We start from the raw sequence: 144,179 nt of genomic DNA, 5'->3' as shown, positions 1-144,179 counted from the left end.
AACAAACAGTGTATACCAGCCTCATTTTTGTAATCAAATATCGATTTCGCTTTTAAAGCATCTTCAGTTTGATATTGTCAAGAGCAAAATACTAATAAAAAATTCTTCAAAGGTTAAAAGTTTAGATATTATGACGTAACAATGCATGTTGCTCCACCATGGAAACAATGAAACAAATTATATGATCTATTACTCAATCAATCAATCAATCAATGTTTTATTTGTCAGTAACAGGAACATAGGTACATGTTTGAAATATGCAATTTACACAATACAAAAGTTACACAAGTTCCCATACCGACAGGGAGACAACGAGACGACCATAGGTCTACTTGTCAATTGCCACCCTACGGAAATTACGATTTTGCCATTTAAAGTAAGCTTACAAGAGAAAAAATAAAACGTTGAAACGTTCCCGCGCTTCAACAACAACATACGCAGAAAAAAAACAAAACATATTGATGATAACGTAGGCCTAAACACAAAATTCCATGAAGCAAGCAGAGAATAATCAAGTTTCCGAAGAAACTGACAAGTTGGTTTCCATAACATATCACTTACGATGCACTGTAGCTTTGTAAAATTAACGTTTTGATCTCTTTTTTGAAACAATGAAATGATAAGTTTTTTAGCCTACTTGGAACCTCTGACCAGAGCATTGGTCCCAATACCTGCATGGACTTTTTGCCATATTCTGTGTTAGATCTATTTATAAAATAGTTGTTGCTTGTTTGATATCTTGTGTTATGCTGATGAATAGATGAAGCATTTGTAAATAAATCACAATACGTAGACGGATACTACAATACGTAGACGGATACTGGATATTACTACGCAATCACTAATGAAGAAACGTAACATGTAAAATTAAATAGCATGAAAACCAAAAGAGTCTACAACTTTTATGAAATGAAGTAAAAGATAACTAATAAGTTTCTACACTGTACATTCAATATTCAAGAAATTGACAAAATTAATGGATGCTCTAAAACAATTACGCAGGCAAATAACAATAAAACAATGCAAAAAAATTTATTATTTCAACCATGAACCACCTGCATACTATCAACCAATTAATTGAAAAAACAAACGAATATAACATCCCACTCTGCCTTGGACTAACAGATTATAAAAAAGCGTTTGACTCTGTTGAAACATAAAGCTGTCATTTCAGAAAAAAATAGGTAAAATACCTTAACATATTAACGTCCACTTTGTAGAGTACAAGTCAATTTAAAGAAAAACAAGAATTTATTTGTTAAACTTCCATGTTAGATCAACTACAGCATAAATAGTTTTCAAAGTTTTTTCTGGTCCAGCTTGAAATTATCTTGTTGCAGATCGCGATTTCGGGTAGTAAACCCTCTTCAGTACAACTTCATAAACAGCATAGTACGGTACAGTAAAATTTGCAGCAGTTCACTTTAGAAAGTAACAAAATTGTTATATGGTTGCCAAGAAACGAATTAGTCTGCGAAATTAGTCTACGAGCAGTAATAATGACAAATTTTATGTAAATTATGAAGGTAATTGGATCATACAATGTTCAAAGAAAATACATTAAAAGCATTCCGGGAAGTATTTAAATTCTAACAATAAAAATGGGGGTCAGTCAAGCTGACATACACCCAAATCTGGGACCAGTCAAGCCGGCCTCCTGTCATTTCAGCACTGGAAAAACAGGGAATTGACCAATCATACACTCAACTTCTCAAAAACATTTACGCGGAAAATACATCTATAATTCGGCTGCACAAAGACTCTGAACCATTTCAGATTCAAAAAGGGGTACGTCATGGCCACCTGAAGATACGGCCTGATTTGTCACATTTTGCAAAAATTTCCAGGTTTTTCTAACTTTGGGCAAACGTTTAAACAAATTTTTCCAAAAAATTAGATTTTTACGCTTTCTTTATTCTTTTCCCCAGATGACACAATAGGTTTTAACATCCTCACATGTTGAAAAACAAAGAAAATTTGATTTTGTAGATTTTAGTCAGACTGTTAATTTTCAATAACAGTCTGATTTTGCGTTTTTCAACTTACTTTTTCTCATTTGCTACTGCTTCCCCAAGGCAACAAAAAAGTTTTTTGTCATTAGGAAACCGCAAAAAGTAAAAACATCTCAAAAAATGTCAGTCAAGCACTAGCAGTAGCTGTAATCAAAATCTGCAAAATGTGACAAATCAGGCCGCATCTCCAGGTGGCCATGGGTACGTCAAGGTGACACAATATCTCCAAAACTTTTTACAGCAACCTTAGAAGAAATTTTTAAGCAACTTAACTGGGAAGAAAAAGGAATCAAAATTGATGGTGAATACATAAACCATTTACGTTTTGCTGATGACATCATCCTTATATCTGAGCAACCTAAACAACTACAAACAATGCTAAGTGAACTCAATACAGAAAGCAAAAAGATTGGCCTTCATATGAACTTTAACAAAACGAAAGTTATGTTTAACAAACTGGCAGACATCGACAGCAATATTCTTTTGGACGGAGCGACTATCGAAAAAGTTGATCACTATATATATATCTTGGCCAAAAAATTACAACCAACTCCAATAAAAAAGATGAAATCAAAAGAAGAATATCACTTGGATGGCAAGCCTTCGGAAGAGCAAGTTTGATATTTAAGTCAAAACTGCCTCTTTCTCTCAAGAAACAAGTCTACGATCAATGCATCCTTCCAACCGCTACATATGGTGCAGAAACTTGGAACCTTACAAAGAAATTAACACTTAAACTAAGAACTATGCAGAGAGCACATGAACGAATCATGATGGTTTTAACATGGCGAGATAAAAAGACTGCCGAATGGATCAGAAATCAAACGAAATTACGAGATATATTAAGCACAATCAAGAAACTAAAATGGTCCTGGGCAGGTCATATAGCAAGATATCAGGACAATAAATGGACTAAAAAATTAACAACATGGACACCACGAGAAACCAAAAGAAAGAAAGGAAAACCAAAAGTAAGATGGAGGGACGACATTGACAAACAATGCAATACGCCATGTGCAATACAACCAATTGGTACCAACTAGCGCATAATCATGTAAATTGGCATGAAAAGGGGAAGGCTTACGCTCTGCAGTGGGCTCTCACAGGCTGAGAATGATGATGATGATGCATAGTGATATTATTGAGATTTACCTAAAAAATTAACCAGAGCAATTTCATGACGTGCACAGCAAACAAATGTGCTATAGTAGGCCTACAAGTGTTTTTCATTTAAATTTAGGCAAAAACATTTTTTTAATATTTATTTTGGCATCTAACAATTGATACCAGAATTCTTCTTTTTGGTCAAGTTTGGTTGGGTTTGGTTCTTCCACAAACGTGACTTCAAAACAGTCTGATAATTGAAGATTAGTGAAGTATAAGTATGTATTTTTTGGTAATGTTACAATAGGGCCGTTTTGTCGGTTTTGTCTGATGAGTTGCCGCAGTTAGGCTACCTGAATTCCAAATGGAGCGATGTTTGTTCCAACGTGCAGAAAATGAATTTTTTGTTTGTCCAACATACTGCTACAATTTTGGTAAAGAGGTCACTTTCTTCAACCACAGACATATACAACCAAGCAACCACACGGCATTTAACATAATCCATTAAAATTAAACATAAACTATAAGCTACAAACGTTTGCGGCCATAACTGCTTATCATATCTACAATGAAAATGAATACGGTAACTGATCTAAACACCGAATGGAAAACGAAATGCAACATACTGCTTTTTGCAAATTTTGCAAGTAGCTACGTAAATTCCAAAGTTCTTACATGTCAAATTCTGTTTAAGACGAAAAAGTTTTCCTGATTGCGATGTAAGACTGTGTGTGTCACTGACCATACAAGAAAAGTTTTTTCTACCGCCACACAATGCACAATTTCCACACCTTTTTGAAGATCCAATGTTTTTAATTTTCTTATTTGAAAAAGCCAATTCCTTGTAAGTCGTGACACTGACATAAGATGCAATAGTTGGTGGTTTTTTTAAGACAATACTGGCCGAAGATTTTAATTTCTTTTCTTTGTCTGTAAGCGTCAAAATGTTTGTAAAAGAGGAAGCCCAAATGATTCTTTTTTTGTCTGCGTTGGTTTTCTTCTCCGGTGCAAGTCTAGATTTCCAAGTTTTTGCCAAGTCAATAATGCTTTTGGTCATTTTTTTATTAAAGCCAGAGGCTATACGTTTATTGTACAAGCGAGTTAAACTCTTCAAGTAATATGGTTCAGTTTCATTTAATCGACGCATTCGAATGCATTCTCCATACACAATTGATTTGAACACACTCTGTGGATGATGTGAATTTCCATGAAGAAATTTTGCGTCCACAGCTGTTGGTTTCACAAAATCAGAAGTGAAAAATCCCATATTATTTTGGCTTGAAATAATGTGAAACACGTTAAGAAACTCAACTCCTTTTCCTTCATCTTCGGTGGAAATATTTCTAAATTAATTTTAGTTTTAGATCCCAAGATGCAAATGCTTCGATCAAGTGCAATTGTATGTTTTCTGTGTTTTGGGACCCAAATGATAGCCACATGACGTCATCGATGAATCTTTTGAATAGTTCCGTTTTCTGTAATACATGCGATATGCTTCGAACAACATAATGCATGGAAATGTTGGCAATCGATACGGAGTTGTTTTCACCGGTTACCAAATCTTGCTTTTGTTTATAAAATTTGTCCTGGTATTAAATAATTACATTGTCCAAGCAAAGCATGACTAAATTAATAAACAAAGATTGTGTTGTTTTGCTCCATGTTGTTTGTTGATTCAAAGCAAATGCCATTGCTGTTTGTACTAGTAGACGGTTCAGGTTAGGATAGAGTCCTTCTACATTAGGGTGGAGTGAATTTCACTTAATGTTTTGGATTTTGATTTAAGGTGTTGTAATGTTGTCTTCGGGCCTAAAAAATAATCCCGAACATAATTTTGGTTCTCCTACCCCTAAATTGACCCTCCTACCTGAGGTCAAAGGTCACGCGAGGTCAAAATTGCTCTATCTCCACTTCTACTGGTGCTAGAAATCTGTTTAATGGCTTAAAAGATTCAGAAGACCCATATTTCTATCTGTTCTAAGAGAACTTTTTCTTCTATTGCTAGTAGAATTTGACTAAACAGCAAAAATATAGTTTTGTGGTATTTTTGCTTATACAACATTACAGTTAACGAACTTCAACAGCCAAAATAGTAAATTTCAGCAATTGGTTGGATTGTTATTTGAGAATCACAAAGCTATCCACAAATCACTGGAAAATACCGACCTGCAGAACAATTTGCCAATTATAGGCTCAGATGGAACCGCAATTATGACACTATGACAGGTAAACACCATTGCAGCATTGCCACATTAGAAGAGTTGCTGCAAAGATCTTCGCAATAGGTCATCTATCTCCTGCATACCAACGAACTACCTCTCAGGCATGTCTTTGAGCACTTGGATGGAGTCTCTTTATACTACGGCTCGTTTTCAGGCCCAATTGGCAAAGAGCTAAATGGTTTAGTGTCTGATTGGCATGTGGTTAAGTTTAAGCCATTATCTTCTATTGAATTTCCTCAATTGCTAAAAGAAGTTATGAAAAGTTTGAGTTTCGATCAATTTTATGCATACCAAATTTGTTTGGCTGTCATTTCTGGAAAACTTGAGAATGACTTAGCACAGTTTGAAGTAGGTGGCTTGTCACATGGATGTCGCATTTTGAGATAGCCTACTACACTTCCCAAACAAATCCGAGCAAAAATTTGAGAATTCTGGTAGAATTTTGTTTAAAAGTCTACTTCCTAAGTTGGTTTGATATCAAGCTTAACTCTAAAATAAATAAAGTAGCTGTCAACTATTTTCGCATGCACAAACGAATCAACCAATTTCTCCAGAAGCAAGCAAGAGACATTGCATCAAAAACTTTGATACGTAATGGCTTCTCAGCTCACCCCAAAAACATTTTTCTTTCGATGATGGCTGACGATGATGATACAATTCGATCACAAGCTGTCAATATTGTGCTATCGCTACCCAGAAGCAAAGATGTTGAAATGACCCCAGATGATGAAAGTGCAAAGGCGAAATCTATTGCAGAGAGGAGAGTAACTTCAAAAATTTATCACACTGGAGATCAATATCAACGCCGAGTTCTCCCACCACAACATGGTCAATTTTGATGAAATTCATGTCACAGAACCTCCCGCAACCAAAGTCATAAATGATGATGCAATATAAAATTTCAAAACAAACAAGCTTGAACTTGATCACCCACACAAATGAACATGCCACAATCAAGCTGTAGAGCGTCATGTGAAGCTCGTAACAGAAACTTCCATGCATGTGGTTAGGTTCGAAAGATGCCTGGGATGGTGTGATCCGCAAAAAGATCAAATCCCGGAAGTTGATGACCTCTTTCAACACTAAAAAGCAATTTTACTGCTGACACCTGTCGGTGGTCCCTTCGCAGCTTTCCCGTTGTTGCTGGTTAGTTCATGCTCAATTTAAATTTTGATTGTTTGTGTAATAATTTTATTATTGTGCGTAATGTGACTTGTTGGCAAAAAACTGTATCATAGTGTACGGTATCTCTCTCTCAATAATTGCATGCCTTTCAACCATTGAAATGTCATCTTAAATGCATCAAAACATTAATTACATACTTAGTTCAAACTTCAGTTCCTCATCAATACTACAGATAAGAATATTTCGATGTTCAATACACTTATTCTCAAACAACAATCCAACCAATTGCTGAAATTTACTATTTTAGCTGTTGAAGTTCGTTAACTGTAATGTTGTATAAGCAAAAATACCACAAAACTATATTTCAAATTCTACTAACAATAGAAGAAAAAGTTCTCTTAGAACAGATAGAAATATGGGTCTTCTGAATCTTTTAAGCCATTAAACAGATTTCTAGCACCAGTAGAAGTGGAGATAGAGCAATTTTGACCTCGCGTGACCTTTGACCTCAGGTAGGAGGGTCAATTTAGGGGTAGGTGAACCAAAATTATGTTCGGGGTTATTTTTAGGCCCGAAGACAACATTACAGCACCTTAAATCAAAATCCAAAACATTAAGTGAAATTCACTCCACCCTATTCTACATCAGCTGCTACGAGGTGCAGTTTGTTATCATTGTTATTGAGAAATGTTTTTGGACTTGACTTCCAACTAATGAGTTTTGTAATTTAATCCTTGCTGTCCCTGCAGTATTCATCAATTTCTGTCTTACAGAAGTTAACACTGATTGGTTGGAGCATATGTTCGAAGAAAGCAGTAATTCTGGAAGTGGTGATGTTGCCGGCAGATTGTAATAGTCTGATCGCAACTTCAGAGATTGTTGTTGTTTTTAAGACTTCTTCGTTTAGTTTGTGAGTTTTAACAAAGAGTATGCATAAGCTGCGGAGTTATTGCAAAAGTATTTAGCTGTAGGTTCAGATTTTCTATGGTATCCTGATGGTGAATGTTGAATCCCCACGGTATGCAATAAAAGTTTGTCGTCCAAAATACCTGTTGCATGTAATTTCTTCATCAAATTTTCACCATCTTCTCTAACTTCATTCATATGTTTATTGATATTGCTTTTATTCAACGTTTTTATCTCGTGAAATTTCTGTAGTTCCTTTTTCATTATTAGATCATAATCCGAATAGTTCATGATGATTGTTTTTCCGTCTTTGTCTGCACGACAAATGACAATTTTTCTGTCTCTGACTAAAGTTTTAAGGTGGCATAGGGCATTTTTTTCTGAGTGCGTTAGATTATTTTTAGTGAAATAGTTTTTTCGAATTTTTTTTTCTGCATTGCGTAGTTTAGACGTGACCATTTCAGTGTAGGTGGTGGTTTCTTCGTCCAAAACTTCTCGGTTGGGTCTACTCTAGATGTTTTAGGAATTTTTAGTTTGTCTGGTAGTCCATTTTTAAAGCTTTCGTCATCATCGTTATCAGATTTAAAAACATTTTCCCACTCAATTCTACGGATGTGTTGTTGCATGTTGTACCATTCTGATTGTTTGGTTGTTTCATTTCATTTAGGTGTTGGCGCAAATTTCAAACCATAAGTTAATACTATCTTTTCATCCTCAGTAAGTGCATAGTTGGATTTATTTAGAATTATAGCGTCTGCGTCTCTAACCTTGTGCTGTTTCTTTTTTTGGATTTTTCTTTGGCGATATCGAGATGTGCTTTTTTTGTTTTTACGATAATGATAGTTGCTTTGACATTGCATATTTATCCGGGTTTGTTCTTGTTTATTCCTAAGCCAGTTAAATTTGTTAATAAAGTTATTTTTCTGTGCTGTTCTGTATTTCTGTAGACTTCTTTTCTCATTGACGTTGATTTTCGGCGAGGTGACTTTAAAGAAATTGTTAATCTTAGCTTGCAAATCTTTAATCTGAAGTTTGAGAGTTCTTTATAATACTACTTATAACGTCCAACTTTAGGGCGGCTAATAATGCAAAAATCCCTGTCTATGGCAAACAGCAGCTCACAATATGTTTAGGACTTCCCTTCAAACTGCAATGGGAGTTTTATCTTGCTACCAATCTACCATGCTCCATTATAGGTAACGATCTGCTGTCTCACTACAACTTACTCGTAGATGCTAAACAAAAACGCCTCATTAGTCAACACTCTTGTCAACCGGCGCCGGACTCCCACAAAGCGCAACCTCAATGCCCTACGGTTGCGACTCTCCTGAATGGGCAATCAGGAGGGAGTTACCCTTTCTCAACAATCGCACAGCGATTCTTTAAAGTGCCTCTGACAGGTAAATAAATTCGCTAAATTTACTTAAGATACCAAAAAGATGACACTAACAAACTTCCCTGACCAGCAAATCGTAAAAAATATCAACAGGCTACTAAGTTACACGCTTGCAAACTTTCGTTGACATCGGCGAATCTGGCACTCATTCAATTGCGAAAATAAAAACGGCAACACCGCTGTGACGTCACAGTAAGCGGGAAGGATACATTCTTTCTCTGTGATGACTTGGTAAAGTATGGTACGGCTACTGCAAAACGTGAATGTGTGGGGCTCTGTTGGTCTAAAACAGGTGCAAATTAAGAATTACCGAAGGGAAAAAGTGAACTTATTATTACTATCAGGTTTCGATCAAATAGGTTGAGTTTACTTTTATCAAACAGCATCTCAATTCAATTGAAATTGCAGTTTCATAGGGCTACAATTTTCATACTTTTTTATTTGTCCTAATCTGGTTATAGCCTTTTGCAGTATAACAATAGTATCTCACAAACAGTACCTTTAATTTATGGTTGAGGCAATGCCTACAAATTGCTGTTTATGTGACATTGTCAGTGACAAAGACCGTGTGCTTTCTTTTCCCACTTTCCTACAAAACAAGGTACTGAGAAGAAAATGGTCAAAGTTTTCTTCAAGTGTTCGAAAGTGGGATGGGCCATACAAAACTAGTCGTATTATGTTCTCTTCACTTCACTGAAGATGATTTTGTTAATACCACTCAAGTAAAAATGCCTACAGGCATGTGTTGGAGTGTATACTACAAGGTGATGCTCTCGGAAGCAACAATCGGATTGTGATGCCGTCATGCATTGTTTGGCGAATCCGAAACAATTTTCCAGATCCAGATGACCGTTACACAGGATTTCAATGGCCAACTGAAGGCATATTATGAGAGAGAGAGAGAACTTTTATTTATTTCTGAATAGTGATGATGAATTAAATATGAATGATGATTCGTACGATTTCTTCATTTTTCACTTCAAGTATATTTTAGGTTTTGTAGGAACGTATCCAGTACAGTTTGATTAAACTGCAGACACCAATAAATCTTCGAAAAAAGCAACCGCTTGTACCAACTCCGACCAAACTGTGATCCACCAATTACATCTAGGAAGCGTTTGTTTCATCCGTTGCTAACGACGTCCACTTAGGATGACGTAATACCACCAAAGTCGTCTCAGAGCAGTGAAATATGGAGTTTCGCTTGTGGTGGCGCTGAGGAGCAGTCGTTTGATTAAATTACGCCCTAACCAGTCGAGCTACGAGGTTAAGATTAAAAAGTTTGCAAAGTGTAATTCTGCGCTAGGAAATGCTTTAAAAAGTTACTATACTTGGATCCAACCTGTCAGGGGCACTTTAAGGTGTTTGACATATCAACTTACTCGACGCGCGTTATAGGTAACCTACCTAACGTATTTCATTATACCTTGACCACAGGTCAACCAAGACGAGGTAAGCTAATTAGATTATTATCTGAAAAGATGACAGCTCTATTACTAGAAATCAATAAACTTCTAGATTTAGGAGTGATAAGGCCTTCTAATAGTCCATATTCGTCAGCAGTTTTATTAATTGCCAAAAATGAGCAGATCAGTACAGACTGGTAGTAGATTACAGAGCCTTAAACAACCAAACTCAACCTGATCGTTACAGCTTACCATACTTGCATGATTTCGCAAACAACTTTCATGAAAAGCATGTCTTTTCTAAACTCAATAAAGGAATTCATCAACTTAAGGTATCACCACAGGATGGCAACGCTTATTTACAAACTGAGTTTTATGAAAATTACCACTCCGATAGAACATACACTTTCAAAATAAATGATAGATTTTATACTTATCACAATTATACATTAGCAGGTACAGACTCCAAAGTAACTCTTCTTTCTCCTTCTCTCAAATATGTAAACGGTGAAATTTATTCATTTGACTACTCAGAACTTACTTCAGCCTTACCTACCGTAACTTATCCCTTAGAAGATATGGGAGAAGTTTATAATGTGTTATGCAAAACCAGAGCCTTGCATGACCAAATTCAAAATCTATTCCCTCGCACTAATCAAAACACGATTTCCACCTCATCCTTGACCGGAAATGCAGATACAGCAATTAAACATTTGTCTCTACGTTTATTATCGTCCATCACGTCACCCGTCGTCAATGCTTTATTGTCAGTTTTATTAATTATAGCTTTAGTTTGGGGCGTGGTCTGGACAGTATGGCTGTTTAAAATCACCATGACTACATTGGTTTCAGCCATACGCTACCGCTCTTCATTACCGCAACGTCACTTTTCATCTACCGCCCGGTTGAGCCAGCCGAATCGATGCTAGCCGCGCATCAGACCCCTAATGATACATGAGATTGAGATCTTGTATTTCCCTTTGTTATTGTATTAACCAACTCGTAATCAAATAGGTACTGTATATCATGATTATTGTAACCTAAAATCGCCTAGGCCTAGAGATATGTATTACAGAAACAGCCTATCCACGGTTTTATCGCAGCCATCAAGGACCTCCTAATCGACTGTAACAACACTAATGTTACCGATTTACGGACTTCTACAATCACTGCATATCCTCTGCAGTCAGCTTTAGCTAAAGATATTTTGTTTTCAATCAACACTACAAGAGGGTGCAGTATGACAAAATGATCAGCGACGCTTCAATCAGTGCGGATCGCAATCCCTCATGCAGGTCCACAAACTTTGCAAATGTACGGAATCATCGACGACTTATCGAAGCACGAAACTTCTCAAAAGATACTAACTCAACTGTTACCTTATGGCATTAATGATGATGATTTAAGAATTGAATTACCGCCGGCACTATCGCGCCAGGGTCTTGCAACCTTCCCGCTCTAGCGTCGACGTAGATTCTAGGTGGGGTATTGTGTAACAACCCCATATCTTCAGATACTCAGTCTCAGCCTATTTCACAATTTGATGTAACTGGATTTGGTAAAGACTATAGGCTACAAGACTCACAGTATCTAAACAGCTTGGTATTTCATAAACAAATGGTTCCCTGAAAATATTATTGATGCTGTGGAAATACATGCGAAGCGTGGCCCAAAGACTGTAAAAACACGGAAAAACCTAGAACATCACACAACTAAGGCGAAAAAGAAAATTAAATTGAGTCCTGTCTTTGTCATGAGTTACCAAGGGGGGTGAGGGGGACTTATATACCAGTCCCAGGTATACAAGTCTCCCCCCACCCCCCCTTGGTAACTCATGACAAAGACAGGACTCAAGACAAAGACAGTCGGCTGCAGTGGCCGAGTGGTTAGCGCGTTGGGCTCGCAGTCGAGAGCCTGCATGTTCGACTCCAGCCACCCGCACTTGCTGTTGTTTCTCTGGGCAAGAAACTTTACGATAATTGCCTTTACCCAGTGATCGATTTCGAGTAATGGGTAGTACCAAATTTAAGTCATAAGTAGAGTAGACAACCGAAAACAGACATTGCAGTCGGCTGCAGCGTGGGTCAGGTGTACGTCGGAAGGCGTACACCGATGCATAGCGCTCAAGTCCGCTTTCCCGCAATGCAGGATAAAGATAATAAAACAAACAAACAATTCAATTTTCTCTTTCGCCTTAGTTATGTGATGTTCTAGGCGCTACCTAAAAACACAGTGTTGTTATTTCCCCCCCGATCTTTTATCGGAATTTTACAATGAATCGGCGATATCGTGTTTGAAATGTTGGGTCGTTTTATATATGTCGAAGCTTCCGTAAACACATCGGACCATACACGATTCACCACAGGATGTTATGACAGCGTCGGATAAAATTACTGAATTTCAGAATGATAACATATATATAAACTGTAGCAGCTGAATTATCTGATTGGTCGAAAAAGTGTCTATGTGGACAAAATCGAGTGTTTTCATGGCTGAACCAGACATATAAGCAGGTGTTTGCTTGCCAGAAGTTAGTTGGATTTAATTGGGTTAAGTTGGATTTAGTTGGGTTAAGTTGGATTTTCATCTAGACCAGCTCAGATGCGCGGCAGGCATCGACACATGCTTATATGGCTGGTCCTAACTACTTTGTGTCAGACTATTTCAATGTATTAAAATAATTATAACCAATGTATAATATAATATGTGTTGTAGCCTTGTCCAGAAAAGGTAAGCCAGGGCAATAATCAGGACTCACGAACAATTTGAATAAAGAACTCAAACCCCGAATAAGTCAACTTAAGTAAATTACGCTAATCGAACTATACAAGATTCAAATGTGCGCTCTAGGCGACATGTGGGCGTCACAGGCTATTAGTTATTATACAAAAGCCGGTCACATTTGATTTGTGAGAATATGTCATCGTATAGTCTCATAGTAATAACAGGTGTGGTTACATTTATTTTAGGTCTACTGTTATTTAAGGTCTAATGTTTGTTTATATTTTGAATTAAGATTAAGGCTGTCTGACTACCTGATAAATATTCTATCTAACTATCTAATTTAGCTATCTGACTCCATGAACTAATTTCCACACAATTGTTATTCGAACTATAATTTTAAGTTATCAGAAGGTGTTCATATAATATTGTAGGTCTATAACACAAATTTAATTTAAACATTACAGAATAGTGAAATTGCAGAACAGTAAAACATTATCACAAATTATTACATTTTAAGTAAACAATCAATTTAATGTTTTCTGAGAGCTGAACTGGTCTAACTGAGCTCTCGCCAAATGCGAACAAATCATTTTATTTTCTGTTCCCTTTTTTCTATTTAGGCTACTTCGGGAGCAGTTTACATGGAAAATTACAGAAACACTAGGAAATAAATTTAAGTTAAACTAGTTCACTATAGTAAAGGGACTCATGTTGTCAACCTCCTCGCGGTGAGTCCTGGTAACTGCACAAAACAGGCTAATGACAACAAACAGAGACACATCAGGACGTCTCTGGGGTGGTAAAAGGATAAACCCTCGGCCCCAGAGAACGAAGAAAGAAGCCAAAAGTCCCAACATCTTACAGCTTTACGCTGAAGGCCTTACGACTGCTAAAATCGATGTCGTACAAAGAGTAGCTCAACAACAAAAGGCCCTTATCATCATCCTCCAGGAGACCCACTGCCACAGCGCAGACAGGCTAGTGATCCCAAATTACTCACTAGCTGGGTCAATCCTAAGCAGGACACATGGCTTAGCCACATTTGTCCACGAGAAGCTGAACTGGAGACTGGTTGAACAATCCCCTTCAGACTCAGAGATTGAATGACTAATTGTGGACGTCAACGGCTACAAAATCGTAAACATCTACAAGCCACCTCCCTCGCCATTCACTCCGACGGCCATCCCAGTGTACCCCCACCCCTGCCTCTATGCTGGCGATTTTAATTGCCAGCACGTCGACTGGGGATAGCGCATCACCAGTCCTTCTGGTGCATGTCTGGCTAACTGGGCATCAAATAACAATTATGCCCCACTGTACAACCCCAAAGACGAAGCCAGCTTCACATCCGGGCGATGGGGCACTGGAACAAACCCAGACATGGCCTTTGCTAGCACTGGCAAAGACAATCAGCTTCCGGACATACGTGTGCTACAGAGGCTCCCTCGTTCCCAGCACCGACCTTCTCTCATTACCGCAATACCGCTCAAGACACCAATTCCGAGTGAACCAGTCAAGCGGTGGAACTTCCGTAAAGCCGACTGGAATCGCTTTAGCCTCCTTACCAACAAGTTCACAAATGAGTTACCTCCACCTAACTGTCACAAAGTGGACGAGGTTTACCAGGACTTTTGCAACACAATCTTAACATGTGCCAAACAAGCCATTCCTCACGGTCGTAGACGTAACTACACTCTGTGCTGGGATGCAGAGTGCGAGCGCTTCTACCAATCTTTTGTTAGCTCTTCAGATGGTCAAACAACACCCTCAGCCGCCAAGGCTCTTCTGGAAAGATTCGATGCAAAAAGAAAAGAACGCTGGACAGAGACCATCCAATCTATCGATATCTCGCACTCAAGCCGTACAGCGTGGAGCACACTCAATAATCTTACGGGACGATCAAGACAATCACCCCGACAATGTCCCATTCCTGCTAATAAGATCGCATTGCAGGTAATAAAAAATGGGACATATAAGCCGTGTGATCGTACCTCCGACCGGTTTGTTACCAAAGAAGTGACAAAGCTTTGGAAGATCAATGCACCCGACCAGGAGAGCATTTCTAGCTCCTTCTTACGGAGCGAACTCAATGCTGCCCTCAAGCACCTAAAACCTGGTAAGGCCCCTGGTCCAGATAAGATATGTCCAGAGCTTATCATGCACGCTGGTTATGCTCTGAAGTCCTGGTTATGCAATTTCCTGTCGTCCTGCCTGCGCCGCCTCAAGACTTCTAAAGTATGGAGAAGATCTCTGGTCGTCGCGATCCCTAAGCCAAACAAACCACTAGACGATGCAAAGAGCTATCGCCCCATTTCCTTGCCCTGCATCCCTTTCAAGATCCTTGAGAGACTGATCTACGCCCGTGACGAACCAATAATTGACCCACTGCTTCCCAAAGAACAAGCTGGTTTCCGACACGGGAGGTCAACTGTAGACCAAGTCACACTACTAACTCAGGATATTGAGGAGAGTTTCTCGGCAAAAAAGAAAGCGGGGGCTGTTTTTATCGACCTAACAGCAGCCTATGACACTGTTTGGCACCGTGGCCTAGTCTACAAGCTACTCCGCCTACTCCCTGACAGGCACATGGTCAAAATGATCATGGAACTCATCCACAACAGGAGTTTTACCCTTACCACCGGAAGCGGAAAACCAAGTAGACTGCGGTGACTCAAAAACGGTGTCCCACAGGGATCAGTCTTGGCTCTCCTCCTCTTCAACGTCTATACGCACGACCTACCATCAACAACATCTGACAAATATGCATATGCTGATGACTTGGCCATCTTGCACTCTGCAAAAGACTGGCAATCATTACAAACGACGTTGAGCCAAGACATGATGACCACATCTGGATACCTTCATCAATGGAAACTGAAGCTCAGCGAAAGTAAAACTGTGACGGCAGCCTTCCACCTCAACAACAGGGAGGCAAAACGTGACCTGAAAGTGACCGTTAACGGCAAAATTCTGCCGCCCTGCTCAGAACCAACATACCTTGGGGTTACACTTGACAGGTCACTCACATACCGTCACCATTTACAGTCACTACGCAAAAAGCTGACATCTCGCGTCGCCCTGCTGAGACGTTTGGCAGGCACAACTTGGGGTGCAGGTGCTGACACCTTGCGCACTGCAACCCTGGCTTTGGTTCACTCCACTGCTAAATACTGCGCCCTTGCCTGGTGCCGCAGTGCAGACACCCGCCTCATCGACAGTTCAATCAACGACAGTAGTTAATCATGGCTGGTATTTGCTTCATGTATTGACAAAAGTGGTATTGACAAGTATTGACATCTTGTGGGTATTGACATATTATATAGGTATATTCGGCGCGTGACATCACTCTATGAAAGTATTGGTTTAATTTTATTAAATACGATAAACAATGATTGTTTTTGAAATGCGTTTTCTGCAACAAGGACATGTACTAATTTTTTGTTCACAAGTTCGGCAACAATTGTTTTGTTAGCTACCTTTGCATGGTTTTGGTTTAGTGTTTGATGAATTTTCATTACTGTAACATCAATTATATTTGACACAAGTAGGTTACTACATGAGAGTAGAATATGTATTTGGTAACAAGGATCTTTAAACATAAATTTCATTTTGTCAATACTAATCAATTAAGCCGTTTGGTTCTACACAGCTGTTGGTGGCTAGGAATATAACTCTCTTGTGGATGTACGGTATGAAGATATGACATAACTCAGCCTGCTTCCTGTACTGAATAGTGGATATGTTCAGAATAGCCTAGCAAGCAGCTGGTGCAATGCACTCATAGCCAGTTAATATATCCAGAAGTTTAATATTGAGTTGGTTATGGAATAATTTGTACCGAAACATGTCAGTAAAGTTTAAGATTGAGTTGGTTATGGACTAATTAAAGCTGAAACATGTCCCCAAGTTGATTTCGATTAGACGTTAAATCTGATTGTAATGTTTTACAAAGCTTAATTACATTTTTTAAACGCTTTAGCAAGGAAACAACCTATGTTTGCGGTTATTTAACGTTACAGGATACCTTTGTGTCATCGCTTCTGTTGCATGATACTGCACATTGAATGTTTTAATCGCGTAATCGTTTTAATCTTGTAGGCGTTCATAATTGTCTACAATTCAAGTCCTATATATACCTAAAGCATACTTGAAGGTCATAAAGGTCGTTATTTATGTTTCTTGCTCAACCAACATAAAAATATCAATCTCATAAAATATTAACTAATGTAGTGTTGCTGATTTAAACTGCAGATCTTTTGGTTCTAGGTATATAGAGTAAAATTTATAGATCGGTTAATATGTAGGATTTAATTAAGTTAATTTTATAAAAGTTTTGTTAATTTTGTATCGGTTTGGTTGCAGCCATGTGTTTTTCGTGAAGCTGTTTGCTTGCAGGAATAGAGTTTTTACTATTGATTCTGGTGGATAGGTCTACTGGTTTGATTCCAGGTCTTTCTGAATACTCTGTTTCATTCTTATGGGGAGTGGATCTTTCGAGTTTCATAACTTGTCAATGGTTGGTGGGATCTTTTGGTGATTTTATTGGTATATGAGGTTTCACTGTTGTTTCGAATATTTAGGTTGATTGAACATTTCGTTGTACTTCGATGAGTTTTTTTGTTTTATCTGTGGATCGGTTTTAGTTCATTGTAAGGCAAATGATCAAAGGGTTTGTTATAATTATTATAATTTATGACTTGTCCAAAAAAACCTAATAAATACTGCATTTAATCATCTTGAACAGTAATAAATACTGCATTTTTTCATTTTTTCGGTTAATCTTCGTTTCGGTTTATGTTGGTTTCGGTAAACCTTTTATTTCACCAGGTCTCCGTTTCGTTTTAACAGTGGTTTCAGCTAAACTTTTACAGTAACGTTTGATAAATGTAACTAACCTGGAATGATAGCTTGGTTAAAACAACGTAATTTTAGACTTATCATGCAGGAATAACATTTACGATTTTGTTTTATGATGCTTATTATAACTAAACCACTCTATGATAATGACACGACGATACAACTCCATACACAACCACTAAATTAAGACAAAATAACCTCCTGCTTTGGTATTGTTCAGTTTAAACCCATGTATCTTATCATTGATAGTAATTTTGATAAATATAACTAACCTGGAAATTAAATTTGTTGGTGTGATGTCATCTAAAGCTTGTAAGAATAATAACTTTTTCAAAACAATGTAACTTTTGTTATTTGTGTTTGCATAAATAACTTTTACGTTTTTTATATGGTGCTAATAACAGCTAAACATCGTTGTCTTTTATGCAATGAGAACACCCAAATGAACAGCTATAGAACAAATTGTTGCAACATATACTTCTACAATCTGACAACCAGAAAAAATCGACAAACCTAGCGCAATCTACATCACAAATTGTTACCTTAAGACAAGCATGACAAGCATTGTTACCTTAAGACAAGCATGAAAAAAGCAAACTGTAGCAGAATGCAAGCATAAATTTTGCATCGCGTAATGACACCTGATGATAAAAACACACAACAAATCTCCGAACACAGATTTTAACGTTACAAATTATGCAACAGAAACTTGTGATATTTTGTTGTAGTTTCTTAAGCTTGTAAAAATAAAATTACAATTTGTTGAAAATATTTTTTAAGTTTGTAAAAGAAAACTTAAGTTTGTGACTTAAAATAATTTTTTGTGCGTATGTTTTCAGAGGTAAACTTTCAGATCACAATTTGTTAAAACTATTTTTTTTTTCAGTTTGTTAGTTATGGAACTTATAAGTTTGTAGTTTGTTAAAACTAATTTTCAGTTGTAAATTATGGAACTTAAAGTTTGCACCTCGTGAGTTCATTTATTTTTTATTTTTTTATTTGTCAATCATACAACTTTGAAGTTTGTAGCTTGTTAAAAATATTTTTAGTTGTTGGTTTGTGCAATGAAAAGTTTGTGATTTGTTAAAAATATTTTTCAGTTTGTAAACAAACAAAAATAAAACTTGAGGTTGTGATTAATTTTTCGTGTAGGCCTATATGTTTTTAAAGCAAAACTTTCAGTTTACAATTTGTTAAAACTATTTTGCTTTTCAGTTTTAAATTATAGAACTTACAAGTTTGTAGTTTTTTAAAACTATTTTTCAGTTGTAAAATATGGAACTTAAAAGTTTTCACCTAGTTATTTTTTTTTTTGATTTCTCAATCATACAACTTAAAAGTTTGTAGTTTGTTAAAAGCATTTTTTTAGTTTTTTGGTTTTTGTAATGAAAACTTTATGATTTATTAAAAATTATTTTTTCAGTTTTGTAAGTTACAGAACTAACATTTTCAATTTCTTATAATTTTTATCGTGTCAATGTTTTTAGAGCAAAAACTTTTAGTTTACAGTTTGTTGAAATAATTTTTTTATTTCTCTCAAGTATAATAAATCTGCTTATTTATTCATTTTTTTTTTAAAGATGAGGTATTTCCAGCAACCATAAGCTTACTCCCAGCAACCATAAGCTTACTCCGAGCAACCTTAAGCGTATTTCCAGCAACTTAAAGTACACTTATGATTTGCAAACACTTATATTGTTTTTATAATCTCAATCAAAAAATCATAAAACACTTTGGATGCGTCACATGAGACTTTTAAATGACAACACTGTTTACTTAGGATTTCACCTCTATTCGGTTCTGAAGGTTTTATTGTTGAGCTGTTGGATTCGTGATCGATCCCACGCTAACATTGTAAAAAGGATTAGTGTCTTGTTTATACTATGGTCACAAGTATTTTTTTTTTCACATTTTCAACCCCTGTTATTTTTGTTAAACACACGCATGGTTTTCTTTGTAGATGCTAAAAATTTTACACTGGTAGTTTTATGAAGCATATTACTTAAAGTGATTTATATTGTCTACCTGCTACAACTTAAATTTAATTTCACTATCATTCTTAGCGATTTAGAGATCACTTATGTATATTCTTCCTATTTCATAAGTACAATTCATCTGTAAAGATAATGATTACCTATAACTTACTGTTTTGAAGTAACAACACAATATTTTTTGAATCATGGTAAATTGTATTGCATAAATCAGTTTTAATGCTGTTTTATTAAAAACGTATTATTGGTAGGCTACATATGCGTTGCATTTTGCAAACTCCAGACCCACTATACAAGATTGTGAAACAGAGGAAGTCACGAAGTTGTATTGTTTTGATGAAATGCTTTGAAGAGTAAAACTTTTGTAGTATCGACGTAAATTTACTATTCAAGGGTTGGTAGCTTATAAGTTTATAACACAAGACTCACTTTAGTTATAATTTAAGATTCACTTTAGTTTCCTTGTTGACTTGCATAAGTAACTAATCAATGTTGTTTATGAACTTTCATAACATGTTGGTGTTTCGTTAGGGTTCCTCAGGTTTATAAAGCTCAGTGCTTAAACTGTTTGTAATTATATCTAACCTAATATGTAACCTCTAACAGATATACTAAGCTGTTTTATCACATTGAAAGATGTTTTCTAGTAATCCATTGTTTTACACGTTCTGTATGCCTCTAACTTTATGTAATGATTTTTTCACATCTACTTATAACCTAATTTCAGTGAGGTAAGGTATATTTAAACCAACAACTTTCTATGAGTATTAATCCACAACTAAATTTTTTCACTTCAATTCATTGTTGGGTGGAAGCACACAAGCAGGTCTTGGAAACGAAAATTAATTTATGTCTGTCCTAATACATTGTCTTGTATCCAAACTACAAAATTTATGTGTTACACTGATTGATTTATATAAAAACGAACCCATATTTCCTTAAGTCCTATCAAATGCGTATAACGAAGTGTATCACACAACTTAATCGCTTCCTTTAATTGAATGACACCCTATAATAAACTGCTAACACCTCCTGTTTGAATAGCTTAGGCACCTGCTATAGCACATAATTTCATGATCACAAGTTTTCACAGTCGAAGTATGACTTAAACCATAGATATCTTACATCGTCGTCGTCGGCTCCAGCTCGTGTCCGAGCATTGGTTTTGTCTTCAAATTGAATTTGGTTTTGGATGGTGATGTCGTATGTGGCTTTGGAGGCCCAGTCTATGCTGGAATAGACGTTGTCAAAAGTCACATTTTATGGAGTGTGGGGGACGTGGTAGTTTTAGCTTTTCTTTCCTAGTGTTTCGTTTTTCTTGGGCTTTTTGTATCCTGTTTTTTTCAAAAATTTCCGTGCCTTCTCTAATTCTTTTTCTCCAAAGTGATCTGTCACTAGCGAGTAGTTTCCATGAATCCAGATCAATGTTGGCATGGTTGAGGGAGACTTTCAGCTGATCTTTGTATCTCATTTTTGGTCTTCCGGGGGGTTTTTTTCCTGTCTCTAGTTCACCATAAAGCATTATTCGTGGAAGCCTCGTTGGGTCCATTCGTATGACATGCCCTGTCCAGCGAAGGCGGTGTTGCAATATGGTGGCTTCTAAACTGGGCAGCCTAGCGCGATCAAGGATTGCATCGTTGGTTAGATAATCTTCCCAACGAGTACCTATAGCATTTGCCTCAGTTTTCTCTGCTGGAAATTTTCAAGACGTTTGATGTCACGGCGGTATAATGTCCAAGTTTCACAAGCATAGAGAAGGGTAGATAGAACGACTGCCCGGAAGACCATAATTTTTGTGCGGATAGATATAACATGGTTGTGGAAAACACGATGGTTAAGTCTTCCATAGGCACAGTGAGCTGCTTTTATACGTTGTTCAATATCCTTTGCACATGTTGGTGCTGTTGAAAGTATGCTACCAAGGTAAGAGAAGTAGTCTACTTCACCTAAAGGTCTTTCGTTAATATTGATCTCTGGGGAGGTGTGGTCAGGTGGCGTTTGGTTGAGTATCCTATAGTTTTATCAGTGTTAACTTCCATTCCAAAGTGCTCATAAGAGTTGTTGTAGATGGTGGCTATCGTTTGGAGGTCATCAGGAGTACGAACAGGTGTGGCATTGTCATCGGCAAACTGTAACTCATGAATTGTATGAGCAGAGGTTTTCGACTTAGCACGGAAGCGAGCAAGATTGAAGAGCCCTCCGTCCATGCGACAGCGCATGTTGATACCAGGAGAGGTTTGTGGGACCTCGTTTAGCATTGCAGCCACATATAGTGAAAAACATGTAGGTGCAAGAACGCATCCTTGTTTGAGTCCACCTGTAACGGGGAATGGGTCGGAGAGGGTGTTTTGGTAACAGACTCTGCCAAGCATGCCATCATGAAGAGCACGGATCAGGGTAATAAAGTCGTCAGGGCATCCAAATCGAGCAAGAACAGACTACATAGCAGGTCGAGGAACTTTATCAAATGCCTTCTTCAGGTCCCAAAAGATAAATGAAAGAGGTTGTTGTTGTTCTTGACATTTTTCTTGGAGTTGTCGAGCACAAAAGATCATATCTACAGCGCCGCGAGAAGGTCTAAAGCCACATTGGGACTCTGAGAGTACGTCCTCAGCTAGAGTGATAAGACGATCAAGGAGAATGCGGGCAAAGATCTTGCTAGTGATGCTGAGGAGTGAGATACCACGGTAGTTGTTACAATCTTCTCTATCTCCTTTCTTAAACACTGTAACTATGTTCGCATCTCTAAAGTCGCTTGGGAGTGTTTTTGTTTCCCATATTATAACAATCAGCTGCATTAGGCGGTCCTTTACCTGGGGTCCTCCGTAAAGAACAAACTCTAGCGGAATGTTTTCTGGTCCCGGAGCTTTGTTTTTCTTCATGTGTTTGATAGCCTTATTGAGTTCATTCAGTGTAGGTGGTGTGAACATCCAATCGCGGGTGGGATATTGTGGAGTATTGCGGAGAAGGTCACTGTGAGGAGATGAGTGGTTATTTAACAGTGTTGCAAAATGCGACTTCCAACGATCACTGATTCTTTCGGTGTCAGTGATAATGTTTGAGCCAGCTGCGTCTTTTAGACCCCCCACTGATGACTTTAGTCGGTCCAAAGATTTCTTTCGTCGCAGCGTAAAAGCTGCGCATATCTCGTTGGTCGGCATATTTTTGCAGATCTTCAACTTTCTGTTGCCACCACTTGTTTTGGGCCTTACGAATTCCTTTTTGGCATGCTGTGGCAGCTTGTCGATGTTTTAGTTTGTTGCTTGGAGAAGGATTATTTTCAAAAGTGAGTCGTGCACATCGTTTACTTTCAATAAGGTTGGTGATTTCTTCGTCGTTTTCGTCAAACCAGTCCTGCTTTTTCTTGTGTTTGTTACCAATGTTGCTTTAGCTGCAGCGGACATTGCGTCTCGGAGTGTAGTCCATTTGTCTTCAACTGTGGCGTTATCTGGAAGGTTTAGATGGAAGGTCAAGAGTGTGCCATTTCTTGGAGCGAGGGTTTCTCCATGTAGTCTTACGACGGTGAGGTAATTGGAAAAGAGTGTTTGTTACGATTAGATTTTGTTCAGCACAAAGACCCAGCAGAAGTTCTCCGTTTGCATTGCATTTCCCAATACCATGATGGCCTATGACACCCTTCCACATGTGATGGTCCCTGCCGACTCTGGCATTGAAGTCACCTAGCACAACAAGTTTATCTAGATAAGGAACTTTTTGGATAGTATGTGTGAGCTGGTTATAAAAGGAGATCTTGTCTTCACCTTCAGATGTGAGTGTTGGAGCATAGACTGAGATCAGGGTGAGGTAGCGTTTTTTGGTGAGTGGAATTCTTATCGTCATCATTTGTTCATTTATTATACTTGGGACAAGATTGTGTTGGTTTACAAGCTGGGAACGGATAGCAAAACCTACACCATGAATGCGCGGCTCGTCGGTGCTCTTTCCTTTCCAAAAGATGGTATAGCCAGATCCATTTTCTCTTATACTACCCTCTCCAGCAAATCTGGTCTCGCTGAGAGCTGCCACATCGATGTTGAAGCGTGCAAGTTCTTTACATACCAAAGCTGTGCGACGTTCTGGTCGGTCATTGTTGCTTTTGTCTTGTAGTGTACAGACGTTCCAAGCACCCACTGTGAAAGGTAGCTTAGTATTCATAGGTATATGTGCAGAAGTGGGCACCCGCTACTTTTAAAGTAGCGCGCTACCCGCTACCGCTACTTGGACCAAAGTAGCGCGCGCTACCGTTACACGCTACCAATTTACAAAAGTAGCGCGCTACCCGCTACCGTTACTTGGGCCAAAGTAGCGCGCGCTACCGCTACTTCTTCCGCTACTTTTGTCTGAAATGACACTAGGAAACACTCAAGTCCCTAGTGACGCAAAAATGACCTTGAAAACGAATGTTATCATTCGTTCACGCTGTCATTTTGACATCGTTATAGAAAACACATTCTAAGGGAAATTTATTGTTACGCATCTTTCAAAAACAAGAGCATTTCAAAATGAGAGTCACTAAGTCCTGCCCGCTTCGCTCAAGCACATCTTTTCCAACAGAGAAAAGTCTCTCCACCGCAGCACTGGAAGAAATTGGGGTGTTGTATTTAATGAACAGATGTTTTAACTCGGTATTCGAAAGGCTCAAGGACTTGCTCTTGTCCGAAAAAAAAGCGTCCACAATTGTTGCTTCCTTCTGCACCGACGTTTTACGGGATGGCGCAAACACTCCAAAAAATACATCCTCGGAGTCATGACTGGTGTTGGTGTCACTCTTTTCGGTATCAACCTGGCTTGATGTCTCCGGCAACAGTCGAATTACATCTGTCTTGACTTTTTCTCGCAGTGCGTCAGCATCATCCGTGGAAAAGTAGTGCAGAAATTGTAGCCAGGACGTCTTGGCGGAGGGATAAAGACATGATGCCATAACGCCTTTCATGTTGTTGAAGCACTTGTTAAATCGTTGCTTCACCCCTTCAAGGACTTTCACTTTCAACTCCTCACAGGTCACAAGATCACTGATCTCGGTCAACTTCTTCTCGCAAATTGTGATGGTTGGAAGCAAGACTCCGTAATATGCCTTGGACTCGCCCTGGAGAATGTCTAAAGCCTGGCAGATAGGCTTCATCACACCGAGATATTCACCGAAGAAGTTGACGTCAGCTAGAAAAGACCGAAACTTTGCAACCAAGCCGATTATATGGCTGCTTGACCACATCAGTATTTTAAAAAAACAAGCATTTTTTTCAATTTAAATTAAAAAGTAGCGGGGCGCGGAGTGCAACTGAAAAAAGTAGCGCCTCTCCCGCTACCGCTACTTTGGAATAAAAATAGCGCCGCTACTGCAGCCGCTACTCCAACTAAAAAGTAGCGCCGCTACCGCTACTTTTACCAAAAAAGTAGCGCCGCTACAAAAGTAGCGCGCTACTGCCCACTTCTGTATATGTGTAGGTCGACCGCTATTTGGGTAATCCGCCAACCGCGGCAAGCTGGCTAGATGAGATTTGCGGTGTCCGATGCTTACCCCACCTTTTCTAGGGGCTTCCCCATGTGGGGTGGGCTGCAGGAAATCCTAGATAGGCCAGCCCAGACACGGGTCTTGCTACCGGAACCCAATGTCACCGCAGTTCATTGGGAGACGCTCATCATAGATCCGCCGCCAATGTGTGAGACCGGGCTGGAGGCTTCCAGCTCTACCAAGCCTGCCCCCGTTACCCGTAAATCATCGCCATTGGGCTTTGTTCGGTCCTGGTCCAAATTGAGACAAAGGCCATTCGCTTGTGTGGTTGTTTAAGGTGGTCGTGACTACGCGAGGGCTACGCACACACTCTTGGCCAGCTCCATGTCCACTGCGGTCTAATAAGATCGGAACGTGCAGATTCAGGGGAACCGGTTGCAACGGGCTGCCGGGTGATCCGTTCATTGAGGCCCGCCTTACAGGATGCCTGCCCGTCAGACATTGCCCTCTTTCGCCAAAAAGAGATTGCCGTTGGGGACTTTTACGTGTGTCTATTAGCCCCAGGAGTTGCTAGGAATGAGCCTAGTTTTCAGCTTGGGTTCACCTCTACACCACGTTGAGGCATATCCATAGGATGGGGGCTGAACAAAGTCAGCTCCCTAGACACTCCAATTTCGTAGAGGTAATATCAGATATCTTACACATACATAATAACAACAGATATCTTACATATAGATATGCAACTCAGCAATCGTGGAATTATCGTCAGGCTCGACTGACTTTATGGACACAATCAACGATCAAGGTTGCCAGCTTGGATAGCGTATCTATGGTAGGCTATTGTTGTACGGTTTGGGCTTGGTGAGGCGAGTGGCGGCTTTTGAGCTCCTTTGGAATATTTTGTTTGGCGTATATTTCAAGTTTTCACAGATTGGCCTACTATGAAAAATCAAGACAATAATCTTTCTTCACGTAGGCTATGCAACTTCTGTTTCATGATCGTTGGAACTGTCATTTAAGCTTATTTCCAGTGTCTCATTAAAGCTTGTTGTGGGCAGTTTACAAACCTGAGATAGAGGGGCGCCGGAACGATTTTAGGACGAGAGTTTTAGGATGAGATATAGCGATAATGCTGGGCAACTCGTTCGTTTTCCCGCTATTAGCCATGAAAGTCGAAATGTGAGACAGATGAATGATCGAAATAGCTTGAACAAGAAGAAACGAAAGATAAATTTCACATTCATAGCATCACAATCTGCTCCAAAGTATAAAATGTGTCCACGGGATAATTTGTGTGGGCCTACTGTAGGCTATAGGCCCTATAATTAGGCTAAAAGCGAATAGCAGAAGTCGTTGGCCTATATTGCAAAATGTGCAGTAGCTTAGCCTACATGACCTTAAAAGGGTACCATTCCCCCCCATCCAGAGAAAATTTGAGGGCAAGGGGCATCCGCCCCCCTGCTTCCGGCGCCCCTGTTGTGACAGCTTCATTAGAATCACGTATCCAACCGCCAAACCAAGACAATTTTAATGTTTGGTACGCACCGTAACTAGACTATCAAATGCTATAGCACAGCTTTCGATAACTTGCAGTAACTTTCATTTTGGTAACACTCAGTAGATTAATTGAATAAAACTTCAGCTTCTCCTGGAACTACAGCTCCAAAAAAGGGTTGACGGAAAGTTCTCGTTCTCGTTCTACCTACGTTGACGGAAAGTTCTCGTTCCGCGTTCTGTTTCCAGCAAAAAACACCTCCAACCGGGTAAAGACATTTGCTTGAAACAGCTACTGTGCAGCCAAAACATGTCTTCAACCAAAAATATTTCTGTAGATGAACACTTTTGAAGTTCACAATTTGTTAGCTTTCAATAAATCATTTGCAAGTTTCCTTTTGTTTATTAGAAAGTTGTAAGATTCGATTTGTAAGTTGTACGCCAATAGATTTCGCCAAACAATAGTGGTTAAAATGTGGCGAGAATGGGAAATGCTGTCATTACAAGAAGTGGAAACCTGTTTCGCTGAAGTTCAGCATCATACTATTCCATGGAAGTCATGTCACGCTACATTTGCTACAGTACAAGAACTGAGGCAACATCAAACTGCTAAGCATAAAGTAAGAAGTATACAAAAGGTGGCTACGGACGAAGACGCTAACAACCTTCTTCACAAAGTAATTGCACTGGCAGAAAACCGCCGAATAAATATCATACTACCGAACCTACCACTGGCATTCATAAAACAATTACTAGACGAATATTGGACAAACCACAACAACATGCTGTACTCAAAATACGCTCACGTAGTAGGTGATGCAGCAAGTATATTTGGACTACAACAAAGCGATGCTGCATTCATTCGGTTAAAAATTTTTGATGCCGTTGTAGATTTCGAAGAGGATTCCAAAGAAACAACTTGCGTGTCAGGAATAGATGTAAGAGAAACAGGTAAGCCGCCAAAATTAAATCTGGAATGGATATTCATATATCAGTTCCCGATATGCCACATTTTTTTGTGACACAACGTAATTGTTTCAGTTTTGGAGTTCAGTGCTGTTTTGAGTGTTCATCGCTTTTCTTCTTTTTAAAGGTTCATTGCAAACCTCAGTCCATGCGTTCTTCTTGCCGAAAGTGGTGTTTCCACCGTGAATTTGCTTTACCGATTTTCGATGAGATAAAGCAGTGATATTACTAGTTACTTGATTGATGTCGGGATTACTGCATCGTCGGTTTGATGCTCTCTGTGAATAAAACAAAATTCATGTGTCGTATCAATTTGGAAAGTGCCGAATGCTTCCAAAGAAAATTGGTTTGGTTGGTTTTTGAATCTTTATCCTCGGACTGACAAAGCCTTGATAGGTTATTCCTGGTAGTTTCGCTTACTTGTAGAGGCTATTGACGCAGGGCGGGTTACCGAGATTGGCAGAGTGAAATTTTCCGATTGTTGAAGTCTTGTTGCCGGGAAACTATTCCATTCACTAGATGCCGCTGAGTAGAGAGCAGTGTTGAAATGCGTTGTTCAAATGCACACCCGGTGAGTCGAACCAGCGAGGCGTAGTCTTGAGCCGGGCGCGTAACCACTGAAACCACTGCTGATGAGTTTGATCGATTTATATCCCTCTCCTCAAAGTGTTTTTCACATATTAATGCCCTGTTAGCACACAGCAAGTTAAAATACCTAGAGAAAGATTCTTGAACTACGACATTAAGACATTAAGATACAGCTCACAACTTTGTGGCTCACGTTTTCTTATGAAGAAGTTCTTTGATTCTATCACCCTTGCTTGCATCCAGTAAGGACAAAATAAACTTTGTAAAATCGGATCGATGCTTTATTTCTTCTGCAGTCCTGCCAAGATCTGAACGTCTTATAGAAAACAGTGAACGTTTGTGTGCACTTGAATAAGCACATCCAGGAATGCAGCAATTTCGCATGGCCTATTTACATTGAAATACAGCAACCAAGCTACTGCAAAAAGGTACACTTCTCAAGTGGTTGTAACTTAGACGAGCCTATTGGAAACCTTAAGCTGATGCCGTAACGATAACGAACTGTACGGTAGTTTACTAGTCCATGCTACGATTTGATGCTATCCCTTAATTTTGATGCAGCTGCCAGAAAGTTAGGCTAGTCTGTGACTGATTTGTTTTCAATCGCCAGAATCTCCATAAAGCAGTCCATGCGGAACGAGAATGTGACGTCATCACAAGCAATCCATACGTCAACTTGAAAACGAAAAAAGTTTTATTTAAACAAAAACCAAAAAATTATATTAAAAATAAAGCTGTTTTGCTGTGCCAAGTTTGAAGTACGTACATACAGCCATAGCTACGCTGTTAGCCTTCAAACATTGTTACGCACCACTGAGTTGCATATCTATATGCAAGATATCTATGCTTAAACGTCTTTGTTTTATCATAGTCAGAACATTTTTAAATAAAATTGCAATAAACTGTTTTATGTTGTTTAAAACAGACCTCAGGTGGGTCGTGTGTACTGAGCACTTGTTTAGGCTATGCCAAACTAGATTGACCGAGTGTTGTGTAAGAGTAAGGTGTTGGTCTTAAGTACCAATGGACTAGCATCCGCGTGGTATTTTGATTTTAGGTTATTTTTTAACGCATAACTCGATTTATTTTGTTTCTTAACATCACTTCAGTTGCTTGTAGGCTACACACGGTTGTATTTTTTTTCTCAGTCATAACAAGATTCCTTTTTCATATAAAAACAGAAATCTAAAAATTTCCAATAAGGCACCTTTTGTTTGCTCAGATTTCAACATAAATAGATGAAAAATATCTTTACCTTTGATCTATTTGACTACTTTCTGACAAACAATCAGGTTTTGGCAACACTTTTGCAACAACTTATTAGGTTTTTACGTGTGTTCTAGCTACAATATACTTATCATGAGTTTACATATAACAAAAATGGCAGATAAAAATAAAGAAACTCAACTTAGAATGGTGTAACCTTCGTGATTTGCAATAAGTTTGTGCCCACAAAATGTCAATTTTGAAACTGAACAAAGTTTAACACATATAACAATAACATTTTACTTGTTTGTATACAGCAATACCAAAAGTAGTAATTATTTGCAACCGTATAGCACCATCCATTGGTTTAGAATCGACATAACCCCTTTTTTGACAAGTCTGAACATGATTTATATGAAATTAGCGGTTTATTTTAAATCGATTACAACATCGTTTCAAATTGATTTTTGTGGCAATTAAGTTTTTTAGCTTTCGGTAAATGTTCATTTAGTCACATCATGCATAGGTACAGTTTTTTTTTTCATTTCACTGTGTTATTATTTGGTAATTTTTTTGTAAATATCTCCGTCTTTTTGTGTAACTTTAAGTGTTTTGTAAGATCTAAACAAAAAATCAATCAATCTGATACTTTCATGGTAGCTTTTGAACAGGTCTAAACCAGTTTTGATTAAAATATGCTTGAAAACACCTGATGATGCTTTATTAAATGACCCACGTATATCAACCACGAACTAAACCAGTTGCAATAATTTTGTTTTACAACATCAAAAAACTTTGTGTTCGTAGATTTTAATAATTGTTTGGTCTGTAATCGACTTAACTGGTTTGTTTACCATCAACTTACGTTTAAGCATAAGAAAATTACTTGAACACTCTACTTGGTTACATGGTACCATAGCATTTACGTGTGATGATTTCTTATAACAACTGCAAACCAATGACGCCAATTTATTCAACAGAATCATTAAGTGAAGATTTGTTTACCATTACCGCAACTATTTTTATTGTCTTTTCACCATTTACCATTGAATCAGTTCCTCAGACATTCTTTTGTCGTGTGTTATATAATGTTTAATTCTTAAATATATTTTATTTGGACAATTTTCCACTTTTATGCTTATCCTCATCTCAAATAGATTGCTTGTGAGGACTGCATATTTTAATTGTTTCCATATTTTAGTAAAGATTTCCATGTTTTATTTAACTCTTTTTTCTTACCCCTACATCTAAACTTATTGTTTGGTTTCTCTTGAACTGTCTTTTGGCCACATGTTCCTGGTGCTTCATCTTTATTACCTTATCTCACTTAGAATACACTGGTTTGTGGTTAGTCTATGTAATACTGACACATGCACCTGGTACTAATTTTTACTTCCAGACAGTAGATTCATCCTCTTTATCTTCACTTAATCTTACAGTACAACGGCTTTAATTTCTTCCAAACTCCTCTTCTTTAGTCTTTCTCTGATCTTATTGACTCAAAACTTAATAAGTTTACCAACTAGTCTTTCTGTCTTTACATATCCATGGTATTTTACCGCCACTCGGGTGTTTTTTCACAGATATAAATCCAAAGGTAAAGCTTTAATTTTGTGTAACATTTTCAAAATAACATCAAACGATTTTTTAAGACATGTACAAAATATCATAAAATTGTGTTTGAATCTAGAAACAAATAGAAACAAAAATGTATATCTACGTAATACTTTTCACTAAACACAGATGCAAAATTGTTAAATCACTCAGTTTTGATGACCACTGTCTGTTACACAATAACAATCTATCTTTTGCTTGAGTAAACGTTTTTTTCTTTCAGATAAGTCACAATATCTGTACACACCTTTCCACAGTGATTGTCTACCAAAGTGGTGCTCCTTCCACAACACTTGTTCGAAATGTTTGTGGTGATGTACTTGTATTTGATATGATTGTAATATGCTAACTGTAAGCTATCAAACAAAATCTAAGACACTGTAAAATATTTACTTAAGAGTATTTGCAAAAAAACACATTATAACTACATTATCTTATAAAATTATATATCATCTTTCTATTATATTCTTATTATATATATATTATTTATATCGTATTATACCTATTAAAAATTATATAGAATATGTTAAAGTATTTTTCTGTATAGTATATTCTAGTTTTTCTTGACAAATGCTCTTTGGTAAATATTTTACAGTGTCTTAGATTTTGTTTGATAGCTTACAGTTAGCATATCACAATCATATCAAACACAAGTACGTCACCACAAACATTTCGAACAAGTGTTGTGGAAGGAGCACCACTTTGGTAGACAATCACTGTGGAAAGGTGTGTACAGATATTGTGACTTATCTGAAAGAAAAAAATGTTTACTCAAGCAAAAGATAGATTGTTATTGTTTAACAGACAGTGGTCATCAAAACTGAGTGATTTAACAATTTTGCATCTGTGTTTAGTGAAAAGTATTACGTAGATATACATTTTTTTTTCTATTTGTTTCCAAATTCAAACACAATTTTATGATATTTTGTACATGTCTTAAAAAATCGTTTGATGTTATTTTGAAAATGTTACACAAAATTAAAGCTTTACCTTTGGATTTATATCTGTGAAAAAACACCCGAGTGGCGGTAAAATACCATGGATATGTAAAGACAGAAAGACTAGTTGGTAAACTTATTAAGTTTTGAGTCAATAAGATCAAAGAAAGACTAAAGAAGAGGAGTTTGGAAGAAATTAAAGCCGTTGTACTGTAAGATTAAGTGAAGATAAAGAGGATGAATCTACTGTCTGGAAGTAAAAATTAGTACCAGGTGCATGTGTCAGTATTACATAGACTAACCACAAACCAGTGTATTCTAAGTGAGATAAGGTAATAAAGATGAAGCACCAGGAACATGTGGCCAAAAGACAGTTCAAGAGAAACCAAACAATAAGTTTAGATGTAGGGGTAAGAAAAAAGAGTTAAATAAAACATGGAAATCTTTACTAAAATATGGAAACAATTAAAATATGCAGTCCTCACAAGCAATCTATTTGAGATGAGGATAAGCATAAAAGTGGAAAATTGTCCAAATAAAATATATTTAAGAATTAAACATTATATAACACACGACAAAAGAATGTCTGAGGAACTGATTCAATGGTAAATGGTGAAAAGACAATAAAAATAGTTGCGGTAATGGTAAACAAATCTTCACTTAATGATTCTGTTGAATAAATTGGCGTCATTGGTTTGCAGTTGTTATAAGAAATCATCACACGTAAATGCTATGGTACCATGTAACCAAGTAGAGTGTTCAAGTAATTTTCTTATGTTTAAACGTAAGTTGATGGTAAACAAACCAGTTAAGTCGATTACAGACCAAACAATTATTAAAATTTACGAACACAAAGTTTTTTGATGTTGTAAAACAAAATTATTGCAACTGGTTTAGTTCGTGGTTGATATACGTGGGTCATTTAAAAAAGCATCATCATGTGTTTTCAAGCATATTTTAATCAAAACTGGTTTAGACCTGTTCAAAAGCTACCATGAAAGTATCAGATTGATTGATTTTTTGTTTAGATCTTACAAAACACTTAAAGTTACACAAAAAGACGGAGATATTTACAAAAAAATTACCAAATAATAACACAGTGAAATGAAAAAAAAAAACTGTACCTATGCATGATGTGACTAAATTAACATTTACCGAAAGTTAAAAAAATTAATTGCCACAAAAATCAATTTGAAACGATGTTGTGATCGATTTAAAATAAACCGCTAATTTCATATAAATCATGTTCAGACTTGTCAATAAAGGGGTTATGTCGATTCTAAACCAATGGATGGTGTTATATGGTTGCAAATAATTACTACTTTTGACATTGCTGTATACAAACAAGTAAAATGTTATTGTTATATGTGTTAAACTTTGTTCAGTTTCAAAATTGACATTTTGTGGGCACAAACTTATTGCAAATCACGAAGGTTACACCATTCTAAGTTGAGTTTCTTTATTTTTATCTGCCATTTTTGTTATATGTAAACTGGTGATAAGTATATTGTAGCTAGAACACACGTAAAAACCTAATAAGTTGCTGCAAAAGTGTTGTCAAAACCTGATTGTTTGTCAGAAAGTAGTCAAATAGATCAAAGGTAAAGATATTTTTCATCTATTTATGTTGAAATCTGAGCAAACAAACGGTGCCTCATTGGAAATTTTTAAATTTTTATGTTTTTATATAAAAAAGGAATCTTGTTATAACTGAGAAAAAAATACAACCGTGTGTAGCCTACAAGCAACTGAAGTGATGTTAAGAAACAAAATAAATCGAGTTATGCGTTAAAAAATAACCTAAAATCAAAATACCACGCGGATGCTAGTCCATTGGTACTTAAGACCAACACCTTAACCACTCGGTCAATCTATAGTTTGGCATAGCCTAAACAAGTGCTCAGTACACACGACCCACCTGAGGTCTGTTTTAAACAACATAAAACAGTTTATTGCAATTTTATTTAAAAATGTTTTGACTATGATAAAACAAAGACGTTCAAGTCATACTTCGACTGTGAAAACTTGTGGCCATGAAGTTATGTGCTATAGCAGGTGCCTAAGCTATTCAAACAGGAGGTGTTAGCAGTTTATTATAGGGTGTCCTTCAATTAAAAAGGAAGCGATTAAGTTGTGTGATACACTTCGTTATACGCATTTGATAGGACTTAAGGAAATATGGGTTCGTTTTTATATAAATCAATCAGTGTAACTCATAAATTTTGTAGTTTGGATACAAGACAATGTATTTGGACAGACATAAATTAATTTTCGTTTCCAAGACCTGCTTGTGTGCTTCCACCCAACAATGAATTGAAGTGAAAAAATTTAGTTGTGGATTATGTTATGAAAGTTCATACATGTTCAACATGTTATGAAAGTTCATAAACAACATTGATTAGTTACTTATGCAAGTCAACAAGGAAACTAAAGTGAATCTTAAGTTATAACTAAAGTGAGTCTTGTGTTATAAACTTATAAGCTACCAACCCTTGAATAGTAAATTTACGTCAATACTACAAAAGTTTTACTCTTCAAAGCATTTCATCAAAACAATACAACTTCGTGACTTCCTCTGTTTCACAATCTTGTATAGTGGTTCTGGAGATTGCAAAATGCAACGCATATGTAGCCTACCAATAATACGTTTTTAATAAAACAGCATTAAAACTGATTTATGCAATACAATTTACCATGATTCAAAAAATATTGTGTTGTTACTTCAAAACAGTAAGTTATAGGTAATCATTATCTTTACAGATGAATTGTACTTATGAAATAGGAAGAATATACATAAGTGATCTCTAAATCGCTAAGAATGATAGTGAAATTAAATTTAAGTTGTAGCAGGTAGACAATATAAATCACTTTAAGTAATATGCTTCATAAAACTACCAGTGTAAAATTTTTAGCATCTACAAAGAAAACCATGCGTGTGTTTAACAAAAATAACAGGGGTTGAAAATGTGAAAAAAAAAATACTTGTGACCATAGTATAAACAAGACACTAATCCTTTTTACAATGTTAGCGTGGGATCGATCACGAATCCAACAGCTCAACAATAAAACCTTCAGAACCGAATAGAGGTGAAATCCTAAGTAAACAGTGTTGTCATTTAAAAGTCTCATGTGACGCATCCAAAGTGTTTTATGAATTTTTGATTGAGATTATAAAAACAATATAAGTGTTTGCAAATCATAAGTGTACTTTAAGTTGCTGGAAATACGCTTAAGGTTGCTCGGAGTAAGCTTATGGTTGCTGGGAGTAAGCTTATGGTTGCTGGAAATACCTCATCTTTAAAAAAAAATAAATAAATAAGCAGATTTATTATACTTGAGAGAAATAAAAAAATTATTTCAACAAACTGTAAACTAAAAGTTTTTGCTCTAAAAACATTGACACGATAAAAATTATAAGAAATTGAAAATGTTAGTTCTGTAACTTACAAAACTGAAAAAATAATTTTAATAAATCATAAAGTTTTCATTGCAAAAACCAAAAAACTAAAAAATGCTTTTAACAAACTACAAACTTTTAAGTTGTATGATTGAGAAATCAAAAAAAAATAACTAGGTGAAAACTTTTAAGTTCCATTATTTACAACTGAAAAATAGTTTTAAAAAACTACAAACTTGTAAGTTCTATAATTTAAAACTGAAAAGCAAAATAGTTTTAACAAATTGTAAACTGAAAGTTTTGCTTTAAAAACACATACACGAAAAATTAATCACAACCTCAAGTTTTATTTTTGTTTGTTTACAAACTGAAAAATATTTTTAACAAATCACAAACTTTTCATTGCACAAACCAACAACTAAAAATATTTTTAACAAGCTACAAACTTCAAAGTTGTATGATTGACAAATAAAAAAAATAAAAAATAAATTAACTCACGAGGTGCAAACTTTAAGTTCCATAAATTACAACTGAAAATTAGTTTTAACAAACTACAAACTTATAAGTTCCATAACTGACAAACTGAAAAAAAAATAGTTTTAACAAATTGTGATCTGAAAGTTCACCTCTGAAAACATACGCATAAAAAATTATTTTAAGTCACAAACTTAAGTTTTCTTTTACAAACTTAAAAAATATTTTCAACAAATTGTAATTTTATTTTTACAAGCTTAAGAAACTACAACAAAATATCACAAGTTTCTGTTGCATAATTTGTAACGTTAAAATCTGTGTGCGGAGATTTGTTGTGTGTTTTTATCATCAGGTGTCATTACGCGATGCAAAATTTGTGCTTGCATTCTGCTACAGTTTGCTTTTTTCATGCTTGTCTTAAGGTAACAATGCTTGTCATGCTTGTCTTAAGGTAACAATTTGTGATGTAGATTGCGCTAGGTTTGTCGATTTTTTCTGGTTGTCATATTGTAGAAGTAAATGTTGCAACAATTTGTTCTATAGCTGTTCATTTGGGTGTTCTCATTGCATAAAAGACAACGATGTTTAGCTGTTATTAGCACCATATAAAAAACGTAAAAGTTATTTATGCAAACACAAATAACAAAAGTTACATTGTTTTGAAAAAGTTATTATTCTTACAAGCTTTAGATGACATCATACCAACAAATTTAATTTCCAGGTTAGTTATATTTATCAAAATTACTATCAATGATAAGATACATGGGTTTAAACTGAACAATACCAAAGCAGGAGGTTATTTTGTCTTAATTTAGTGGTTGTGTATGGAGTTGTATCGTCGTGTCATTATCATAGAATGGTTTAGTTATAATAAGCATCATAAAACAAAATCGTAAATGTTATTCCTGCATGATAAGTCTAAAATTACGTTGTTTTAACCAAGCTATCATTCCAGGTTAGTTACATTTATCAAACGTTACTGTAAAAGTTTAGCTGAAACCACTGTTAAAACGAAACGGAGACCTGGTGAAATAAAAGGTTTACCGAAACCAACATAAACCGAAACGAAGATTAACCGAAAAGATGAAAAAATGCAGTATTTATTACTGTTCAAGATGATTAAATGCAGTATTTATTACGTTTTTTTTGGACAAGTCATAAATTATAATAATTATAACAAACCCTTTAATCATTTGCCTTACAATGAACTAAAACCGATCCACAGATAAAAAAAAAAACTCATCGAAGTACAACGAAATGTTCAATCAACCTAAATATTCGAACCAACAGTGAAACCTCATATACCAATAAAATCACCAATAGATCCCACCAACCATTGGCAAGTTATGAAACTCGAAAGATCCACTCCCCATAAGAATGAAACAGAGTATTCAGAAAGACCTGGAATCAAACCAGTAGACCTATCCACTAGAATCAATAGTAAAAACTCTATTCCTGCAAGCAAACCGCTTCACGAAAAACATATGGCTGCAACCAAACCGATACAAAATTAACAAAACTTTTATAAAATTAACTTAATTAAATCCTACATATTAACCGATCTATAAATTTTACTCTATATACCTAGAACCAAAAGATCTGCAGTTTAAATCAGCAACACTACATTAGTTAATATTTTATGAGATTGACATTTTTATGTTGGTTGAGCAAGAAACATAAATGACGACCTTTATGACCTTCAAGTATGCTTTAGGTATATATAGGACTTGAATTGTAGACAATTATGAACGCCTACAAGATTAAAACGATTACGCGATTAAAACATTCAATGTGTCATGAAACAGAAGCGATGACACAAAGGTATCCTGTAACGTTAAATAACCGCAAACATAGGTTGTTTCCTTGCTAAAGCGTTTAAAAAATGTAATTAAGCTTTGTAAAACATTACAATCAGATTTAACGTCTAATCGAAATCAACTTGGGGACATGTTTCAGCTTTAATTAGACCATAACCAACTCAATCTTAAACTTTACTGACATGTTTCGGTACAAATTATTCCATAACCAACTCAATATTAAACTTCTGGATATATTAACTGGCTATGAGTGTATTGCACCAGCTGCTTGCTAGGCTATTCTGAACATATCCACTATTCAGTACAGGAAGCAGGCTGAGTTATGTCATATCTTCATACCGTACATCCACAAGAGAGTTATATTCCTAGCCACCAACAGCTAGGTAGAACCAAACGGCTTAATTGATTAGTATTGACAAAATGAAATTTATGTTTAAAGATCCTTGTTACCAAATATATATTCTACTCTCATGTAGTAACCTACTTGTGTCAAATATAATTGATGTTACAGTAATGAAAATTCATCAAACACTAAACCAAAACCATGCAAAGGTAGCTAACAAAACAATTGTTGCCGAACTTGTGAACAAAAAATTAGTACATGTCCTTGTTGCAGAAAACGCATTTCAAAAACAATCATCGTTTATCGTATTTAATAAAATTAAACCAATACTTTCATAGAGTGATATCACGCGCCGAATATACCTATATAATATGTCAATACCCACAAGATGTCAATACCCACAAGATGTCAATACCCGTAAGGCGACAGTACCTGTCAATACCCACAAGATGTCAATACTTGTCAATACCACTTCCGTCAATACATGAGGCAAATACCAGCTATGATTAACTACTAACGACGCATTGCGAACTGTGACTGGATGCCTGCGCCCAACTCCAATAGAGTATTTACCAATCCTTGCAGGCATCCAACCGGCTGAGCTCCGCCGAAAGGGAGCCATCATACACCTGGCTCGCCGGGCGGGGATCCTAACCACTTGCTTCATGCAAAACTCAACATCCCACCTCAGGAATCTCCCCGGCAACTAAAGTCAAGACACCCCTTTGTGCCAGCTGCTGTTGAATTACTACATTCACTCAGCGATCATGCCATCAGCGCAGCACACTTCATGGAAGACACTTGGAATGCAGCGTGGTGCGCCACCGACACCAAACTACATGGTTTTATACCCCACCCGGTGGCGCGCTCACCTGGTATGGACCTGCCTCGGCCGACTTGGGTCAAGCTCAACAGAATCCGAACCGGAGTCGGTCGCTTCCATTCCAACATGCACAAGTGGGGTCTGGCTCCCTCATCGGCCTGCGATAATGCGGCGCGGAGGAACAAACTGCTGACCATGTCGTTCTCGAATGCCCCATCTACAAGGCACCAAATGGAACGCATGGTATAGCAACGCTGGACGAAGCTACACTTACCTGGCTCTCCACCACCTGCCCTGAAATTTGATTTGATCTAGTCTCAAACGAAAGAAGAGGAAGAAGACTATAGTAAAAGGCAGGAAAACTTACATGATGAAATAATGGATCGCTACAGAGGCTGTTCCCTTTTTTCTATTTACTTCGGGAGCAGTTTACATGGAAAATTACAGAAACATTAGAAAATAAATTTAAGTTAAACTAGTTCACTATAGTAAAAGGCAGGAAAACTTACATGATGAAATAATGGATCGCTACACAGGGCACACTTTTTATTCCTCTTATTACGTATGTTAAAATTACATTTTATAATTTTTGTTTTTTACATTCTTTTGTTGGTCCCACGGTGGTATGAAGGCTTGTTTAGTAGTGGCTAAAATATACTGTCCATCTTGGCAGTAAATTGAAATTCAAGTGGCCTAAACATATGGTAGCATTCGGTTCCTTCATTAATTTTTTACATTGTTTTGCATGCAAATGGAGAAAACTTTTTTTTTAAATATAAATTAATTTCTTTACATTCAATGCTGTCAAAAATATGTTAAGAATTTAGCAGTTTTATGCCATGTGTTTCAGAAAAATTGAGTAGATTGTAGCCAAATAGTAATCAGCTATAAGGCATTGCAATAACGCTTTCAATGCATAACAGATAATGGAACAACAAATACCTAATCCTACTTCAAAGATTTTCAGTGCAGCTTGGCTTGAGGAATCATTGGAAGAAAATGACCCAGAGATATTTCAGATCATTCAAAATGAAAAAGAAAGGCAACGAGATGGTTTAGAATTAATTGCTTCAGAAAATTTTATCAGTGCTGCTGTTCTAGAGGCACTTGGCTCTTGTCTCAATAATAAGTGTTCAGAAGGTTATCCGGGAGTGAGGTGAACGTTAAAATATTGTATGCATTTGCATTTATACATATAATACCAAAAAATGCTGTAAATGTTGTTTTAGTTGTGTGTTTTTCAATGAATAGGTATCCATTTTTGTTGCTTGTTTTAAATAAATATTTTGATACTGCATTATAGGCTTACCGGTATATATTATATCAATGATTCTGATTTTTTAATTTTTAAGAATTTGTAAAAATTTTGATGTTTCAAACATTTTTAAAGTTTTACCCAACAATTGAGTATTTAATCTGTAGTCGCACTAAGTGACTTCAGATTGATTTGTTGAATCGTTGAATGCTTTGCTCATTATATATCAAAAGTTCGTTCTGGTGGTGACTTTCTAATTTTAACATTAGAAAAGTGATTCAAGGGTAATTTAATTTTTAGTACAGTACTAAAATATGTGTTTATTGCTTGTTTTTTAAATTGGCAGGTATTATGGTGGAACAGAGAACATAGATGAAATGGAACGTTTATGTCAAAAAAGAGCTTTAACACTTTACAACTTAAGCCCGGATGAATGGGGTGTGAATGTTCAACCATATTCTGGTTCACCTGCTAACTTTGCTGTTTATACAGGTGAAGTGGTACACATGTCTTTACTGTACAAGATTCACCATTTCCTGCCATTCATCTTGAAAACAATTGCTTTATCGCATTTTCAAGATATAGTACTTTTTCAATCCCCAACATGTCCTTAATGTAGGCTATCTTGATTGGAAAAATTGTTCTAGAATTTTTTTGTTGAACCATAGACAAATAAAACCTAACAATCATGCAGCATTTCCATAATATAATAACATGAAAGCAAACTAAAAATTACAAACGTTTTCGGCTCTTATCAAGTAACCAACTGATCTACATATATACACAAAATCAAAAAAAAACTGCATAAGAATAAAACGGCAAGGCAGAAGAGAGGCAAAATCGCATCACGCTTGATTGCGCAAGGAAAAAGCACACATCAATGATGCAAAATTATGTGAAGACATTTAGTAGATAGGAGGCGCCTGTCGCAAACCACTGCCTATTGAGGCGAGGATTGCAGGATTTTTTTAACAAAGCCTCATGGATTTTAGTATCATAGTTGCTACAGCATTTAGGCACAATTCTAAAAGAGTCCAAGGATGGTTTTGTTTGAACAAGTTTGGCAATCGAGTATATGATCTTTAATGGCACTTTTTCTGTTGGGAACAGTTAAATCTGAATGATCCCTCACTCTCAAAGCCAAATGTTGCGTGGACATACCAATGTGTGTACAGTTCGCGTCATGTAAACAAGTGAACTTGTACGTGACATTTAAACACAAAAAAGAAGGAGTCCCAGATTTAAGCTGAAAAAACGTTGTTAATTCTTTATGAATGTATGTAATTGCTTGCAACAATCACATTATGCATTACATTTTTCTAGCCATTGTTGAGCCTCATGGAAGAATTATGGGATTAGATCTGCCCGATGGTGGCCACTTGACACATGGTTTTATGACTGAAAAGAAAAAGATTTCAGCAACATCTATCTTTTTTGAATCCATGCCATACAAGGTGAATGACCAAACTGGATTGATTATAGTTTTGATAACTGCTCAAACACTTTTGCTTTAGGCTACTTGCATACTAATGTATTTTGTTCAAACCCTTGGAATTGTATTAGGTTGATGTAACGACAATACAATAATGTAGGGGAAGGTGAGGTAAGTTGTGCCAGTGGGTAAGTTGAGCCACCCCCCGTAACTCGAAAAATATAAAGCTCATCAACTTTCTACTGCCACCTACCTGACCGTTTACCTTATTTGGAGCTGTTCTGTAAAGATTATAGGTCTTTGTCTTGTAGAAAGACAGAAAAACAGTTTTGAGTGATTTTGGGTAGTTTTTTGAACTTTTTGATGAAAAAGTTTTTTAAAGTTGTACAAAATGTCTGTGGCATACACCAGTGTTGATATGTATAACAGTAATCACTAATGTTAGCTTATTCAGAAACTATTAAAGTGAGGTTGCTAGCTCATGTAGGTCTGGAGAAGTTTTAGTTTAACTTTTAATGGCGACCTTGTGGTAAGTTGAGCCAGTGATGTACAGGTAAGTTGAGCCGGTGGCTCAACTTACCTCACTTCAGCTGCCAGTGTTAAGTGATGATATATGTAGTCATTAAATAGCTAACAAAGTGTATTTTACTCTTTAATAGTCTAACTCTTTGGAAAAATAATTTGTCCATTAGTCTATTGAAGTTTGAATTTATTTATAACCTGTAGCCTAGCCTACTAGCAACATGCCTCGCAATCGCAAGCGTACAACAGAGCGTGGTCAAACTGATCCAAAAATTATGGAAAATGCTGCAAAGCATGTTCAAGATAACGGAATGTCTATACGTGCAAGTGCAGAAGAATTTGGAATCAATAGAATGACGCTTCAGCGTTACATTGCCAGAAGGAAGGAGAATGCTGGTTCATGTTATGAGCAACATTAGGCTATAGCAATGTTTCCGATGCACAACGCGTATTCTCAAAAAGCCATGAAGAAGATTTAGCCAAGCATGCGAAGGATTTAGCCAAACGATTTCATGGTTTATCCTCGGCGAAGTTTCGAAAGCTGGCATATGACTTCGCTGTGGCAAATAATGTGGAGATGCCTCGCAGCTGGACAGAAAATAAAGAGGCCGGTGAGTTTTGTGTGCTGTTATGTTGAAGAATTTAATAGGTCTACACACCTAGGCCTACAGTGTTATTTCCCATTTTCTTAATCAGAAGCCTCAACTTTCATCCTCATAGTCTACATTACTCTAATAATTTGCTTTATTTTTGATCTAGGAAGAGAATGGATGGTGGCTTTCAACAAACGACATCACCTCTCCAACAGAAGGCCAGAAGCAACTTCATTGGCACGTGCAACCGCTTTTAATAAGCACACCGTTTCGGAGTTTTTCACAAATTTGACCAGCGTTCTAGACAGGTAGGTCAATCCATTGATTTTGTCTTTTGCTCATGACTAACAAACTCAATAAAAACATGACATTTGAACATGGCATTGCTTATATTTTCAGGTATCAATTTTGTCCATCAGATATTTACAATGTCGACGAAACAGGCGTGACGACGGTCCAAGTGCCACGAAATGTGTTGTGCGAAACGGGGCAGAAGCAAGTAGGCTCTGTCACATCAGCTGAACGCGGTGAACTTGTGACTGTTGTGTGCACTATTAGTGCATCTGGAAATACTGTTCCACCGGTTTTTATTTTTCCCAGAAAAAATTATCATGATTACTTCCTCGCTGGAGCTCCCACGGGATCCAAAGGATTATCGTCTCCATCTGGTTGGATTAATGAGGACTTGTTTACCATATATTTGCAGCATTTTGTTGAGAATGTTAGGTGTTCAAGGGAAAAAAAGGTTCTTTTAATTTTGGACAATCATGAGTCCCATGTTTCGTTCCAAGCTGTCACCATTGCTCGGGATCATGGAATTGTGATGTTAACGATTCCTCCCCATACTTCCCATCGTCTGCAGCCATTGGACAAAACAGTCTACGGACCATTTAAGTCCTATTTCAGCAGGGCAATGGATTGCTGGATGCGAAACCATCCAGCGCAGAGGTTAAAGCACCATAACCTGCCAGCTTTGGTCAACTCGGCATATTTGTCTGCAATGTCCCCAAGCAACATTTTGTCAGGATTTAGGAGCACAGGAATATGCCCTTTAAGCATAGACATATTTGCTGAAGACGAATTTGATCCCAGTGAGCTGACAAATCGCGCCATGCTTGCTAATTTGGAGGAAGCACATGCATCTTCATCGGCTGCTTCACATGTGGAAGCTAATGCTTTTCCTGCTACCAGGCCTGCCGCAGATTTGAGTGCTCCTGAATCGAGCAACATTAATTCACCTGCCCCTTCGAACAGCCACTCTCTTGCTGCAGCTGCACATAACTGTGACTCGCCTCATGCTTTACAAACACAGGCGCCAAGTTGCTCTTCCAACGCAACTAATTATACACCTCCTGTTGTCTTAATTCCATTTCCCAAAGCACCTCCTCCAAAGGAAAAGCGGAGTCGAAAGCGAGGAAAAACAACCATTTTAACTGACACCCCGGAAAAACGTCTCATAGAACAGAAGTTTAATGAACGGCAAGAAAAAATTGCCAAAGCGCAAGCTAACAAAGAGAAAGGGAGACTTGCTAAAAAGCCTAGAAAAAAAAATTTGAATTTCATAAACACAGAAGAAGAAACTGCATTTTCAATTCAAAATTCAGAAGAGTCTCTGAGCGTGGCTGACGATGAGCCTACAAATCATAATACCAAAAACACTGCTGAAAATGATGGCGAGGAAATTTACAACGAAGGAGATTTTGTTGTTGTCCAGTTTGTAGGGAAAACTCGACCTGTGCATTACATTGGTCAAATCGAATGCTTCAATGAAGATGGAGAAATTGAGGCCAAGTTTTTAAGAAAAGTGCCTGGAAAGTCCGAGGAAAAGTTGTCCTTTGTCTTTAAAGAAGACGATGAGTGTGCTTTTCTTAAAGAAGATGTCGTGAAGAAGCTTCCTCACCCGACAACAATTGGAGGAACTTTCCGCCGTCAGCAGAAATTCCGGTTTCCATGCTCTCTTGATCAGTGGCATATTGAATAACTAAGACCTGACAGACAATGGACATTGATTTAGCAAATTCACATTTGGAGGTTTATTTAATCAGGATTGTGCTGTATTAATTCATCGTTTTATTTTCTGTTCAGCAGCTCAGTTAACACAATCCGCTAGTTCTACATTGATTCAACGTCTGTTGACGTTTAATCAACGAAAAAGTGGCGGATTTGTCGGCTGGAAAGTGCTCAATTTCACAGTCGAACAGTCACAACAAAATAAATGTATCTTTTCACATGTTATTCTGTCTTCCTGGTAGCAGCTGTGTATTAACTGCTACACAACCTGTCTTCTTCCTAACGTTTGACTCAAGTTTCACATATGTTGAGTGAAGATTACATATTGTCAACAAGAGACGGGTTCAATTGTGATGTGGAATAGTCACTGCAGACTCTAATACGGGACGTCCGTCCGATAGATTCGCACATCGTAAAAGGCCGAACAACCTTTTCGCCAACTAGCGAAAGCACGAGTTAGTAAATAGAGAAAAAATAATGAGAGATTGTCGCTCAAGCGTGATAGTGCATCAAAATGATGATGTCACCATTGCGTCACAGTCTATGTTACAATTCGGGGACAAATAGCTGCGCAATAATTTTGTGAACACATGTATTGCATAGCATTTTATATATACCATCGCTACAGCTTTTGTTATTAAACTTAAACGAGTGGCTCAACTTACCTCACACCCCGGCTCAACTTACCTCGTAGAGTAGGTAAGTTGAGCCAAAATGACATAGTGTTTGAATGATGTGTTTTTTTAATATTCTTATGAGTTATGAAAAATTTTTTTTTTTAAGTTGAGGCCAAATCATCAACCATTACGCTGCTACTTTCACTTTTATTGTAAACCAAGCGGTTTTCTCAGCAGAAGCGTTTAAGTAAAAAGTGGCTCAACTTACCTCATCCTCCCCTATTAGAATGAAATTACAAAACACTCAGCAAATTAGCAGCAGCAGTCAGCCTAAAATGATTTTTTAAATACGTTTGGTTAGAATGCACAGCATTTGTAAAAACTTCTATAAACCAAGAAAATATATTTTCAACACTCTGATATATACCGCCATACAGATAGAGAGAAAAGGTAGATTGGCTCTTATTTTAGCACTTTATTAAACTCCAAAGTGACATTAGTAATACTATTAGAACATTATTTGTACCTCACAGGTCAACCCTGAAACGGCATTGATAGATTATGACCAGTTGGCTTCTAACGCTTTGCTGTTCAAACCCAAACTAATAATTGCTGGGACGAGCTGTTATCCTCGCCTTATTGATTACAAGTAAGACTTGAATGTTTCCAAATGTATCTGATGGTTGAACTTGTTTTGGTTTATGGCTGAGTTGCAAAGCAATGCATCTTTTTTTTGCAGTTTGCACAAAAATATAGACGATTTCATACAGAACAACATTGAATTGCGTAAAACTATCAGAATAGAACAGTTTGTTCAATTACCGGTATTATCTTTTCTTGGCCTTGTTTTCATAATGCCCTTAATCGTTTTAAACATTTTCTTATATTTTTAAACTGAATTTCCTTTAAAAACTCAGTTAAAAAACTTGCAGAAATTTTTGACGTTTCAAAATTGTCATGTTTTGTGTAGTCAAACATTATAAATGTTTGAAAGTTTGTGTATTGTTTTCTTTTATTCAACGATTCCAACGAGCGTTTTATGACACAGACGAATGAGACAGATTGCTGATCAGAATAAGTGTTACCTGATGGCGGATATGGCGCACATCAGCGGCTTGGTCGCGGCTCGTGTAGTTCCATCGCCTTTTGATTATTGCGATATTGTGACAAGCACAACTCACAAGACGTTAAGGTGAGAATAATAGAGTGAATTATTTGCGTGTAGACTTTGTCTTCTACAAGCGTAACTCTGCAGAGTAGCTGCGCAGTCAAAAGCATAGGCTACAGACCTGATTCATCGTGTGCTTTGCTTTGTGTTGACATTATTTTTGGTGCTTTGTTCCAAGCACACACGATGTTGAACTTTCATGGTTTGCAATGTTTTGCGTGCCCTCTTGCAAAATGCTATTGGTCCAATTTCGGATGCTCTCAATTTCCAGCTAAACATGAAAACAAGTTCAAAACCTATTTTTGATGTATATTTTCATGTTTAGTTGGCAATTGAGAGCATCCGATGTTGGGGCATTAGCATTTTGCAAGAGCGTACACAGAAGTTCACCATCGCGTTAGCTTGGAACAAAAGCTCGAAAAAATAATTTCAACTTTAAAACCTATAACCTATTTTTTGACGATTATTTAACATAAAAATACCACCCGCTATATTCTGCGTTTTCATTGCAGAGGCCCTCGTGCAGGAATTATATTTTATCGGAAAGGAACGAGGTTTGCGGCGTCAGGTGACAGGCCTGGGGTCATGTACAACCTGGAGCGACCAATCAACGAAGCTGTGTTTCCCGGTTTGCAGGGCGGTCCACACAACCACGCAATTGCCGGGGTCGCCGTATGCTTACAACAAGCAAACACTCCGAGATTTGTTGAGTATCAAGAAAAGGTAATTAGTTTATTTTTGTCCAATGCTTGATTGCGCTTGAGGATTAAATTGATTGCTACATTCAAATTATGTGCTTATTTTGTCGTAACTTTGGTTTGATTTTGTCGCATAGGCGCTGCTATTCCCAGCTAGCAAAACATGTTGTTTTGTTATTGATTGCGAACGACTGTTGACAATCGAAACAGGAGATTTTGTTAACTAGACTTCGCATGAGGTATTACGTCAGCATTGCAATGAAATGACCAGGCCAGGATACATTGCTGTCTAATTGTGATAAAATCTCAGGTAACGGTATAAAAGTAGACGTTGCTGTCAAGTACCTTGATTATTTATTAATTCTGTCACTACGATGTAGAATCAACGCATTGCCCGATCATATAGGCTACCAGGCTGAAAAACTGGTCTTTTTTAAGAAATGTAAAATAGACAGGCTGTGCTGGCTGGTCCTAACTCTTTATATTTACAGGTTGTTAAAAACGCCAAAACTCTTGCACGGGTTTTGATGAAGAAGGGATATGACGTCGTTACTGGTGGCACTGACACCCATCTCATCTTAGTTAACTTAAAGAACAAGGTTTGAATATTCCTGGTTTGAATCTACAATTGTATTTTTATTGCGCTCAAATCAACTTTTGTTCTCGGTGTGATAGTCTTAATTTAACATTTACATGTATTGATCATTATTAAACTGACAATTCTTGAAAACTGGTATTTCTGCTTTCGTGGTCATTTAAGTTCCAAAAACACAAGCGTGCAACCACTGCCTTTAACGTTATTTACAATTTAGAAACACTTTATACACTTATTTCGGCCGCTCATACAGTAATCAAGAATGTGCAGTTGTACATAAAATGTCTCTAATATACGCCTGATGCCTGGAGATTTAAATTAAAGTGCCTCTGACAGGAAAATAAATTCGCTAAATTTACCTAAGATACCAAAAAGATTACACCAACAAACTTTTCTGACCAGCAAATCGTAAAAAATATCAACAGGCTACTAAGTTACACGCTTGCAAACTTTCGTTGACATCGGCGAATCTGGCACTCATTCAATTGCGAAAATAAAAACGGCAACACCGCTGTGACGTCACAGTAAGCGGGAAGGATACATTCTTTCTCTGTGATGACTTGGTAAAGTATGGTACGGCTACTGCAAAACGTGAATGTGTGGGGCTCTGTTGATCTAAAGCATGCGCAAATTAAGAATTACCGAAATGAAAAAGTGAACTTATTATTACTATCAGGTTTCGATCAAATAGGTTGAGTTTACTTTTATCAAACAGCATCTCAATTCAATTGAAATTGCGGTTTCATAGGGCTACAATTTTCATACTTTTTTATTTGTCCTAATCTGGCTATAGCCATTTGCAGTGTAACAACAGTATTTCACAAACAGCACCTTTGATTTATGGTTGAGGCAATGCCTACAAATTGCTGTTTATGTGACATTGTCAGTGACAAAGACCGTGTGCTTTCTTTTCCCACTTTCCCACAAAACAAGGTACTGAGAAGAAAATGATCAAAGTTTTCTTCAAGTGTTCGAAAGTGGGATGGGCCGTACAAAACTAGTCGTATATGTTCACTTCACCGAAGATGATTTTGTTAATACCACCAAAGTAAAAATGCCTACAGGCATGTGTTGGAGTGTATACTACAAGGTGATGGTCTCGGAAGCAACAATCGAATTGTGATGCCGTCATGCATTGTTTGGCGAATCCGAAACAATTTTCCAGATCCAGATGGCCGTTACAAAGGATTTCAATGGCCAACTGGAGGCACATTATGAGAGAGAGAGAGAGAACTTTTATTTATTTTTGAATAGTGATGATGAATTAAATATGAATGATGATTCGTACGATTTCTTCATTTTTCACTTAAAGTATATTTTAGGTTCTGTAGGAACGTATCCAGTACAGTTTTATTAAACTGCAAAAAACAATAAATCTTCGAAAAAAGCAACCGCTTGTACCAATTCCGACCAAACTGTGATCCACCAATTACATCTAGGAAGCGTTTGTTTCATCTGTTGCTAACGACGTCCACTTAGGATGACGTAATACCACCAAAGTCGTCCCAGAGCAGTGAAATATGGAGTTTCGCCTGTGGTGGCGCTGCGGAGCAGTCGTTTGATTAAATTACGCCTTAACCAGTCGAGCTACGAGGTTAAGATTAAAAAGTTCGCTAAGTGTAATTCTGCGCTAGGAAATGCTTTAAAAAGTTACTATACTTGGATCCCACCTGTCAGGGGCACTTTAAGTGGATGTGAAGGCTAGGAAACCCGTCTACAGTATGGTTCCCATGTAAGAACCTTGTGTTACCAACAGTAATGACAAAAAATCATTTAAATTAGAAACATTTAGGTGGAGGTGGCCACTGTTAACTTACATGTTTTTGGGGGCAGTTAAACTGAACGGTGATACTGGTCGTGCCTTGCAGGGTGCTGATGGTAACAGAGCAGACAAGGTGCTGGAAGCGATTGGCGTCGCTTGCAACAAGAATACCTGCCCCGGAGACAGGTCCGCCCTACGGCCAAGCGGATTGCGACTGGGGTCGCCTGCTCTCACGTCAAGGGGTTTAGAAGAAGCTGATTTTGAGAGAGTCTGTGATTTCATAGACAGGTAACGTCGTTACCACATAACAAGAGAAATTTTGTTCAATGTAATGGAATTTGGTCTTTTACGTACTGGATTTTTTTTTAAAGAGTTGCACAAGTGGAAAAAACGCCGTCTCGGTATTTATATTCTGATTTTGCGATTTTTAGTCCAGTAAATTGTTGGTGACATTTCACGAAATATTACGCACCTAAGCATTCTGACAACACTTTTCTTAACTTTGTATCTTACGCTTTATCAACAGCGGCCTGCAATTGTCAGTGGAAATTCAAAAATCTCTTGGGCCCAAAGCAACGTTCAAAGACTTCAAACAAAAGCTGTACAACGATCCGACTGTGCTGCCAAAGGTCCGAGTACTAAAAGACGAAGTAACTGCGTTTTCCCGCGCATTCCCTATACCTGGCCTCAAGAACCTTTAAGCACAGAGATAGTTCAATGAAGTATGTTGCAGGATATTCGAATGGATATTATACAAACTATGTCAATAGCAGTTTTAGTGAATGAGATATGAAACCAAACAAAAAGTTGGACATTGCAACTCATTCAGTACCTACATGATCTATCTTTATCGGTTTTACGGTTTATATTTTTTGTGCTCACATTTCGAAACGATTACAAATTGAAAATGTTCTACAATCGTCTTGAAAGAGAAACGATCATGTTAACCAGTTTTAACTGCCTTAGTTTGACGTTTTCTGGCTACAATCTAGGCTACCAATTGATCATCACATTACAACGTGTTGTTTCAAATAGCTTTGCTTGAAATTACGGATTGCTAATGCGGAGTTCACACTGACAAGCATAAGCGCAAATCATAAAGTGTGTCAAAAAAACGAAGGTTCACACTGAGAGCGTGAAGCGTGACCGAATCGCGCCACCGGTTTGGAGATCTCGATTTCAAGCGTGAAAACAGAAGTTGAATTATTTCAACTTTTCCCTCACGCGCTTGACATGAGAACTCGATCTATCGATCGGTTCGACTTCGAGTGGAGGTTCGACTCGAAGAGGTCGGCTGATTGTACTCGCTTAGGCTATAGTTTGTCAGCAGTTTTGGCTCTGTAGATATTTTGTAACACATTATCAGCAGTCAGCTCAAATTCTAGCCAGCAGCAAGATGTAATTGATTTAACATACTGGCATTGAAAAACCAAAGCCTAGGAAAAAATACCAGGCTTATTGCTGTAACATAAACCAGGGTCAGATCATCATATGTCACTAAAATACTTAAGTGAAGCCTAAATAGTTGACAAATAATTCCAAATTTACAGAAAAACCAGATTGTTTTTGTTTTAAAACTCATCAAAGATAAGTTAACCTTTTTTTTCCAAACAACCTTATTGCAAAAAGATCAGCAAGGCTAATAAAGTTTACAACTTTATATATAATTGGCAAATAAATGAAAGCGTAGTTCAGGTTTAGATGTATTATGCTGAATTAGAATATGTAGGCTACAGTATCGTAGGCTATGCTGTTTTATTAGCCCTGAATCTATGGAAGCGAGTGGGCTATATTTGACTTGGCCTGGTACAATACAGGGCAGTACCGGTATAATACAATGTACCAGTGACGTGCGGTGAGATTCTTAGATGGTGAGGCACTAATTTTTTCAAGTCACTTTTACAATAAAATGTTTTATCAACAACAAAAACGGTATCATACTAATCAAAAAATTAGCAGCATGCTTTCACATTTATTAAAAATAAAATCCATGCGCCTATCCTTTGGACTAAAACATATGTGACTTTGTTGTAGAGTCTTAAGCTCTTGAGAGGTCGAAGGATTTCATACTTGATAATAACATGTCGACACAGCACCACAAAACCATGCGGTGAGGTTCGTAACTCCCATCAGGGGATGTCAGCTTCAAATAGACCAACACCCAGTCTAAGTTGGTTTGATGTCTCCCAGAATTTTCTTGCAAAATTGACTGTATAACACCACCTTACGGATGATAAAGTTGACATTATACGCAATCAATGGTTCATTTTTTATCAAAGTTTTGCTATAATGCAATCGGTCAGTATTTGCATTTAAAAAAATTTGTCATGTACAAACTTTATTAAATAAAAGTTGCAGATACACGTTAGCATAGGCTTACCATATTTTCATCACCCAAAAACCTGACAAGTTTTCTAATACCTAAAGTTGCATGTTCCGCTGTTTTCCTTCGGAATTGGGTTAGTTTTGTTTCCTAGTCGCGGGAAAATTGAAGTTGTTCTGGGTTGTGGTCTGGTTGATTCGTTAGTTTTGTTTCATTTCCAGCCAACTTTCATGGGGTAAATATCATTTATACTTCACAATTTTCAGTTTTGATGACTTCACTCATCCCTGACTTCACTTTGCACGAATTTTCTAAATGTGGATTATGTTTGTGCTTGTTTCATTGCTTGTAAGGATTGGGCTACTTGATTTGGGCTACTGCTTGGTTATATTTGAAACAAAGTTTATACTAAGACATGATAAGGAACCTTTGCAAAAAGTAAAAAAATGTTTGCAGTTTGCAACCTACAGCAATGCCTCTTTGCAGGGCAGCGTTCATCCAGCATGTTAGGCGAGCAAATTTTGTTGTAAGGATGTGTAAACTTGCTAATGAAATCAAGCTTGTGACAGAATCACCCTTGACCATGGATGGACAAACGATAATAGCGGCAAGACCAGGCCCGGATTTAGGGGGGGGCAGAGGGTGCAGGTGCCCCGAGCCCCCCCCGACTTTTGAAGGGCCCCCCTACGTGAAAAAAATGTGATTTTGTGTTATTGATTGTTTGATTGGTTTATTTTGTTGTGCAATATCATAACAGTAAAATCATTAAATGATGCAGCACGCTTAACGAACACAATTGAAACAAAGAAAAATAACAAATGTACACTGCATCGTTGAAGTAAAGTAAGTAAGTCACAACGGGAAGCTGCGAAGTGACCATAAGGGTCTTCGAGTCAAGCAGCCACCCTCAGCCAAGTCGATGATAAACATTTAGTAAACGTTACACTAAAATATCTACACTAGCAACAAAGAGTCAAGATAGAAACAAACTTGCATCCATGATATTGTTCCCGACAATTTTCACCAAATCAAACGTCATATAAAAACCGTTATGGTCTACTTAACCTAGCTGGCATCTTACGTCATGGAAATTGCTAGAAAATGTCCAAATATTGCACCATCGTTCGTAAGACCTGATGAAACATTGCATCACCACCTTTGAACACCTGTTTGAATTGCGTGACAATGTGTTTCATTATTGCGCCACAGTTACTGTTTACGTGAGTTTGAGATATCGCAAATTATTCTAGTCATTCGTAAAATGGTTGCTTGAAAGTTGGAGGCATATTTAACTGTTTGCTTAGTGCTTGCCAGCTGGACAAAAATTCCGTCTTTTATCTAAGTAATTTGTATGTAGTGACAACTTTTAGTGGCGTACCGTGTTGCGTCCCAATTTCGACAGCCTAGCTGAGGCTATTTTTACAGAAATACAATTTACGAAAGACGTTATATGGTTTACCGCTGTGACAAGATATGCAAAATTACAAGTTCCAATATTAGGTGTTGATAGTCAACGATTAAAAGCTTAAAGAGTATCGGTCCACATTAGTAAATTACACTGCAATCAACTTTAATATTCTGCAATTAGATAGTTTTTGTAAAGTTTTTTAAATGAGTCAAAAGCTTTTTTTTAATATCTAGTGGGATTGAGTTCCATATTTTTACTCCACTATACTTGATGCTTCGTTGAAGTTCTGTAGTAGCATACAGAGGAACAAAGTAATTATCAGTTTTGATTGAACATTTAGTTGAGCGATTATGAACGTTTAATGTTTTTTTATTATTTTTTCTTTCAGCATTTTAAAGTTTCTGCAAAATGCTGTGCAGTGCAGTGCTGGATTAATGCTACTGTAGACGTAGAGGTGTTTTTTTTTTGCACGGGGGCCCCCATCTAAAAGTGCCCCGGCCCCCCCATCAGCTAAATCCGGCCCTGGGCAAAACAATGCCAAATTAGTTTGAAGACTCTCAACTGCCAGATTCTTTGGAAGTAGATCAATGTGACAATGACAGTGACTACGAGGATTCGAATTTATCTCAAGATTAAGATGACAGTAAGAAGCGATAATTTTAACTTTATTTCATTAAATCTTGTATCTCAGAATGTTTTTTTTTTGCAGTTCCTTATGTAAAAAACACGAAAACTGTTTCATTTACTCAAAAACCCCGACAGAGAGGCTTTTATCTTGGCAGAATTTGACCAATTGCAGTTTTTGAACTAAGAAACTGTCTAATTCTATGACAAATCAGAAAAGAAAAAATTAGAAAATGAAAAACGAAAGTCGCCCAAAAACATAATTAAATTAAAATTTACTACTTTCTCAAAAATGGCCAGTTTTTGGCCTTTAAGCACTCGATTTCAAAGTCTTCACCCAAAAGTGTATCTAAAAAGGTCGTCTTTTTTTTTCTTTTTTTCACGCAACATTCAGAGTTCAACATGGATACAAACAACTACACATTGCAGCTTTACAATTTTTCATATAAAATGGAATTGTTACCTGAATCATCATTAATGCGTCCACTCCGGCAGCCGTCCACACATCTAAACACTCAGCAGGCACACCATACTTACTTGGAAGATACCTACCACGGAGGCGAGGGACTTACTCTCACCGAAAGGACCCACCGCTGTAGATGGTAATCTCTGGATATATAGAATAAAGGTCATTGGCTGGCGCAAGCTTTTCTACCTGTCTCAACTTTCCTCTTGCTGATGTTGGAGCAGACTAGGAGGTGGCGGGTGAAGCTCGAGAATTAGCACGTTTTGGTAGAGAATTTATTTGAATTTTGTTTGAGCTTGTTTATGTGTGTGCTTCTTCTAAAACAGTGATTTCCAACCTGGGGTTTGCGGACCCCTTGGGAGTTCGTGAGAAAGCATTTGGGGGTCCGCAGTGCTGTATTCGTAAAAAAAGCACAGGGTATACTGTCTCAGATTTGATAAAATGATAAATAAATACACAACTTGCAAAATACTAATCTTTATTCTACCATAACATGAACAGCGCTGTGTTTGTAAAAAAAAGCACAGAGTATACTGTCAGATTTTCCAAAATGATCAATAATATACAACTTGCAAAATACTAACCTTTATTGTACCATAACTTGAATTAACAACATCAAAGTTGGACGAGAGGAAGGCCTACAAAATTGTTTATTTTTCTATGAATACATTCCAAACAGCCTGCCGAGAGGAATCTAATCTTTATCCTCTTTACAAATTTGGGATCTAGTCTCCTTAGCTGATCGGTGGTTTAGCAGCCAGGATCTTACATATTTTTAGTGGTAAATTGAGCCACAGGTGGTCCATTGCAAATTGCAATTAATAAACATCAAACAGCTCACATTATCAATGAGCAAAGATGCTTTTAAACCTGTCATAATATTGTTCATTAAACTGAAACCACGTTCACATTTTGCTGTCGAACAAGGTAAAGTTGAAATAGCTGTCATTTTTCAGGTTGCAAGTTAGCAATATCAACCATTAGCTGACCATTGTCAGTGTCAGCAATACCGGTAGCGCAAAGTCTCATTTGCATTCTGCTAACAATGCTCTGAATGAATTGATTCGCGTTAATTGGCACCATTTTAGAATTCTGTAGTAGGCCTAGTTGTCAAGAACCAGCAAGGATAGCATACGCATTCTCTTTGGAAAACCAGAGGGTATACTATAATTGCTCGAAAAAGCAGAGGGTATACTGCGTATACCGCCGTATACCCTCGAATACAGCACTGGGGGTCCGTGATTACCTTGATAAATTTTGGAGAAAAAAATGAAAAACGATCTTTTTACTTTCATTTCTCTCTTTAAATGCAAATGTGTCAAGCTCAAGCCCGTGAGAATAAACTGTACCGGTATGCATATAAGTCTATGCTGCTGCCTACAGTGTGTACATTGACCTTAAAGTGCCCCTGACAGGTTGGATCCAAGTATAGTAACTTTTTAAAGCATTTCCTAGCGCAGAATTATACTTAGCAAACTTTTTAATCTTAACCTCGTAGCTCGACTGGTTAGGGCGTAATTTATATCAAACGACTGTTCCGCAGCGCCACCACAGGCGAAACTCATATTTCACTGCTCTGGGACGACTTTGGTGGTATTACGTCATCCTAAGTGGGCGTCGTTAACGACGGATGAAACAAACGCTTCCTAGATGTAATTGGTGGATCACAGTTTGGTCGGAGTTGGTACAAACGGTTGCTTTTTTCAAAGATTTATTGTTTTTTACAGTTTAATAAAACTGTACTGGATACGTTCCTACAAAACCTAAAATATACTTGAAGTGAAAAATGAAGAAATTTACGAATCATCATTCATATTTAATTCATCATCACTATTCAAAAATAAATAAAAGTTCTCTCTCTCTCATCATGTGCCTTCAGTTGGCCATTGAAATCCGGTGTAACGGCCATCTGGATCTAGAAAATTGTTTCGGATTCACCAAACAATGCATGATGGCAGCACAATCCGATTGTTGCTTCCGAGAGCATCAAACTGAAAACTGCAAGCAGTGAGCTTTGCGCAATGCAAGTTGTCAGTGCCAGTGTTAACAAAATCTTAGTTATACAGTTACGTACATAGCAGAGTCTATACTCTATACATGTAAAAGCCTACTTTACCTGTGCAAGGGTACGTTTTTGTAAACGTTATTGTTTAGAAGTGCTGGAATCATCATCAGCAACTGGTTGCATCTTTACTTTTATAGATGGTATGGCAGATTTTTTCAAAATGTATAAAGTTCGCTCAAGCCCATTTTTACTTGAGTGGTATTAACAAAATCATCTTCATTGAAGTGAAGAGAACATAATGCGACTAGTTTTGTATGGCCCATCCCACTTTCGAACACTTGAAGAAAACTTTGACCATTTTCTTCTCAGCACCTTGTTTTGTGAGAAAGCGTGAAAAGAAAGCACAGCACGGTCTTTGTCACTGACACTGTCACATAAACAGCAATTTGTAGGCATTGCCTCAACCATAAATTAAAGGTAGGCTACTGTTTGGGAGATACTATTGTTACACTGCAATGGCTATAGCCAGATTAGGACAAATAAAAAAGTATCAAAATTGTAGCCCTATGAAACTGCAATTTCAATTGAACTGAGATGCTGTTTGATAAAAATAAACTCAACCTATTTGATCGAAACCTGATAGTAATAATAAGTTCACTTTTTCATTTCGGTAATTCTTAATTTGCACATGCTTTAGACCAACAGAGCCCCACACATTCACGTTTTGCAGTAGCCGTACTATACTTTACCAAGTCACCACAGAGAAAGAATGTATCCTTCCCGCTTACTGTGACGTCACAGCGGTGTTGCCGTTTTTATTTTTGTAATTGACTGATTGCCAGATTCGCCGAAAGTGAACGAAAGTTTGCAAGCGTGTAACTTAGTAACCTGTTGATATTTTTTACGATTTACTGGTCAGTAAAGTTTGTTAGTGTCATTATTTTTGTATCTTAGGTAAATTTACCGAATTTATTTACCTGTCAGAGGCACTTTAAACTACATCTATCACAACCCATGTCGAATACAGTGAAATCAGGATTGGCTCGTCTATTACGTAATAGAAAGCATACGGTGCAACCAAAGTTTACCTCATAGTGGCGGGAACGACACCACTGCTTGCAGTTGGAGACTACGCTGTATTGGTAGGCCAGTAGATATGTACCAGTAAGCATATAGGTGAGTGGTATGCATACTGCATAGTCATAGTCAATATTGGAATGAAAACACCAGGATGGAGTTGTAGTGAAACCATCTACAATTCCTCTATTAAGAAGTTTATTACGCTAAAATGCAGCTAGGTTGTTCTGACGACATAAACTGCAAACTGAAATCAGACTGAAAATAAACACCAGTAAAAACGACAAAGGAACTTAAGGCAACGTGGCGCTAACATCTGAGCTTTCTTCCTTATCTGAAGAATCTTCAATTTTAAAGGTAGGACGTGTTTCAAAAGCTGTTGCGCCACAATCAAGTGAAGACGGAGTCTGGCTCGCAGTCATTTCGACACGATTGCAAAACGTTTGGGCATCATCTAAGGATCGAGCTTTATCAAAAGTTTGTTGTAGCGAAGCATTTTTGTTCTCTAGCAAGCGTTGTTTAATGTGATTTGACGAAATCCCAGCGATAAACGAGTCACGTATAGCTTCCTCTTTATGTGCAACTGCCGATACGGCCCGAAAGTCACAGGAGAGGCTCAATCGCTTTAACGTCTGCATGTACTCGTCGTCTCGTCTAGTGATTCATCTGGCTTCTGCTTCCTAGTTTTTAAAACAAATCGAGAAAACATGGGATTAGAAACCTTTTCAAAAAGGCGCTTCAGTTGTTCGATAGCTTCATCATAATTTGTTGTCTCACACACCAGTTCATATATTGCAGCGTCTATATGATTTATAAGCAAATTCAACTTGTCTTCAGCTGAAACTTCTCCGAGCTTTTCTACATAAATTGTAAAAGACTTGTACCAATGCACCCATTGTCGTTTAGCGTCTTTACTTTGCGGGTCCGCAGCTAAGAGTCTAGGGCGCAAGTCTTTTAGATCCATACTTTATTAGCGTAATAAAATGTAGTGAAACCATCTACAATTCCTCTATTAAGAAGTTTATTACGCTAAAATGCAGCTAGGTTGTTCTGACGACATAAACTGCAAACTGATTTGATTGATTGATTGTTATGGTTTGTTTTATGTCGCTTTACAACATCTAAGGTCTTTTAGCGACAGTCATTTTTATAATAGCTATTTAGCAAAGTTAGAACACAACAGGGCATAGTGAAGGGTGCAATACGACACAACACAACATAATCCGATACAGTAGTTCAAACACATCATTAGTGGAAACGAAATTCTTGTAGGAGGTTAGGCCCACGAAAGTCAGGCACTTCTTTGGAAGAAACAAAATAAGGAAAGCCCAGCCAGCAAATCAATCGCCTTCCACACCGATTCAGTGTCTGTAGACGCTGAATCAATGTAAAAAGCGATCGATCTCTGGCTGGGAGCAGACACGACACGGGTGCACTACAGAATAACATGGATGATTACAGTGATTAAAATAATAATTTAAATGAGCTTATTGCAGGAGTTTATAAAAGTCAGCAGATGTGTAATAGTTGGACAATTTTCAGCAAAATTTTTCACCGATATGTTTATTCCATACGTGCTCAGATTTTGTTCAAGACACTTCCTTTGAGTTGCATATTTACTGCAATGAAATAGAAAATGATTCACCGTCTCAGGGGTCATACATGCGTCGCATAGTCCAGAAGTGTGGCATCCGATCTTGAAGAGGTGTTGGTTTAAACGGCAGTGACCGGTGATGAGTCTAAAGACGGTTGGATGGTCAGGTACTTTGTTGGTTCCTGCACTTTTGGTGTCAGGATATATAAATTTGTAGAGTTGGCCTGTGGTACTGTTTATATAATGATTATTCCATTTTTGCAGAGCTAGATCTTTGGTGAGGTTTTTGACTTCACTTAGGCTGAGTTTTGTGTTTGCGGAGATGGGGGTAATGGCTGATGTTGGTATTGCTGGTATGGCTCCTGAGGCAAGTTTTGCTAAGAAATCAGCAGTTTCGTTTCCAGGAATGCCTACATGACTAGGAACCCATAAAAACTTTGCTTTTGTTGTATTTGATATAATGCTGGAGTGAAGCAGAAGTATGTCATTGATTAAGCTGTGTTTTGTCAAAGTTGGATTTGAAATCGTCCGTAGTGCACTTAAGCAGTCGCTAATAATGACCGACTTATTTGGTTTGGTCTCTTTTATCCATATAAGTGCAGCCTTTATTGCAAACAGTTCGGCACTGAACACAGATGCGGATCTATTAATTGTGAAACAGCGTTTTATTCCATGGTGGTTTACAAAAAAGGAAGATCCGGTTTTCGTGTTGGTCTTGGATCCGTCTGTATATATGTCGAGAAATTCTGAGTAATTTTTTGTGAGGTGCTCAGCGACTATTCCAGAGATGGCATTTGGATGGTCAAGCTGGGAGGTTTCAGTTACAAGGGCGTAGTCAGTTGTGGGTATATAGACTTCCCAGGGTGGGATAGATGGTTCTTGGATGAGGTTTACGGTAATATTCGTGTCTATTGTCTCGGTGAGGGAATGGAATGGTTGGTAGTTACTTGTGTTGATCAAATTTCTTGGCAAACTTTCCTCAAGGATGTCATGTGCTGGGTGGCGTAAAAATGTCAGAATGTGGGCTTTGTAGTTTAGACAAAGTTGCTCGTATCTAAGTGACAAGGGTAATTCATTGCAGTAGTGTTGTAGGTTTGAAATTGGGGTACTTTTCATTGCTCTGGAGCATATTCTTAGAGCTTCATTTTGTAATGTCAGAATTGGTTGGAGTGTGGTTTTGTTTGTGGCAAAATATGCTTCCATATCATATTCAATAACCGATCGTATTATGGCTCTGTAGATGCCAAGCATTGCTGATTTTCCTGCTCCCCAGTTTGTGCCCTTCAGTACACGAAGAACATTTAGTCTTGATTTGGATTTTTCTGCAACATGTTTAGCATGGATGCTATACTTTCCATTTGACTGAAATGTGATTCCAAGGTATTTGTAGTCTTTTTTGATGGGGATTAACGAATTTTTTATTTCGAGTGTACACGGATCATATTTACGTTTGTTTGTAAAGAGCACAACCGCTGATTTGTTTGCGGAGATCTTGAAGCCCCATTTATCACACCAGTCTTTGGTTTTTGAAAAGTCAGATTTGATTATATTAGACAGAGTTGAAATGTCTTCTCCTGTTTTCCAAAAACAAAAGTCATCTGCAAAGAGTGCTGTAGAAGAGGTAATTGAATTTGGTAAATCGTTGATCGCTACGTTGAATAGTAATGGACTAATAACGCTGCCTTGAGGAATTCTGTTTTCTAGTTTTCTTGTGGTAGATAAAGCTTTAACAACCTTGACTTGAAAAGTACGATTTGACAGGAAAGATTTGATCCAAGATAGCATGGCTCCTTTGATCCCTAAGTCATATAGTTTTAGGAGGACTGCGTCGTGATAGACCATATCATAAGCTTTCTCAAGGTCAAGAAATACTGTTTGTACTGATTCACCGCAAGATAAGGATTTTTGGATGGTGTCGTGGAGTCTGATAATATGATCTGTCGTTCGACGTCTTTTTCTGAATCCAGACTGTTGAAGATGAAGTAGATTGTTCTGTTCTAGATACCATCTGAGGCGAATAGTTACTATTTTCTCCATAGTTTTGCAAAGGGTGCTGGTTAAAGAAATTGGTCTGTAGGAGGAGGGTATACCCATTGGATTGCTTGGCTTATGAATTGGGATGATGATTGAATGTTTCCATTTGAGTGGCGGTGTACTTGTTGACCAGACGTAGTTAAAGAAGTCGAGGAGGATATTCAAACTGCAAGGGGGTAGATGACATAACATTTGATAATAAATGCCGTCCACTCCGGCCGCAGTGTTTTTATTACCTTTAAGGACTCTCTTCAACTCGTTCATTTGCAAGGGTGAATTGTAAGATTTATTGTAGAAATGGGTTGCCAGTTTTGATTGTAGATTGTTCGAAATTGAAAGACTGGAATTTTCACGGAATGTTTTTGAACAGTTGGTTGAGCTGCTAACTGAGAGAAATTTATCTGCAAGGATGTTGGCTTTGTTGGTATCACTTTCTACTTTAGTGGCGAGAGTGGGAATTCTTTTGGTTTCCTTTATGCCTGAAAATTTTTTAATAATTTTCCACACTTTGTCAAGCTTTGTTTTACTATCGAGGGAACAGCAGAAATTGTTCCAGCTTTCTTTTTTTGCTTGGATGATGGTTTTTCTGGCAATTGCCCGGAGGCGTTTGAAGGCTTGGATGTCTGTTGGGTGTCTGGTTCGGTGAAGACGTTGTAATGCTATTTTTTTGTTCCTTACTGCTCGTTTACAATCGTCATTCCACCATGGAACGCCATTTAATTTGAATGGTTTGGTTTTAGGAATTGCCATAGACGCGCAGAGTTGGATAGTTTCGGAGAGGTTTTGGTTAAATGTATTTATACCATTTGAGACAACAGAAGAATTGAGATTTTCTTGGCATAATTTGGAATACTTTGCCCAATCAGCTCTTTGGAATGCCCATGATGGTACAAACTCTGCCTTATCTGGGGAAGAAACATTGACTGTAGTAGCGACTATGCAGTGGTCACCACCCAAAAATTCATTGGTGACATTGGTGATGCATTTGTGACCAAGGGAAGTAGAAGCAATAGTGAGGTCTAAAGTGTTCCATCGGATTTCCGGCTTATTTAAAGACATGTGGGTGGGAACAGTGGTGTTGAGGATCATTGCGTCATGATTTTCAACTAGTTCAAGTAGAGCATACCCTCTATTATTGTTGTTGTTGCACCCCCACATGACATGGTGGGCATTGAAATCACCGCAAATTAATAATTTATCATGGTTAGAGAAAATACAGTTTATTTGGTTACCTGCAAATGAGTTTGTGGGTGGGTTATATATACTGCATTCAGTTAGGTGTTTGATTTTAATTGCAATAATTTCCAGCCGTGGGTCTGTATCCAGGATGGGTAGCTCTGTAAAGGAGATATTTCTTTTAATGCAGATTCCGACACAACCTCCTTTTCCCAAGTTAGCAGGTCTGTCTTTTCTGTAGAGATGATATCCATTAATATTAGGGGAGTATTTAGGAGTTAGGTGTGTTTCTTGTAAGCAAATGATATCCGGTGGGGTTTGTGAGCTTGCTATTAGTTGATTCAATTCCGGGATTTTTCTATAAATTGACCGACAGTTCCACTGCCACACTGTGAGGAACATTAAATTATTAGTGATTTTAGCATGTCCGAGTTTGTTAGGAATCCCATTCTAGAACCTGCTGCATCGGCGATAATTTGAAAAATGTCGATTTCTTTATTTTGGCTTTGTGCAAACGTTGTCTTTGTAATCACTTCTGCTAAAAAGGCAAGAAATAGGATTGGGTTATTTATAAAGTGGCCGCTCTCGTCTCCTACATTGGTTGGTTTAGAGGGTCCGGGTTTTTCCATTGTGACTGGAGTTTTATTTATACTGTCATTAGTTTGGTTAGAGGATAGATTTTTATTCAATTGGCTTGTTTGAGTTGTGCTTGCTACAAGAGGAGGGAAGTCCAGATCATAACTTGGCATTTCTGTATTTACAGCTCTTTGCTGCTTGCAGGCTTCAGCATATGTTAGGTTCTTAGTGGTTTTCATTTTCTGAATGGCTTTTTCTTTCAAGTACTTGGGGCAGTTTTTAGAGATAGCGACGTGATTTCCACCACAATTTGAACATTTTACTGCTATACTTGGGCATTCATCATGGTTGTGTTGTTCACCGCATCGGAGACATTTGGTTTTAGATCTGCAGAATTTTGCTATGTGTCCAAAGCGATTGCAGTTGTAACATCTTAAGGGTTTTGGAATGTATTGCGAGACTCTAAATCGTTGATAACCTATTTTTATTGAGTCTGGTAGTGATTTGCTATTGAAGATTAATAATACAGTAGTAGACGCAATTTGTTCAGATGAGTCAGAATTTCTTTTATTAAACCTGTAATTACTGCAATGAAGAATGCGCAAACAAAGCCTTGAGGGATCAAATCGTGGAAGGAATTCACGCTGAAGAGACCGTCGAAGAGTTATTGAGAGAAAAGCCATTAACATTGGACAGATGCGTAGTAATTTGTCGAGCTCGCGAATCTGCCCGTCGGCAAAGAGCAGATCTTACAGTAGATCGAGTAAACCACGCTTCGGCCTACAAGCGGAACAAAAGAAATTTAACTCAGACGGCTAAAGGGACAACGGCGAGTAAAGAAAGCTTAACTTGTAGCATGTGTGGCCGCCCGTGGCATAAACTTTAAAAGACTGTCCAGCTCGCAATAAAACTTTAGTGTGGCAAACTTAACCATTTCTCGGCTCAATGTAAGAACCACAACGCAAGATCTGGTAATAAATTGCAGTTACTAAGCACTAATAGTAATAAGGCTGATAAAGCACTAAAATTGATGACGTGTCAAGAAACGACGCGTTCACTACGTGGAATCGGTAGCGTACCACGAGTAAATTTGGAAGTTAGGTCACCTAATGGATCGGCGAAAATCACCGTGCTGCCGGATTCAGGAGCGGATATCTCGGCCGCCGATGAAACGACCTTACGTTTGCTCGGAGAAGACGTACGGAACATGGGCCGTGCCACAGCACCAAGAACTATATACACAGTCGATGGATCAATACTGAAGGAGATTGGACAGCTCAAAGTACAGCTGACGCTGGGTGAGGTAACTACTGAAGACATTTTACACATTTTTCCTTCTATTCCAGGCGGCATGTTAATCTCGTGGAGAACAGCTAAAACTTTACGAATTCTCCCATCGTTTTATCCTAAGCAGATTAATAATGTATCACGGAAATCAACGACGAGCGCTACACTGGAAGACTTGATCGAGGAATTTCCAATCGTCTTCGATGGAAAGATCCGGGTAATGAAAGGAGAAGAATTTCGCATCGACTTAATGGATCAAGCGCAACCATTTTGTGTGAGTGTCCCTAGGGTGGTGCCTTATGCTTATAGAGATAAATTAAAAGAAGAGTTAGAGCTTTTGGAATCTCAAGGCTTTATAAAGGCCGTGACGGAACCTACAGAATGGTGTGCACCTATCGTGGTCGCACCAAAAAAGAATTCGGATAATATTAGATTGTGCGTTGATTTCTCCAAGTTAAATAGATTTGTGCGACGTGAACGTTATACATCTTCCTCGCCGGCTGAAGCTGTAGCCGACATTGATGCAGAACAAGCACGTTTTTTCACAACATTTGATGCTTTAAAGGGTTACTACCAGTGTCCTTTAGAAAACAATAGCCAACTGCTAACGACCTTCATCACTCCATTTGGCCGGTACAAATTTTTACATGCCCCATTTGGTATTTGCTCAATCTCTGAACATTACAATCGAAGAATGGATGAAGCTTTCTCTGGATTAGACAACTGTCGAAAGGTAGTAGATGACGTTATTATATTAGACTCTAAAGTAACCGATCACATCAATAGAGTAAGAAAATTTCTTCAAAGATGTGCAGAACGAGGGATCTCTCTTCATAAGGATAAGTTCAAATTTTGTCAACAATGCATTAAGTTTTCTGGATTCGAACTATCCCAGGAAGGCTGTAAAATTGATAGCTCTTTGTGTAATGCACTTAGTGACTTCCCAATACCTGCTAACGTCACTGACTTACGTTCGTTTTTTGGTCTCGCTAACCAGTTGTCTAGCAACACCAAAACTGTAAGCAAGTACTTATTGCCTTTAAGACCTCTGCTTAGCAGTAAAAACGAATTTATCTGGACTCCGGAATTTACTGAAAGTTTTAAACAAGCGAGAAAAGCGTTGTTTGAAATCCCTCTTCTTGCTTTTTACGACGTTAACAAACCTCCGCGATTACAGACTGACAGCTCGAACAGTGGTCTAGGCTTTTTACTTCAACAATGCAGTGACAGCACCTGGCGTACGGTTCAAGCCGGATCGCGCTTTCTGATGGATACAGAAACTAGGTATGTCACAGTCGAAAAAGAAATGCTGGGTGTCACCTGGGCGATAAAAAAATGCCACAAATTTCTTGCAGGCCTGCCTCATTTTGACGTCATAACTGATCATAACCCTTTAATTTCGATTTTAAACCACAAGCGTTTAGATGAAATCGAGAATCCACGGTTACAGCGCATGAGGATGAAGGTCATGGAATACAACTTCACTGCTCACTGGCAAAAAGGTGCATCGAATCAAGCCGCTGACGCCCTGTCTCGAAGCCCCGTGTCGGACCCTACACCAGATGATGAAATAGCAGAAAACAGTATCCAATCTATGCACAGGTTTGCAGAACTCAACGCTTGCATAGATTTAAATTTAAGGCTTGTCAATCTCAAGGAAGTCGCATCAAACGACCAATGTTATCGCCAACTAAAGGAGATCATCGTCGATGGATTTCCCAACTATAAACCTCAATTGTCTAATACGTTAAAACCCTTTTGGAAGATACGACATGAATTATCAGTTGACAATGACTTTATTGTGTATGGTGGTCGATTATTCATTCCGAAAAAACTTAAAAGTGAGATACTTGCTAATTTACACGAATCTCACCAAGGCGTTACCCGTACCAGGGAACGCGCTCGTTTGGCCGTTTATTGGCCGGTATAGACCATGACATTGAAACCGTAATTTTATCGTGTCAAAAATGTCAAGATGACCTCCCCTCGTTGTGCAAAGAGCCAATGGTGTTGAAAAATCAACCCATTCGCCCTTTTCAGGAACTAGCGATTGACTTGGCTGAATTTAATGGACAACACTATCTAATTATGGTAGATTGTTTTACAGACTGGCCGTCAATTTATTTCATGAGGCATAACACTACGTCTATTGTGGTCATCAAAGCTTTACGTGATTATTTTACTCGCACTGCAATACCAGATATTATTTGGTCTGACAACGGACCCCAATTCAAGTCTGAGAAATTCTCCAAATTTCTTCATGAATGGGGCGTGCGGCATCGTACTTCTACTCCAACCTATCCGCAATCTAATGGGAAAGTTGAAGCAACCGTAAAGAGCATGAAAAAGTTAATTCGTCGTTCATGGACGCATCGCTACCTCGACGAAGATCAACTAGCAAAAGCTTTGATGCAGTATCGAAATACGCCATGCAGGAAGGACGGATTGTCACCTGCTCAGAAACTGTACGGACGACCGACTCAAGACACCCTTCCAGTACATCATCGGGCCTTCTCTAATAAATGGAAGAGCGAGATGCAACAAGCTGAAACGCGAAAAGAGATGTCCATTGAAGACACCAAAGCCTACTACGACAATCGTGCTCATCGTCTTCCTGAATTCCCGATCGGAACTCACGTCGCAGTACAAAATTCGAACACCGGACTGTGGGACATTTATGGGAAAATAGTCGCTGTGGACGACTACCGGAAATACACTGTTAAAACTGATAGCGGCCGATTGTTAATTAGAAACCGCAAATTCATTCGACGGAGAATATCTGCGTCTATCCCCTGGCACATCGAGCCGCCGGACAATGTCAGACCTTCCGCTAGCGTCAACGTGGACTTGCCTGCTCGACCGCGCAGACAGGTTAAGAGACCGAATCGACTTATTGAGGATCCGAGTTGGCCTTAACCTGCCTGGTGAAATGTATTAATTTTGGTGTTGTATTTTGTAGTGTCATTGAACTTAAGAAGGAGGTGTTGTAGTATTTGCAATAATATGCTGGAAGCACTGCTTGTTGCAATCAGCGCGAGAAATGTCCGATTCTCCAGAAGCTACATTCTTGCGCTGACTGCAACGTGTTTATGTTAAGTTTAATCAGTTCGACTTATGCACTGGTAGAGAGCACACGTGTAGTTCTTTTCCCTCAGTTTTCACAAATAAAAGGTATCAAACAGCTTCGATGTAGGCCTTATTGCCGTTTCCACGCTCCTTTTCCCGCAGACGACAAAGCATCCAATTCCTCTGTGTTTCGAAATCGAGTTTTGCTCACTCGGGGATCCTTTGGCGTCTTATAGGTTATTGACAGATGCAAAGACGTTCGCTACTTCCATAAGCATGGAAACGGATACATCTTTTCTGAGATTTTTGATCTGTTCGCGGAGAATGGTGATTGATTCCAAAGCTGAAGAAGCAGAGATCTGCTTGTTTTGGAGATGTCTTGCGACGGCTTCTGCAGGCTGAAAAACTTCGCCGCTGCAGGTAGGCTAATCGCAAAATAAAGCCGCATCATGCGTGCTTGTTTTACCAAGCCGAATATGTTTGCACGTGCGTCTCCTCTCATTGGACTATCTTCTGTCATGTCGGTCAGATATGACAAAGCAATATCATGTATTATTGTAATGTTCAGAAGTATGCGTGAAATTTACGTATTGCAGAATGTTGCCCAATAAACGATGGACCGCCGTGTTAGTAGAGAAGGTGGCTAGTAGGCCTACCGCTACTGCGAGGTATAGCTCGATCTCTGTGATTGACGACTCTTTATTGCGAATGATGAGCGCGACCACGTAACAGAAACTCGATTCATCGTAGCAATTATTGTTCGAAAATTTTTCTGAAAATATGTTATGTAGCCTACCTTAAATTGTAAGAATTTTCTAGGGGGGCTGAAGCAATTATTGAAAATTCCAGGGGGGCTGAATTTGCTCTAGAGGGGGCTGCAGCCCCTTGAGCACCCTTACTTCCGCGCCCCTGCAGTAGGCTACAGTAGTTGAGTAGCATAATTATTACAATAGTCAATAGTATGTTATTTGAGTTTCAGGCAAAATTTAGGTAGGGGTCCGTAGAATTAATAATTTGTCTAAAAGGGTCCGTGACAACAAAAACGTTGGGAACCACTGTTCTAGAATCTAGATGCCCGCTTGAAGAAAGGCACCGGCGTGTGGAGAAAGGCTACTGCAGCCATTTGGCATCTCATTTGGAAGAGATGCCAGAGAGAGGCGACGAGAGGAAGGGTAGCTTTCGTTGAGCCTAGTCTTCTTTGAATGGGCCGCTGCAATCCTGTCATCCTAGGGCGAGTGGAACGATGGAGAGGGGCGGTTAAAGGTTTCCTCGCTGCAATTTCCCCGGTCTTCCTTACTTTTTATAATGAAAATGTAATTAAAGGGGTTTAACTCCTAAACTAAGTAAAGGAAATTTTAAATTTAATTTAAAGAAAATGATAGAGATCTGGCTGCCGCCACTACAAAGTCAATCTTTTCATTGCCTTTGCATTGTCAACCAATGTTTCAAATTTTTGAAACTGAGTGACAATCATACATTGTAACAAAAAAAAATTAAACGGCAAAGAACAGTATTTGAAACGAAACAGTTTCAAAAATAAACAACATAACCGTCATGCCAATCAAATTTGAAAGAAACAAGCAAGTTCTTTTTATCATCTATGAAATAAGCAGCAGATTACAACTGCTATAGTCGCTGTAAGTAGACCTACAGGAATCACATCAAATCAGAATGATTTTAAGCAAGAGATTTTGTCTCCACGAAACGTTGTATTTTGCACCTCACCATGTCGTCAGAATCGCAATCATTAGTGTTATATCAATGCTGCTACTACTTTTTATACCCAACAGTTTGTCTCTTCAGCAGCAGCGGCATGCCATACCCGATATTAATTCAGCCCAGCGATTCACAAGTCAATGCATGCGCTTGCTGACAACCGGTTTGCGGATAGCATCAAATTTTTAAGAACACGTTCCAATAAACTCGTTTGAACCGACCGAATCTCATTATTGATTCGATTGCCTTTTTACTTTATTGGGGAAAAGATCAATCAACTTCACTTGCTTAAAAAACTTTTTCCTAGAATGTAATTTGTAGCCTACTGTATATCAGCGTTCGGCTTAGTCTATGCTAGCAAAATTTGGCAAAGCAGGCTACGGCTTCGATTTTGAACGGTCTTCTGACAAACGGTCTATCTTCCGACAAACAAAAGCATTGTAATCTATACACCAAAGCACAATTTTATACATAATTCTTTGAACTTAAAATGCTACTCTTTTAACGCTACAACAAGGTTAAGCAGCCTATCTGGAGTAAATTATACAAAGTTCATTGTGAGGTGAAGTTTTCAGGCTAAGATTTCATCTTACATACACCTGTACGAATTGAAAGGAAATTGATTGATTAGAAACTACGTAAACCGTACAGTAGGCTACTGTGTTTCAATTTTTAAATTCGAGCAACTTGATTTGTTTTAGGCTCGAAACACATAAAATCCTTGGAACATGGAAAGCACCAGGGGCGTATCCTCAATGGAAGCAAGGGAAGCATTGCTTCCCTTGCCAAAATTGAAAAAAGAGAAGATGATATTTTTAAGTAAAACGATTTCGTAATTTCTTTACCTGAATACGAATTAGAACAGTTTCTCACTCACGCCCCCGTATGATTTCAGCTCGGTTTTAATTTTAAAAAAGTTGGAAGCTTACGGATGCAAAGATTGTATCGCTTCCCTTGCTCTCGTTTTTGCTATAAGGAGAAACAAGCAAGAGAGAAAGGAAAAAAAGCAGCGCTAAGTTTGCGAGATTTATGTTTCTTTTAACAAATCGATGGAAGCAATATTTAAATTGCTTCCAAAGTTGCCAGATTGGACGAATTCTTCGAATTAGGCTTTTTTTTAAATTAACTCTTCAAAATGCATAATCAATATTTCTCAAATATCGTAACCTTACCAGATAAAACCATATTCACCATTGTTCAATACATGTTCTATACTTGTTTATACTCGTAATGTGGCCGATTAAAACTCATCCGCTACAGCAGGGCCGGATTTAGCTGATGGGGGGCCCGGGGCACTTTTAGAACGGGGGGGCCCCCGTGCAAAAATTTTTTTCAAGCCTACGGCGCGAAAAACCATCTCTACGTCTACAGTAGCATCAGTCCAGTACTGCACAGCATTTTGTAGAAACTTTAAAGGCCAAAAGGAAAAAAATAACACAAAATCACATTTTTTTTCCACATAGGGGAGCCCTTTAAAAGTCGGGGGGCCCGGGGCAACTGCCCCCTCTGCCCCCCCTAAATCCGGGCCTGCGCTACAGTATTTTATATTTGCTATTTTTTGGGATACTTTCAGAATTATTTTTGCTACAGTTTATTAAAATCCGCTACAAGTCATAAAATATATGTAGCCTACATTTTATAATTTTTAATAAAAACAGGTAAATAGGCCTATATCCATTTGGCCTTTTTGTCTAATATTTTCCTTGTTTTGGCCTTTTTTGTATTATTTTGGCTTTAAGGCCTTTTCACAGTCTGGCAATTCTGATCTGTTGGATATTGTGTCATTGAGCTAGGACGCTAGGTAATGAGAAAATCTAAGGCGCTGTTATGGTTATAATATCGGCCTAGTAAGCAAAAGTTTGAGCCAAATGTTGGCTTTACACTGTTATCTTGGCTGGGTAGACTTTGGCATAAGACATGATATGTGAGGTCTAGGCTAGAATTGACTTGACTGAAATGAATTCTGGCTTAAGCTACTTCAGCAGTAGGTAGCTGTAGCTGAGTTTTTGGTGTTCTCTAATTTTAGCAGCATATTTTGCCCGTTTGTGTGTAAGAGCTACCTTTAATAAGTTAATAGCTGTTTATCTGCTAATAATTAAATTTCATACAAATATTAATTACCCTAAAAGTGTTTCTAGAAAGCATTATAATCCATTATTTGAGTGTAATTTTGCAAAAAATTTCCTGGGAGGGGCATGCCCCCGGACCCCCTAGGATACACGTGCCTTCGGCACGCTCTAACCCCCCACGAGTTATATTGCTTCCCTTGCTCAACCAACCAGGATACGCCACTGGAAAGCACCATGAAGTTTAAAGTGGATGGACCTTGTGGTATGTTCTCGAAGAATCACTGTAGTCTACTAATTAGTACTGCTACTACTACAAAACTACACTACCCTCAGCCAACCCGAACAACCGTCAGCCAACGTTGGGCCAAGGAAAAATGTATACTTACGTATAACCTAAGCTGTGGTTTCAACACGAATGCAGTTTCGACGGGATGCAAAATTTCTTTGTCTTGATTTGATTTTCTGTCAAAATAATTTGAGTTTTGTCGTGAGGAACTTCGTTCTATTTTGAACAGCGTTTCACAGAATAGAATTTTGTTTTGCTTCGCCTGAAGAAAATTGCTTTCTAGAGCTCTAATTAATATGAAACTCATCGCTAACATAAGAAATAAACCAGTCAGCAATAGTCCTTTTCTGTATTGAATTAAACGTCTGCAGACGTTGAATCAATGTAAAAGAGTACTAATTTGCTGACTGGAAATTAGGCAACCATCAAAACTGTCCACATGTCACCAAATAGAGCCACCAACTTCCAACATGAAAAACGCTGCCATTATTTACACAAAAAAGCAAAAACAAATTGCGAAACGTTCAATGAAACATAATTCACATTTTTTTCTAGAATGCAGACCAATAGAACAATTCACTTGAGCTGAGAAAAAATGTGCAGAAAAACATTCTTCCATTGCTATTGATTTATTCATAGGCAGCATTGCTTTGTACAAGCATAGAATGCAAAACTCAAAAGAGTGTAAGCCAAAGCAGAAAATTAACACACTTTTGAAGTTGACGTTGTGACACACAGTAACATTGACAGGAGCGTCCAAAAGGTACTTTTGGAATCGGGCCTGGAATGATTTTAGGGGCCTGTAACCTTTCCAAGGGCCCCGGGAACTTGAAAAAACTACCACTTAGTTTTTGGATATAGTGCGTTTTTCTTAAAAGTGTCTTGATTTGGGGATCGCGGATGTCAGTGGTGCCGGGCCCAAATTATCCTCTTAACGGCCCTTGTGACACAATCAGTGCTTAAAATTAAATCAATAAAATTTTAAAGCTAAAGAGCTTTTATTTCACATTTCCAATCAAAATGCACTGGTTGCAGCCTAGCCACAGTTGCTGTTTTATCGTGGCGTAGGCTACATTTTCTCAGCAGTTAAAGGCATACATAGCGTGTGTCACAAGCCTCATGTATCACAGCAAATCAGTAGCACGTGTGTTGAAAAGAAAACTTTTCAAGGATTCTTTCATTTCACATGCTTGCAACAAAAAATGAAACTTAAGAAAGTGGTTCGATTGTAGTAGACCTATATCTTTGCACAATCTTTTCCAACTCTATTTTTAAAAAGATTGGTAATTTACAGAACAACACAACAGCTTTTACGCTTCTTTTCAGTTTTGTTTTTGGCTGGTTTGTTTTTTTGAACATCAGATCCATTGTCATGATCGGAAGTGGTGTGAGTTTCAATGGAAGCTATCATCGGATTCGCTGTAGCAAACTCATTGTTGTGTTCGTTTCTCGCTACTTCGGGGTAGGCTGCTTCTTTTGGACTTTCTTGTTTGTCGTTTTCAGAATCTTGTTGTTCAACCACAGTCATGGTTAAATCTACACAAAAAATATGTTTTATTTTTTCCATTATCTAACCTGTAGATAGATTTTTGTTTGTTTAGTGTATGTCCGTCTCGTTACCTCAGTGATAACGCGCCCAACTCAAGATCAAACGGCGCTGGTTCGGTTCAGGTGTGTGACTGTGTGCGCTTGAGCAATGCGTTGCTAGATTGCTTTCTATTTAGCAAAACCTGGTGGATAGAATAGCTCACAGACTACAATACTTCAACAATTGTGAAAACTTCACTATGCCAATCTCGGTAACCGGCCCTGCGTCAAAAGCCTTGACAAGTATGCAAAACTTCCAGGAACAACCCAATACGGCTGTGTCAGTCCGAGGATAAAGATTCAAAACCGATCAACATAACCTACTATAGTGTTGGATAGGCTTATGTGTTATCTGATTTAACCCACACCGTACGCTATACACTGATGTTTTTCGAAAGAAAACTCACTTTTATCCTTGGCAGGTGTATTCACTTTGACATCATTCTCAATCCTGTTGATAGAAGATTGAAATTGTTCGTGTTGCACTTTGTTCGTGTTTGAGTCTTTGTGAGGTGAACACTTTTGAGGCGATAAAGATAAGGGAGAATTGTTTTTGCCAAACTTTTCTTTCTCCTTCTAAAATAAAAAAGATATTGATGATGCTTTGATTGCAATGATGTTGCTGTAGCTATCGTTTTTAATTTGAGAACTCCCTACATTCATCAGTTCATTGACTTTGATTGTAGGAAAGCGTTAATTGCTACTAGACTTGGAAAAACCAAGCAAGAGTTGAAGCAGATCAAATATTTTAAACAAAACAAATTATAAAACAGCAATGGCAATGGCAAAACAGCAATGGCCGAGTGGTTAGCGCGTTGGGCTCGCAGTCGAGAGCCTGTATGTTCGACTCCAGCCACCCGCACTTGCTGTTGTTTCTCTGGGCAAGAAACTTTACGATAATTGCCTCTACCCAGTGATCGATTTCGAGTAATGGGTAGTACCAAATTTAAGTCATAAATAGAGTAGACAACCGGAAACAGACATTGCCGTCGGCTGCAGAGTGGGTCAGGTGTACGTCGGAAGGCGTACACCGATGCATAGCGCTCAAGTCCGCTTTCCCGCAATGCAGGATAAATATAAACAAACAAAACAAACAATAAACTCTACAGTAGATTCATTGCTGTGTTGCCCTCATATTGTAAAATGTTAAGTCGATTGATTAATATGTATGTTTGCTAACCTAGTGATTTTCTTCAAAAGTTTAAGTACGGTAACACAAATGGAAAATGGCTAAAGCAAATAGAATGCGTGCAAAAAATGGTATACTTTGCACAACTTTTCGTTCAAGCCTGATTCAAACCTGAGCGTTTTTTCACAGCTTGGTAGGCTATGTCTAAGCAATAATTAGTAGATTAGAACCTGATGGTTTTGTAGCTTCATAAGCTAACGCTTTTTACAATCACTTTTCATTTTTGTTTGTCGCGTTCTAGACCATCTGTTGCGTCAGTGAAACGACAAAGGCAAGGTTACCGGGCAGCCTAAAACCGGACGTCACGTAGGCCTTACGTAGCCTTTTGATTGTAGTTGGCACTTCCACGGCTTAGCCGAGAGCGTTGTTTGAAAGTAGGCTTTGAACATAGAAGCAGCAGGCCTATGTGCATCTGTGTGTGATAAATACAGGCTGTAGTATCCCGGTGATTAGCAAGAAATATTGCGACACACAACGAGATTAAGTAAACTAGCTGAAGCTTGTGACATGATTCTGTGCATGTGACACTGTGCTTTAGATTTCAAACTTCTTTTCTTTTTCATAAGTGAACGCTTTAAAAATACATTGACCCACGCATGAGACAGAAATAAACCCATTAGTTACCTAAAAGTTTAAAATATTATTAGTGATTAAATATTATTTTAAATATATTAGTGAGAAAAGCAGGTAGGCTATTCAATAACTGTAATGCTTTCACAACTCAATATTAACACAAGACGTTTCAAAGTTAACTTATAAAATTACAGCATTAACAATATTCACAGAAATCTGGTGCAAGACATTGCCTACAGTTAGTTTGACACTAATAAATACAAAAGACATGTTTCGTAACGGTTTAGCGACTTTGAGTTTGGGTCCGACTTACAAGCTACACGCATAAGCGATCTATCGCCAAATCTTGTGTTGTGTTTCTTGCTGCATTTAACCCACTAAAAATACAACAAAAAAACTTTCTTACCAAGAGATTTGATTCATTGCTGTTGGAAGAAACTGCCGAAACTCTTTGGCTTAGACTCTCAGATAAATTTTCTGAAGGAGAAAGAGGAAAATCATCTCTTTCGCAAGCTCTGTCAAGAGCATCAGTTGCTTCTTTTTGCTGACATACCAAAACCTTTGCATACGAGCACACTGCTTCATTGATTGTTGACGTAACTATGACGTCGGCAATTTGATCTATACCGATTTGGCTTGTGGCATGGGCAGTGAAATTTTCATGTGGAGTTTCTATAATCTCCATGTTGTTGCTTGGAGATGTCAAACTTTCTTGTTTGGGTTCTATTTCTTCATTGTTTTCTTGAAACGCATTAAGTTCTGTTATCATTTCTGCAGGAGGAGGTGGAGGAAAATCTAGTGACAATGGTGGACTTGGAAAAGGTTCATCATCGTGAATAATTGCTTTCTCAATATCATATCTTCTGTCGGCGTCCTGCATGGGTATTGGAGGCGGGATATTGACATCAAAAGATAGGGGCTCTTCCATTGTAGGCGTAACTTCACGTGATGCTTGACCGTTTTTCAATTCCTTTCTTTCAAAAATGTCGTTCGGTGATTTGATAATAACCAAAGGCACCTTCGGATATCTCGAAGACGACACGCCGTTTGGTTTTTGATCTGTGATTAGAGTGACATATGATGAATATTTAATGAAAAATGCAAAGGGATTTCAAATGACTTTCTGGGTCTTCATCTGAGAAATGCGTTATAAATTATTAACCCTAGGATGCAACGCTTACTCTTCACTTAAATTTGTGCAACCAAAAGTCAACATATTGTTAAACCGGTAATCGTCCTCTACATGTCCCCTCGTAGCTTTTCGTGGAGCAAGCAATTGTATTCATAGGTATGCGCAACTACACAGATGGTTGGAAAGTTCACAAAAGTTTAAACAAAACGGTCGAACAAGTCGTTGGAATATATAGCAGTGAACTACAGATGCAAAGCGCTTTTAACGCAGACATAAATTTCGATAAAAATAACAGTTTACTTTAGATGATGAAAAGCAATTTTCTAGAAAAATACATGCAATTTCAAAATGAATAGGCTGCTTGTGAGAAATTGATAAAATAAAGATTGAATAAACTAAAGAAATACATGAAATAACGATTGACTAATATGCAAACTAAAGCCTCCTTGTGCATTTGAAGGTTGAAAAAATACTTAGTAAAATCACTCTCAAAAGTATTTTAGGATATGATAAGCCTACAGTAAATGCACACCATCGACAGTCGGAAGCAAACATCCAGGTTGAGCATTCTAACTAACGGCCTAACGTTACCTTTTCTTGCTTTTTCTTGACGATCTATGTTTACAATTCGAGCCGGTCGTTGTTTCTCTCCACCACGAACACCGAGGCTTACGTCATGAGCGGAAACAATACGGATGTTGGGGTTAGCAAAAGACTACATCAAGAAATAAAACATAAGTACAAAATATGTCGATCAAGTTATAGGCTATGTATACAAGCTATGTCTTCATAACACTGCGTCCTTAATATTCCACCTAGCACAAGCTTCATCGAGAGTGTGTTTACCATCCTGTTCACACTGGGGCTCAAGTTGTCAACCTCCACGTGGTGAGCCCTGGATTCGACTGATGACAACAAACCGACAAGTAGCAAAGAGAAAGCAAAGCTTATCTGAAGCAAACAACATACATACACACTGCTGTTGTGGTCACATACTCATTACTGTGACCGTGCTAATTCATCTGAAAAAAACTTATTTTGGTTTTGAGTATCTTTCAGCATTCGCGTTTGGTCACTTTTAACTTTTTGCTAGACCTCTGCCGCGTTGCTGCAAGCTGCATGTTGTTTTCGCTTTTTTGGTCAGAAATAAAATGGATCGGAGAAGCTCGATCGTGGACCTCATCTCAGCATATAGGCTACCTTTTATTACAAGTCTCACGGTAACCTGCAACTCGAAAAAGGTATCTCGAACTAAATAACCTTTCTCTAAGTGTTTTAAGCTAACTGCCTTTGCGCCAGTCTAAAGCAGTAGGCTAAGGATAATCTTGATAAAAACTGAAATTTTTTCCAAACAGCTTCCTGACTGGCAGACCGTTGTCACGTCACGTTTTAAAACTTCCTCACTTGCAACACATTACGTAACAGTTTGCACTCGTTTATACGCATTTGCAGCAGCACAGGCTAACATCAAAGAAAATGCGAAAAAAATACGTTTTTATATTTTACATATAGTCTTACGTAAATCATTAAATTTCTTTCATATATTCAACAGATCTTAGTGGAAACAATTTGCTTTTTAAAAACAATCTCATTGACTTTAAATTGCTTTAATGAACTACCATTAATTCAGCGCTGTTACAAAATTTCCAAAAACCCTACCATCATCGTGAAATTGAAACCAGTGCTTACCTCAGTAAGGTCAGTCAACTTTTTCAAATAGTAACCTTAAGGTCGTCATGCTTTTAACACAATTGGAAACTAACAAAAACTTAGCTTTCCGATTAGCTTCTAACAATGTTCAAGCATGAGCGCAATATATGGTGTAATTTCGTCTGTGGTAATATATGACTCAAAGCAATTAAGCCTAAAGTTGTGCAAGCAAACAATTTCAACGTTGCGCTTGTCTGGTGAAACCTATATTCGTATGAAGCAATAAGCTATGAATGTTAACCATTGTTTGTATCAGCTAATTTACAGTTGATTAACCTTCGATGAACTGATACTCCTAGCACAGTGGTTCTTAACCTTTTGCCTTGTCGGCACCACCTTAAAATTACCAACCAGTTTTCGCACCCCCTCCTAGGATTGGATGAAAAGTAATAGTTGCTTACAGTTCGAAATTTTTATTGAACCCTGGAAAAAACAAATTTGATCTTACGTCGTGTAATAACAAACCTTAATAATTCAGCATCCCCTCAATGCCTAGGAACATGTCTCGCACCCCTTAGTGGTGCGTGCACCCCTGGTTAAGTACCCCTGTCCTAGCAGCTTACTGAGGGTTGATAACTTTAAAAGACAGGTATCGTGTGTTACAACTTTTTGCTATTATTTCTTTTTTGTCGTATTCAGGCTTACGTCTGGTGGTTGAAGATACAGATTAATTGGAAGAGAAGGCAAGAGAGCCAATTTTTGTGCCCACCTTCAGACATGTATTTAAATATCCTTCCAAAGACACAGCTTCGAGCCGTGGCAAACTGGCGCTCTTGCAACCGTTGTACCAGGGCTTTCTAATAAAATGGTTCGTTTATAATAGCCTCTGAATCTATCCAGCTGTGTATTTTGAAAATCATCTTGAAAAACGCACTGAGCGGTGAAATAAAAAGGTAAAGGTGAGTCCCATACTTGAATCCAAGCATCGGGGTATGAGAAGATAAGGTTCTCATTATACTAAGCCTTCGACACTAACGAGAGTAGGGTGGCCAAGTTACTTTCTCTCGGCCGCCTTTCCTTCAGCAACTATGCCCACCCAATTTATTACACCCTGGGTAGAGGTGAGCGGTGTTTGTCAACAACCAGCATAACCCGGAAGTCGAACCAGGATTGCATGATTGGAAAGCGAGCGCCTTACCCGCTGAGCCATCCCACCGTTGAGCGGTGAAATAGAAAATTGTAAAAAAAGGTCAAACTATAAGCTAAGTTTTTATAACAGCAGCTTTTAATCGACGTTGGAATTGCGGAAATAAATCAGAATTTCAGAGATAAGGATTTTCCTGGAATTAAAATAAAAAAATACACAGGCTATCTAGGCCAAACTCTTTTGTAACACTGGCTGTGGCTGTTCGCAATATAAAACATTCGTTTTACCGTAAAAATTCATTATAGGCTATAGCCTACTAGATGGAAATTAGTTTCGTTGAAAACATTCCGTTCAGTTTCGTTTTAAATTCTGCTTTTATTTTTTTTCTTCGTGCGTCTGCTATGAAAATAGAGCACATTCTGAAATCAGAAAGTCCCGTAAAATTTATGGTGGTTATCGTTTCAAGGTGGTCGTTAAGGTCCTATGATTATAAGGATGAAAATTCAAGGCTATTGTGCAGACATGTTGCGTTGGAGTTTGGCAGAAATTGCTGTCTGGGAGTGCACTGAGCTGTGGACGGCAGGTCATACAAATCAATGACTTTCGCGCTGTACAGACCACTTCATGGTGTGGAGGGCTTATGATCCAGCGACGACGACACTTGGCAGTGGCTAGCAGACACGTGCCCTAACATTTAACGATAATAGCCTGCCAGAAAAGAACAGCGCCCTGCGCACAGTGACGAGATGCTTGCGTCTATATCATTAGAATATCTTGCTATTCTTGCTGACATCCAACACTAGAACCAACACAAGCAGCCACTATGTTTCTCGATCGACCAGCTTTTAGAGCCAAACTACCCCTTTAGCTCCAAGGTTTCTACTTTAAATCAACAACCCGTCGACTGAGGTACCATCTGTCGACTTCGACGCCGATACCCGTCCTATTGACCTATCCTAACTCCAGAAATACTGTCAACGTGGCGTGGTAAAACCATAGATACGCTCAAACAAGGAAAAAGCTATTTTTGTGGAACAGTTCAAAAAATATCATAAGTTAAGTAAAAACACAAAACTGTTTCATTTCCAAATATGGCAAAGACTCCACGAAATCGAAACGGTGGCGACAGCTTTCCATCTGCACAATTGCAAAGCATAGACGTAGCCAGGGGGGAGCGAAAGGGGCCATGCCCCCCCCCCAAATTTTCAAAGTTTGGATTCCGAAGTTGAACCCTTTGTTGAAAATATAATATAATTTGTATAAATTTATATTGTTTTTCAAGACATCTGGCTATTGACACCCCCCAGGACTTGTTTTAGACACACAGAAAGACACCAATGAGTTTTGCAAATCGTAAATCGCGCAAAGTTTACGCGATTTACGCTTCTTTTAACTAATCTGTGGAAGCAACTTCAGGATCGCTTACTCTGTTGGGTTTTTTTGTAGTTTTTGTGTAGCTAAGTTTTTTTGTGTTCTCTAATTTTAGCCGCAATTTTTGCCCGTTTGTGTGTAACAGCTACCTTTAATAAGTTAATAGCTGTTTATCTGTCTATAAATTTCATACAAATATTCCCTAAAAGTGTTTCCAGAAAGTGCTATAATCCATTATTTGAGTGTAATTTTGCAAAAATTTTCCGGGGGAGCATGCCCCCGGACCCCCCTAATATACGCGTGCCTTCGGCACGCTCTAACCCCCCATCAGCTTTATTGCTTCTCTTTCTTAACCCACCAGGAAACGCCACAGCAGATGTCTTCAATTAAACACTTTGTCGTTCTCTTCAATTCATCAAATATTTAGCCCCCCCCTCCAAATTTTTTTTCTGGCTACGCCACTGTTGCAAAGCTTATTGTTATGATCGATGAAAAACCACCGTTCGTTTGCTTTAAACCAAACTAGGCTACCTCTAAATAAATCAGGCCGTCACATATCTCTAATCTCTCCCATACCACTCTCACTTGGTGTCATTGCGTAACAAAGTGTGACTTCGGTCTACATTACTTCAGAGCTTTGCAAACTCCAGCTGGGGAGTAGGAGCTGACACACTTGAGGTATGGATGCCCCAGCCCTAGTTTATTGTTTACCGGAATATTTTATACTTATTTGGTGCTGCAGTGATCACTGTCTTATCACTGACACTACCGTCAATGAGTTTAACATCATAAGTGTAATGATTGCTTGCCTGTAGTTCACCTTGTTTACTCGCTTACATAATCATGTGTGCCCTAGGTAATTGTACGCTTTCTAGTTTGTACTCTAGCCTTGCCACTGATTCATCTTGCAGTTGTACTGGCAGAACGAGGAGAATAGAATTGTGCAGAACTATGTCTACCGTAGATATATTTAGTTAACCTTATACTTGTTTTGTTTGTTTAGCACGAATTTAAGTTGATTAAAGCCAAGTTATGTTTCTAGTTTGGTTTATATCGTAACAATTTAATCAACTTATTTATCTGGTGATGGAACGTTTGTTGAAACCGAAAGTGCTAGACCTTGACGCGAGTGACGCACTTGCTGCTAAGCACTACAGACATTGGCTGAAAACGTTTAACGCCTTTCTTGAAGCAGTTCAGCGTTCTGTGCCAAGCCGTGAACCCTCTGAAGGCGACCAAAGCTCTCAGAATTTCTCAGCAGTAGATAAAATAGCATTACTGCACTGCTATTTGTCACCTGAAGTGTACGACCTTGTTGAGGACTGTTCTACCTTCGACGCAGCAAAGGAAGTACTCGATAAAGCCTACTTAAAGGAGAAAAACGAAACTTTTGCCCGTCACCTTTTACTCACCAGGGAACAGAAGCATGATGAAACTATCACATCGTACGCAAGAGCACTCAAGGCACTTGCCCGAGATTGCCAGTGGCGAGCTGTCAGCGCAGGAGATTTCAAAAGGGAATTAACTCGAGATGCATTTATTACTGGAATCTCTTCTTCAGCTATCAAGCAGAAACTACTAGAAGAAAAATCACTCACCCTTGAGGATGCTATAGTTAAAGCTGAATTACTCGAACAAGCGCACAACCAATCCGGATGTCTTTCAACTACTCTTCAATCTTCCGTCGCAGCATCGGCAAGAAATGCCAATATCCCACTAAGGAAATGCTACTTTTGCTCCGGAAAACTGCACCCGGGCGGAAGGATGGAATGTCCTGCTCGGGACGCTTCTTGCCGAGCATGTGGAAAAAAGGTTCATTTCGAAAGAGCCTGTTTAAAATCACAAAAAAGACAAAACAATCGTATCAAAGCACAATCTACATCTGCTTCAATACTGGGAGATCAGCACTTATCGTCTGGATCTGAAGATGGCATTGTCGCTTCAACAGTTTCTTCTTATTTATTGTCGGTTTTAGCCGGTGTGCCATCCTGTTTGTCGTCTTCTTCAGTTTCCGTGGAAATAGCCGGAAAACACATCACTGCTCTTCTAGACTCCGGGGCATCTCATAGCCACATTGACTGGAAGGTTGCGAAATGGCTTGGGCTGGATCCTCCATCAGGACCCACTTCTTCAGTTTCACTAGCTCGCGTAACTCAAAATTTTGAGTGTCTCGGAAAGACTGCTGCTAAAATGACTTTATTTAATCGCGAATATGATTTACAACTGGGAGTTGGACGCGAACTTTGTGCAGACATCATCCTCGGACAAGACTTCATGGCGCTGCATCGACAGGTGATTTTTGAATTCCATGGTAAAAAAGAGGATATCATAATAACACCTTCAAACTGTAGTGTTGCAGCGGCTAAAGTCACAGCACCTCGTCTATTCAAGAATCTGGATCCAGGAGTCCGACCAATCGTGACGAAGTCTAAACGTTTTAATCCAGAAGATCAGCATTTTATTCGCCAGGAAATTAACAAACTCCTTGCTGATGGGGTTATAGAGCCTTCTACTTCACCTTGGAGAGCTCAAGTTTTAATCGCAGATGACGGACGCCATAAAAAGCGGATGGTAATAGATTACTCTCGCACCATTAACAAGTTTACACTTCTTGACGCCTTCCTTTACCAAGAATTGATGACCAAGTGAATGCCATTGCCCACGGAAAGATATTCAGCACATTAGATCTAAAGTCAGCTTATTACCAAGTTCCCCTGTGCATGGAAGATCGAGAATACACTGCATTCGAAGCCGCAGGGAGACTGTTTCAATACTGTAGACTCCCTTTCGGAGTTACAAATGGAGTATCAGCATTTCAAAGAATTATAGACGATATTATCCGCAAGCATAAACTCCGAGGGACATATGCATATTTAGACAACATCACAGTTGCTGGAACAAGTAAAGAAGATCATGATCATAAGCTCAAAGCTCTCTTGAAAGCTGCTGATGAAGAAGGTTTAACGTTTAACGATTCAAAATCTCTTATTTGCAAATACGAAATCGACGTACTTGGCTACAGGGTTTCTCATGGAGTAATCAAACCCGATCCCACAAGATTGCAACCACTACTGGATTTACCCGTTCCAAAGTGTAAAACTGAACTTCAAAGAGTCGTTGGGATGTTCGCTTACTACGCTCGTTGGATACCTCAATTCTCACAAAAGGTACGTCCACTAAACCTCGCAATTACTGGAAACACCTTCCCCTTATCTCAACTGGCGTTACAAGCTTTTGAATCATTAAGACAAGGACTTATGAATACTTGTCTATCGTTTATTCGTGATGACTTGCCCTTTCAGGTTGATTGTGATGCATCTGAACATACAATAGCTGCAACTTTAAACCAAGGGGGGAGACCGGTAGCCTTTTTCTCAAAAACACTTTCAAAATGCGAAAGAGCGTACCCTGTTGTAGAAAAAGAGGCTTTAGCTATAATCGAAGCAGTTAGACGTTGGTGTCACTATCTTCATGGTAAAAAGTTTAAATTAATTACTGATCAACGAGCTCTTTCATTTATGCTTGACCCAACTAGCAAAGGTAAAGTCAAAAATGCCAAAATTCAACTTTGGAGAGCAGAATTGGGTTGCTTCGACTACAGTGTAGAGCATCGGCCAGGAGTCGATAACGTTGCTCCTGACACTCTATCTCGCTCCAAAGTGATCGCTAGCTACTCTCAACAACCCAATCTAAAAAACATTCATCGCCAACTTGGGCACCCGGGAGTTACTCGTCTTTGGCAATTCACTCGTTCAAAAAACTTGCCGTTTTCTCTAGATGATGTGAAAAATGTTTGCAAAAGCTGTCGTTCGTGTTGTGAAGTGAAGCCTCGCTATCACAGCTTGGATAAAAACCAACATTTAATACGTGCCACCAGTCCCTGGGAAAGAATAAGTATCGATTTCAAGGGTCCAGTAAAAGGTATCAAACCATACATTTTAATGGTTATTGACGAGTACTCTCGTTATCCATTTGCTTTCGCATGCAAAGACCAATCCTCATCAACAGTGTTAAAGTGTTTATCAGAACTTTTTGTACTATTTGGCGTTCCTGGATACGTACATAGTGATAGAGGTTCGGCCTTTATGTCCAATGATGTAAAAACCTACCTTACAAGTAAAGGTGTGGCTACCAGTAGGAGCACACCATATCATCCCACTGGTAATTCACAAGTAGAAAGAACGAATCAAACTATTTGACAAACCGTACAGTTAATGTTACATGATCGTCAACTTCCACAGGAGAGGTGGGAAGAAGTCCTACCTGACGCTCTACATGCAGCGCGATCATTATTATGCACCAGCACAAATGCTACTCCGCACGAACGTTTTCTTAGGTTTGAACGACGTTCAATGCTCGGGAAGAGTTTACCTGGTTGGTTGCTCCAACCAGGATCTGTCCTGCTTCGTCGGTTTGTCAGGAACAAGGACGAGCCATTAGTAGATGAAGTTGAATTGCTCGATGCAAACCCTAGCTTTGCACATGTTCGATATCCAAATGGCCGAGAATCAACTGTATCGACTACAGACCTTGCTCCTTGTCCGCAAAAAGAAAAACCAGCAGAAGACAACAACGTTACCGCCTCACCCGAACTACTGGATTTAAATTCACAACCTGCACCTGAATCACCAAAGTCCGGACTTGAATCTCCAAAGTCTACACCTGAAAATCCGGTTGTTGAACACTTGCACAAACCGGCCGTGATCGATGTTGAGGTTCCTGCCCTTCGCAGATCCTCTCGGGTACGAAAAGAACCTGACCGATATGGTGCTTATGTGAAACATTGATGTATCTATTTTCTTGAGACAACAAGTATCGAAATTCTAAACATGTTCATAAATCAGCGGGGAGGAATGTAATGATTGCTTGCCTGTAGTTCACCTTGTTTACTCGCTTACATAATCATGTGTGCTCTAGGTAATTGTACGCTTTCTAGTTTGTACTCTAGCCTTGCCACTGATTCATCTTGCAGTTGTACTGGCAGAACGAGGAAAATAGAATTGTGCAGAACTATGTCTACCGTAGATATATTTAGTTAACCTTATACTTGTTTTGTTTGTTTAGCACGAATTTAAGTTGATTAAAGCCAAGTTATGTTTCTAGTTTGGTTTATATCGTAACAATAAGCTCATTCGCATGCTTTATGCGGTTGTGCTAAGGAACAGACAGCGAAACATATCATCAACGATTGTACCATACCCTCGTCCACCAAACGGAGTAAAACGTCTGCATTTCTTCGACGATGAGGGAAAAAACCAACCAGAGTAAGTTTAACAGTGAAGGAAGAAAAAGACGATGAGCTACGATATAATCTTTTACAGCCCAATACGGTGTTAGAAGTCATGGTCACAAAAGTGACAAAATTATGTCTTACCGGCTCCAAGTGAAGTAACTATATTGCATTGACCTTAAAACACAGTAGTCTATGTCATGTTTTCATAAAAAATCAAAAACAAACAGTTTGCTCTGCATTTCCAAAATACCTTTCTCGTGTGATACTAATTAATTATTAGAGTGAAATTCATTATGAAATTACCAAATTATTTTGCCTTTTTCTGGACTGCTACAACTCTAACGAGGGTGAGAACTACTAAATTCAAAACCTCAATTCTTTTGTATCCTACTCACTCAGCAGTTTATTGTGCAGAATGTACACATAATCTTACGAGAAAAAATCGATACTGTCAACAAAATCATCTGTAGCCTATATTGATCAAACATCGATTGTTTTACTGTACAGTAGGCTGGTGTAAGCTATGGCTGTCTGACAGCTTCACAATACGTCTTATGGGAAAACGTCCGATTTCATTTCATCAAGATTCATTTCACTAGGAGTGGACCTACCATAAGCTGGGCTATATTATTATATTAAACTACGTATTATAAAAACAGTGTTTACTTACTATCTGAGAATTCATGTTTTCTTCACTTGAGTATCGATCGATTGACTTAGAAAAAGCAACTACCTTCCAGAATAGAAATATGTGTTACTTAAAAAGTGGAAAATGCAAGTACAGAATGTCTGTGTAAAAACAACCCGAGCATTAATTAAACATCTCCAAAGCGGCTCTGTTATGTTTGCACACGTATGTAATCGCATCTGCGTTTCAGCCTCATAAATATTTTCTGCAAAGTAGCGTTGCTTGCAATATACACCATTACAAAAACACCTAAGAATAATTTAATGCATTTCTACTGTCTTCTCTTGCTGTTGTGGTTACGGAATCACAAATGGCAAGTTTTCAGAACTTCAGCAACAAAACATTGCATGCATTGCCTGCAATTCCATTACGTGTGATTATGTAAGCTGAAGTCTGCTTTGACGATGGCTAGCACAGACTAGTTTTTGAACGATGAAGTCTTATTTTGCTACACAGACAAGATAATGCAAGACTGTCGAAGAAATGTTTCCGAATTGTCTTGAAATTGCCAACCAATTTTGTTTATCCTGACAACTATTCTTGCAACAGTTTGTGCCAGCAATACAAACTACTGTGCTTTAGCAGATTTTTTTCTTCAAACAAATGTTATTTGGTTTGATTGACAAAAGCCACTATGGTAGAGAATCTATCGCAAACATGAAAAGGAAATGGCGACCTTCACGTTCTAGTGCAGTCTATTCTAGAATTGAGTGCGGCCGTCTTTTTTTTATCGGTGGCGTAAAACGTAGGCTACTCCCTACGTTTTAATTCAATAACACGGTATAAACTGTTAGGCTTACAGGGTGTTTCAGGTGATCTTCCGCACTTATTCCGACGTTTTATCAATCTGACTCAACAGACGTCCTCAAGGGGCTGCGTCTAGCATTGCAAAGCACAAAATCATGCTGCTGCAAAACAACTTAAGTGTCGAGTCAACTCAACATTTCATGCAAATTTAAAATAAACAAACATGTAGCTGATTTTTCAACTAATCCCATACCCGAAGTTAGTTGAAAAACGTCAGTTCAGTGCACACTACTTAGCCGGTTACTCTTTTGACCACCAAACATTTACATGTGGTTGAAAGCTTTGAGATTAAAATACAATAAATTCTTCTCCCAATTACGTATAGTCAAAACATTGTTTAATAAACTCATTGTTAAAACTTGTGATACTGTATATAACACTTTCCAAGATGTTTAAACTAAAATCTTACAAATACAGTATGTCTGCTAAAAACAAGTAGCTTATATTTGAACACATATACTAGGCCTACTTTAATATCATGCCACGACGACATAGCCTATAGGGCAGCCTACTCGTATCATATTACATAGCCATGCTACTATTAAAACATTTTCCAACTAACCCCATCCACAGTTTTCCAACTAGCTTCTTTAGCACATGACAAACAATTTTCTTAAAATATTCAACCATGGTTCATTTGATTGAAATTTGTATATTTCTTAGTGTGGTAAAACGCCTAAAGCTTGCAAACACCAAAAATTGTCCGCCTATCCAGGGCCGGATTTAGCTGATGGGGGGCCCGGGGCACTTTTAGATCGGGGGGCCCCCATGCAAAAATTTTTTCAAGCCTACGGCGCGAAAAACCACCTCTACGTCTTCAGTAGCATCAGTCCAGTACTGCACAGCATTTTGCAGAAACTTTAAAGGCCAAAAGGAAAAAATAACACAAAATCAAATTTTTTCCACATAGGGGGCCCGGGGCAACTGCCCCCTCTGCCCCCCCTAAATCCGGGCCTGCGCCTATCTCGACAGCGACGCATAAGATGCTTCCCGAAACGCTAAAAATTTTACTTCGAGCAAAAAAATACAAGATTGTCAGTCAAACAGTCATAGCCTACCTTGACTCAACAAATCAAAACTACCATGGATTAGGCTATGTATTTTTATAAACTACAAACTACATCATATGGTGGCAGTAATATTTAAAAAAATGTATCGAGAGTAGCAAAAATAATGATTTTTCAACTAACCTTGTTATCCAACTAACCCCAATCTCCTAGTCATTACCTGATCCAACTCCTTGAAGAAGTCAGTCGTGTCTGATTGACAAAACGCTGGAATAAATGCGGATTATCACCTGAAACAACTTGTGATAGTTTAGCTTATTTTACACCGAAAGAACGGATCATATTATTGAATTAAATACTTGGTGAACAATCGCATTCAATTTTCAACGTTTTAATTAACACCGACGACTCGAAAGGAAAGAAAAGATGCCTGTAGCCTATCGAATGACGTAAGCCCTCTTGCACCTAGAAGAGGATCCAGCAAGTAGCATGAGGGGAGGGGACATTTTAACAAAACACGATTATGTGTAGGTCTACTCTACATTAATCCAACCTTTCATCGTAAATAAAGTTATTTTTTCTGTATTTTAGGAGGCGATCGCTCCAGTTCACCCTCCGGATCTGCCACTACCTGAACCTTCGGTTTCAATTTAATTTGGAAAAACACCTTTATGTTTTCACGTTTGACAGTCTCATCAATAAAATCAAAAAAAATTTTCCCTCTAGTTTTTTTATTTTTCGCTCTTGAGACTTTCACTTCCACCGGAACATGCTAAAAATCTCTGGATGACTGTAGGTAGATGAATAGCCCTTATACGTAAACTCTGAAGCGAATCTTGCACCAAAAGAAATATGTGAGGTTTTTCAAGAATCTGCTCGTAAGTCCAGCCCTAATAATGTTTCTGATTTAGTAGACTATTATTTTCAGTAGGCCAATTAATCTTTCTAGGCTACTATCTTAATGCCTGATCAACATTGCGAGAGGCCTACAAGTAAAGATTAAACGGTGTGATTTAAAGCCTGCCTCGATAGCTCAGTTGGTTAATGGCCAGATTTAATGGGTTAATGCTGGTAGCCTACTTAATTACCTTGCATTTATTTAAGGCTACCCTACTACATTGGCTACACAGTCTACAGTAGGGTGGGCCAAAAAAACCGACTTTGGAATTTCGTTCCAATAAATTGGAAAAAGTTGCCATTTTCTATATGATTAGCGATGGTAAAAAAAATTTTTTAATTGAAAAACTTTTAAGGGTCCCGCAAACGCCTCAAAGTGCCCCAGTTTTGTCAAATTTCGCAAAAAAACGACATAAAACGCCAATAAGACCTTCTAAATTACCACCAATCTTCCTCATATTTGATACGCGTATGAAGCAACTGGATGCGCAGCATATTAAGAAAATTTGATGAACATGGCTCAAATACCTTGTGAGATATTCATGTGGAGAAGATGTTGGAATATTGAAAATTTCAACCACATGGTGGCGCTGTAGTTTTATACTTACTTTAGTAACTGGCGACACACTGAAGCTAGCGACACATTCAAGGTATCAATGGAAAGGTAATTAGCAAGGCTAAGCGATCATGTATTAAACTTGGCCAAACTAATATTTGATGACGTCACTATGAAGTCATACTAGTTAAAATTGTCTTTCTGCAATTAATCAAATAAAATGTATTCAAAAAAACTATGGCTAATTGACGAATCACCTTTGCTAAATCTCAACGCTGGTGTCCATAGACTTGGATTTATTGGAAAGTATCCTCCATGTGGGAAAGAAGTCTTGCTTCAGTTCCATGGTTATCACACAATTAAGCAAGAAGAATCTAAAGGTACTTCCCCGAAACGAGAAGCAATAATTCTAGTTGTCGAAGATATTAAACAATGGTGGAAGAAAACAGGAATCGGTCTTAAAACCACAGATGCTATAACTTACATGGTCAAGAAGTTGACAGACCCGTATGAAAATTTGAAAAAATGCAAACCCAGAGAAGGAAAAGAAAGAGAAACAGAAAGAAATTTTTAGATGATCTGCAAGATACGCTATGGGTTGTTAAGAAAAACGTAGAAGACGATTTGAGAACGTCTACCAACCCTAAGAAAAAGGAGGACTAGCATTATCTTGAAGCAATCCGGGGTAAAAATCGAAAAGCCACTTTGGGTTCTTTAAATATTCAAGACCAAATAAAAATGAAAAGAATGAAAACGAGACAAGATCAAGGTATAAAACGTAAACTTAAAGATGCTTTAGATACACCACTTCGGCAAGATTTGTTGCAATCCAGTACTTCTTCAGAAAAAAGTGGAGAAGATCTGGATCAAATCTATGTGGGGGAATTGTCGGCAAAAACAAGCAAGACAACGGAAACCAAGAAAAAGCAAGTTCTTACACCCCAAGTTTGCAGCCTGGCAGGCAAATATTCTTTGTAGAACAGGCAAGTGTTAGAAATGGTAAGTGCCGCGACGGCAGAAAATAGTCTTAATAACAAAATCCTCTCTGTAAATACTGTACGCCAAAAGCGGATGAAATTTTCTACTGAAGCAGAAAGACATCTCTTAGCTAATGAATTTGCTGCAGCTACTGGTTTTTTCACACTTCACTGGGACGGAAAAATATTCAAAGCTCTCACTCACTGTGCTGACAAGGAGCAAGGAGGAGCGAGTGGCCGTGCTACCAACCACTTTTGAGGGAGACGAGATATTACTCGGAAGAATACCTGCGAAAAATGGATCTGCAGCTGAAGAGCACTCCCAAATTCTTAATCTGCTAATAGAAAAGGGCATAGAACTAAACAAAATAATCGCATGCGTATTTGACACTACCGCGGTTAATAGCCTACTGGTGTAAAATTTGGCATTGTGAAACGCTTGGAAACTTCCTTATCCCATGCACTGTTGGAATTAGCCTGCCGGCATCATGTTTACGAATTGCTTTGTGGTGCAGCAAGTGAATCCGTCCTCGGAAAATTGTCTACAACTGGAGATAAGAAGAAGACCACAGCACCTTATGAACCACTTTTTAAAAAGCTGTGTTCTGCTTGGAATGATATTAATACAGATACACAAAATCTCGAACTCTTGGATAAGAAGAAACTTTCACGCACTTTATTCCGCCACATTGAAGAAGTTAAACAAATTTTGAAAAGTTGGTTGAAAAATGACACAGTGTTAACGCATAATTATTTAGAAATGGCCCAACTTTGCTACGTGTATCTTGGTGCCATTTAAGCTGCGGACACCGTCTGCCAACCATCATGCAAGATGGATGTCTAAAGTTCTCTACGTTATGAAGTTAGCAATGCTTAAGCCATATTTTGCCCATGACATAGACTCCGGAGTTTGACAACATTCTACAGCGTTTACTATGCCACAGCGTGGCTAACATGCATGTTTGCTTCCAAAGCTCCCTCAAATGACTTGGCTTTCATCAAAGCACTAGAGGAAATCTGCAGTGCTAAAGGAATATTGCCCTATGAGTTTTTAAAGATTGTCCAACCTGCTCTAGATAAGATTCAAGATACACTTGGTACTTGAGTGAACGGCTGGTAGGTCTTGCTCTTTTCGATACGGTACATCAGTGGATAACTCAACCAAAGAAGCAATGCGCTCAGCTTCGTTGAAATACAAAGGAAAACCTCTTTAAAAATGTCAGGAGAGGCCACAATGCTCTTCATTCTCCAATAAGCAATTGAAAGATTTTGTTGGGGCCGACACATATAGACTTTTTGATCTTCTACACTTCCTTGAAGAGTTGCTAAAACTGTCAGCGTTTAAATGGCCTGAATCACCAGACTATCAATATACCGTATCTGTTGTCAAGAATCTGTCAGTGGTAAATGATTGTGCCGAAAGAGCACTTGGCATAGCAACATCTCTTCATGGTCCTACAAAGCCAAACAATGAAAAGCAGCTACAAGCAACATATAAAGTGATTGATGCAGTTAGAAAATGCCAACGATCTGCAGCTACTGCATCTGAACGAGTAGGCCTAACCAAAAAAACTTTGGCTGATTTCTTGACTTATAGTGTTGTGCATTAGTATCATTTACTGTCTGTATAAGTGTATAATTACAAACCACGTACTTCCGATTACCTGCATCCAAAAGAAAATGTTACTTTAAACTGGGAAGAAAATATCACTAATTAAAAGTTGAACTTTAAGAATTCGATATACTGTAAAAGGCAAATGAATCGTTCATATACTCAATTTCCAATATATTACGTCATAATGACGTCATCAAACATTGTCATGACCAAGTTCTATGCACAATCGCTTAGCCGTGCTAATTACCTTTTCATTGATACCTTGTATATGTCGGTAGCTTTAGTGTGTCACCAGTTATTAAAGAAAATATAAAATTATAGCGCCACCATGTGGTTGAAATTTTCAAAACTTTAAACATGAATATCTCACTAAGTATTTCAGCCATGTTAATCAATTTTTTTTTACATGTTGTGTATCAAGTTGCTCCATATATTTATCAAGTATAAGAACGATTGGCGATAATTTAGATGGTATAATTGGCGTTTTAAGTCGTTTTTTTTGCGAAATTTAACAAAATTGGAGCACTTTGGGGCGTTTGCGGGACCCTAAAAACTTCTTTATTCAAAAAAAATTTTTTGCCATCGTTAACCATATAGAAAATGGCAATTTTTACCAATTTATTGAAGCGATTGAAAGATAAACTTGAAAAACGCTCAATTTTGGCCCACCCTAGTCTACAGTCTACAAGTATGCGAAACTCCCAGCCGTACCAGCAACCACCTATCAAGGCTTCGTCAGTCCGAGGATAAAGATTCAAAACCAACCAAACCAGGCGCGGATTTATGGTGGGGGCCCAAGGGGCCCGGGCCCCCCCGAAATTTTATGAGAAATTGTTGAATGGATTGATATGCTTCTAAACAGCTGATATTAGTCCCACAGCGGACTTACAACCCCCCTTTGGCATGCGTGTGACGTCACGATATTGAGAATGATGCTTTCAGTCTCTATGTCTCTAAAACAAAGTTTGCCTAATTTTAAGCGAAACTGCATTAAAAGAGCGAGTTTTGCCAATACCAAACATTCAAACATCTCAGCCAGGAATTACCAACAAGAAAACATAGAGACTTAGCTTTATTACCGAAAAAATGCCGAAGAAAACATGATCTTATCCTTTTGCTATGCCACCGGACAGCACCATTTCACAGGAATATTTATACCCATATTTTTGTTGAAAATGCTCTCAGAATGCACCAAATTCAAAGTAATTTTTCAAAATTTTCTGGGGGAGGCCCCCCAGACCCCCGTCGCTGGGTGTCGCCTTCGGCGAACACGCCGTCCGGCTTCGCCCGCCGGCCGTCAAACCCCCCAAATTCCTGGCTACCCCACTGGTTGTTCATATCTGTTTTTTCTTTTTCTTACTTTTTAATTCATTTTCAAATTTTCTGCCCCCCCCCCCCCCCCCCCAAAGAAAACTCCTAGATCCGCACCTGAACCAAACAATTAATTAATCGTAAAACTCTTTATGCAAAAAGTTAAGATCCTAGACATGACTTTTTGTCTCTTGCACTGTTTTTATTGGAAGAACAATTGAATGTTAATTTGTTAAAAAACTATTTTTATTTAACCTTCTAGGTTCTCAATTCAATTCAATTTATTTTTGTTTGTCGAAAAACAACAGCAATGATAAAGTTACCAACAATTTACGGGAATAAAACCAACAAAAGGAGACGGCGGCAAAACCAATAAGTTTAAAACGTGCATGCGATGTAAATTTAAAGGATACGTCAATGAAAGTAAATTTAAGCACGGCCACTAAACCTAACAGTTTAAAATAGATAAATTAGTTGAAAGAATCAGTTGCATCGACATACCTAAAGCAACTGGAGGTCTGACAGTTGATGAAGCCATGCGGGGACGACTGAACCTTACAACCAATACAAAAAAAGAAAAACACGAGCATTTGAGAATAAACGTACGGTGAGCTTATTATACAAAAAAACTATGTAGGCTACAGTACAGTTCTCCACCTAACTATCATACTCTATTAGCTTACTTGTAGCCTACATGTAACTGTGGGATTTTTGTTTTTTTTTACGTGAATCTTTGGTATTCTCAATACTTTCTAAGACTTCTGTATTTTTAGAGGAAAATTTAGGGCGTTGGTGTACTTCTAGGTGAAATAGTGTAATTTGGAGGTTGGAATGGTGTCATAAGCAAACTAGAATCTGGCAACACTGGCTCTATAAATAAATTCATTTTTCTGGTTTAGTGAAATCATAAGATGTGATGAAAAGTTTAATAATGAAATTTTGTTTTATAAAAAAGTAAGTTATTATGACAGGTGAAAAAGCACTACTGTACTTACAACACCAACATTATTATCATTAACAAGGTTCTGTTTGAAACTAAATTGATTTAATTTTCAGGACTATATTGGATTGCTATGCAGTTTTCATCAGTTTTTGAAACGCTTTCCAAACATAAGTTTAGTTTTTACTCAGATTTCCACACCGTATTTTTGATTATATTGACCAGGAGTTTCAACTTTTGTTCTTGAAATGTACATCTTATTAACACTCTGGTAACTTTGATTGCTCAGTTATATTTGTTTGGCAGCTAAGCAAAGATAGATAAGGCAAAAGGCAAAGATAGAAATGGCACAGAAGGCCTATCCCAGTCAAAATAAAACTTTAACTTTACTAGAAATATCCATCAAACTTAGTACAGTAGGTATAAACTGCATCGAAAAATTAAATAATAACTGGAAGCTGCAAAGTGCCCATAACGTCTTCAAGATTCTCATAATCGAGTCACGCAGCCACCTTTTGCTTATAGGTAGGTACAGTAGTTACTTACTAGTTAAAGTTACTTAATTGCTCCTCCTACGATGAAGAAGTGCAGGCTATAAAGATATATATTTAAAATGATGTGTACTCTACACTCCACAGCACTTAGGGTTAACTAGCTAGATTATAGTATTAGCAGTGCACTGCATAGGCTACCGGTATGCATCAGAGTGATAGCCTCAGAGTGTGCTAAGTTTCACTCCTGGCATGCAACAGGTTGTATCATCAGGCTCACAAAGCTGGCAAGGTGATAAAGTTAAGGAGGTTAAAGATTTACAGTTCTGCACTGACAGTAAAACCAACAAAAAAAATAGTTTTTACATGTTTACTAGGCTAGGCATTTTAACTTTATGGGATTGTGCTTGCAAAACAATTCTTAATGTATGTTGGAGAAGCTAATATGTTTACTAAAACAGATTTTATATACAAAATAAATTCATTGTTACACCTGTTTTGCAGTAAATAACTTATATTTCCATTCAGTTACAATGAGCATTTTTTGCATTGTTTGTAATATCATAAAAATGACAGCAGCAGAAGATTGCCATAATTGAAATGGATTTTTTGATATAAATTTTTGTTCTTGATTGGTCAATGGTCATGGATACTTGCTTTTACATATTATGCACAGGCTATCAGTAACTTTATTTTTTTTTGCATCATTAAGATCTACGGTAGTTGTTTTTTGTGACTGTGATAAGCAATTGTTTGCGAACCAAGTAGTATCATTATGAATGCCACTTCTGACTCAAATATAGATTTGTTAAGTCCTTCAAATGAAGAGTCTTGGAACATTGGAAGTGATATTGATGAAACCAATGTTGGTACAGGTATATATGTTTTTGTAACTGCAGTGACAGTTTCGTATATATTTTTATATGTAGAAATATTGGAGTCCAACAAACATGTTTTAATTGCCGTACTGTATTCAAGTTTTTTGCTTATGCAAGCTATGGAGTCATGAAAATGACAGCACAGTCTATGGAAGATATGTTGAGGCAGATGATTTAGCTACTATTTATCACTCAACTTTCTGCAATATATATATGCTAATCTAAAGATGCGGTACTCCAAACCAGGATGCAAAAACAGACTAAGGAACACACACTTACTGTGAAATATTTGACACTTATTATTGGAAATCAAGTCACGTATTTTCCTCTGGTGCTAGAAAGATTGGTCTACTTGGGAGCATGTCTCCACTGGCAAGGATATCAGGTTGCTAATGCCGCAGTTCGTATGATACCGGTAACCTACATAGGGCAGTCTTAAGGTCATGCCGTTGTCTTGAATGCTCTAAGCTTTACCTTGCATAATAAACCAAAAAAACTAAACTTTACCTTGATTTTAGATGTCGAGATTGAAAAAATGCACACTTTTTCTGATTCTGCTGTGAATGTAGAGAATGAGGATGAATCGGACATAACCGAACTGATCAATCGAACTAAACATCCCGTTTGGAGCTTCGCATATTACCAAGAATTTTTTGATGTGGACACAACCATTGTTTTACAAAGAATAAAGCATTCAGTGACACCCTTTCCGCACAGACTTTCCAGTCATACGTTGATAAAAGCGAAGCCAGACATGTATGGTCCCTTTTGGATATGTGTAACCTTAGTTTTGTCCATTGGTGTCTGTGGTAACCTAAGTAATTTGTTCAACAATTTTCATAAAGATGACTACAGATACACACCGCAGTTCGACCTGTTACCAGTAGCAGCAGTTGTGATATATTGCTACACGTTTTTCATACCCGTACTGATAAAAGCTTTTTTCTGGTGGAAAAAAAACTCACCTGGTCTACCATTGTCTCAGATCATTTGTATTTATGGTTATTCCATGTTTATTTTTATTCCTGCTTCTGTTTTGTACGTTATACCGAATGACCACTTTAATTGGCTGGTTGTTGCTCTTGCAGTTTCCCTCTCAGGGACTGCTATTGTATTGTCACTGTGGCCTGCGTTTAAGAAACTTGGCAACAACGCCGCGACAATAGCAGTCTGCGCCTTGTTTGTGGTTCATGTCACTGTCATGGTATGCACCAAGCTATATTTTTACAGCCCGGTACCAGCATCTAATCCTTTAATCGAAATCTCAGTTCACAACGCAAATGATTTAACTACGCATTTTGACAAAATTTCAAGAGGCGCATAGAACTTTTGAAATGTGTATATATTCAACTTAACATACAGTTTATTTGCCCTGTTCGATGGGCACTTTGAGAAGCACTGTACAGAGATTTATTAAGCTCCAAACTTTCGGCAAGATTCAGACCAGTGACTTTAGTCGTTCATTATGAACATTGGCAGCGTTGTAGACGAACTCAACAGGTGTTATTTTGTATGAAGTTTGCACTCGTTAAAAACGTCCTATATGTGATACAACATTGAATAAGAATTGCACAGTGACAACACAAAGACCTGCATGATTAATAGAGGTTTTCAAAGTCCGGATTCAGCAGCAGTACACAATACACATTTGTTGGAACTGAACAAATGGTTAATACAATCGCCGATGAGTGTACAAAAACCAACCATTTAAAATCCAAAAAGCTATAGAAACACCATAAACTATTGTGTCTATCTTCGAGCGTTTGGCCTGTTGCTGCTCGAGTGCAGCCGTTCTTTCGTGCAATTTCAACATCTGTAAACACATATACGGTACATGTGTTAAACATGGTGTGTAGGTGCTTTAATAAAATATTTACTACATGGTGCATGAATACCTGTCTTCTCATCATTGTTACATCATCGAGCATCTCAAAGTCATCGAGAGCAGCTACATCGTACACTGGAGACCTGTAAGTGGCATTGCGCCTGTCAAATAAAGTATTTCAGGTTACCGGTAGTTGAGGACTTCGAACCAGTAACCTAAAACACATGGCGGCTGCCAAAAATAAGTCTAGCTTTAGACACTTTGGTTAACATTACTCAGTTGCTGCAACACTTGCAAGACAAGTTTTACTCTCTATATTTATTATTATTTATATACGGTACTCATAATTATCAGTAACTTGTGGGTTATACTATGTAATACGCTACCGTTCATAATTTTAAAAGCATATAAATCGGTGGCAAAATTCACCATTCCACGGGACTCGCACAGTAAGTTGGTACAACTGGACTCCATAACACCACGCCACTTGCATATGCATTTAATACATTAAGAGGATTTCTTATTACCGAAAGAAGGTGTTCAAATATAATAACGCCCGATGAGATGTTACTGATTTTCGACATGCTTTACATTTGGTGTAATATGAGTGAGATAGAAACTGGCGTCATATGATATTGAAACAATCCCGAGCTGGAGATAATACAAATATAGTAGGCTACGGTATGCTTCACGCTTTGCAACAAAAACAAAGCTTGATAATGAAACATTGAATGATGCTTGACACACACATTGGCAGCACAAACGCGAACTTTCACTTAAAAATGTACCATTAAGTCGGACGTTATTGTGTAGGCTATAGCAGGGGTCGGCAACCTTTCTGCAGTTGCGGGCCAAAGAAAGATTGAAAAAACTCGCCGGCCCGTAGGTGAAACTAAGTAACAACTAATTGAAAATATAAAGGCTGGATGTTTTGTTTGGCGGGCCGGTTCTCATTTGGTTAAAATCTTCATCATCCTCGTACTGAAAAAAGCTTCTGATAGGTTAAACTTCGCACACTCGTAGGCCTAGAGGCTTTGAACCACTGACTCAGGATCGTAGGTTGCCGACCCCCGGGCTAAAGTGACAATGAAATCCTGTACTGTACGATATAAAGTTTAACGTTAGGTACCGTACTTTGATCATGGAACCATTTCGATCGTAAAAACCATGCAATTTTACGATCGAAATGGTGGTTATGTAGTTCTTAAACCCATGTCTTTAATTACCGGTACTAACAATAACGTTCAAGTGTTAACAGGACAGGGCAAATGCATTTTTGAGTAGGCCTAATAGGGCACCTTATAAGGTATAGTGAGGGCCCACCATACAAGCGCCAGAGAACGAATAACAACAATTATGACATTCTTTCTTGACATGTTACGCAAAGCTCACTCTCGCCATGCATGCAACATTTTAGCTAATACAGACACAACAAGCGTCTTCGAACCTCTCCACAGCGCGGCTGTCATCAGTCTTGTTGCTGCCGTTTATATTTTGCAGCTTAGCGACAACTTCTCTGTAAAACCGGCTGCTTTCGACGTGCAGATTTTCAAGCAAGCTTTTTGGCGGCTCAGTCAATTGAACAATCTCATTCTTGGTGATTCGTGGGGGTCGAGAATTTGGTTGAGCAAAAAGGCCAACTTCTGTATTTCTGAAGAAGTTTTTGCATTCCGAACAAATAAAGTACGGCACGTGCTTAAGAAAAATGCACTGCCCTACTTGCACTGCAGGTAAATTAATCTCCAATAGCAATCGAAGTAACGGTACTTATGTATACAATGCTTATTGTACCTTTCTTTCTTCAAATCAGGAAATCGCAATGACTAAAGTGGTGAATTCAAAGTACGTTGCAGTCGGTGACTACGTTAATAAAAAGGACTTTCTAAAAAATTACAAAACATCATTGCCTGGCTTTCTGCCAATTCTTACTTTAGGGCATAGGGCTACATCAACCTAGCCACATTAAGATGCAATGAAAGATGCTTACTCAAACGTCGAGCTCGCTGTGCTCTCGTCAGCACGAGACATTTGTTGTTTCTCATTTGAAGTGTTTACCTAATCAAGACAAAATCTCAATTAGTTTCAGACAATAAGAATACCGGTACTGTTGTACGTACTTGGAAAAGTGCTAAATCAACGTCCTATTTTAGCAACAATCCCAGGGATTGGGTAATTTGTTTAGCTTAATAACAGCTACGTAAGGGCGTAGCATATTAGTTAGTTAAATCAGACTTTAGCACTCTATCTTGTATTTATTGTTGCAGAATGTAAAGCTGTGCCCATAATCTTCTAAATATTGACAACAAGGCAACATTTGAACATAAAATTCGTATTCAGAGCATTTGCTGAATTTTGAAAACTGCACGGTAATATCAAGGATACGATGGGAATACGAAAATAAAAAGGCACATCGCTAACGGATGTTAGGATCATATTAAGTTGTGGTCCTAAGCGGCAAACCGTCTGGCGTTGACTCGGAAATCCCCTTTACGAGATCCATACCGTGATGTTGTTACAGACGGTTGTTCGCCTGGTCAAACGTCATGTAGAAACCGTTCGGGTCTACTGAATATTACGTCATGGAAATTCCTAAAACATGAGCCAAAATTGCACCATCGTCCGTAAGACTCGTGTCAGACCGGTTTAAACCTGTTTCAGTTTGAGACCTGTTTGGACATGAAATATTGCGTCACGAACTGCTCTCGTGCCTTTGAGTTATCACAAATTTTTCTGATTCATTCTCGAAGTTGTTTGTTGGAAGTCGGTCGCACATTTAACTGGTTTATTTGGTGCTTGCTAGCTGGACAAATTCTCCGTCTTTTATCCAAGTAATCTGTATCGTAGTGACAGTTTTGAGGTGTAAGGCGTTGCACCAGCCATTTCGACAGCCGCGGGCTAATTTTACAGAAATACACTGTTTGAAAAGAAGTTCAAGTGTGTGTTTCTTCGGTCATTATATGAAGAGCCCAGTTCCAAAACCGCTTAGGCGCCACTTTTACCAAAATTGAGTTTAGAGTGTCATTAGGTAGAGTATCACCATAGGTACCTACTATCCATTCCTTTTTTTCCAAAACCTTCTCTTTCTGCTTCAAATTCGACACTAAATATTGCGTTTTCTTCCAAAACCGCTTACGCGCCATCACACTTTGTTTCCAAAACCACTTGTATCCACAATTAACCAATCATATTAAGCCATTGTATCACATGACATATCGCTGATTGTTAAACCGTTTTCGTCATCGTTTCGTGATAAGCAGCAGTGTTACCATTTGGTAAATTTCACTACCAAATTCGAGATTTGGCAGAATTTTACGTTGTTTGGCAGTAAGATTTTGAGTTGGCAGAATTTTGGAAAACATTTTTGGTGAGTTGACAGTCAGTCTCTGGTCAGTTTGGAAAAATTTGAAATGTGTTTGGTAGTTTGAAGCATCTACTATCTGGCAACACTGATAAGCAGTGTTGTAGGCTTGCAGCCTATTGTTGCAGTTACCAACGGTGCTTAGTAGCCTACTTGAGCTTTATAACTGTGTTTTTTTGCTTTGTTTAAAGTGGATTTGGGTTGTGGTGATGAATTAGTGGTGGTCAGCTTGGAAAAATGGTTTCAAAAATTGGTTTCTTTCATTCTGGCAAATTTTATTCTCCAGTTTATTTCCAAAACCGCTTATATCCACATTTCTAATTTTATAAAAAGGCGATTCTAAGCATTCTAATATTCCTTAGATCTGGACAAACGTCATGGCTCAATTCAGTAGGTAGTTATACATCGTCAGAAATCAAAAGCGCATTACATTTACCAAGCGAAACCGTCATAAACGTTTTTCGTGGTTTTCTCGAAATCACCGAAAGTGGATGTAAGCGGTTTTGGAAACAAGCTCTTCATATACAGACGAACGGATTCGGGAACTTTATGTTAAAATTTTCCCACGAAGAGATTATGGTTTACCGCTGTGACCATAAAAAATAAAAGACGAGTTCTTGTCAGTTGGTAGGTCAAGAAGAAATTAAAGCAAGAAAAATAAACGACGATTTTTGTTAGCTGGTAGGCCAAGAAGCACTTGAAGGCATAAAAATAAACGACGTGTTTGTTGTCAGCTAGTGCAGAAGAACTAATTAGAAGTACAAGAAATAATAAAAGAAGATTTGTTGGTTGGTAGTCTACACTCTTACAGAAGCAAAGAAAAGTAAAGACATTTCTTCTCAGTTTGGTACTGAAGAAAAATAACTTTGACATTCATTGGCAAGAAAGAAGATTAAAGACAATCCATCTGTGCTTGTAGATTCAAGTGGAAGAATCCAAGCAAGTTTGTGGACTTTAGGACTTCATACTCGTACAGCTACGGTATCGTGCATTTAAATTCTTTTTTGTATTTTTACGGTCTTTGCAGTTAAGTTTTTTATAACTACTGTAGCCTAATAATTTTGTGTGTTTGTGTAACTTAATTTTTTTAATTGTTAAATTTAGCCCCAACATTTAATATGTCTACACTCGGTGGCGACAAGGACTCGACCGCCGTAGACTCGACTGAGTTTAAGCCTGATGATGTTCTTTGCGGTCGGGCAGGCCATTCTGGGGAGGGACCCAATAACGATGAGGCTAAGTCAGTTCGAGAGGCCCGGCATCTTAGACGGGATATTTTGACTCAAATTGGGGAACTTTCTGTAGCCCTAGGTTCTTTGAGTGATAAGCAGGAACTGTTAATTTTTCGATCTAACTTATCTACTTTAGAAGAGGAATTACGGCATTTCCATGCTCTTTTGACTACAATCTTTAACTCTGCAATCTTGGCAGAACTTCGTGATAGGGTAGATCCCGAATTTAACTCGTTAAAAAATAACTTTGAACAAAAAGAAAGTGAGTTCTCAGATATGTTGGATGCTGACATACATCCTGAGGATAGCGCCTCAAATGTAAGCACTAGGATGTCTAAGAGTTCGTCTCGGATAGTTGCACAAATTAACCTACAGCTAAGACGAGAGGAGCTCCAGATCCAAGCTGAGGCCGAAGCAAGAGCTGCTGAGGCCATCGCGAGAGCTGAGGCCATACGAGCTGAGGCTGCCGTGAGAGCTGCTGAGGCTGCCGCGAGAGCTGAGGCCGAAGCGAGAGCTGCTGAGGCCATTCGAGCTGAGGCTGCCGCGAGAGCTGAGGCCGAAGCGAGAGCAGCTGAGGCCGCCGCGAGAGCCGAAGCGAGAGCTGCTGAGTTCGCACTCAAAGACGCTCAGTTGAGGGCTGAACAACGTAAAGAGGTAGTTTTAGCTGAATATCGATCAGAGGTGGGCTCTCGGCGTAGCTCTAAGAAGGGCTCTTCTAGGCATTCCAGAAATGAACATCAATCGCAGTTTAATTTACATAACCTTTTCCAAACACCCGTTCAACCTGTGAGTGGACCAGGGCAATCCACACGTTTTCCAGCTGTTTCAGGAGGTCTCGGGGCCGCGGCTAAGGGTCTTCCGAATGCTGTAGAGCCAAGGTCTGCGAATTACAACCGAACTTCTCTCCCAGAGCGTACAGGTCACGGGGCCGCCATTAGTAGTAATGCTTTGCCCCCTTCACAGTTCTCTGCGCCGCTAGGTTTTGATCGCCCAGCTACACGTAATTTGGGTGGTTGTGAGAGGCGTATCGCGTCTGATCGGGCTGTGCATGTGACTGAGCCCACTCAGCCCCTTAAGGGATATAGCTTGTCTTCTCCCGCTAAATCGAGTTCTCAACAGCAGGATTGCTTTTTTGAATACCAAAATAGTAGGACGTTTTTCGATAAGGCGGCCTTGATTGGTTACGATGGTAATAATATGCCATTTATCTTCTTTAAAAATCGTGTTACGGCCTTAATGGCAGCTTCGCCCTTTAAGGGGACTTGTTTGACTTTGTTACAAGCAGCTTGTGTTAGAACAGCTGCGCAAACGATTGCTAATTTGGTTTCTGACACCCCTGGCTTGTCAGAGGAAGACAGGATAGAAATGTCGTTAGCTCGCTTGTCCCAGCGTTTTGGGGTTCGTGGAGGTCTTTTTGCAGAACCGGAAATTAGAAAGTATCGCTATGGTAGCAAATTGACTTCGACCTCTTCCAGTGATCTGAAAGAGTTTAAAGATGAATTATCGCAGTGTTTGCTTTACGCGCAAGCTTATGGTCAGCGTGACAAATTGGAAGGACGTTTTGTTTTGGATTTGGCTAAGCGACTCCCGTTTGACGCTAAGCAGCGTTATCTTGACTTTTTAGGTGATCAGTATGGTGGCACTGATGAGCCTACTTTTCAGAGTTTGTTTGAATTTGTAGTACGGGAGGAAACGCGTAAGTCGACTGATTTTAGCATTATGCTAATGGGCGATTCTGGTGAGTCGCAGCAATTTAAAAAGTTTGGCAAAGGAAAATTGCCTTCATGTCCGGTTAGGCAGACGTCCGTAAAACCCCACGATGATGTGATGTCAGGGAGTTCGCAGTACTCGACTGTTGTTGGCGCACCGCGCGGTGGTGAAGCCAGACGTAAAAACCTACCGGCATGCATTTGTTGTTCGTCACGTGGTCAAGTTGAATATCATTTTTTGTCTAATTGTAAAGAATTTTTGCGCTTGACACCTAAAGATCGGAGAGATGTCATTGTGAAAGCTGGCAAATGCTTGAATTGTTTGCGCCAGCATATGGTTAGGGATTGCGTTCATGCAAATAACTGTCGTAAGTGTGGGCCTAACAACGATAGGAAACACTATTTTCTTCTGCATGATTTTTATGTGACGTCACATGATTCTCTGGATTCTGTTGGGAAAGATGATGCTCGTGCCAGAGTTCCTGTGCGTAATGTTAAGATTGGAAATGTTAAAGCAGCCTTTAACCGCGTTACTGCTGCTCGTGTTTTGAATCCAATGACTGGCAAATCGAAGTTGGTGTATTGTCAGCATGATCCTGGTTCGCAGTTGACGTTTGTTTCGAGTGACTTGGTGTGTGAACTTGATCTTAAACCGTACGATAAAGCGTCGTTTAAAATGGATACCCTGGCTGGTCAGAAAGCTACTTGTGCTGACCTTGTCAAACTCAACATCCAGTCGTTAGAGACAGATGAACTGTTTTGTGATATAACTTCGGTGGTTAACCCAGCTTGGGCTGATGATGTTAAAACTTTACCGCATAAACAAGATTTAAATGGTTTCCGTCATTTTCATGACGTGAATATGTTTCATTTGAATGATTGTAGTACTGTAGATGTACTGATTGGCAACGACAACGCTTATTTGATGTGTGCAAAAAAAGAGCGTGTTGGTGAAAATCGTAGTGAACCACATGCTTTGCTCACTCCTCTCGGTTGGTTGGCTTGTGGTGGTAAGTCACCCTTAGATGAAAGCGTTGCTAAAGTGTGCAGAGTGCAGACGTCTTCAGAGTCGGATGTCATCTCTGGCTTTCAGCGTAAAATTGAGTCTCGTGATATGGAAATAGCAGACCTGAATAAAGTCATTCAGGATTTGACTTTGCAAAATGAAACCTGTGAATTGTCTCTCATTTTGGCTAGAGAACTTGTCGAACCGAATATTGAGTTGAAAGATGGTCGATTTGAGATACCTGTTCCGTTGAAGGAAGATATTGATCTACCTAACAATTTTGTGTTGGCGTCAGATAGAGTTGCTGCTTTAAGGAAGAAAGCTTTAAAACAACCTGAACTTCGTGATTTCCTTACTGACACCATGAAAGATCTTAAATCAAATTGCTATATTGAGCGTACTGGTGAAGCAGGAAATGTCAAGGGATTTGAATGGTATTTACCATACTTTGTTACGTCACAATTAAAAAAGCACATTGTTTACGATGGCAAGTCTGAATTTCGAGGAACTTGTGTTAATGATGTAATGTTTTCGGGTCCTGACTTGTTAAACCCTCTGGTAGATGTCTTGGCTAGATTTCGACTTGGTAGATTTGGTCTCATGGCTGATGTGACTAAATGCTTCTTTCAAATAAAGTTACCCGAGTTGATAGAATCAGCTGAATTTCACAACGCCCTGAGACAGAGAGAGATAAACTGGGAATTTATACCTCCGTATGCTCCGGCGCAAGGTGGCGCCTGGGAGGCAATGGTTAAACAATTTAAAATCGCACTTTTTCACATTTTGGACTCTTCAATTCGTAAGCCCAATCTTATTGAACTGCTTACGTACACAGGCAGTGCCGTTCGGATCGTGAACGAACGCCCTTTGGTACCTTTGAGTGACGACCCTAGGGATTTTACTGTCATCACCCCTGCCTCACTTTTGACCCCATACTTAGACCCATACTGTGCTGTTGGGCAACCACATGATCGTGACCAATTAAGAAGGGATTATCGGTTCAATTTGTCACTTTCTCATCAGTTTTGGAGTAAATGGATCGATTTTTACTTGCCAGGTCTTCAGGGCCGGAAAAAATGGCTAAAAATGGCCAAGAATTTGGAGCCTGGTCAACTTGTAGTGGTAGGTTCTCTCCAGGACATTGGTAAACGTGGGAAGTATCAACTTGGGAGGGTGCATGAGGTAGTTCCACAAATTAGGAAAGGGAAGCCTGTGGTTCGTAGAGCTAAAGTTGCCGTCTGCAACTATGATGAGAGTACGGGGAAAGTGAAAGTAGACTATGTGTTGAGGGATATTTCGTGCCTCGCCCCCGTAAAGAACACCTAAGTGTTAGGGTTTGAGCCTGGTTTTGTCTGCGGTGGCCGACACTTGTCTGAGCCCAGAACAGTCGGTTATTATCGCAACCATGGTATATAGCGTCATTTTTTGCGTGTACCTACTACCTATGGTACCAATTTCATGTATCGTCGTGTTTATTCTTATTGCTGTTCATTCTTTGCATGCCCTTTGTATTTGCGTATTAACTTAAACGTGAGTGATTCAAACAATTTGTGTATCATGTGTTTTTATTCATTGGCTCACAATTGTCGTCAATTCTTTTTTAGTTATGCCATGTCAGACTGTCATAACTAGGGGCCGCTATGTTACAGACGGTTGTTCGCCTGGTCAAACGTCATGTAGAAACCGTTCGGGTCTACTGAATATTACGTCATGGAAATTCCTAAAACATGAGCCAAAATTGCACCATCGTCCGTAAGACTCGTGTCAGACCGGTTTAAACCTGTTTCAGTTTGAGACCTGTTTGGACATGAAATATTGCGTCACGAACTGCTCTCGTGCCTTTGAGTTATCACAAATTTTTCTGATTCATTCTCGAAGTTGTTTGTTGGAAGTCGGTCGCACATTTAACTGGTTTATTTGGTGCTTGCTAGCTGGACAAATTCTCCGTCTTTTATCCAAGTAATCTGTATCGTAGTGACAGTTTTGAGGTGTAAGGCGTTGCACCAACCATTTCGATAGCCGCGGGCTAATTTTACAGAAATACACTGTTTGAAAAGAAGTTCAAGTGTGTGTTTCTTCGGTCATTATATACAGACGAACGGATTCGGGAACTTTATGTTAAAATTTTCCCACGAAGAGATTATGGTTTACCGCTGTGACCAGATGTTGATGCATCATGTTTTAAAAACGCATTTTTAAAAGGGATGCTGTCATTCAGACGAACTTTCTAAATGGTTTCATCTTCCATCCACCTAAAGAAGCAAAACGTTTGTGTGTCTTGGACAACCAAACCAAAGACTGGCTGCTCTCCAACAGCTTCTCTATGCAGTCCGGTAAACATCGCTGATTATGAGGTGGTAAAAGATACTCGGCTGCAAGAGATTAGAGATGATCAAGTTAAGTCTCCGCACACACGAAAGTATGGTATGTCTAAGCTAAATAGATATCAACGGATACAGACAATGCCTCAGTGCATAAATTGCTTACATCTAAAGAATCAAAATTTTTATCTTGAAGTGTTAGGACACGTGGCGGTGTTTGTAGAGCAACTGATGGTTGGGAAGTAACAAGATCTTCAGAATAGGTTGCTGAAGGTAGAACCGCTTCACCTTGTTTATACTGAACCCCTCTTTCTCCGACTGAAAAAACAAAAAAGCTCAAATCCAAATGTTCCATATTCACCTTTACACTGGAATATAGTTTTCTAAGTAGAAAAGGTTGCCGTTTTACATTGTTTTTGAAGCATTAAATGTTCACACATTTATGCTTTAATGTATTTAGAAGCATAACTCTGTGGAAAATAGACAGTAAATACAGTACCATAAAGAACAATATTGCACTTTGTTGTTAACATGCTCGGGATAAAAAATAAAGTATACTTACCAACTACAACACAATGACATAGCAACCGGTGGATAAAATCAACACTTGGAGAGTTTAAAATATGCAGGAATGATCATTTGGACAGTAACATAAATGCCTCTAGTTATCACAGCACGACAACAAACCTCACAAACGGAATAACCACAATGTGAGATACAGTACTATTAATTATTATTTTGCTTATACTTTTGTGTGCCATAAAATGTTACAGAACTTCCAGTGTGATTAAATTAGCCGTTGTCAAACTTACACTTTTGCAATTTCGCGAATGTTCAAGGACAGTGTGTGATGCTGATGTAATACATTTATTATTTCAAGTATTTTAGTTCATTTTCTAAAACCCTGTGCAGCTGAGTAGCCCTATTAGATCAAAACAGGCAACTAAAATACAGACAAAAATAACTTTTACCTGATACAACTATTCTTTCTGGTACTTCCATACTGAAAGCAGGATGATTTCTGTAATTTGATGGAGCATTGCTGGCACTTGGGTGGAAATCACCAGTGGCTTCTTGGTTACCGTTTTCCTTTTCTTCAGACTCAGCTACTGTTATTGTATCAGGAACCCTCATTTGCTTGTTTATACTTTCGGTGTAGTTGCTTTGGTACACCATCTGCTGTAGTACAGATGGATCCAATTCTGGATCAGAATTTAGATTATTGTTCATTGTATCTTTACAATTGTTAAAATATCTACAAAATATTGCAAAAAAGGAGTTAAAACAACTTGTGCTTTATAGACTATATATACAGTACACGTGGCGCAGAAGGCTTAGAGCAGCGTTTCTCAACCTGGGGGTCGCGACCCCCAAGGGGGCAGCGAAGGTCATTTCATGGGGGTCGCAAAGATATTCATAAAAGATTTTCGAAATCGCAAAAATTTCCGGATAAATAAAAAATCTTTGCAGCAATCACTTTATTATACAGTAATATCGTAGCAAATTACTAATTGGTTGCACTGTTACGAAAGAGGACGCATAGCTTGGTTGTAGGCCAATTTATCATCGTTTATTCAAGTAGAACGAAATTTCTCTGAACTCAAAGAAAGAGATGCCGCATTTGCACGAAATCCGTTCTCTACTGCTTTGGATGTTGCAGATATTTCAGGTGAATTACAAGACCAATTTTATGATCTTGAAAATGATTCTTCCGTATGTGACGTTTTTCATGAAATGCCACTCTCTCAGTTCTGGTGTGCTATGCGTAAATCATACCCACAACTATCTGAACTAGCTTTTCGAATATAACTTCTATTTGCCATAATATACCTCTGCAAAAGCGATTTTTCAGCTTTTGTCCATATCAAAACGAAGGCAAGAAATTAAAGGAAAGTTGGACTTGGAGATGATATGAGATTGGCGTTATCAAGCACTCAACCACTAATTTCGAAGTTGGCCAAGCAGTTGCAGAGTCAACCGTCGCATTAAAAGTTGTGACATTCAGCAGTTCTTTGAAATTAAATGTTACTGAAATGTATTTTTGTGCTAATTTGTATATCTATAGAAAACCTAGCAAGAAGGGGGTCGCAGGCTGTATTATTGTATTAAACACCGAAAAGGGGTCATGAACCACAAAAGGTTGAGAAACACTGGCTTAGAGTAGAGGTAGGGGATACAACACATTTTTTTGGGGGTAGTGTCAAAAACATCAGTGTCCAACCATTTTATAAACAGTTTTGTTGTACGGCTTCAAAACTGCGAAAAATATTAAAATCCGTCAACTACACATCAGTAGACATCATTTACAAGATTAGTTTTTCTAAATTTGCGAAACGAAGAATAACAAAAAAGAAAGCTAAATTTCAATGATGTTTACAATTAACTCACACCAACAATTCAAAATACATGGTAGCCTTAATTTTCAAGGAAATCAGGTACGCAAGTCTAGTTTCCGAGATTCGGTCCCCAGATGTATGACCATGACCAATTGGCCATTTTTTCCTGGAACTGAAGCTAGAAAATGGAAGTTCAGTAGCAGAACTTTCGGGCGCGCAAGTGTGAAAATGGTAGCTGCATGCCTGATTCCTTTCCCCGAAGTGTGAAAACACACACTGCGTAACAGTTTTCGGGTACTGGTACCGTAGTTGCAGTTTTCACAGTTTCCATAGCAGGAAGTGTACGGAAGTGTGGGTTTTACGCTTCGGTAGCAGGAATCCGGGTAATGTAGGTCCGTAGCGTGAAACTCACACTTTCCTGCAAGGAAAGCCTGGAAAAAAGTCACTTCGAAAATATAGCCTAAAGATAAAAATGCGTTTTTAATGTCATCTGCATTCTTAAGCGTGAATTTCATCATGCGTCCACCAGTCATTTCCCAATCACCATCTGGTTTCGAAATGGCCCGTTTCGGTGAGTCCGATTCGGTGAGAGCCTTTTTTGGTGAGAGCCTTATTCGGTGATTTTTTTTAAATTATTGGGTACCGCAGCCTAATTATCATTGCCGTTGTAGGGTTAGGGGTTAAGGATTAGGGGGTTAAGGTGAGGGGTTGGGATTTGGGCTTAGGGATTACAGTTAGGGTCTTATTTCAACGTTTAGCGACGTTAAAACGATGTAAAAGCGGCAATGATAATTAGGCTACGGTACCCGATAATTTTAAAAAAAATCACCGAATAGGGCTCTCACCGAATCGGACTCACCAAATAGTAGCAGACCCATCTGGTTTACATGGCAACACTTGCTCCATGTCAACATCCTCAATGTCATTGTGTTCGAGGTATGTCTAATTGTCTATAGCAGGCTGCTTTTAGGTTGTACTTTATGCAAATGTTTAACTTCTACTACCATGTTACCTTTGTGGGAACGTGTATAATAGTGCACAACAAAATCACCCAAAGTATCCATTTTGCCATTCTTAAGATCTTCAAATACAGGGTCATCAATAATTTAGCATTACAAGAGATCCAATTCAAAAACTGGCAAAGGAGGCAAACATGGCCTATGGAACCATTTTCACAGAACTTTCTCAAGAAGGATTTGAAGATGATCCCATTCAAACACATGAAGAAACAGTTGCTAAATGCCAATACCATTGAGAAACGTCCCTCCAGAGTCAGATTTCTGCTCTGACGCATTGAAAGAAGAGGCACGCTGCCATACCTTGTGTTCAGCGATGAGAAGAAATTTGATGTCTAGCATCATTTTAACTCAGAATGATCGTGCTTGGTCAAGAGATGGTGACGTGGAACCCCGGGTAGTCACTCGGAGACAAGGGGCGGCATCAGTGACGCAGTCAACGAATCAGGAAGGAGTCCATTGATTTTTGTGGATCAAGGAGTGAAATTGAACCAAGAAAACTACCGAAATGATATTCTCGAGGGTTCATTGTTGCCTTGGGAAAAGAAACACTTCAAAAAACGTAATTGGTCATTCCAATAAGATTCTGCCCCTTCACATGGAGCTAAGAGAATGCAAAACTGGCTTTCAGCCAATGTGCCGTTCTTCATTTCCAAGAAAGAATGGCCTCCTTCAACCCCTAGACTTTGTCATCTGGTCTTACCTTGAGAGCAAGGTTTCGACTAAATACCACCAAAGTTTGGAAGCGCTGAAGGCTAATCTAAAAAAAGAATAAGCCAAAATACCTCAAATAGTTATTCATGGCTCTTGCAGGTCCTTTTCGAAGCATCTCCGACTTGTTATCGACGCAAATGGCGAACACATTGAGTAAAACTTGTTTTTCCTAAATATTTATTTCTTAGACAATAATGTTGTATGTTTATTACTCAAAAATTGTCAACCATTTGTTAAATACAGTTGTTTGAAGTTATAACGTTAATTAATTATTGATGACCCTGTAGTTGTGGGAATGTGTTCAAAAGGTAAGGCTGGTTTGAAACTTCCACACAGTTCAAGAGAGGCAGAGTAATCTTGAGCATAAAAACAGATAAGACCTTCAATTCTGTGATTAAAAAGCTTACAGTTTAAATAGAGTTATGCCTAAACTAACAAATTCGTCCTGGATGTTTCGTCCAGTAGCATATGAAGCAATGGTAATACATGAAGAATTGAGGCTGCTGAATAACTCAACTTGGTGAAATGCTGTTCGCGGTATAGTGACATGTGCTTGATTTGCTGTTCTCTTTCCACAATAAGATCAAATTCATCAGCAAGTGAAGTTGAATTACCCGATTTATCATGGATAACCAACTTTAATATTGCAATTATACCAGACACAACAATAGCCTTTTTGCCTCTAAAAATAGGGCGTAGAGCTTTGTTCACAGTCTTCCAACTTCCCCTAATTTCTACTCTCTTTGCCAAATCAGCAAGAACTTTAACATTTGACTCGTTGATATGGCTTTTGCAAAGCAAATGGTATGGTCAAAAGACAATGCAATTGCAACATGCTCTTCCACCTGCAAGTTCTTGTTTGCAGGGCTGCAGCAGTGCAGCATCAGCCATTAGGCTATCTGTTTTGTCCCATAATTGCTTGGCTGTGACAATAGAAGATGTAGTCAGTGAGGCTGCTGTAGCCAATCTCTCGTAGGTTTCAACTATTAACTTCGTAATATTCTTCCTGTCTTCATACACAAAAAAAATTGTTCAAATTTTCACTATTCTAAAGATCACGAAACGAAAGGTCAAGCCTCTGCTCTTGGGGTCAACTAAGGTCAAAATACAATTAAGGATGTGTGGAAGAATAAAGTGGGTCAGGTGGAATGTACCTAGCATACGTGCATGTAGAGGACCTACACTCTACTCTACACTCTTTATTATGAATTCATCAAAACATCCCGAAATCGAATATTTACGTTTTTTCTCACAAATATGGTTAAAATTTTAAAAATTGTGTCTACTGATGAAAAATAAATATTTTTCAAATATTTTTGCATATTGTTGATAGTTATCATAAATACTTTCCAAAAAATGTGGAGAGAGCAAAATCTGAGAAGGTCACACTTTATCCCCTACCTCTACTTAGAGGTTGTTCACATATCATGGCACAAGTTTGTTGCTTTTCTGGCTTTTCATATATGATGCCACCAGACACATCACATTTTACACCAATTTCTATAAGGCAATACAGTAGAATTCGACACATTTTTGTTGGTCCCTGCACAATTCCTATAGTTTTGACTTGTTTGCATAATTCACCAATTTGCCTAATTTACTTTTTTCTAATTCCCTTGAGGCGACGAATTAGACAAATTGTACTGTACAACGGTAATGACATCACAAACTGTGGTGTGATATGATATTTTAATGTGAATAATAACCCTTTAGCAAGGGACTCAACAGCTCTGTTATAAATTGTATCATATAGGTTGACGACAAATGTCGTCTTTGGCATCACATTGAAGAAGAAAAGCAACAAACTGGGATACAAAGATGTTCGAAAAATCCATCTACTCAATATTGAGTGTAAGATTATTGAAAAATAATAAAGAAATTTAATCCACACAATAGACAAGCGAACTGATTACATAGCATACACAAGAAAATACATTGTGGAACAGCAGATATGAGGTAGATATTTACAAAGTGATATACAGTACATCGTATTGCAAAGTATAGGCTACCACAGAATGGTGAAAAAACACAATCAATTTTGCAAAAATGATATACATTGCATTTATTATTTAATTAATATTGCAAGCAATTTCTATTCAGTATATGACAACTCAACCAAACTGCGCAAAATGCAGCACACCAAATAAGTCCACAGACCATCTCATATGGGGGTGTCCAGTAACCAAGCTTCAAGGAGGATATCGCACAACCCACCAACGTCCTCATAGACTGGCTAAATAAAAATTGCTTGGACTTACAGCGTCTTATGAAGCAACAAGTATATATATTGCAAATTCATAAGAACAAAATAGTGATGTAATTCGCTTTGTTTGACTTTTTGGTTGGCATTGAGCACTTTTGTAGTATTAATAGCATTTATTTTTTAAGAATAAAATATATTTCCATAAAATTTTTGTTTACAACACAACAATGCGAACAAAATTGTAAAATATATATAAAAAATTGCAATTAATTAAAAACAGAAATCAATACAGTATATTGCTACTCGCTAGTCATAATCAAAGCGTAAATAGTCAATGATACTCGAAGGCAAATTGTATACTTCCATTGCACGAATTAACATATCACATGTGGCAAAATGAGACAAAAGAGATATTCTACAGATACTTTTTAACGATCTTGGATTTTGCTCCGCATCAAGCAACACTCTGTAACAATCACAATCTTTTGCAGCCCTATCTCTAGCAGTTTTATGGGCACTATCTTCACAATAAGGATTAGCTCCAAACTGTAAGAAAACTTTGATTAAAGTACTGTTCTTTACAGCAACAGCATTGTGTAATACACTTGTGGTTCCAAAATTATCAGCGTATGTGAGGACCGCGCCAGACAGTAAAAGCAATTTTGCAGCTTTTATGTTTGCATTAATACAAGCAACATGAAGCGGAGGGAACACATCCGAAACATCCGAGTTTACTTTGAAATAGGGAAGCAGCATTTTCATGCAAACTAATTTATTTCTCTCAATTGATATTCCTATGCATTCAGATATATGCACTCTACTATAATGTACATATTGTAGAACAACTTTACAACAATCAACATAACCAAACCAACATGCATAATGCAGTGGAGTTTTATTATTTATATTCAATACATTTCCATTAGCACCAGCCTCAAGTAAAGCTTTGGCGCAGAGAGCATGACCGGCTACACAAGCCTCATGTAATGGGGTGTTATGTTCCTCTGTCAACTGATTAACATTTTCTTTTTTCCAAAGTAATCTTTTCAACTGAAGAAGTCTCCCATTTAATGCTGCTTCATGAAGCTCAGTATGTTTGTAATTCATAAACATCAAAAAGCATACCTAGTTCTAAGTTCAAAAAACATTTAAAGTTTGAAATATAAAAAATGCTTATCTATATGCTCCAAGGTTTCTAAGTCATAAAATGGCCTCAAAAACTGGTAGACCATTTGGTCGCCGTTTCAACAAACCAACATTCTACACTCTGTTAAGGTCTAGTATTCATCACTTGCATAATTCATATTTTGTCTACTCGCATTTGTAGCCTATGCAAAACCTTTTTTCATCAATTGCAATCTTTTTCACAAACAAGGAAAAGTACGGTACCGTACATAGGCTACCGACGAGAAATACAGTATTGCTGATAAAAGTTTACGTCATCAAGTAACGCATGAAGTAAAGCATGAGCTGTAAGGAAACAAAGTGTGGGTTTTGAAAAGGAAAACCATTACACAATTAACAAGGAAGATCATGCTGTGAGAAACAAAACTGTGGGTTTCAAAAACAGGAAATTAATTTTTTTTCCAAATCTAAAAACTGGATTCATGGTAAATTGAGACCTGGAGATAAACTAAGTTTAGTAAAATAAAGAAGATATTTTGATTGTGAACATTTTACTACCAAGATTTTTGAAATTGATCAGGAACTTAAAGAGAAGTTATAATATCAAGAATCCAAGCCTGCAATTAGCAAACAAGCAGTTGACTCCCCAGCTTCAGGTTTGAAAGAATCGTAATGAAGAAACTAAAATTATTATTTACTATTTTTCAAACAACGATTAGTACCGTAAGCCATAAGGTTTAATTCTTTTACGTACTGTGTTTATTTTGTAACATACTTGTTTGCTGCCCATTATCAAATCGGTTCAAAGTTTGTTCTAAAATTCTTTGTTTTAAATTCAGTATCGGTAGTTGTTTAAACTTTTCTGGGTTAGTGTGTGTTGTCTTGATATAAACCAATTTAATTAAACCAGCTCACGAGTTTTCAATGATAAATTCCTTAGTTTTTGGCATTTACCGTACTTTACAATCAAAGTAAATCAGCAACCGAGCCAAGGCGATCTCTATAACAGGCCTGGACACCATGCACCTCCAGTCAAAAACTGGAGGCGGATGGTATAAATACACGTTTTTTCATTAAGACTACAAATTTTTGGAGTCAAGATATTTTCTGCTAAGCATGGGTCAATAGCAACAATTTGGGGTGATGCAGGTTGTTTGTGACATCATAATGATATTATATAATAGAAAATTATAATATTTTGTTTAATTGATGCATTTATATGTATAATATATACCTTGTAAATGAATGCTGTAAATGCGCTGTAAATACCTTGCAAATGCGCCTTGCTTGTTGGCAGCACAAGAAAAACAGAGAATAACACAAAACCTTGAAACTACTGTAACTCAGCTTATTGCATTCCACATAGAACAGGAACAACCAAATTTTTAAGTATATACACAAGCACCTATTAATTAATGCAACAAACTTCGTACCTCAAACACGTACCTCAACAACAAACTTCGTACCTCAATACCTCAAATCAGAATCAGTAAATTAACCATATTAACCATGTTTTAGACAACAATGCCTACTTCAGGGGCAAATAGGATAAAAAAAATGTCGTGAAAAGAAGAAGGCTGCAGACCTAGAATAGTTTAAAAAAGACTAGAAATTGAAAGTCCAGAAATACAGGAACAAGAGAAAAATAAAGGAATCAACACTTATACGGATGAACAGCATAAACTGAGAGAACATAGGAGAGAGTATGAAAGAATAAGGAAAGCAATACAGAGGAAAGCAAAAAATTCAAATGAGCATAATGCAGAAAACACGGCAATACCAATAACACCAACATCGCAATATAAGACAGATTCTGCAAGGAATAAGGCTATTTCAAGAACGAGAAAAGCACTTCCGCAATCACCGAGAAAAATAAAATTACGAAAACTTGGTGGTAGTGTGAAGCGGGCGGTTTATGATCTTGTCATATCCAGATTCTTTTGTGATTGCTGCCCAGGTCAATAAAGATTCTAAAATCAAAATCATAAAAACTACTAAAGATGAAATTACAGAAACAATAAAGAGGAGTGGAAGGGAAATTTGATGCAGAACTTGCCTTGGATGGAATTAGAAAAGCCCATCAAATAACATTGGAACAGCAAGAACCAATTCTAAATTATCTCTCGTCAACAAATCATCAAACTACTGATTAAATAATTAATGTTAAAGGCTAATTGAGGAAGAAATGCTGATCGCAGAAAAATGGGTAAATTGATGGTTGTTTCAGGTGTACCGTAGTGTAACGTCACAATTTTAGTTAAAACAATTATATACTAAAATTGATCTTTTTGTGGAAAAACGTTTATTAAAGCAAAGTTCATCACCAGCAGATTTCAAAAATGATTTTACATTAGAATTTATTAATAAAGAATCATAATGATGAAGTCAAATAAACAAAAAAAATTGTCATTTGTCCCGTAGTGTAACAAATGATTTAGCCAATGAGCATAGATTGCAAACATGCCCCGCTGGTGCACATACAAAAGAAATGTCAATTCCCTGACGCAAAGCAAGCTTGGTCTTGCTTATTGACAGTTTTTCGGAGACCTGTTGAACATTTATAAAATATGTTCCCCCACAACCTTATCAAATAATTTCTCACTTAGAGGATCTGTTGAAAACTCACTGAACATAACAAACTTATGATCTGCTGATAAAAGGCTTCGACAAGATCAACTAAACCTAAGCAGGTATGATGAAAAGCTGAGCTTGTTAAACTGGACGACTGTTGTATATACTTGTTTTCTTTGTACTCTACCCATACATTCAACTGAATTAGCCAACTGTGTTAAAATCTTCAGCTGAATGTCATTGTCAGATCTTACAACATCTCTGACTGGATCCTTAAAGCACAAATTAGCTCCTAGCCTCCAAACCCTTTCGCATTGACAATCTTGCAAAACCGAAGAAACATTTTTATGAACTTATTTTTGTGTTTTGTCAACTAAGGTTTGTTTGAAATTGTTTCATAATGTTTGAAAAAATACCTATTGACTTGGTTTCAATCACAGATTGTATCACCAATATGTGAACAGCACTGCTCAAGTTTATCGATAATAATGATGATTGATCATATTGAAAGTCTGCGATTAAATGATGAACCGGTATCATTATTTAATAAGAATTTGGGACCGCCAAAAAATACTTAACCATAACAGCTAGAACAGTGGTTGCTAATTGTTTAGAATTATATTGAGCTTTCCAAAAAATCTTTCTTCCGTGGTAAGACATACTAAGCTTGAATAGGCCTATATTTCGTTTATCAAAAGAAATATCGTACTTGTTTCTGGCGATTCTGCAATGTATCTAAAATAGTTTTTAAGTTAAAACCTTGCATATTATTAACTTTTGATGCAATTCTAGTAAGAGCGCTCTCTCTCTCTCTCTTCACTATCCTTGAGTAAATGATACATTAAAATTTGTTTATTTCCATCGTAACCAGATCTGTATCCAGTAACACAACACTTTCTGCCCATTATCACTTATCACATTAGGGCTAGCGGTGTCTCTAAACTACAAAAAATATATATGTTACTTTCAAAAGCACACAATTTAGACTAAATAGCTTGGATTCAATTTTAACTCATGTAGGCTACTAAACATATCTAACACACTAGCTTGCTGGCTGGTGGCTTCTGCAGCTTTACTATACTGCCAGGCCAGGCTAATGTAGTTTCACACATAAAAACCTCAAGTTCTCTAAAAAAAACTGCAGTGCCTAGTTTAAATTTATTGTTATTAAGCATATTTAGCTCCCTGAATAACAATGCACTCGCAAAAATCAAAAGCTCTTTGTGTGATAACTAAAAACCTCGCTTGAACCATCCGCCTCCAGTTTTCGACTGGAGGCGCGCGGTGTCCAACTGTCCAGTTCAGGCCTGTTATAGAGATCGTCTTGAACCGAGCCCAGCCAGGGTTGCCAGATACTCAAGCTATAGTAAGGCCAAATCCATTATAAAATAAGGCCAAAAAAAGGCCAAATTTTTTATTTACTTCTAAGGCTAAATAAACGCTAACAACTTAATTGAAATAATTTTTTGAAAATGCCATTTTACGATCAAATATGACAGATAATAATTTAGCACTGTCAGAGCATAATGACCGGTTCGTTTGCATAATTTGATTAATGAAAAATTACTGTAGTAGCAGATAAACTAGAAACCATTATTACTTCAATTCATGAACAGTGTTATTCGGAACATCTAGCTAAGCAATAAGCATGAATTTTTCTTATTGAGTAATGAGTATATATACCAGGGATGTCTACAACTACAGGATTGGAAACTATTTTCAGTGCTATACATGACTAAAGAAGAATTATTAAAATAAAACACTGTTTGTATCAACTAAAGAATGTATAAAATTCAATTTCGCAATAACAATATAAAATATAGCCTTCACTCACATCAAAACTTATTTGATGTATAGAAGTTTAAAACCACGAATCTAAAAAATCAAAAATAAACGAATGCAAAGATTCCCTGTCGTTCTGTAGCATTTTGCGTATTGCAAACCGGATCAGAAGTAAACGTGGAGTGTTCAACAACCAGTGAAATGTGTTGTCGTAGGCTTTTAAAATAAACTTATTCACAGACCAACCCAGTACGAAATCAATACGTTTAAGATGTCATAAGAACTAAAACTAATAGCCTACTCGGTTTTGAAATTATTTAGCAGCAAACAAAATACGACAAGATTGTACAAATGGAATACAAACACATCACATTAACAAACAAGGCAAGTGTATACTTTACGGTTTACGGCAGGTGCAACTTAATAGAACCGCCCTGTCCACCGCTAACACATTCTCTACTCTCCTACCTATGTCTCTACTCACTAATTAAAATTAAAACGAATATAGCATAGGTCAGGCTCTAAGTGATGATAAGTGATACTTTTATATTACAATTGAAATTGAATTTCTTTAAAATAATACTTTCTAAACGGGTCAAAACTTGCAGCCATAAAAAGGGCCAAATAAGGCCAGATTTTCTGGCCTTATTTGCATCAATTTTTTTAGGCCAACTGCAATTTAAAAAGGCCAGTTTTCTGGAATTTGGCCTAAAAAAAGGCCATCTGGCAACCCTGAGCCCAGCTTGTTTTTTTTTTAGCAAGACTGCCAGACAAAATTGCTTTTCAATTCATTTTTAATTTTTGCTGCTTGAGCTTTTCTTTTGTTGCTTTTATTTCAATGTAAAGTGTTCGATTTTTTTAACTGAATTTAAATTTTGTCGTTTTATGTCAGTGGAAGAGTGACAGATGCACTTAAATCATCATAAATTGTTATTTTAGGTTCAATCTTTGTTGTGATAGGTTACCTGGATTTGATTTGTCAAATTTCATCCGAAGAAAACATTTGATCATGGTCACATTTAGTTAGTTTCCTGCAGCCATGAGCTCCGTTAGATGGGGGATTACCCCCCACCAATCGGAGTGGGGGCAATGCCTTCTTGAGTAAGAAGGCCATTTCATAAAAAAGGCAAAACTTGTGACGTCATCACGAGTAGTTCAGATTGTCAGCGAAGCGCGTATGGTGAATAGAGTTCTGCAATGGCTTTTAAGCTTGCTTCATTGTGTTTTGTTGTAGTAAACCAGCAATCTGTGTCTTCATGTCACACGAATGTAAGAAATCATTGTGACCCCTGTGTTTGTAAGCAACTGTAGGTACCACAAATCAACACTTTTTTTATTTTAAATATTCATGACCATAGTTCCACGCACACAAACAAATACACTAGATCAAGTGATAGTATACATAATGCTATTGTATTGAAACATGAATCACGATTACAAATGAAAGTCAGATCTCATTTAAAATGTATCGATTGATCAACATGCTGTCAAAAATCATTCAACAATAAACAAATAATTGCTGTATTCAAACACAAAATGCCACAATACTGTAATAAAAATTGATACGCACAATTGATAAACATTACAATTTTTTCATAAACTATTACTTGAGAAAAGAGCATTATCACACATTAAATGTTGTACTTATATACAATTCTATCACAGTTGGTGATCAACATCATACACATGATTAGTGCTATTGTAAGTGATTTTGAAATTCATATAACAACATAAAATAGTTAACCTATTCAAAGGCAGCATTGTAAACAGACCAGAGTAGGCCTTCATAAATTGCACAATCACTAAATGCCATATAAATGACAGCAGATTACGAATTAACAGTTTGCAGTTTACGTTTCTTTGCCAGTCTTTGTTGAACAATTACATCATTTTCCTTGCGACAAAAATAATTGAGTAAAGAATTTGTGGATGCACAGCAAGTCATGTTTGTTATTGTTGACATGCTGTGACCATTTTCACAAGTGTTTGTTGACAAGTAATCAACATCGCAATCTAAAATACTGTAGTACATAACGTTGTTTGTAAAACCAGCTGCCGTTGGTTCTTTGAGAATAGAAATTATTTAGTTGCAGATAGTTGCTCCATAATAAGATAATTTATTTGAACAATGTTTATAATGTTACCATCAAGGTATAATAATCCTCCTCTAGTGATGCACTAATATAGCTATTTACATTCGACATTGCACAGATCATGCGTTCTTTGCATTCCTCGCATTTCATTTTTTACTAGCGGTATCACAACAATATCCAGCAAGGTAGGTAATGACAGGCAACACAGTTTCACATTTAACACAAATAATGACAAAAACATTAAAAAGTCTGATGGACAAACCGGTAGGTTTTGTGTCATTAAAGTTAGCTGTTGACAAATAAACCAAATAACATTTTCATAATTTAAACAACATTTAATAGACATTAAAATACTAATAACAAGTTTGCACTTTAATAAAAAGTCGCTTTCACTTGGTAAAGTACAATTTTCAGAAGACAATAACAACAATTGTAATACACTCTCCAATGTGGATATGGAATTTACATGCAATGGAAAAACGTAATCACCAATGTTTAGGCAAATTCACTGAGCTTCTGTATACGGTCATGCTCAATTGTTCATCTAAAACCGCTGTAGGCTACTGGTAACAACAGGCACAGTGATAACATGGCTCTTTATTCCACAAATCAATATTTTATCACGTTCGTCCACAATCTGCCATGAAGAATTGAATTTGAACTTTTTCCTCACAGATCTTCAATTGAAGTCAAACTGTCTTTTTCCAGGGCAATGGCAAACTCTTCTTTGCTGTTTGCAATTGCTTGAGAGAGCTGGACGTTATCTATTGTATCAAGTTTGTCATCATGATTTGCTCTTTTGGATGTAGAAGGTTTGCTCAAATATGATGCGCGATTTGGTAATTGAGATGGTATGGCGCCAGGTAATAATGTCGAAACTTTCAAATCATAGGACAGCTGTTTTCCTGTTCTCTCACCAAATGCAGAAACAGCCTTTTTGATGTCATGTTTGTAAAAGAAGTGCACATACCTAAAAATTACAAATATTTTTAAACAAAACTGACATTGCATTCAGACTCATTAATTTGGATTTACTTGCTTTTGTACATATATTCCTCATTTTGCAGCTCAGCCATTTCCCAGACTGCAAATCAGACGTTTTTTCATTGATTCAACGTCTACAGACGTTGAATCGAAGTAGACGTTGAATCGAAGTAAAGAAACGAGTGATTTGCTGTCTGGGTTGTGAAAGCTGTAATCCAGCTAACAGCTCAGCAGTCTGCTAAGAGTAAGCAGCTAACAAGCATCTGACAATGTAAAAACGCTGTTAAAAGGAAACATTTGCTGGCTCAAAAAGGCATCACACTGTTTCGAACAATTAATCTATAGCCTATCTAAACAAGCAGAACAACGCTATTCAAGCGTAAACTTAAAGTGGTTGTTTCTTTGGACTCCACCATTAGTACCAACAACAGACTGAAAACAGCAACTGAATAATATCAAATCCGTAGTATTAATCACAAAAGCAGCCGTGGAGCTACACCATAGCAATATCAATGAAGGAACGTAACCTAAACGTTACTTATATCAGCCACGTGTCAATACCATCCTAGTAGTTGTATCACCACCACAACAGTATCATCGCAATATGAATACCATCTCAGCATCGTTGCCATCACATCACCAATATCAACACATGATTGAAATAATTAGTTCACTTATATCAAAACTGACGGACTAATATCAAAATCGACTGAAGAATATCAAAACCGACTGAATAATATCAAAATCGACTGAAGAATATCAAAACCGACTGACTAATAACAAAATCGACTGACTAATATCAAAATCGACTGAATAATATCAAAATCGACTGCCTAATATCAAAATCGACTGAATAATATCAAAACCGACTGAATAATATCAAAACCGACTGCTTAATATCAAAACCGACTGACTAATATCAAAACCGACTGCTTAATATCAGAACCGACTGACTAATATCAAAATCGACTGACTAATATCAAAATCGACTGCCTAATATCAAAATCGATTGCTCAATATCAAAACCGACAGATTAATATCAAAACTGACTGCCTAATATCAAAACTGACTGCATAATATCAAAATCAACTGAGTAATATCAAAATCGACTGACTAATATCAAAACCGACTGCCTAATATCAAAACCAACAGAATAATATCAAAACCGACTGACTAATATCAAAACCGACTGCATAATATCAAAATCAAATTAGCAGATATAAAACAAAAGTAGGCTACATTTAATCTCTTGTTATTCGCAGGGTTTTGTCGCCATATGATAGGCCCTAGCCCTACTAATTAAGCCAGTGGTTCCCAACCGGGGGGGAATTCCCCACTAGGGGGGAATTTTGCAATTTTTAGGGGGGAATTTGGTTTTAGGATTGTAAACCTTTTTAAGCCTCGTAAGTTGGCCTACACTAGAGTGTTAAAGAGGAAATTATTATTAGATTAACTTCCGATTATTTAAGCAACTGTGCACTGACATGGATGCAGGCCATCACGTAGGCCTACTTCTTTTTCATTCAAATACTCGATGGCTTTCAAGAGGAAACGTAACCAAACGAGTGTTTGAGCTCATAGACGAGCTTAACTTATTTTTTGACCTTTAAATAAAATTGGAATTTGTTGCATTGCTGAATGATGACAAATGGATTAGGTTACTTGCTTATTTGTTTGGTCCATTGAATAAACTAAATCTGAAAATGCAATGGAAAAACACCAATATACGGTATATATCCAATCGCCATCTCCGTTCAAAGCAGATTGCGCATCAACAATTCAACATGGGTTATCTGTATCTTTGAGTCATTGAGATATTAGTAGGCTACCATGTGATTATAAGCTGCGCCCTTTTGGGGCAAATTTTTAATTTCAATTGGGGGGATATCTAATTATCTGTGTATGCCTGAAAAATGAAGGCATGAAAAAAAAAATTTTTTTTTGTCAATGTTCAGACCCTGCTGTCGGCCCCGGAACATTTGCAAGTTACCGGAATTTTAAAATCCTCATAAAATCTTAATCTTTCGTGCTAGGTAGGGCATGTTGGTATTCATTTCTATTGTTTTTGGATAATTAATCCATTTATTAAGTTTACAGACAAATTTGAACATGTTTTAAAATTTTAATTTTGCAATGATGACATATTTTCTTACATTTTATGTAAATTTTTGTCGTTTCTGAAGGTTGTGATAGCAGCATGTTGGATTTACTGGTTCTGGTACATTCTGAAGCAATATAAATAGACTCATTAGTTAAACATTTTTACAAAAACAATGGCTAAGGAAGTCCACATGAAAAAATAGCATTATAATTCTTATTTATGCAACAAATTACATCACAAGCATGTAAGTATGTATGTTGTTTCTCCACCCATTAACTTGATTCCGATTATACCTTTCAGGATACTACGAAATATACCTACCTGACTCATTCTATTGAATGCACCATATTGTATTAGCTGAGTGTAAGAATGGCATAACGATCTTCAATAAAGGATGATCCTTTAGAAATAGAAAGGTATGAGTCACTGAAAACATCCGAACTTCCGCTTCGTTTGAATGTACTCAGACATTTTCTCTATCTCCGTACATTTCAATTTATGAATTCCACAACATCTAGTCAACTGCGCAATTAACTCTACGAAGACATCATCAACATACAGTATATTCATCTGCATCTATAGCAGCCACAAAGTGCAAGAAGACCATCATAGACCAAATAAAAGAGCTTGAAACCAAAAGAAAGACTGTGAACAAAAACAAGAATAACCAGTAGATTCTTAGGTTCAATAAATTTTTTTTAGGAAGTCTTAATTTTAAAATTTCTATTCTACAGGAAAATGTGTTGCTGAAGGTGTCGTGGATCATCTAACCTCAATGAAAATTAACATATGTGTTATTTGAGGAGATGGTACAAACTCTAATACCAGCTGGAAAGATGGTTCAATGGCCCATATCGAAAGAAATATAGGAAGACCTTGTCAGCGTGTAGTTCCCTTACTTCACCACTGCAAGTTATCACTTCGCAAATTTTTTGAACACATTGATGGATCAACTTCAGGGCCAAACAGTTTTAAAGGCCCAATCGGAAAAATGCTTGCAAAAATGTATGGGAAATGGAGCCACTACTATTTGAACCACTAAATAATATATCCTGAAATTTCGGTTCAAGTTGAGCAGAATCTCTCAAAGGATGCAAAGCACCTGCATAAACTGCGCAGTGCGCAAGGCAACCAATAGTGGAAATCTTCCAGAAAGTTTGATCAAGAAAAAAATTGGCCCACTGTGTCACTCGCGTTGGTTAACTCTGAGTTATTGAACCTTAAGATCTACTGGTTATTTCTTGTTTTTGTTCACAGTCTTTCTTTTGGTTTCAAGCTCTTTTATTTGGTCTATGATGGTCATCTTTGATGCAGATGAATATTGAATATATGTTGATGATGTCTTTGTAGAGTTGATTGTGCAGTTGACTAGATGTTGTGGAATTCATCAATTGAAATGTACGGAGATAGAGAAAATGTCTGAGTACATTCAAACTAAGCGGAAGTTCAGATGTTTTCAGTGACTCATACTTTTCTATTTCTAAAGGATCATCCTTTATTGAAGATCGTTATGCCATTCTTACACTCAGCTAATACAATACATTCAATAGAATACGCCAGGTAGGTATATTTCGTAGTATCCTGGAAGGTATAATCGGAATCAAGTTAATGGGGTGAGAAACAGCATACATACTTACATGCTTGTGATGTAATTTGTTACATATATAAGAATCATAATACTATTTTTTCATGTGGACTTCCTTAGCCATTGTTTCTGTTAAAATGTTTAACTAATGAGTCTATTTATATTGCTTCAGAATGTACCAGAACCAGTAAATCCAACATGCTACTATCATAACCTTCAGAAACGACAAAAATTTACATAAAATGTAAGAAAATTTGTCACGGTTGCAAAATTTAAAATTGTTAAACATGTTTAAATTTGTCTGTAAACTTAAGAAATGGATTAATTATCCAAAAACAATAGAAATGAATACCAACATGCCCTACCTAGCACGAAAGATTAAGATTTTATGAGGATTTTAAAATTCCGGTAACCTGCAAATGTTCTGGGGCCGACAGCAGGGTCTAAACATTGACAAAAAAAAATTTTTTTTTTGCATGCCTTCATTTTTCAGGCATACACAGATAATTAGATATCCCCCCAATTGAAATTAAAAATTTACCCCAAAAGGGCGCAGCTTACCATGTGAATTTACAAGCTGTAGGCCTACTGCTTCCATGCTGGCTCAAGGCAGGTTGGAAGTGAGTGATTGATTAATGTCACTGTTATTAGGAGTTGTCTTAAGATACTAAAAGGCTCTGCTGTCCTGGTCGAGGGGGACTACGTTTTGTCTGGCCTCTACCTTTCGACCATCCTGGCTTGGGTGGCCCTTCAAGAAGCAGATGCCAGTACCGCTCAGCACTTAAAGATGCTTTGGTAGTTTTCACCAGCAAGCTTGATAATTGAAAGAGAAAAGTTAGAATGAACAATTCTTTAAAGTCGATGATAATTCTTTAAACATGGTAACATGTTCAAGTTAGAATGAACAATTGAACATGTTACCATGTTTAAAGAAGTGTCATCGGTGCTGCTTGTTGACGGCAAAGAACAAGTTCTTCCAGAGTTGGAAAAAGAATTCATCTCACAGCATTAGAACTGGAATTCATTCGATATTTTCCTGAAGTTTATGACGATGAGCTTGATTTAATAGGAAATTCATTCACATTGTTGATGAAAAACCTTCCAGATAAATTGCAGGATGAAATTTTACAACTCAAAACGGTTTCTTGCGCAAAAGACTTATTCAGAGAAAAATTAATCACTAGATTTTGGCCATTAATGTGTAATTTCTATCCCAAAGTGGCAGAAAAAGCTATTCGAAATATCCTCCCGTTTGCGTTCACTTATCTATGCGAATCAGGTTTTTCAACTCTTGGAAATGAAAACAAAAGAGCGAAACAGATTAGACGTGGAGAATGATATTCGTTGTGCTCTTTCCACTACTCTTCCACCACATTCATGAGTTGTCAAAACAACAAATCACAAGCTTCACACAGACTGTTAAATGCATTGACTCTTATACTGTATTTTGATTGAGTGTATTCTTCGAATAAAATACGTTTCAGCACCGTTCTTCATTAATTAAATTATTTTAGTATGAAAAGGAATATTAGGCGTACAGGCTAAAAAGCTTATTACTAGCGAAAGTTTAGTTTATTTTCCAAGACTTAGATTAAAATATTAATGTAAACGAGTTTTTAACAAACTAAATTTATAGGGGGGGAATTTAGATTTGAATAACGACTAAAAGGGTCCACCGGTTAAAAAAGGTTGGGAACCACTGAATTAAGCGATTAGTTTTCGTCAATTATTGTAGTAAGAAAACAACAGTGGAGTTGTTACAAACACATCGTCGGTTCGGGAAGGTTGTAATGCTTCCTCTCTGATTTTAATGTTACGTAGATATTGCGTAAATATTTGTCTTGGCAACGTCATGTTTAGGTCTCCTACATTTGTCGCCAGAGTGGCGCTGTTTTAAACTTTCGATACGAATCATGTGGAATCATGGGACAGCGACTTTCTTTCCCTCTCGCTATGATGTCTGTGTTTTGTTGTTCAACGTAACTTTTATGTATTTAGTAAAGATATGGGCCACTGCTTTCTAAGTGCAGTCGAACGTGAACGGCGCAAACGGCGCTTAACGCTTTCCATCCATCGTTCAATTTATTTGATCAGTTTAGTAGCTTGATGTGAGCATTGCCATAGCATGTATTCGTACTTTTAGTGCAGCTTCATTTATGGCATGAATATAAACAGTAATAGTTTATTTCTATCTTTCAGATTTAAGCTCGTTGTAGGTGTTTGCCACAACTATTCGAAATCTCTCTTTTTCTTTGTCTTTAAATACCAATCTCAATTTGATATAGTTTATTTCGAATTTGTCTATTGCAAGCGTACTGTCTTTTTGAGTGGAAACGTTGGAAATTAATACAAATTATTTGAGAGCATTTCGTTTTGGCACCTGCAGACTAAACTGCAGTGATTCTTCATGTATTACGAATCAAGGATTTGGTAAGAGCTGCGAATTTCAGACGAATGTCTGGATAAATTCGTTATTCGAACAGCGTTTTTTGCAACTATCCGCCTAACACCCTAACCCTATATCAGCAGCATGTGATACGACCACTCGACCAGTAACCACGAAAAAAAGCAGACTTAGGCTAGATCACTCTAATTTTGGTTGTCGTATTTTAGGTGTGTCGGAAAATATTGTACGAAACGTTCAGCTTCAATCGATTTGCTTGTTTCAACTGTTATTGCTTGTTTCAGATTAGTTTTGAAAGTATTTTTTGCTTGCTATTATAATCGTGTGCTTTACTGATAATGAGTGTTAAAATTGAAGAAGGCCAAAGGCGTGGTTCCAATATTTACGTACACGAAGGCTTTCGATATTTGTTAAATTACAGTCGAAATGGAAAGATGTACGTGCGATGTACTTTGTACAAATCAAATAACTGCAAAGGTGCGGGTACTTTTGATGCATCGTCATTGAGTATATTGGTTACGAAACCTCATAACCATGATGAGACATTGTATCAAGCTGAAGTTGTTGCTTTGAAAAGCACTCTCAAAAGGAAAGCTGAGAATGAAACAGGAAGTTTGCGTGAACTTTTCGATAACGAAACGAGAAGTAACCCCTTTGGTGCAAGTATTTCATTCAAGGAAATGGAAAGCTCGATGTCAAAAAGAAGAGCTTCTACAGTGCCCAAAGTCCCTAAAACGATAGAAGACTTTATTGATTCCTTGATGCAAAGCGGGTTTAACACCTACTATCAACGGAATGTTGAGTGCGAAGGAAGTGTGTGTGCCATCCTTCTCTCCAGCGATACCATGAAGAGTGAACTTGAAAATTCGCACACCATACAATTTGATGGAACCTTTTTTACAGTTGCAAAGCTTTTCTTTCAGATGTTTACCATATTTGTCTTCAAAAACAACCATACGCTACCAGCCGTGATATGTTTTATGGTGTCAAAAACGAAGAAACATTATAAGGCAGTATTTTTAGAAATTAAAACAATGGTGCCTTCATTTCATCCGACAAGGGCCATCTCTGATTTTGAGGCAGCATCACGAGGCGCTATTAAGGAAGTATTTCCCAACATCAGCCTTGTAGGTTGTATGTTTCATTACAAACAAGCACTTTGGCGCCAATTGCAACACCATGGTCTAGTCAGTAGTTACTTTTCAAACAGCTCCTTGAAAAATTGGATAAAATGTGCAATGGCACTTCCGTTCGCACCCGCCTCAGATATAAATGCTGCATATGATGCATTGAATGAGCACATCGACATCACTTTACAACCATCAGTATTGCTGAAATTAGAAAAGTTCAAAAAGTATGTTAAATCATACTGGTTAGATAGGGTGCAAGCGATGGAACTCTCTGTATTTGATGTTGACATCGCCACAAACAACGGTGCAGAGTCCTTTCACGCCAAACTAAAGCAGCGTGTGAAAGTGAACAAGCCCAATATATGGGTCTTTATGAAGAACATTAACAATGTTATAGCTGATTTCGACAACGAATATCAGCGGTTAGCAAATGGGCTGGAAATTTCGCGGCCACGCAGACAAGCTACTCAAGATCTGTTCGATTTGAGAACTGATCTGAAGGAGAAGTTTAGAAGTAATCAGATCACCCTTCTGGAATATATCCAGTCCATATCAGCCAATGAAGCAGATCTAGAAGCAGTTCATCTTGCTTCGAATATTGGAACGGATGTTGTGACAAGTCAGCCATCACAAGAAAAGTGTGTCGTTTGCCTTCAACCTCGTTCAGCCACATTTTGCTTCGATCCCTGTGGCCACGCTAATGCATGTGAAAGTTGCGCGTCACAGATCGTAGATTTGGGATATCATTGTCCGACATGTCGTGTAACTGTGGCCAAAATAATTAAAATATTTTCATAGTTAACGTTGTTTGTGTTTTGTTTTGCATGTTAGATTAGTTTAGTGAATGTACTGGGTCAGTAGACCAGCGTCACTTACGATCTATCAATTTTGAAATTGGTTTCGCCCAATTCTAGGCTTCAGCAAAAGGCCGAATTCGTGAAGTCGGATCTAATCTTGGATCGAACCCACAATTTCCTGTTCACAAACTCGGATTTAATCTTTGATTCTACTTGTCTTTCATCTCAGATTTAAACAATCTTTCATTAATGAAAGAAGTGGCGAATCAGTGATTAACTTCTAATTTCTGAATAAGCCTACAAAATTGTGGGCTCAATCCGAGGTCGAGTTATAGGAGATGCGATCCGACTTTGTGAATTCGACTTTAAAACAATGATGATGTTCAGGTTGGTCTTATTCGCTATCTCTTGTCGCTGTTTTTTGTGTTGCTCCAATGTTTCTACTTTGTTGTATAGGCTACTTGTGTCTTACCTTATTGTTTTGTGTTTCGTTAAGAACTAATTTTTCATGTTGCTACTAGCAGACACGTACTATCCGAAAAAGAAACAGAATTTTTTCATTATTTACTTTATTTCATTTTTATTAAACCTGCAACTGTATCCGATCATTTTGTACACCCTGTAAATGTTTGGTTTTGCACGTGAAATTCCTTTAATCGTGGCTTGACACTTTGAAGGTTGAGACATAGGCGTAGCCGGGGGGGGGGGAGGCAAAGGGGCCATGCCCTCCCAAATTTCGAAGATTTGCCTATCAATGGTTACATTATAGTAAGAAAGTAATGGCTTATGTACCCCGACTTTTGTTCCAGCTTCTCGGTGTTATGGAGAGTTACACATTATACAAGGATCGATAGACTAGGAAGCGACCGAACGATAGAATGTACAAAGTAAACAAAATCATCCAGTTTCGGTAACTTTTTCAGTATCTGGAAAGCACACGTAAATAAATAACGCAAAATTGTAAGAATATTATACAGAAAAATTGACGAGTAAATCAAGCTAAAAACACTTTTTAGACAATTTAAAAAGTAAAATTTGTAACACATTGAAAATCAGCGAAATATTTGTTGCAAAAGTTATTGTAAAACTGTTCAGAAATTAGACGTAATTAAATATTGAGAAACAATGTAGGCTACTCAGATCAATCAGGAAATTAGAGTCAGCATAAGTTTGCCTCCATTGTTTCTCAGTATTTAATTACGTCTGATTTATAAACAGTTTTACAATAACTTTTGCAACAAATGTTTGGCAGTTTTTAATGTTTCACAAATTTTACGTTTTATAATGTCTAAACAGCGTTTTTAGTCTTATTTACCAGTCACTTTTTCCCTATAATTATATTCAGGGCCGGATTAAGGGTTTATGGGGCCCTGGGCTGAGCTGAAAGTGGGGGCCCTTATCAAGTGACATTTTTTGCTAAAAAAGGTTATCGATCAATGACACTAAAAGCATTTCTCATCAGCTGGGGGCTCTGCCTCCAAACCCAGAGTTGTGTGTATTGTGTAGTTGGTACTGTGCTTTTGCTGCGATTGGGATCGAAAAAAGCGATTAAACAGGAACATTATTTTTAGAACAACAAAATGACATAATTTGTTTAATGCTGACTTTATTAGAGGGGCGCAAACTCTCAAACTTACCCGAGCGACCCGACCGCAATACTCTCAAACTTACCCGAACTTACCCGATTCTCTAGGTAGGCTACGCCACTGTTCTCTAGTTGACTTTTTGAAAGCAAAACCAATCATTTTAGAGCAGATCAACAAATGTATCCATTTGTGAGATAGGTTATCACTGTTCAAAGTGAACTTGATTCTTTCTCCACCATTTTTAGTGGCAACATTTTCAATACAAATTGCTAATAGGCGATTATTGATAGATAGCCTACTGTACGATAACATGTTCATTTTGTGCAATGTACTGTTCAAAACAAACAATTTTGTCCCAAGAAAATTGTGAGGAAAAACCTGGTTAATTTTCAACTGTATTTCCTCGGAAAAGATTCATTTTCTGGTTGAAAAGCAAATTTTGGAATGACAATAAACTTTTAGTGCCTGGTGTGAATGGTGTCGAATACTTAAACACAAAACTGTTGAGATACAGAGCGATCAAAGTAAGCTTAATCGTTTCACAAAAACACTAAACGTTTTGTTTTTGGCCGCAACTTTATGTATGAACTGTGAATTGTTTGTCAGCTTCACACGATAAAAACAAAATCATATTCATAGGAGTAGGCTATAGGCAGGGCCGGATTAACCATTAGGCTAATAAGGCTATAGCCTTAGGCCCTGGAAAAATTCGGCCCTCAATTATTTTTTAAGGTTAAATTTTTGTAAAGCTGGTAGTGATACAGATCCAGTACAGTAGGCCTACAGTTTTTGCTTAAAAACGAATGACTGAGTTGAGTCAATACATATGAAGACTGAAGAGCCCATTTCCAATACCACGTAGGCGCCACTTTTATCGAAATTGAGTTTAGAGCAGGGCTTTTCAACCGCGAGCCGTTTGTCGGAGGGTCGCGAGGCGCTTGAAATTCCAGTGTATTGTTTTCAATTCTTTTTTGCCAGAAAAGATTAAAAACTGCGTTTTTTCGCAATTGAGCATTCCTCTACTTGAGGTTATTATATCGTTTAAGCTTTCAGACGTTGCAAGGCTTTAACTATAGGAAAGCATTCGATATTTTTCACCAAGTTCTTGTACGTGGCTTTGTGCAGACTAAAGTTAACCAGTAACAACGCTATGGTAAAAAAGCAAAATTATGTAGAATCCTATGCAAAATATAGATTTCTCAGTATCGTTTTCAACGGCATTAAAAAAAATTAGTGTCGGCTATTTTGGAAGTTCTTTTAGCAACATGTGCACGCATTGACAAACTTGATGGACTAGTTATACAGTATATCTCACTGAAATTGATTTAAATAAATCTATAAAAGATTGCAATAAACTCAACCGGTGAAAGTGCGAAAACGTAGATTATTCTCATTATTTTTTTCCTATAATCTATCTATCCAAGCTTGATAGAAAATGGAAATAACAATCGGAGGAAATATAATAAAAGCCGTAGGCCTAACAACATCGAAAAAAAAAACGTTTTTCGTTTCGGAAGTATACGTTGGAACAGCAAAACTAAACATAACGGGATGTCGGCATGAATCGAATTTGGTAAATTTTGCATTAAATATGCTTTTGTTGAATACTTTTAAGGGGGGTCGCGAGACTCCATTGATTGCACTGAGGGGGTCGCGGTGGAAAAAAAGTTGCAAACTCCTGGTTCAGAGTGTCATTAGGTAGAGTATTGCCATAGGTAGCCTACCTACTATCGAGTTGTCACGAGCTTAGTTGGCGGAAAGCGACGAATGGAGGTTTGATCATAGTGCTATTTGCTTATGGCGTCATAAACATTTGTCATGTTTTAGATCAAAAAAAATTGTTTGGAAAAGTGGATTTTATGTTGATGAAATTTATAGCGACTTAGCTTAATTATTACGGTAACTTGGTTTGCCAACTAAGCATTTTTTGTCGTGATGTGCTTGGATGGGCGATGCCTTAAACAAAGTATTGTTAATCGCTTAAAGTCAAAACATTTGGCCCCCCAAAAATTTTGGGCTGGCTACGCCATGGGGTTGGGGGGATGTCAATTCAACTTTTTTTGTATCAACAGTTGTATCTTTGAAATCACTGAAGCTACGACTACGAGATTTCTTGACTTCCTAAATATTATTCAGCCACAGCATATTAAAATAATTTCAATAATTTTGATCAAATACATTATCTATTAATATAATACGGTATTTTCAGCACCTACCTCAACATTAAATAATAATCACAGCTGGACTAGTTTTCCAAAGTTGGAACGAAAACAAACAATTATAGCGAGAAAGTAGATTAAGTCTATTGTTATCAGACAGTTTTCTAGGAAAACTGTAGGCCTACTAATCCGCTATACAAGTGCAATTCTTCCATTGTCTGCAGGGAGGAGCAAGGGATAATTGCTTTATCGCATTAGCCTAACGTGAGCAAAAGCTTGGGCTGGACTTTCTATTGTACACCAATTGGGACTTTGATCTTTTAAGCAACTAGTCGATTTTGATATTATTCAGTCGATTTTGATATTAGTCAGTCGGTTTTGATATTATTCAGTCGATTTTGATATTAGTCAGTCGGTTTTGTTGGTAGGCAGTCGATTTTGATATTAGGCAGTCGATTTTGATAATATTCAGTCAGTCGATTTTGATATTAAGCAGTCGGTTTTGATATTATTCAGTCGATTTTGATATTAGTCAGTCGAATTTGATATTATTCAGTCGATTTCGATATTAGTCAGTCGATTTTGATATTAGTCAGTCGGTTTTGTTGGTAGGCAGTCGGTTTTGATATTAGGCAGTCGATTTTGATATTATTCAATCGATTTTGATATTCTTCAGTCGATTTTGATGTTATTCTGTCGATTTTGATATCAGTCAGTCGATTTTGATATTATTCAGTCGATTTTGATATTAGTCATTCGATTTTGATATTAGTCAGTCGGTTTTGATATTAGGCAGTCGATTTTGATATTAGTCAGTCGGTTTTGATATTATTCAGTCGGTTTTGATATTAAGCAGTCGGTTTTGATATTATTCAGTCGATTTCGATATTAGTCAGTCGATTTTGATATTAGTCAGTCGATTTTGATATTATTCAGTCGGTTTTGATATTATTCAGTCGATTTTGACATTATTCAGTCGATTTTGATATTAGGCAGTCGATTTTGATATTAGGCAGTCGATTTTGATATTAGTCAGTCGATTTTGATATTAGTCCGTCGATTTTGATATTAGGCAGTCGATTTTGATATTAGGCAGTTGGTTTTGATATTAGGCAGTCGGTTTTGATATTATTCAGTCGATTTTGATACTGTTCAGTTAATGATGTAATTGTATTAGATAAGGTCTTGTGCAGTTAATGTGTAGTTTCTGTGATAATAAGTTGTATGTTCTTAAAGTATTTGATGATATATGTCATTGTGCGATGTAGATGCGTTGTTGGTACTATTGCGGGTGATGATCTTATGATACTGATTTTGTTCTTAAGCCGTTGTTGAGTTCCTTCCAGTGGCGATATTGCTACGATTGCGTGATCGTTCCAACAATGAAGTAAATCAAGGCAAATGATATAAATGCGACACTGATCTATTTCTCTTGTTGATTTTCTGGCGCGTTCCCGTTTCTTTTGCCAAGTTGCCGGCTTGAAAAACTATTTCTGTGTTGGCCTACAGAGAACATACAATACATCGAAAACAGGTTAGAGTCTAGAGAGGATTACTAGAAAATTTCGTGAGAGCAGAGAAATCAGAGCAGATTAAGCAATGCCATTATTTATGAATAGGATTTATTTGAAACAGTCAAACTAAACTAAACGGTTCAGCAGTCAGACATTACTTCCCAGACAGAAAATCGATCGTTTTTTCACATTGATTCACCATCTGCAGACAATTCAAAAAAGACTGATTTTCTGTTATGATTGAAACAAGTTGACAAAATAAGTTGAGAGTACATACTAGACTTGACTTTGTTGGAACAAAATCCTTTTTGATAACATGGAGCCACTTCTTTTTTAATTCTACCTCTTTTGGAAAGCTGAAAACTTGCACTTTTAATCCACCATGATAATTTCCATTGCAGTTGGGAACACAGCACATATAAGGCATTGCAAACTTTTTGTTGTTTTCTCACCAGAGTTACAAAGTTTATTTAAACAAAGATAAATTCTAGCAACTAACCAACACACCAAAAAGCCAGAGCAAAAAATAATTAATCAGCAAAATTTAGAAAATTTCTACAAATTTTAATTTTTCAACACAAAAATAACTTGGCCATCCATCGCTGCCTTTCCTTTTAGTTTGCATTTATAACGAAGTTATCCAGCATTCACAATACCTTGCAATAAGATAACAAAAAGAGCCTAAATAAATGTGTGAAATACTCTAATTATTTAGTTTTCAGAATTATTAACCTGCTAAGTAAATAGCCTACTGCTGTAATTTCAGATTTCTGCTAGATATTAACTTCTCAAAGCTCATCCACTGATCAACAGTCAACACATTACACTGCATTGCGCCTTGCGATGCGGTTAGGAAAAGAAAGCTTACTTAGTGAGGCGTAACGATCTACCAGTGATGACGTCAATACGCAATGAAACGACCTTCTTCCTCTAGGTGGCGTTGGTGGGGGTAACTAATGTATAATTACCCCCCCCCCTCCCCACTAATGTAGAGAAAAAAATTTCATTTTTAATATATTTTTACTTTTGTGTTTCATTTTCATGTTTTTATTTTGTTGCACAACTTAAGAGTTTTTGCTTGGAAACTCCTACTCGCAAGACAACGCCAAGTCATCCATGGCAAAACTATGCATCCTGTCAAAAATATACGCATCACCAGGGTTGCAAGTCGATATTGAAAAAAGTAGGGGATAAATCGATATCGATAGTCAAACAAAAAAGTAGAGAAATATCCGATTTCGATAGCCTCCCAAAAAAGTAGAGAATAAAGAATAGGCTAATCGATATTAAACGTAATTAAAAAAAAAATACAAATCAAGTATCTGATTTTATACTGCCTACCAGTGTTCCCTTACCCTTTCTGCTCAATCATGCATAACTTCAAACAAAATGCTTATCCTTTCAACTCCGCTTGATCGGTGTTGTTCAATTATCGTTTTTCTCGCACAAGGGTCAAAATATGCTATGATATCTTTGTCCGTCGTATGTTAAGTAGAATTGAAGGCTTGAAAAAAGTTGCAAAACAATCGAATAAAGAATATCGATTCAGTCAAAAAAAAGTAGAGAAAAACCATAAACGATATTGGCGGAAAAAAGAAAAGACTATGACGTAATCGATATTGAAAAAGTAGAGAATAGCGCTATCGAATAGCGATTTGGAACCGATACTTGCAACCCTGCGCATCACAATACGCTATGTGCGATGTCATAGTTTCTCAATTCAATTTTATTTTTCTCACTGTTACAAACTGTTTACTTTCGCTTTTACCACTCACGAACGAAACTCACTACAGTTGCACTGTTTCAATGTCTTTATATTTTCGGTTGTTGTAAAAGTTAATGCATTTTAGCTTTTATTTTATTTTTTTCCGAATTGAATGTAGGCCTAGACCAGTGGTTCTCAACCTTTTTGTCTTGGTGGACCCCTTTTGGTGTCTTCGAAGCGGTCGCGGACCCCTAAAAATTTCAATTCGAAATTTTGGTATATCGCGTTTCCTTATGGAATCATATGTTACATAAGTTTCAAAGCAACACACTTAAAAGAATTTGCTGAATTCGCAACGCACTTGACGATTGATGAGATTGACGAAATTAGGTTATGACTTATGAGCTATATGTTGGCACACAGGATCAAACATCGGTAAGCTATATGCTCATTTGATGTTTTTCTATAACTTTTATCAAAAGTTAATAGAATACTTGCGACTGTTACAAAGAATTTCTTCCTTTTTTCATTTGAAATTGAAACCAATATTAATTCGTTATAATCACAGTCATTGCCAAACCGTGAGTGGTGATAGACTGCTGACTAACGTTTGTATTCCTAAATTAATCATTGATCAACAATCTGTTGTCTTAAAAGAATTTAGTTGAACATAGCCAACATAGCCTTATTAAAAGGTTTAAATAATTTATATGATATTTTAGTTAAGAAACCAAACCTTTGTGCAATGTCCTTTGCAATTTCAAACGACGCACCAGTGCGTTGCGACTTACAGTATAAGAATCACTGTAGGCTAATAGGCTACATAAACAAAGCACAAACAATTTTTAAATGTCTTAATTTATCCGTCATGTTGAAAACTCGGAAACTTTCGCGGACCCCCGGAAATCGCTTCACGGACCCCTTGGGGTCCGCGGACCCCCGGTTGAGAACCACTGGCCTAGACCTTAGATGCTGAAACTTTTTCTTTCACTGCAGATGTTATGGCACAGGTTATCGTGTTATATTCATGGAATTGTAAATTAAGTTATATAAAGCTTTGACCTTAACGCTTTTGATCTTTTAAATCTAACCATTTAGCGTCTGAAGTGCAAAATTTGGAGGACTTGAGCCAATAAGCAGTGGCGGCTGGTGGTGTTTGTGAGCAGTACAGCTGCAATAAATAGTCCGGGGGGCGAAGCCCGTCGCTGAGCTCGCCGAAGGCGAACGATTTCGCTGGTTTCACGTTAAGTTAGCCTGAAAATTATAAGCTTAAAAGTCCTCTCTCAGTCAGTAGGGTAGCAATTAATCTTCAGCTAAGTCTCTTAAAACAAGAACCACCACGTTATTGCTTGTACGGTACTCATATGTAAGGAATACCATCTGTCATAATAAAATTACACATCATGAGGATTCATCACTTGCTTGTAAAAAACAGACCACTACCTACCTCAAAGAATCACATTCATAATTCTCAAAAACGTATGTGTTTTTTTTACCCTACTAGTGGCCACTAAAACACCGAAAATTCTCCAGTGAGCGGTCCCGGTATTCTGAGGTCCCTGGCTTTTACTCGCGATTTTAGGTTCATTGAAATAATTTTTCGATTTTAAATCGTGCTGAAAGACAAAAATTTTGCGCCTTCGGCACGAAACATGCCGCCTAAGACGCTGTATAAGAAACTGAAGGTTTCAGTGATGCGAAGGAGGGTCTGGGGGGGCGACCAGAAGTAGCCTACATGTGATAATCCAATAAGCCCCCTGTCGATGTCAAAGCATCATTCCCGCCCCTGCTTAAATTACCCCCCACTCTCAGGATTCAGGAAGTGTCCGGAGCCCCTGCCTGCAGCCTAACAGGTCACACTGAGATCCATTTCTTTTATGACACTACAATGTAACTTCTTTTTTTTATGATTAATTGAATCGTTATCCTCGGACTGGGAAAGCTTCCTGCTTAGCTTCATTCTGGTGGTTTCGCATACTTGTAGAGACTTTGAATAACTGACGCAAGCCGGGTCGCGAAATGTTTTTCCCACGAACTTTCTGTTACTTCGCATAAAGTTTGTATTTATAGCCTACCGTGTGAATGAAAACATTTTGGTTCAGTGGTTTCGTCTTTTGCCTTATAGGAGAGACTGGGATAAGTGGGACAAAATTTTAAGGGTTCAGAAAAACGCAAATTACAATTTTTTGCTTTGCGAGATTTTATTACTAGCGCTTGTATTTTGTGGAGTTTGATGCCCTTCATCTATTATGAGTTGCATGAAATCATAGGTTTAAAGAAAAATGAATGGTTTGAATTTGAAAGCAGTGAGTCAAATGGGTATATTTGGGACACGTGCAGGATAACTGGGACACAGTGTTAGGAGAAGTGGGACACCTTGGGGTAAAATGGGCAGTACAAAAAATGCACACAAATTTTGCTGTTGAAGCTTGTCTTTTGGTTTTATTACAATAATAACAAACTCAAACAACGAAAATGATGTTAACAGTCAGCACACTATAGAAATGAAATGTTTTAAACATGTTTGTAAAAAATATCTTTGATCTTTTAGCGAATATCAAGATCTCCAAACTTGACGGCAAATATTATGCTGTCCTTGGTATGAAGTAGCCTATTGTTCCTTTCTAAGATGACTTTGAAAGAATGGAGAAATACTTAATACCAAGTGGAGAAAAAGTGTGGGAGTCAAGGACTTGCGGATGAACAAATTTGTTGTTGAATTTACTAGTTTTCGTTAAAAAGTTAACCATCACCTCTTCATCTTTACTAGATGTTTCATCAACTTGAGCCACATAGAATACAGGATTGAGAGCCTTCTCAAAATTTTTTAAATTCTTCAAGAACATATGACCCCACTTGCAAGGCATTCGGATCCACACCTCCTAAATAAATGGGATCTAAAGATTCATCTTCACATTCCTCAAGCTCGTCATCTTCGCTATCCGCCATGATCATCGCAACGTCGTCATCACCTGAGCTTTCATCACCAGCGATGTGTTTCTTTTTTGCAGACGTTTAGGCTAAGCGACACTGCAAAGTTAGACTTTTTCCGGTGTCTTTTCTCAATATCTAACCCTACGATGAGAACTAGCACTACTATCGGGGAGAACTGGGACAGCCTGTCCCAGTTCCCCCGCATGATGTTTTTACGCCATTTTATAGTTCTACCATTTTTCTTGCAAAAAGATGACTTCTTTACTACCATCAATGCAAGCTGATACCTGAAGCAACACAACCAATTCACTAAAACAAATATAGCTTTCTAATTCGAGCACTATTACAAAATAATGCCAAGCCTAAAAATTAACTTTTTCCACTCAAAAACTATTTACAGCGACTGAAGTTGAATAGCTGCTACAACAATGGTCTCAACTGCACACAAGTGAAAGGAAACTGATGTTTACGTGAACACGTGATCGTTAGCATGACTGGGTGTAAAATGCGGGAAATATTGCAGGTGTCCCAGTTGTAACGCGTCCCAATTATACCCACTCTCTCTTATTCGTGAGGACATCGGTTCGACGCCCATCGAAGTCAATTTTAATTTGCGCTTACGTCATCTAAAATTTATTTATTTTAAAGAACAGAATCTTACAGTAGTTTCAAGCTGTTTTAGGCTCTTTATGATAACACCAGACAACATTACGATAATCCGTAGTGTACATTTGTGAAAACTCACGAAGAAATGACCGTCGTAATAAAATTTTCGAAAAATTATGACGTGCAAAATACGTCACCCGTACAAAACCGGCTTTAACGACTAAAACGAAATATTTGCAGCCTACTTCAGAAACAATAAAAATTTTGCACGAATATCTGTATTTTTGTTAGTACCGAAAACCTATAGCGGAATCGCAAATGTTATTGTTCGAAGAGCATAACTTAGTAGGCTATGTGGCCTTTAAAGTTGAACATGGATTGGAGCCGGAGTCTGCGCAATTTTCAGAAAATGGAGTGGACTAGCAGTTCCATTTAACTGCAAACTTGCCAAACCAAATCCCGTATAATTAATTAATTATTCTAGTTCTGTTTGTAGAAGAAAAACTATCTCAACAATTTTCGACTTCACGATTATGCTTATACACTACAGTAGTCCAAAGAATTTAAAGAGTGTTCCACTGAAAACATTCACGTAGCCTAGCCTACTGATCCAGTCGCTGAACTGAAAAAAATGGTCAAACCCGGAAAAAAATAATACCAAGCTGAAACTTTGTCAGTAGTTTCGATTGGTGATGTCGAGCCACCAAAAAAAAAGCCCCATGATTCCCCCTTGGGAATAGCGAGTTTTGGCCATTTTTCCATAATGGCCGCAGCCCCCATAAGCCAAAAATTCGAAATCGTCTAAAATAGATGTTTTATACCTCATTCGAAAGATAATTTCATACTGAATCACTTTTACAAAAGAACTATGGTCAAAAAATGCACACATTTGAAGTTATTAGCCATTAAATGCGGACTATAAGGCAGAATCCACCATTAGGCTTTAGCCTGGTGCTTTCCGCACTAGATATAAGTCAAGTAAACAGCACATAAATATGGGTGACTCCAGACGCAAGCGCGACTATGATGATTAAGTTACCGTATGTAATGTTTAGAGATTGGCTTGAACAACGCAATCCATTTACTTTTTCTGATGAGCATCTACATTCCTTGACATCCGGCTGGGTTTCTATATCTGGAGAAGATTTGGTTAATTGTGAGAGATCAGAGGAGTTAGGAGCAATCATTCAAAAAACATTGGATGGTCAAAATTTAGCAACTGCAACTATTCAACACAAAACCTGCATTAAACCACTTGAGGTACTTGGAATTTTTGTAAAGATAGACAAGGAACACGTAAATGTCATTCCAATCATTCATTTCACAATACTGGCCGCTATTGCAGAACGTGAAGACGATGTTGAGAAGTAGCCTACTTTTCATTCGAAATGATACCATATCCTCCTTCACTGTTGAAGGATGGACTTATGAGGAAAGCTGATAAAGCTGTTTTGAGAACAGCACTAATGAATGATACAGAAGCTGTTGGTAATTGGACCAAATTGTATGTTGTTGATGGAGGTGCCCTACTTCACAGAGTCAGATGGTTGAAAGACTCAACATTCGCTGAATTGGCTCAACTCTATGTATCTTATGGTTGAAAGACTCAACATTCGCTGAATTGGCTCAACTCTATGTATCTTATGTTAGAAGACACTATGGTTCTGCTCATGTTATCTTTGATGGATATAAATACGCTTCTACTGTACAAAGTCATATGAACATATTTGACAAACTGCTAGTAAAAAGTGTCCAAATGTTGAAGTGGCGTCTATCAATTCTGTACCAGCTACACAAGATTGTTTTCTTTCGAATGAACACAACAAAGCTCAATTTATTGATCTGATTTCTGAGAGTTTGAAGAAAGATGGACAGCAAGTAACTACGGTAACTGCGATGGTGATGCTGACACTGAAATTGTGGAAACAGCAATCAATCTTTCTGCCAGCAAACGAAATCCTATTGTTGTTGTAGCCGACGACACAGACATCATTGTTATGTTACCGTATCATTGGAAGGGAGATTTTCAAGATGTTGTATTTTTCCAAGAAAGGGCTCAGAAGGGATGGAGCATGAAAACTGTACCACCACCACTGGAGACAATCAGAGAGCATCCTCTGTTTATTCATGCATGGTCCGGCTGTGATACTGTTTCGGCTCCATTTGGAAAAGGAAAAGTAAGCTTTCTCAAGCTTGTGAAAAAATCTGATGAACTGAAAGATTTATCCATAAAAATGAGCGATGTTTGGGAAGACCAAGCTTAAATTGCAATGTTAGCAGAACCAACCTTTGTAGCAATGTATGGTGGAAAGAAATTTGAAACCTTAACGAATCTCAGGTTAGTATTGGCTCAGTCAGTTATTGTATAGTGTATACATATGTATTTCTCACTGAAGATCACTTTATATTACCCTAGTAGCCTACAGAAAATTAAAGAACCACATAACAAATCAGCATTTTAGTACGAATCTCAAAGACATTGCATTTGTGAATAAGGGTGCAACATTTTAAGTAATTAACGCAGAAGAGAGGCAATTTAAGATAATTTCCTTGATCTTTTAAACATCCCTTTAATAAGTTATTATTTCATATACCTTCCATTACTAATTTTACTTTGGACATACCGGTAGTGATAGAAAGTATATGGAGATGGCAACCCAGGGTGTGTTGGAACCAGAAAAATGCCACCAACAAGCAGAGCAGCTTATTACCATGCTCTTCGTGCACATAATCAAGTAACCATATGGAAATTTTTAAGCAATAGGGAAATAGAGTCAAAGGAAGAGGAGTGGGGCTGGAAACTTCAAGACAACAATTATTCTCCAATAATGACGGACAGTAAAGTTGCTCCAGAGTGTCTCCTGCAGGTTATAAGATGCAAATGCCAATCAACGAAGAATCAGTGTGGTACAAAGAGATGTTCATGTAAGAAGCATGGCCTCAGTTGTGTAGCAGCATGCAGTGGTTGTCATGGTGAAGGATGTGAAAATAAAGAGGTAAACAGTTCTTCAGTTCAATGTTTTCTAATTTCTTGGACAATCAAGCTTTTAGTCAATTAAGATGAAAATAAGTGTATAACGCCATAATTCATTAGGCTACAACAGAAGCAAGTCATGTGACCATCATTTTAGTTGTATGGAGTGACTTCAACTATTTATAGGCTATGTCAGGTGACATGCAGTCAGATCAGATATTTCATAAAGATCAATGTTATTAATTTTAGATACTCGAAGTTTACGAATCAAGTGATGATGATAACGACGATGATGATAGACGGAATATCTTTGATTTATTCTAATATAAAATATGGAACATTTTTCATATTTTTTTAACATAATTTCTACAATTTTGCTATTTACCGGTCAACACTTTTTCAGTGTGGTGTATTTTAATGTCAAAAATATGTTAATATTGGTTTGGGAGTAGGTCAGGATAAATATTCCAAAAATTATAGATTCAGCAATTTTTGAATTTCTACACCTACAATTGGTTTAAATTTTCCACTTTTATGGAGACTTTTTGTTTATATATTAAGTTTTCCTAAATCAGTTTGAGGAGTAACTTCGGATGTGAAATTGTACACTTTTTCGTCAGCTCTGGTTTAACCATGGAGTAATTCATTGCTTGTCACTCCTCACAAAAATCCACCAGGCTAAAGCCTAATGGTGGATTCTGCCTTATAGTCCGCATTTAATGGCTAATAACTTCAAATGTGAGTATTTTTTGACCATAGTTCTTTTGTGAAAGTGATGCAGTATGAAATTATTTTTCGAATGAGGTATAAAACATCAATTTTAGACGATTTCGAATTTTTGGCTTATGGGGGCTGCGGCCATTATGGAAAAATGGCCAAAACTCACTATTCCCAAGAGGGAATCATGGGGCTTTTTTTTTGGTGACTCCACATCACCAATCGAACCTCCTGACAAAGTTTCAGCTTGGTATTATTTTTTTCCGGGTCAAATCATTCAGCGACTGGACTATACTGCTAAAGTTATTAACATTTTTGCACCTCTGAGCTAATGCGTATTGTTGGCCAACGCATTGGCTACAATATAGCCTACGTTAACTAATCTAAAATGATCAAATTTTTCGGACTCGGATTGGAGTTTGGTCTCAT

General features: G+C 37.8%; 7 protein-coding genes across 10 annotated transcripts; 3 read left to right on the top strand and 4 right to left on the bottom strand.

The window, feature by feature from the left end:
* Nucleotides 1-23,187: 23,187 nt before the first annotated feature.
* LOC145779015 (protein CFDP2-like) lies at nucleotides 23,188-23,898 on the bottom strand. Its single transcript, XM_082590597.1, has one exon. The coding sequence runs from the start codon at nucleotides 23,896-23,898 to the stop codon at nucleotides 23,188-23,190; it is 711 nt and encodes a 236-aa protein (XP_082446723.1).
* A 15,813-nt stretch (nucleotides 23,899-39,711) lies between these two features.
* Nucleotides 39,712-50,530, top strand: LOC145778218 (serine hydroxymethyltransferase, cytosolic-like). Its single transcript, XM_082589674.1, has 9 exons — nucleotides 39,712-40,011; nucleotides 40,457-40,602; nucleotides 41,434-41,564; nucleotides 45,818-45,933; nucleotides 46,333-46,476; nucleotides 46,965-47,175; nucleotides 47,642-47,749; nucleotides 49,614-49,795; nucleotides 50,034-50,530. The coding sequence occupies exons 1-9, from the start codon at nucleotides 39,782-39,784 to the stop codon at nucleotides 50,206-50,208; spliced, it is 1,443 nt and encodes a 480-aa protein (XP_082445800.1). The 5' UTR covers nucleotides 39,712-39,781; the 3' UTR covers nucleotides 50,209-50,530.
* Nucleotides 50,531-66,165: 15,635 nt separating this feature from the next.
* LOC145779014 (uncharacterized) lies at nucleotides 66,166-66,993 on the top strand. Its single transcript, XM_082590595.1, has one exon. The coding sequence runs from the start codon at nucleotides 66,166-66,168 to the stop codon at nucleotides 66,991-66,993; it is 828 nt and encodes a 275-aa protein (XP_082446721.1).
* Nucleotides 66,994-71,677: 4,684 nt separating this feature from the next.
* LOC145778516 (uncharacterized) lies at nucleotides 71,678-77,462 on the bottom strand. Of its 2 annotated transcripts, none has more exons than XM_082590011.1 (5): nucleotides 77,385-77,462; nucleotides 76,287-76,410; nucleotides 74,970-75,622; nucleotides 73,209-73,377; nucleotides 71,678-72,750 (listed from the first exon to the last, which is right to left on the bottom strand). In XM_082590011.1, exons 3-5 carry the CDS (start codon nucleotides 75,489-75,491, stop codon nucleotides 72,503-72,505), a joined length of 939 nt encoding a protein of 312 aa, XP_082446137.1. In that variant the 5' UTR covers nucleotides 75,492-75,622; nucleotides 76,287-76,410; nucleotides 77,385-77,462; the 3' UTR covers nucleotides 71,678-72,502. The 2 variants fall into 2 exon arrangements, with proteins under 2 accessions (XP_082446137.1, XP_082446138.1); XM_082590012.1 differs by having other exon boundaries at nucleotides 73,209-73,374.
* Nucleotides 77,463-95,099: 17,637 nt separating this feature from the next.
* LOC145778470 (protein YIPF1-like) lies at nucleotides 95,100-97,147 on the top strand. Its single transcript, XM_082589951.1, has 2 exons — nucleotides 95,100-95,260; nucleotides 95,782-97,147. Exons 1-2 carry the CDS (start codon nucleotides 95,161-95,163, stop codon nucleotides 96,585-96,587), a joined length of 906 nt encoding a protein of 301 aa, XP_082446077.1. The 5' UTR covers nucleotides 95,100-95,160; the 3' UTR covers nucleotides 96,588-97,147.
* Nucleotides 96,933-109,961, bottom strand: LOC145778471 (mitochondrial fission factor-like). Of its 3 annotated transcripts, XM_082589953.1 has the most exons (6): nucleotides 109,910-109,961; nucleotides 107,686-109,659; nucleotides 106,881-107,032; nucleotides 99,076-99,143; nucleotides 97,159-97,249; nucleotides 96,933-97,076 (listed from the first exon to the last, which is right to left on the bottom strand). In XM_082589953.1, exons 2-6 carry the CDS (start codon nucleotides 107,942-107,944, stop codon nucleotides 96,933-96,935), a joined length of 714 nt encoding a protein of 237 aa, XP_082446079.1. In that variant the 5' UTR covers nucleotides 107,945-109,659; nucleotides 109,910-109,961. The 3 variants fall into 3 exon arrangements, with proteins under 3 accessions (XP_082446079.1, XP_082446080.1, XP_082446078.1); XM_082589954.1 differs by lacking the exon at nucleotides 109,910-109,961 and having other exon boundaries at nucleotides 97,159-97,231; nucleotides 107,686-109,828; XM_082589952.1 differs by lacking the exon at nucleotides 109,910-109,961 and having other exon boundaries at nucleotides 107,686-109,816.
* Nucleotides 109,962-113,289: 3,328 nt separating this feature from the next.
* Nucleotides 113,290-114,090, bottom strand: LOC145778298 (ankyrin repeat and SOCS box protein 11-like). The gene has a single exon (XM_082589760.1). The coding sequence runs from the start codon at nucleotides 114,088-114,090 to the stop codon at nucleotides 113,290-113,292; it is 801 nt and encodes a 266-aa protein (XP_082445886.1).
* Nucleotides 114,091-144,179: the final 30,089 nt, after the last annotated feature.

This window comes from Aplidium turbinatum, chromosome 10 (assembly GCF_918807975.1).
Source record: "Aplidium turbinatum chromosome 10, kaAplTurb1.1, whole genome shotgun sequence".
Lineage (NCBI taxonomy): Eukaryota > Metazoa > Chordata > Ascidiacea > Aplousobranchia > Polyclinidae > Aplidium > Aplidium turbinatum.
Note: the sequence above shows the minus strand (reverse complement) of the source record. Positions and strands in the feature narration are given on the sequence as shown.

Excerpts from the sequence above, each read along its gene's own strand:
- LOC145779014 (XM_082590595.1), top strand. The coding sequence starts at position 66,166 with ATGGTAGATTGTTTTACAGACTGGCCGTCAATTTATTTCATGAGGCAT.
- LOC145779015 (XM_082590597.1), bottom strand. The coding sequence starts at position 23,898 with ATGAATACTAAGCTACCTTTCACAGTGGGTGCTTGGAACGTCTGTACA.
- LOC145778516 (XM_082590011.1), bottom strand. The coding sequence starts at position 75,491 with ATGGAAGAGCCCCTATCTTTTGATGTCAATATCCCGCCTCCAATACCC. Across the intron at positions 73,378-74,969 it reads GCAATGAATCAAATCTCTTG|AAGGAGAAAGAAAAGTTTGG; the intron begins GTAAGAAAGTTT and ends TTTTTATTTTAG. Across the intron at positions 72,751-73,208 it reads TACACCTGCCAAGGATAAAA|ATTTAACCATGACTGTGGTT; the intron begins GTGAGTTTTCTT and ends TTTTTTGTGTAG.
- LOC145778298 (XM_082589760.1), bottom strand. The coding sequence starts at position 114,090 with ATGAATTACAAACATACTGAGCTTCATGAAGCAGCATTAAATGGGAGA.
- LOC145778470 (XM_082589951.1), top strand. The coding sequence starts at position 95,161 with ATGAATGCCACTTCTGACTCAAATATAGATTTGTTAAGTCCTTCAAAT. Across the intron at positions 95,261-95,781 it reads TGAAACCAATGTTGGTACAG|ATGTCGAGATTGAAAAAATG; the intron begins GTATATATGTTT and ends CCTTGATTTTAG.
- LOC145778471 (XM_082589953.1), bottom strand. The coding sequence starts at position 107,944 with ATGAACAATAATCTAAATTCTGATCCAGAATTGGATCCATCTGTACTA. Across the intron at positions 107,033-107,685 it reads AGAAAGAATAGTTGTATCAG|TCGGAGAAAGAGGGGTTCAG; the intron begins GTAAAAGTTATT and ends TTGTTTTTTCAG. Across the intron at positions 99,144-106,880 it reads AAAATTTTGATTCTTTAGAT|GTAAACACTTCAAATGAGAA; the intron begins GTAAGCAATTTA and ends TGTCTTGATTAG.
- LOC145778218 (XM_082589674.1), top strand. The coding sequence starts at position 39,782 with ATGGAACAACAAATACCTAATCCTACTTCAAAGATTTTCAGTGCAGCT. Across the intron at positions 40,603-41,433 it reads TAACTTTGCTGTTTATACAG|CCATTGTTGAGCCTCATGGA; the intron begins GTGAAGTGGTAC and ends ACATTTTTCTAG. Across the intron at positions 49,796-50,033 it reads GTCTGTGATTTCATAGACAG|CGGCCTGCAATTGTCAGTGG; the intron begins GTAACGTCGTTA and ends CTTTATCAACAG.